Genomic DNA, 144,179 nt, shown 5'->3' on the forward strand with positions numbered 1-144,179 from the left:
ATTAAAACTTAACCGTCTTATTCACTATTTACAACACCAACGTCTTGTTTATTTTCGGTAAGACGTTTCAACCTGCGTTTTGGAACATTGCCTTACGAACTTTTAGACCTGACCTCAGTTCACTGCCGCGAAACAATTTCTTCATTTTTACGATTTCCAATACCATGAAATTTTCGGGTCTACTGAAGGACGGGATACAACCCGACGGCTTTGAGCAATGACGGCGCAAGGAGACGACACACATAACATTTGTATCCCGTACTTCAATTTTTTTTTCTAAGTAAATAGTCTCGATTGAAAGCTGTAGCTTTGCTAGCGACGACAAGAAAATCAACAGCAGTGAAATTTGTGTCCCATTCTTTAGTTGAAGGCAACGGCCTTGCCGCAGTGGATACACCGGTTCTCGTGAGATAACCGAAGTTAAGCGCTGTCGGGCGTGGTCGGCACGCCGCCATGTGCTGTTGCCATTTTTCGGGGTGCACTCAGCCTCGTGATGCAACTGAGTTGCTACTCGACCGAATAGTAGCGGCTTCGGTCAAGAATACTATCATAACGACCGGGAGAGCGGTGTGCTGACCCTCCTACCTGCATCCTCCACTCAGGATGACACGGCGGTCGGATGGTCCCGGTAGGCCACTCGTGGACAGAAGACGGAGCGCTTTTTTTTATTCTTTAGTTGAGCTATATAGGTCAACTGAAAAATAGTATACTAGTACTAGCGAATGGGAAATAACGACATTTATAACATCCGTATTCTGTATTTCAATTGACCTATATTGGTCTACCGTAGGCGAGAAATAGCGGCATAAATAAAATTTGTATCCTGCTCTTTAGTTGACCTATATAGCCAAATCACATCAATGTTACATATACCGTTTTTTTCGTCTAGCTAGCACCAGTATCCCGTACTTCAGTCGACCTCTATAAGTCAACTGAAGTAGAGGATACAAATTTTATGAGTGTCGTTCTTTTCGCCTTTAGTAGTGCTAGTAGAGACTCGAAAAAATCGTACTGATATTAGTGCTGGGACAGGGAAGAAGAGCAACAGCTGCAAAATTTGTTTTACGTACTGCAGTTCACGAAACATACGTAACGGTGTAATACAATAATGAAATACGGCAAAATAGACAAATGCAATAAAACAAAAAATAAAAAACTGAAATTACCACACGGATACTCCTCCGCAAAAAACCGAAGCTCGCCTAGAAATACATAAAAAAAATCACATACCCACTTATACAAGAAACACAACATTATGAAAACAGAAACATACACACACACACACACACACACACACACACACACACACACACATTCACCCCCCAACTCCCATCCAAATCTGAAATTAACTAACATGTTTTGGACTACACTTTTGCCTAACACGTTTAAGAAAACACTTAAACGAGCAATATGTATCGGGTACACTACGCCTCCATGAATATTCATGTAAGTGACTGTAGTGTGAAAATCTGTCTTTTCTCCCTCCCTGCAACAGATTTTATAGCTGAACAATAACCTTCTATGCTATTTGTACAAGCCACAGTGGATAAAGATCTGAATTCGGTATTAAGATTAACAAGATAGTGATAACCCCTATTCCTCAAATCCCCATATGAAGAAAAATCATCTGAAATCAGAATCTGCAACATGAACTTGAATTAATGTGACCAAAACTTCCTTCGTTCGATTGGGAACTACTTTAAGAACTACATCGTCACATTCTCGACCTGAAACTACAGCCCACCAAACCCGTAATCCTACCGGAATGCGCCAAAATGCGACTCGTCCATTTCGACTATAGCATCCGGCCTCCCCAATGGCCCCCTATATGTTTTCCCCACAAACTTCCCTACAAAAAGAGTGCCAATCTACAAGTGTATGCTCACTCACACGACATTCATGCACACACAGCCACATAGGATACCTAAAACACCAGCAGTATGTAATTTTTACGATATCCCTCAAGGCGAGCTTAGATTTGTCGAGCCATGTTCCGCGTCTAATGAACCGACACAACCGATCTTTGCTGCAGCGCCATACGAATAAGTCGTGAGTACGGCTGTAAGTAGCACAGTCTTGTATAATTCTTCAAAAAGGGGACGTTTCATATGGCGATGTTGCCGGTGCAAATTCACTGCCGAAAAGCATTGAGGAACATGTTTCAGACACCAATGCATTGTTATTACAATTAATACAACAAATGGGACAAACACAGCAAAAGCTTCAAAAGCTAGACACGATGGAACAAAATCAGAGACAAACACAGCAACAGCTTCAAAAGTTAGACTCATTGGAACAAACTCTTGAACAAACACGTGAAGATTTAACTACTTACATAACATTGAATCGAAATGTTAAAAAGTCTGTAATGACTTAAAAACACAAATTTGTGAGCATTTTCAACCTATTTTTTCGCGGCATGAAAATGCATTACAGAATCACGAAACAGCCATAAAAGAACTGCAAACTATTGTTCATGAAAACCATGAGACCTTGCAAGCTAAATTTGACTCAGTTGCATCTACCGATTCGGTTACGCAACTTGCAAAAACTCAGGAAAACTTAAAGGACACAGTAGATACTCTGAAACTTGGTTCAGAAAAACACACTGAGGAAATAAGTACACTATCGGAGAAAGTAGCCGAACTTTCGGATCAGTTCACTAATTTATCTACGAAGGTAGATGATAATCTGAATGACACAAAACCGGTAGTCTTTAATGACACAGCAGAGTGCGAACAAATTAGGAAATTCAATCAAAATCAAATCAATATACAGTACAAAAGAGAAATCCGGGAAGTACAAGATCAGTTGGCCCAAGTATTACAAAAATTACAAATTTCAGAGGACAACCGCGCTCCAACACGGGAAGAGGGACTTACAAATACGGAAAAGTTTGCCAGGCATAGTGCTACTGAATTTTAATTTGTGTTACTCTGCTAAGCCAGATTTATTTTTCTTGTTTGCTGCACATTGCCTTATATTAGTTGTAATATTGCAATTGCTTTGCTAATTTCTGTAATGCTGCTTCCTTTGCAAATCTGCATTTTTTGTCATTGCTGTTTGTGTTAATTGTTTTGTGCTGCTGCGCCCCTTAGTTTAGCATCTGAGCTCAGTAGATTTAAGTTAGCTTAAGAGGGGGTAGACTATATAAGAGAATGAGTTGCAATGAACTGGAAGAAACGCATTGAGAAGTTATACGAAAAAAGTACAGAAAGCAGGTATAGATAGGACCATTTGGGAATAATGAAGAACGAAGGGAGATCTCCGAGAAGTAAAGAAAGTGTTTGTGGACCCTTGTTTATTTATGTTCTTCCTGTAAGACTGATAAGACTTATGTTGTAGAATGTTTCTAATACTCAGCTGCATGAACTATGATGAAGAATACTGTTATCCTCAAATACAATTTGCATTAATAATATGTTATTTACCTTGTAAATATGCTTAGACATTATTTATTCTGTTTTGTTTGAATGCTCATGTGTAAAGTTGATGTTTCAGAAGTTATTCTGATCTTTTATGTATTTACTTATGTCATAATTCCTGTAACACTGATGTATATGTTAGTTCGATTCTTTTGTAAAGCCTGTACTACAAATGTTATCTGTATTGTTATGTTCTTTAATGATGTATTTTGTACCTTTGTTATTGTATTCTCATGTTATAAAATTGTAATTGACACCAGTTCATCAAATTAAGCAACTTGTAAGTTACATTTCACTGCACACGTTTCTGTTGGTCATAGTATATGGGCAATATGTGAGAAGTAGGGACTGATAGTGTTTGCACGTGTGTTAACGATTCAGCAAGGGACTGGATAAGAGCATGGCTGGTTCTAAGGACAATTCCAAAAATTTCGTGAGTGGACAAGTGGTGGTTTATGGACTTGCTATATTCTCCGAAAGACTCTTCGATGGTGATTGTGCACCTGCACAGTCGCAACAGATAGCTGCTGGCCGTCTCTACATGGACTACAGTGGGTCTGCATCTTTGATGACTCACCAGTACCATTATTTCTACAAGGACTGCAGTGGGTCTGCACCTCTGGTGGCCCACCATACCGTAATCTTTACTTAGGACTACAGTGGGCCTGCTCTGTGATGACCTACCTACCAATACTCTTCAAAATTTCGACTGACTCTGCTGTGGGTTTGCTCTGTTGTGGCCCATTACCTGTCTGCATGTCAAGAGTCAGCACTGTCTTTCCATTGGAAGGACAACACTACTTCTTCAAGACAGCATGGAAATCCACTACTTCTGTGTGCATTTTCTTTTACTGCTCAGACTTTGAGAAAAACACTGCTATTTTACTGTGATGAACGACCAGGACTGTCTTTATGGACTGTGAGAAAATTTTAGCTTTTGACCAACATTGTATCAATAAATGTGTGCATTTGATTTCTTTGTTATTGTAATTATGGAAAATTTTATCAAATCATTATTGGCCACTGCCCAAAACAATTTGTAAAATTTTTGTGGGGAGCATGGGGGCTATGTAAGTAGGCTGTTTATGTTTTCTTGTTGGCAACGTTACGTAGCGCTCTGTATGAAAATCACTGGCTGTGCTGTGTGCAGTCTGTGGCTAGTTTGCATTGTTGTCTGCCATTGTAGTGTTGGGGAGCGGCAGCTGAATGTGAACAGCGCGTAGCGTTGCGCAGTTGGAGGTGAGCCGCCAGCAGTGATGGATGTGGGGGAGAGAGATGGCGGAGTTTTGAAATTTGTAAGACTGTCATGAACTGCTATATATAATATGACTATTAAGGTAAATACAGTGTTTGTTCTCTATTAAAATCTTTCATTTGCTAACTATGCCTATCAGTAGTTAGTGCCTTCCTTAGTTTGAATCTTTTATTTAGCTGGCAGTAGTGGCGCTCGCTGTATTGCAGTAGTTCGAGTAACGAAGATTTTTGTGAGGTAAGTGATTTGTGAAACGTATAGGTTAATATTAGACAGGGCCATTCTTTTGTAGGGATTATTGAAAGTCAGATTGCGTTGCGCTAAAAAATATTGTGTGTCAGTTAAAGCACAGTCTTGTATAATTCTTCAAAAAGGGGACGTTTCACGGCTAGCAGACACACTTGTCACCCATAGCCTCCTTTAAATCATCCAGATTCATTGGAATACATAAATCCATACCTACAAACGAAAACGAAAAACTAAAAATTCTCCCAATTTAAAAAACTATTAGTCCAAATTAAGTCAAACTCAAATCCATGCCTACAAACGAAAACCAAAAACTAAAAATTCATCTAAAATAAAAAAACTATTAGTCCAAATTATCTCAAACTCACTAAGAATGAAATTAAGTACCGAATGAATTGCAAACAACCAATTATTTAAATCAATGCACACGAAAAAAAAATTTACGCAATATCTAGCGCTCTCTTTTAAAACAACACATTGCCGGCCGGGGTGGCCGAGCGGTTCTAGGCGCTACAGTTTGGAACCGCGCTGCTGCTACGGTCGCTGGTTCTAATCCTGCCTCGGGCATGGATGTGTGATGTCCTTAGGTTAGTTAGGTTCAAGTATATCTAAGTTTCTAGGGGACTGATGGCCTCAGAATTTAAGTCCCATAGTGCTCAGAGCCAACCATTTTTAATCGTACATTCAATTTTTTAAATGTACGAGTAGAATGATGACGCTTCTCCGCAGCAAACAACCGATTTATTATCTATGGCTGGAAAGTAAACACATTAATATCTATGGGCAACCTATGACGTCATTGGTCAAAGCCGATGGGTTGTATCCCGTGCTTCAGTATACCCAAATTTTCGACCGTAGTGAAACTTCTTCATTTTTGGCATTTTACGATGTAAAACGGTTAAATACGCAGTCACAATAACATGTTCACAACACGAACGCATGCGAGAAGCATAAGTTAAGTCAAGCAATGTTCTTGGGTCGACAGAACAATTGTAATGAAGCAACAGTTGATGCATTCTTCAAGGATATTACACAAACTAGTTGCTATGGAAAAATTGGCTCCAAAATTAAATAACGTGATATTGTAGGTAAGTGTGACAGCTAAGCATTCACGCGCCGCATATTCTTTAGAAAAGCATTTAAACAATAAAATGAGAGGTACTACACAAAAGATACATATTTTCAGAATCAGGCAGAATAGCAGAATTTTAGACAATAAAAAATTCTACTTGTTAGTCCCTCATGACAACCTGGCCACCTTAAATGAAGGCCAGTAAAATTTTACGTGATCATAAGGTCAGCAAGTGTACTTCATCAAATGCTGCTGCAAACGTTTACCGGATGGAGTTATTAGTGAAACGTTTTGCGAGTGCTTGGCCAGTGTGTCAGAATTTAATGCAGGGAGAGCTTGGCCTCGGTGGGTTTTAAGGCCGGGCGGATGGCATCGGGTGCGGAGGTGGAGAGTGGCAGCGCCGTTTATCAGCGGCCTGGCGTCCGGGCGGCGGTGCGCCATCACACAGGAATGCAATTACCCGGCGGGAGGCCGCAGCGCATCGCCCTCCGGTACACCGAAGGGGCCGGGAGGGGGGGCGGGGAGGGACACGGGAGGAGGGGGCGCGGGCGTGTAGGCGTCGGCTGCGGCCGGTAACCGCCAAATATGTGGCCGCGCTGATTGACGCAGGCGGTGCCCTCGCAGGACAAACGCTCTGACCTGCGTCTGCACTTCTGGCTGGCAGCACTGTGCGCGGTACAACTGCACAAAAGCTAAGCGCAATGTTACAAGCTTTCCAGTAAGGAAAAAGAGCGTTGTGCGTAGCAGAAGTCAGTGGGTACAAATCCCTCGCGCAGATATCTGCGTAAAGCAAGCAGGGCCGTACCGACGGAGTGGAGTGGCCAGATCCCACCAAGTGACTTAAGCAATTATCTTTTAAGTGGAAAAATGGCAACATACTCGCGGTTTATACGGCTTATTAACGAATTAGCCTTTTTATACAAGGTGAAATGTGCTTAAATATATTTGATGTCTCTCTCTCCTCTCTTAAAAACATATGCACATACAAATCACACTACTGCACATTTAGAAATTCGTTTGTGGAGTTTATATTTCAAGATAATTTTATTGTCAGAATGAGATTTTCACTCTGCAGCGGAGAGTGCGCTGATACGAAACTTCTGGTAGATTAAAAGTGTACGCCGGACCGAGACTCGAACTCGGGACCTTTGCCTTTCGCGGGCAAGTGCTCTACCACTGCACTTCTAGTTGGCAGCACTGTGAGAAAGATTCGCAGGAGAGCTCCTGTAAAGTTTGGAAGGTAGGAGACGTGGTACTGGCAGAAGTAAAGCAGTGAGGACGGGGCGTAGAGTCGTGCTTGGGTAGCTCAATTGGTAGAGCACTTGCCCGCGAAAGGCAAAGGTCTCGAGTTCGAGTCTCGGTCTGGTACTCAGTTTTAATCTGCCAGGAGGTTTCAGTTTTATTGTCCTTTAGATTCTCTACATCTCTGTGAACGTTGTCAAATATATTGACGGAAAAAAAACGCAACACCAAAACGAGATGTGCGACATAAACGAAACTTGTAGGCGTGTTACCATATCTGAAACAGGAAGTCTTTTACAACCACTATGAGGATGCAAATCAGGTTTGCTTTAAACACTGGACACACTGGACCTACACCTGGAGTTACGGTCTGGGGTGCGATTTGGTATGACAGCAGGAGCACTCTCGTGGCTGTCCCACGCACCCTGACTGCAAATTTGTACCTCATTGTTGTGAGTAGACGTGTTGTACTACCATTCCAGGGGGTTTTGTCCAACAGAATAACTCTCTCCCACATACCTCTATTGTAATCCAACATGCTCCATAGAGAGTCGACATGATGCCTTGGCCTGTTCAATCATCATATCTACCTCCAATAGAGCACGTACCGGACACACAAATAGCATTAAACGTCCCTGTGGTGAGAAATTAACTGCGACAGGCATGGAAATCCATCCCACAAACTGAAATCCGTCACCTGTATAACATAATACATGCACGGCTGTATGCTTGCCTCCAAGATTCTGGCTGTTACACCGGTTCCTAATGTACGAGAATTCCACTTAGCTTGCACTTACATTAAACTGTGATCTTGCAGTGTTACATAAGTTAACTACACAAATGTATTCCCGAAATTTTATTACTCGACATTAATTACTTTTTGGTGCTGAGACTTTTTTTTGATAGTATTTTTTTTACACAAGTTTGCAATATCTGTACTGTGCAGTGTGTGACTAGTACTATGCTTACATTTCCGAAGGACACTGTGCAGTAATATTCAGAAACTGCAAAACACACATTTCAGACTTGTATGACATGCTCAGCAAGGCAAACACGAGGAGAATAACATCACATGAAAGGTGAACGAGCATAGGACGTGCACACTGCGACATATGGACATTTGGATCGGCCCAAGAGGCACGGATGGCCGAAGGGCTTAAGATGACTCCTCGCAATAAACGGGATATCCAAGTTCGAGTCCAGGTCCGGCATGATTTGCAGTATGTCACTAATACAGAATACGAATACATTTCTTCAGATATTTTTATGGATGAGTATCTCTCTCGTTTCCGTGCCGTACAAAGGCTTAGCAATGGAGCGTGTAAGTTCAAAAATGGTTCAAATGGCTCTGAGCACTATGGGACTTAACTGCTATGGTCATCAGTCCCCTAGAACGTAGAACTACTTAAACCTAACCAACCTAAGGACATCACACACATCCCTGCCCGAGGCAGGATTCGAACCTGCGACCGTAGCGTCACGCAGTTCCAGACTGTAGCGCCTAGAACCGCACGGCCACTCCGGCCGGCGGAGCGTGTAAGTCATTTCTCCTTTTATTATTAAATTTATGAATTTTATTTTTGCTTTCATGCTCTGATTGACTGTTGACAAGTAGAGAAGTAGATGTAACGTCAGGCGGTTGTCAGTATATCTGTGTTGTCTGCAAAAGCCCTAGTTTGAAGTCCACCCATTATCCTTATTATACGCTTTTGCGCATAAAACACTTTTTCTTCAATAACGAGTTACCCCAAAATAAGATGCCGTAAGACGTTAGTGAATCGAAAAAGGAAAAGTGTATCATATGGTGATCAAAAATTGAAAAATATGACGATTTCAGAATTAACTTGGAGAGGTACGTGTGTTCTACTACCCTTCGTGTTCCTATGTTCTGCACACGAAAAGAAGCTGTTCTTTTGGCCGACGATGGTAAACACGCGATTTGTGACAGCGTCATTTCTGCAGTGTCTTTTCGTCAAAGAAAACTAAACTAAACTACGCCCGAAAAGGCCATGAAAGCCCAACGGTACCAACCGGCCACCGTGCCATCCTCAGCCCACAGGCGTCACTACATGTGGATATGGAGGGGCATGTGGTCAGCACACCGCTCTCCCCGCCGTTTGTCAGAGACCGGAGCCGCTACCTTTCAATCAAGTAGCTCTTCAGTTGGGCTATGTGCACCCCGCTTGCCAAGAGCGCTCGACAGACCTGATGGTCACCCACCCAAGTGCTAGCCCATCCCGGCAGGACTTAACATCGGCGATCTGACGGTAACCGGTTTTACCACTGTGGCAAGGTCGTTGGCGTAAAAGTAGTGTGAGAAAATATTTACTGCTGCTAATCAAACATTGTTGCTTTCGGTAGGAACAGTGTGGATGGTTTACTCGCTCAAGTTTAAGGAAGTCAAACCCGAGACACTTGCTTTCGCGCGCAAATGTTGTATCTCTTCTCCTACCTTCCACATACCACAGGTGCAACACGCTTTGCTAGTTCAGTTCGTACTATGCAGAACTTCCTCATGATAGACAAAGATCCAGGGTTCGAGTCCCGGTCAGGCACAGAGCTTTTATCTGCCAGTAAGTTTAATATCAGAGCACGCCCTCTGCAGAAGGAAAATTCATTGAGGAAACACACACACCGATGCCCGAGGGAGGACTCGAACCTCCGCCGGGACCAGCCGCACAGTCCATGACTGCAGCGCCTTAGACTGCTCGGCTAAGTTTCATACCAGTAGCTACTCTGCTGCAAGTGATAATTCGTTCGGCAACAAAGGAGCTGCTTATCGTTACTTCGCTAAGTTTGTGTAGGACTTCAAATGGTAGTGATGAGGTAAATATCCTATTTGAACGAAGGCTTCTGAATTTTGCTGACAGAGGACTGGACGACGTGTGACTTTGAAGGAAGCACTCAGAAACTAGTTGAGGACACACAGTTTACATGCACATATAGTCTGTAAATTTAGTGTTCCGAAGTGTCAGTTGGTACGATCCGCTGTGTAATAAAAAGATTCGAGAATAAGCCTTATGAGGCTGCTTATACATGTACAGGGGCTATAATGCTTAATTATTCTAAACCTACATGCAAAATCATAAAATTTCGCTAACTACGTGTAGAAAAAGTACAAAAATCTAATTGTTTGGAGAAATGGGGGAATGGAAGATGGGTACAGGATAGCCTAGTCACGGGTCTGAGAACGAGAGGAGATACCAATCACCAATCACCACTGGCCGAGAGCAAGAGAAGATACCAAGCAAGATCAGCACTGTGACTTCACCTTCACGAGGAGAGAGGCTTAGTACTATTAACATGGTAAGGATGGATATTATTATTATTTTGAGCTTTTCCTCATTACAGAGGCTTATCGCCAACATAATAATTTACTTGGAAATTACAATACAAGCAATAAACGTTCTTAAACTATATTTTCAATATATTCCTCCAGGTGTTTCGATCTTGTGTGTCCTCTTCCTCTGCGCCCATTCTCCTCATTGTGTGCTGTACATTTTGGAGCCAGGTGATCATAGGTCGTCGTCTTCTTCTTCTCCCCTCCGGTTCCCACTCCAGTATCAATTTTGGTATTCTGGTTTTCTCCATTCGTCGTACATGCCCGTACCACTGTAATTTCTTCCTATCCATTACGTCATATATTCTTTCTTTTATTTCCATTCTCCTTATTATTTCGGTGTTCCTTATCTTTTCTTTCCTGGAGATTCTCGCCGATTTTCTCCAGAAGTCCATCTCTAGAGCTTGTAATTTTTTAATGTGCTTCATGTTAATTGTCCAGGTCTCCGTTCCATACAGAACCGCACTCACTAATATGGATTTTTAGTTCTGCTCATTACATTCCTGCTCCATAAGACTGAGTTAAGCATCCCAATGACCTCCGTCCGCTACTAATTCTTTTATTGATGTCTGACTCTGATTTTCCCTCGATTTCTAAAGTGGATCCCAAATAACAGAAAGTGTTTATCTTTTTGATTTTCTTTCCTTCAATGTATAGCTCATCTGAATCATTAGTCAAGTATTCTGTTTTTTGTGTGTGGAGTTTGCTGGTCTCCCATCGGGCGCCTCCCCAGGTGGCGGATAGGGCAATGCTCACCAGATAGGGTGGGTACCGGGGAAATAAAATACCCGGGGTGGACCAAAACTAGCAACTGCTGCCTTGTAGTATGATATTGGCTTATCAAAGGCTAAAGGAAGAAAACCTTGAGTAAAAATTACCTGGTCCTCCGGGTTGGGGGTTGTGCAGTGGGCCAGCTCCTCACTCACATAAAAACATAAAAATGCTAAAAAACCTAAAAATAGACCTCGGAAAAATTGGAACTTCGGACGACGAACTGGCGATGAGAAATGGAAAATGATGTTTGGATGCTGGAATGTGCAAGGTATTTCCACTAAAATAAATTTACTACCTGCAGAACTTGACATGTTCAACATGGATGTTGTGGTACTCTCTGAAACAAAGAAGAAAGGCCAAGGAGAAGAAGAACTGGATAATTATGTACATATCTGGAGTGGGGTATCAAAAGCAGTAAGAGCGAAAGCAGGAGTCGCCATTATGATAAAGAAATCATGGAAAGAAAGAATCACAAATTGGACATTCATCAATCAACGTATTATAACTGTTGAAATGACATTATTTGCTAGGGAAGTTGTGATTATTGGCGTATATGCACCCACGAACGACACAAAAGATAAGGAGAAAGATACATTCTGGGCCACCCTCAGGGAGACTAGTGGAAAAATCCCAAGAAGAAAGGAACTGATTATCATGGGAGATCTGAATGGAAGGGTAGAAATTAGAGAATCCTGTAGAATAGTAGGAAAACATGGAGAGGACGAATATAATGACAATGGGGAACGATTGATTGCAATTTGTAAACAATTTGATCTAAAAATTATCAACACATTTTTCAAACATAAGGACATTCATAAATATACTTGGCAACAGAATATTAAAGAACTTCATTCTGTAATATATTATATTATCATTAAGCAAACAAGTAGTTTCAAGGCTGTAGACGTCAGATCATATAGAGGAGCCCAGTGTGGATCAGACCACTATCTAGTAAAAATAAAGTCTTTCTGGCGATGGAAGAATGCAAGGAATGATAAATAAAACGAACCAGACTGAGAAAGATGAAAATTTACCTTTTAATACTGACAGCCTACAAGACGAAAGTATCAGAACAATCTTTGCGGCCAGGATGGAAAGGAAACTGGTTGAATCATTTGAAGGAAGTACAGAGGAAATATATGACTATATAAAAGCTAATGTGAAAATCACAGCAACGGAGGTGTTGGGTAAAAAAGATAGCAACCACAACCGTGCAGCAGAGTGGTGGTCAGAGGAACTAGAGGTCCTCGTTAGAGAAAAACGAAATGCGTTCCTTCAGTGGTTGGATGGTAAATCAGAAGAAACAAGATCAATATACAAGGAAAAGAAGAATGAAGTGATGAAAAAATAAGGATTGCAAAAAATGAAGCATGGGAAAGAACATGTGCCAAGGTGAATAGCAAATTAGGATTTGGGAGAGCAAAAGAAGCATGGTCAGTATTAAAAGGGCTTCGACAGGATACAAAAAGCAAAAATAATCTCCAACTGATAACACAAAAGGAATGGGAAGAGTATTTCCAAAAATTATTAAATGAGGACAGAGAAGAATATCTAGAAGAAGGAACAGTGGAAGAAAAAGGACATGAAGATGATGAGATCCAAATTTTAGAAAGTGAAGTACTTCAGGCGTTGAGAACAGGAAAGAATGGTAAATCATCGGGACCAGGCAATATCAATCTGGAGTGTCTGAAATATGGTGGTGACAAAATTGTGAAACTGATAACACAGCTCTTCAACAAAATGATGCATGGAGATTCAATACCCAATGAGATGAAGCTAGGTTACATTAATACAATATTTAAGAAAGGGGATCGTAAAATTTGTTCAAACTATCGAGGAATTTGTGTTACAGACACATTAATGAGAATTTTTGCGAAAGTAATTAAAAACAAACTGGAAAAAAATTTTAGAACCCAAGAAGAACAATATGGATTCACGGCTGGGAGATCATATGTATACCATATTTTCACATTACGACAGATTTTGGAGAAACATAGGGAAAAATCAAAAAATATAGGATTAATTTTCACAGATCTAGAAAAAGCGTATGATACTCTTCCAAGAAAATTACTTTGGAGAGCACTACATATGGCAAACATAAACCCTTCCTCGATTAAAATAATACAACAGATGTATAAAGATAACATTTGCCAAGTGAAAGTTGGTAATAATCTTTCACAGAAATTTAGAACAAGCAAAGGCCTTTTACATGGCTGTCCCATGTCACCATCATTATTAAAAATCTATATAGATATTAGCCTTAGAACATGGTCTCGTAAATGTAATAGTATGGGATTAGAAATAAGAGATGGAGTTTACCTACATCATTTATTGTTTGCTGATGATCAAGTAGTCGTAGAAACAGGATGGATGGATATATTTAAAATTGTTGGGCGGCGCACATGAGAAATTAGAGATATTCGTTGACAAACGAAAGGACCCAGATCAACTGTTAAATGACAACGATGAGTTCACGGGATAATATTTAAATCCCTTGGACGACATTTCAGCGTAGGTGCACGTAAATACCGCGAGTGAGCCGCTGTTTAATGCCTATCAATGCGGTCGGAGAGGAGTAACACAGAGAGGAGCAGGGCCCTGCCAACAAGGAGACTGGATGAGCACGAGCTGCAGAGAGCGGGGCGCATGGGTTAAAGGCCTTCTGCTTAGTAGAAAATAAATCGTCTGCATCACATGAGTTCCTGTATGTGTTCAATAATACTTTTCTTTTAATAGTTAAGGTTGTAGATACAAAATAATAAGACTTAAACGTCATTCAACGGTAGCCACTTGTACAACATGGTGTTGTCGATTCTTCTTCTGATCTCTAGTGATACTGCTTATGTAAACAGACTTTTCAAATTGGGTATGAAATTTTAAATGGTTTTAAAATTTATCTTTTGTAAACTTATTGGCGTACAGTCATATTACTTTTGTTTAGTATATCTTCTCGTCACAGACACATAGTACCCGACAGATTAAAGAACTCAGTAGCGAAGCCACTTTATAAAAAAGGAAAAAGGGATAATTTAAACAATTTTAGATCTATTTCTATGCCATTGGTGTTTGATAAAGTTACTGAGGAGGGTATATGTACAAGGATAATTGTTAATTTCAATTCACATAATTTGCTGCCAAATGCACAGTTTAGTTTTAGAAGTGGTTTAACAACTGAAAATGCTATATTCTCTTTTCTCTGTGAGGCTCTGGATGGATTAAGTAAAAGGTTGCGGACGCTAGTCGTCTTCTTTGACTTAACTAAGGTTATTTACAAAAGTTGGTCCATTATGAAATAAGGGAAATAGCACACAGTTGATTCACCTCTTACTGTAAGAATAGGCAGCAGAAGCTTATTATCTGCAGCGCAGTACTGAGAATGGCTGCGACGTACAGTCCTAACCGGTGCTGTTACCGCTTCTGCTTCTTATTTATATAAATGATATATCTTCTAGTATTAAAGCTGATTCTATAATTTTTCTGCCTACTGATCATACCAGCTTGCTAGTGAAGGATGTTCTGGGCAATATTAACACAATATCAAATAACGCAATTCAAGGCGTGAGTTCATAGCTTTGAGAAAATCAATTGATGCTAAATCACAGTAAGACTCAGTTTTTACAGTTTATAACACTCAGTTCAACAAAAACTGAAATTGTGTGTACATATGATCGTGAGACTGAACCGTTCGAAATTCCTATGTGTTCAGATAGATAGCAAGCTGTCGTGAAAAGGCCATGTTCAGGACCTTGTTCAATAACTAAATGCAGTTTTATTTTCCATTAGAATAGCATCTGCAAGTAATCTACTTAGTTTATTTTCATTCGATTATGACCTCTGTTTTTTTTTGGAAGGGGTGGGGGGGGGGGGGGGGGGAACTCTTCTGATTCAAAAAGGGAATTTCTGGCTCTGAAATTTGCGGTTCAGGCAATATGTTATGTAAGTTCGCGAACCCATTGTCGACTCCTGTTCAGAAGTCTGAGAATTTTGATATTAGCCTAACAGTACATATTTTCTTTCATGTCGGTTGTTAACAATATCAGCTTGTTCCCAAGAGTCAGCAGCTATCATTCAGTGAATACTAGGCAGAAATCCAATCTGCATTTGAAACGCACCTCCTTGACTCTTGTACAGCAAGGCGTGCAGTATTCTACTGCATCCATCTTCGATAAGCTGCCACAAGAATTAAAAAATTTTAGCAGTATCCACTCTCAAGTTTAAACTGAATAATTTCCTCTTGGCTCAGTCATTCTATTTTGTCGAAAGACTCCTGGAAAAATTTTAAAAAATTACCTAATTCCTGTGTTGCGTTGATGATTATGTTTAAACTTATGGCTTATCATCTGCACAAGAATTGTATACGATTCGTTTTATCTGTTATTACTCGTCTGCTGCAATTTCATGTACTGAATCGTTCCACGACCATGAAGACTTGCTCCTCAGTTTGGTCCTACGGAACATGACATATAAAACAAAATAAAACTGCCTAAAACTCGGTAGCGCCGGGGGAAAAACTGGACTGCAGTCTTAGCTACAGGACTTTGCTGCGGGCGTGCTGCACACGGTTGCCGCGCGTGCAGGCGCTGCCAGCGAAGTAGCGTGCTGCAGAGACAAAGCGTGTTGGAGAGGTGATCTGCTAAACCTAGCGGATTTACTTTGAAACCCGCCAGCGGGAGAGGATGATGGACGGCGGCCCTTTGAACGACGGCGGCGCAGCGTGGACGAGAGAGGGCTAAAACGCAGAGGCGTACTTTGAGCGTCCTGCTGCATCCGCCCCACACTTCCAGTCTAAAGGGAACCGACGGGGTCTGACATCCGCGACGAATAAATAAGAGAGTAGGACGTCTGACATAGACGAGGGAAAGGAGAAAATTCCCTGCCTTGATGAAAAATGGACTTCTTTTTCGATGTCACCCTTTCTAGGTGAATGCATATTTCCGACGCTCTTTCACTTAGTGCAGCGAGTTTGCAAAATAGATAGCTGCTGCTGCCATAATCTTTCCGTTCGAATGAAAACTTTTTACGTCAACAAATATATTCGTATGTGCGAATTGAACTATGTCTGAGTCTACCGAATCTTGCAGACGGAGTGGATATTCCAATTCCACAGTTCATTTTTGATTTCCTTCGGTTGCCGCATTCCCAAATCATCTTTGTGAGCAAGTGCATTACGTACGGGAAAAATTACAAAATGTTACCTTAATCGGCCACATATATGCGGCCTGTTATGCCAAGGTCGAATAAATTTTTTGGAGACTCCAACGTTTTGTCTCCATCTCTGGAAACATCTTCAGGCAGATTATAGCTTCTATGAAAGTACGATTTACATCCCGCCTTGCTACCAGCCAGGGTTCGATTCAGAGCTTCGCAGAAACTGCAACTCACCTTGAAGATGTCTTCACAGATTAGTACTAAATGTTTTCTCTAACAAATATAATCCACTATAGCATAATAACATCGAAAATTTAAAATGTAAAAGAAAAAGCCCTATCTTTTTCTTTTGCAGTTAAGTTCTCATTTAACGCATTTTACACCCAGTCTATCCAGAAGAGATGTGTATCGTTGACGAGATTTTGATTTGTCCTTTGCAAGCTAACCAAAAAGAAAACGCTATTGCATTCAAGAAAATATTGGGCACAGTCTTTCTGGCATATTAAATCACTTTCCTTTCCTATTGCATATTACTTGCCTTTAGCCACTGCTATTATTTGATTACTCTTACTATTCTGGGTTAAGGTTATGATCTTGCGTCTTTTTTTTGTGTGTGGAGGGGGGGAGGGTTGTCTGTATTCTGACACACTGTTAAATGCAAGATCATTCACATGTATACCCAATAACAGTGGACACAGAGCTGACTCTGTAGACTTCCTACATGATTTCTCCCAAGTCACTAAACTGTCTCTCTTTCCAACATTATTTGAATTATTCAGAACGATTCTTTGCATCCCGTCTTGTAGGTATGATTCAGACTACTTGTTTGTGAAGCCATCATTTCCAAACCACTAAAGATTGCCTGAAGGAGTAAAATGACTACTCAGTTAAACACCTGGGAAAGATCACAAAGACTGGTGACATTTTATTATTTAAGGCTTGTAATATATTGTCAGTGAATGTTTAAATAGTCGTACCATCTGCAGTAATAACCCTACTGGCATGGAAACTCTGAAGTGCTGAGCAAATCGCCTCTGTTTCCATGCGAGACTAGTACTGAGTACATTACTTCCTCGAATATTTTGGAAAAAGGCATCATTAAGTCTTTCTTGTCACCTTCATTATAAAGAAGTTTAACTATGGCATATTTTAATCTGTATGGAAAAATACCCTGTGCCAGTGATGCATTACATACTTCAATTAGGATATTACTCTTCAGAATTCTGTTTGAAAGTCTGTCAGCTCAATCGGATCTTCTATTTTGGAGAACTTTTATAATTTTATTAACTTCAGTGAAAGATGTTGGTGGTACTTCTAGCTGCTTAAAATTTTATGGAATAACTTATTTAATATATCATCTTGTTTCTTCAACTGAACCATTTAATGCTATTTTTGCTACTACATTAAGAAAGCGATTATTAAAAATACTCACAAAATGAGAATTATCGGTCACAATATTGTCAATAAATTTAACTGTGGTAGTATGTTGTGAACTGATTAAGTCCTGTCTCCTACTTCAAAATAACCCATGTAGTTTTCAGTTAATCATGTTCATTATTAATTTCTGTTACGATGTGTTTATTTTTGGGTATTTTAATGACTTTCCATAAGATATTGCAGTATTTCTTTGTAGAACTCAAGTTACTTCGGATCTTGACTAGCTCTGGTCTCTATACAAATTTCTTGTTTACTCTTACACGATACTTCAATCCCTTTCATTATTCATGGCTTTTTAATGGACTTTCTGGATAATATGTAAACAAACCTTCTTTCAAATACTGATACAAACTCAGTACAGAATGTATTGAATTTCATATTAGCATCTCTATGCGCTCATACCTAGTCCCATATGACCTCATTTGACTTATTACTAAAACACTGTGTAATATCATTCCTTGAATGAACATGGCTCAGAGCTGTAAAGTGTTGCATTGACTTTCTCCACTAACTGTAGATCATGGTCAGGCAGTTCATTAATAACTGGGTAAGGGAGAAGTGATGTACCTTGAAGGCAATGTACTTAGAAACATCTGCTGTTTCGTGATCGGAGTTTGTCTCTTAACCGATTTCAGGGCCATACGAAGGAATGTCCACTAGAGATTTCCATAAGCAGTTTCCGCATTTTTACAGTTTTGTTGTTGTGAGACATGACATTTTGTTTTGTACATCATTTGTAAATATTGAGCTGTACACTTTCAAGTTCAGTATAATATACGTATTAAAGTTGTTTGGAAGATATTGTTAATTTATCAGCAATACAGTTTTATGCTGAGTAAAGTTCGATGTATATTTTTGAAACTAGTTATATAACGTGTGGACAGTTGAGCTATACTTTGTCTTTCATACACCAATTTGTATCTTGAAACGGACAGTCTCCTGCAATAGAATATATGATATATGGAAATCAGCTGAGTTTCTATAATGTCTCGGCAGTACTATTATTTAAACATGGCATAAGAATATCTATTAAATTTCCATTACAGGGAATGTTAGATGCAAGAGTCTGAAACGTGTTCCACGATACAACGCTCTGTCCTACACATTAATCGCTTCAGCCTGAGCACTGTCTGCAAATATGTAATTGATCAGGGCCATGGTATCCTGCTGAGTATGAACCCGAAAATTCAATAGTGAACAGGTTGAAATAGGCAAATAATGTCAGGTATGACATATAGCCACACAATAGGTATGCACACTTTTATGAATTACAATGGAGAGACAGTGCTGGTATGGGTGTTGAATCATTTTTTTTCATAAGTCACTGGATGTGAGGCGACTGGTTTATTGACGCATTTTGATTACAACCATCATCAAAAATCTCAAAAGCTTACAGAAAACACATTAATAGCACACTGAAAATGACTAGGAGGCAAACAAGTAAAGATATTAACAGAATGCATGAAATATACACACTAATGCAGGGAGAAAAACTTCATACAGACAGTATGGGATCATGTGAATGTGACATATTCCAAAACATCACTGAATTTCACAGGCATGATAGAGTTGAAGATAACGAAATAGCCAACAGGTGGCACTTGCAGTAACATGTCATGGCGTTTAATGCAAAGTAAAAGTAGAAATTAAAATATACAAAAATCATAAAATGGTTGTATACATAATTCACCATACTTGTATAAATAAAATATAAAAAATATAGTATTAAGGACATTGATTACGTGAAGTTTCGCAAGTAATGTGATATGTGGCTTAAAGTGGAGGTAGAGAAGGGATAGAGGGGGGAAGACAGAATGATAAGGATGAATTAATATGATTACAAAGGCTATGTCAGATTACAAAGTTATGTTCTGAATGTACTATACAATGATAGTACTGCTGAACCTGTGCCATCATCAAAAATATTACATAGAAGTAACTGCATGTGTATCTGTCCCAGATGCCTTTGCAGAGATAGCAGGCTTCTACATCTACATGGATACTCCGCAAATCACACTTTAGTGCCTGGCAGAGGGTTACATCCAAATACAATGATTTATAATATTTTATGGTGACGAGAGTATAGTATGGGGGCCAGATCTGCAATCAATGCAATAAGCCTATAATTTGACATAAGAATACACCTTTACATTTCATTTAAATATGTAAAATATGCAGATACTGAGCGATAGTTGCAGAGCGGGATCAAAACACACACCAATGGGAAAATAAAAGAAAACTAGAAACACTATAAGCTTGCACAAACCGTCAATAGTGGTGACATTATATCGCAAAGTTAAATGTCAGACCGGAAAAGCATAACCTGAAGGCTAAAAACAGGAACAAACAACATATAAATTGCAAAACCACTATAGAATAAGAAAATATAAAATAAGAGGCACTAAATAAGTGACAATGACAGAAGAGGAAGAGGGCAGGGCAAAGGGGAGGCGAAGGCGTCGAGATACATACCTTAAAGAATAACTGTGAAAAGGCTATTGCCACTACGGTCGTTGCTCCGTAAAACGCTCTTCTGGCTTCTCTGTACATTAAAAACTTGTATACCAACTTTCTCATAGACGAGACAATGGACATTACAAGGAGAAACCCCATCATACGCAATAAAATTAGCACCGACGAGGCCGGTGAACTTTTGGAACTACTACAGCTATCATTGTCCGTCAATTATTTTACTGTCAATGGTAAGATTTATGACCGGAAACATGGTCTAGCAATGGGTAGCTCCCTCTCTGGGATCCTAGCGCGTATTTTTTTTTAACGACTTAGAAAATAAATGTTTTGGTTCTCACCCCAATTTCACTAAAAATCTTAGGCTATACTAAGAAATGTTGAAGACATTGCGTACTTTACCACAGGAAGCAAGGATGATATTATGGACTTTGCTACCACATTTAGTCAAACGCATTTTAAAATTCAGACCTCGATTGAGATAGTCATCCGATCTCGCCTAATGTTTTTGGATCAGATAATTGTGAGGGACGGCCCTAAATGGACCATGGAGAAAGCCAAACCAGCTGATGTAATTACTGGTGTAGATTCAAACCGTCCTAACGCATATAAGAGTGCTTCCTTTCCGTCCATGTGTAAAAGGCTATCGAAGTTACAGCTTAAGAAAGATATTGTCAAAAAGGAAACAGACATTATCGTTCAAGTTGCACTGTCCAATGGATACACCAAACGCACCACTCGTGCAACTGGTGACAAATTCTTTAACAATAACACAGAAAGAAAAAGCACTTGCTTTATCCACCACTGATGTAACTAAATTTGCTTTCATAACTCACTGTTTTAAAAAAGCACAGGCAGACTTTCCTACTCGTAACAAACTGGGATTATTCTTACACCATGGCTTTGATTGTAAGGCTAAAAAACTCAGCTGCAAATCATGTGCTTGTATCTATACAGGGAAAACTAGTAGGGACTTCGCAACATGGTTCGGAACACATAATTATAAAAATTATAGTGTCCATCGTACACATCCTCAATTGAAGGACTTGAAATTTAAGGTCGTTTAATTTCAGGCTATGTAATTGCAGCCACAACGGAGAATATGGAAATCTTGCACATCGAACCTAACAGGTGAAAACTGGACAACGTTGAAGAACTGGAATTCCTTATTCATCGTTCCGAAAACCAGCTTAAATTGAACATCTTGCTAAGGCGATGGACAACAGCAAGTACACCTTTTTAAAAAATACGTAAGACTGTGTTGTCTGAAATATTTTCATTTTATTTTGCTACCGGTTTGACTACCTGCTGATTGATAAAATGAATCCTGGACACCTTTTGCTCTCCATCAGTGTACGCCTCAAGATCTCCAAGCTTATTTTCTTCAACGTATCTCTAGTCTTTCAACTTCACTTTACCATCTTCCTTTTCTTACACTTAACACATGGTGGTTCGTTGTTTTTAGAGACTTTTAGCAAATATCTTTATTTTGTTGTTTACTTATTGTCAGTTTTTAGCACATGCTGTTAGTCAATCTACTATGCTTTTCTGGCTTGACATGTAATTTTGTGATTTATTGGCACCATTATTGACAGTTTGTGGAAACATTAAGTGTTTTTACATTTTATTTCTTTTCCCTGTTGCTGTATGTTTTCATCCCATTCAGCGTCTGTCACTCAAGATCTGTCTATTTCCCACAATCCTAGTTAATGCAATGTTATAAGCTTTACCTATGTACTTCTCTTTGTGTTACATTATAGGTTTACTGGGTTGGCTGCACCTCTGGTCCCCATACTATATTCAAGTTGCTACAGACTGGCTACACGAATGTGCATTTCGTGCGACTGTTTCAGAGTCACGATCGGCCTCATATTAATACAGCCGTCAGGCGAATAACATGAGACTTCGGGGTGCGCTGATGACGGAAGGCATGGGTCACATTTCAGTGGTGTCGGTGGAGTCTATCAGCAGGACAGGTTTCACTAGACATGGCCTGCACCTCAACAGGTATGGGAAGGGGAGGTTGACAAAGCTTATAGGTGACAGCGTAGGTGGAGGTGGTGGGATCACTCATGGGAAAATTCCGGTAGTAGTGGGTGTTAGAGCTGCACCTTTTTTAGATTGAAGTCAGCTGATAGGTATTACTGCTTAAGGGAAGTCTCTCTAACAAAGGAACCACTTTCGACAAAGCTTAGGTATCCGAGTAATGAGGGAATTAGTATATTTCATCAAAATATAGAAGGTATTAGAGATAAAGTTAGTGAACTGCTATAGATGTTGACTCTGAAATTATTGGTATATCTGAACACTTCTTAAATAAGAAGATAATTCAGAGGCTTCCTTTACCAGGATACAGGTTGGCTGGCAGCTTTTCTAGGAGCTCTTTGCGGTGTGGGGGAGTAGCCATGTATGTGAAAAACGGCATCACATTTGAGTCAGTTGATGTTTCAAAGTACTGCACTGAAAAGGTGTTTGAATGTTGTGCAGGTGTGATTAAATTTAGTGGAGCTAAACTTCTAACTGTTGTTATTTATAGATCCCCAGACTCCGATTTCACAACATTTTTGCTAAAGCTAGAGGAGGTTCTTGGTTCATTTTACAGGAAATACAAAAAGTTAGTTATATGTGGTGACTTCAATATAAATTGTATAAGTGATTGTGCAAGGAAAAGGATGCTGGTAGACCTCCTTAATTCATATAATCTTATGCAAACCGTATTCTTTCCAACGAGAGTGCAAGGAAACAGTAGAACAACCGTAGACAACATTTTTGTTCATTCCTAATTACTATAAGGACGTTCTGTTAGCAAAAAGGTGAATGGCCTCTCAGATCATGATGCACAAAATTTTAACTCTAAGAGATTTTTGTGCTGCAACACATGTTAAATATAGTTATCAACTTTTCAGGAAAGCTGATTCAGTTGCTGTAGAGACCTTTGTAAACCTTATCAAGGAACAAGAGTGGCAAGATGTTTATAGTGTTGATACAGTAGACGATAAATATAATGCTTTCCTCAAGGCTTTTCTCGTGCTCATTGAAAGTTGCTTTCCGTTAGAACGTTCAAAACAGGGTACTAGTACAAACAGGCAGCCTGGGTGGCTGACTAGTGGGATAAGAACATCCTGTAGAACAAAGTGGCAATTATATCAAAACGTTAGAAACAGTCAAAATGTAAATGCAGCAGCCCATTACAAACAGTATTGTAAGGTGCTTAAAAATGTTATTAGGTAGGCAAAAAGTATGTGGTATGCAGATAGAATAGCTAAGTCTCAGGATAAAATTAAAACCATATGGTCAGTCGTAAAGGAAGTGGCTGGTCCGCAGAGACAGGTCGAGGATATAGAATCAGTGTGTAGTCGGAATGTCCGTGTTACCGATAAGTGGCATATATGTACAGTATTTTATAATCACTTTCTGAATATAGCTGGTGAACTAAATAGAAACCTAGTCCCAACAGGGAATCATATAGCGCTCTTAGAAAAAATTGTTCCGAGACTGTTACCAGAAATGCTCCTCCATGATACTGACAAGAGGGATATTGAGTTAATAATTAAATCACTAAAGACCAAGAACTCTCATGAATATGACGGGGTATCTAGCAGAATACTGAAGTATTGTTCTATGTATGTTAGCCCAGTACTTAGCCACATCTGTAACTTTTCCTTTAGTAGTGGTCGGTTTCCTCACCGATTAAAGTACTCGGTAGTGCAGCCACTTTATAAAAAGGGAGACAGGGATAATGTTGACAATTTTAGACCTATTTCTATCCCATCCGTGTTTGCTAAAGTTATCGAGAAGGTTGTATATACACGGTTACTGGAGCATTTGAATTCACATTATTTGCTGTCAAATGTACAGTTTGGTTTTAAAAATGGTTTAACAACTGAAAATGCTATATTCTCTTTTCTCTGTGACGTTTTGGACGGATTAAATTAAAGGTTGCGAACGCTAGGTGTTTTCTTTGATTTAACGAAGGCTTTTGACTGTGTTGACCACAAAATATTACTGCAGAAGTTGGGCCATTATGGAGTAAGTGGAGTGGCTTACAATTGGTTCACCTCTTACATTAATAACAGAAAGCAGAAGGTAATTCTCCGCAATATTGAGAGTGGTAGTGATGTTCAGTCCCAATGGGGCACTGTTAAGTGGGGCGTTCCCCAAGGGTTGGTGCTGGGGCCACTGCTGTTTCTTATTTATATAAACGATGTGCCTTCTAGTATTACAGGTGATTCAACAATATTTCTGTTTGCTGATGACACCAGCTTGGTAGTGAAGGATCTTGCGTGTAATACTGAAATACTATCAAATAATGTAGTTCATGAAATAAGTTCGTGGTTTGTGGAAAATAATTTGATGCTAAATCACAGTAAGACTCAGTTTGTATAGTTTATAACTCACAATTCAACAAGAATCGATATTTTGATCAGACAGAATGGGCATATTATAAGCGAGACGGAACAGTTCAAGTTCCTAGGCGTTTGGATAGATAGTAAGCTGTCGTTGAAATCCCATGTTCATGATTTTGCTCAGAAAATAAATGCTGCTTTATTTACCATTAGAACAGTATCTGATATAACTGACTGTTCAACACGAAAAGAAGTTTACTTCGCGTATTTTCATACTCTTATGTCGTATGGTATTATTTTTGGGGTAATTCTTCTGATTCAAAAAGGGTATTTTTGGTTCAAAAACGGGCTGTTCGAGCTATATGTGGTGTAAGTTCGAGAACCTCTTGTCGACCCCTATTCAATAGTCTGGGAATTCTGACATTGCCCTCACAGTATATATTTTCTTTAATGTCGTTTGTTGTTAGCAATATTAGCTTATTCCCAAGAGTCAGCAGCTTTCAGTCAGTTAATACTAGGCAGAAATCAAATCTGCATGTGGAATGCACTTCCTTGACTCTTGCGCAGAAAGGAGTGCAGTATTCTGCTGCATCCATCTTCAATATGCTACCATAAGAACTCAAAAATCTTGGCAGTAGCCCAAACACTTTTAAGTTTAAACTGAAGAGTTTCCTCATGGCTCACTCCTTGTATTCTGTCGAGGAGCTCCTGGAAGAGCTGATAAATTAAGCAAATTCCAGTGTTACATTGTTGATTTTCTTTATTGAAACTTATGACTTGTCGCGTGAATATGTTTATTATATTTCATTTTATCTGTTTCTACTATCGTGTTATAATTTCATGTATTGACTCGTTCCGTTACCATGGAGACTTCTCCTTAATTTGGTCCCACGGAACAAACAAAAAAAAGTTAAATATAAAAAGTTGTTATATTTGCATCTAAGCCTACTATCTCTGCACAGGCACCTATGTCAAACACATATTAATATTTCCATGTAATGTTTGTGATGATGATAGAGGTTTAGTCTTACTACGATTGTATAGTCCGTTCAGAGCATTGTTATATACGTTCTATATATCTGTACTTTGTTATTATTTACATTTTAATCCAATAAATTAATCTCCATCAGTTAAGGATCAACCCCTCCGTGTCTTCCCCTCCCCCTTCCATACCACCACTTTTAGTCACATACCATATTATTTTAACAACATTGCATGAACAGTGTCTGTGATAGTATATTTTTTACATTTTATTTATACAAATGTGGGCGGAGAAAGTCTTCGACCCAGACGGGAATTAAACTCGGCCCCCTTAGCATGGCATGGCATTCCGTCGCGCTAACCACTCAGGTATCGAGTCGGACAGTGAAGCCTTGAGTTCCCTATAGAGTTTTATTCCCACCTCTTTTCTCGCAAACTTTCATTTCGAAACTGATGATTCGTAGATGCCTTATAGTGTACCCTATCAACATATCGTTTCCGTTCATCAAATTTAGTCCTAAATTTCTGTCCTCCCTAATTCTATTCAGAACATTCTCATCATCTGATGTAGCCACCAAATCTTCAGCTTCTCCTTCAGCTCTGCATTTAGTAGCTCATATTCTTTTCTTTTCTCACACAACTCTACATTCCACACAAATATCTTCAGAAAAGACTGTAAAATTTGAATTTATATTCTATGTTAGCAAATTTCTCATTCTGAGAAACCACTTTTTTGTTATTGTCAGCCTGCATTTTGCATCCTCCCTCATTAGTTGGTTTTGCTGCGAAAATAGCAAAACAGTCTCGTTTCCTAATCGAATTCTATTAGCATCGCCTGTTTTTTTCTTTTCCGACTGCATGTCGTTACTCCAGTTCTGCTTAGCTGAGGTTCAACTTACAATTTCGTTTCAAGGCTCTTCAAGGCCTATTTCTGGCGCCCCATAGAGGCCTGAGCCGTGGAGTGACGGGCCGGTAGCGTCCAGTGACAGACTGGCAGTCGAGACAAATATTTTATGTTTTCGAGCCATCAGTCTTCTGACTGGTTTGATGTGGCACATCACGAATTCCTCTGCTGTGCCAACTTCTTCATCTCCGAGTAGAACTTGGAACCTATGTCTTCAGTTATTTGGTGCATGTATTCCAAACTCTGCCCCCCTCTACAGCTCCCTCTAGTACCATGGACGACTAAAGGGATGTACTATCATCTTGTCCCTTCTCCTTCTAAGTGTTTCCCGTACATTATTTTCGTATCCAATTCTGTACAGGACTTCCTCATTTCTTACCTTATTAGTCCACCTAATTTCCGATATTCGTCTGTAGCACCTTGTCACAAACGTTTCGATTCTCTTATGGTCCGGCTTTCCCACAGTCCATGGTTCACAACCATACAATGATGTGCTCCAAATATACACTCTCAGGAATTTCTTCCTCAAGGCGTATGTTTGATACTAGTAGACTTCTCTTGGCTGGGAATGCCCTTTCCGCCAGTGTTAGTCTGCTTTTTATGCCCTCCTTGTTCCGTCAGGCATAATGTGTTTTTTGCTGCATACTTCATCTACTTCGATGGTTCCCAGACTTTTTGACACCATCCACTGAGCGTAACCAGATTTCACCTAGTATCCCTCCCCCTACTGCTCGTACACCGACTCCCACCATCATAATGAATAATTAATCTTTAGAATGAAGAACACCTTAATTTTTAAAATGACAAAAGGTAAATGACATTTAGTTTTTTTAGATGTATTACTAAACCACGAACTTGTGAGTCAATTAGGACAATCGGTACTCTTTATATCTACCATTTTTTTAAATTCACAGTGCATCACCAGTGCTTCTCCTCAAAAAAGAAAGCCATCCACACTCACGTTAGACGGCTGTAAGTTTGTGACTAATCACCACTTCTCTCCCTACCGACATTTGTTTCATCCATACTTTGTATACCATTTAAAATCAACCAATTTAAATTATATCTACAATAATTGTGTCTCCTGTCTGTGAATCATTTGGTTCAAATGGCTCTAAGCACTATACGACTTAACTTCTGAGGTCATCAGTCACCTAGAACTTAGGACTAGTTAAACCTAACTAACCTAAGGACATCACACACATCCCTGCCCGAGGCAGGATTCGAACCTGCGACCGTAGCGGTCGCTCAGCTCCAGACTGTAGCGCCTAGCACCGCACGGCCACTCCGGCTGGCAATCATTTGGTCCTTGATGTCCTTGCTTCTGAATTGGGAGAAACTGGAAGACTTTCGGCTGCCAATGGCCTGTGCCTGCCACTGGTACTACTACTGCTAACAATAACAATAATAACACTGTGCACGGCCTGTGGCATTATAGTACTTATCAATTAGTTCATGTACTATTGTGAAACGGATAACGAAGCAATTTCTGATCAACTGTGGGAACTATGCACAACTTCCAGAATGCATTTTCATGAGACATTTAAGCATATGTGATTTATATGTCTCGATTTTACTGTTACAGATGCTTGGTACAAAGTACGTGTGTAGGGAATTTACTATATGAGGAACATTCTGTTCATACGTTTGTTACACAAACTATAACCCCATAACATTGTTTCACATGTATTTGAAAAAAAGTACTTATTGGTAACTTTTATAATCAGCATTACAATGTTATGACATAATGGTAGTAGTGATGGTCTAGTTTCACTACTGAAATAGTGTTGAACCCTTTTGTTTTCACCTCCCAGAAGAATAACCTCCTATAATTCTTCTTCACTTTCATTGAGGGTAGTAAGTGTTGTTAGCGAATCTTATCACTGATGTCCTTCCACCTTGAATTTTAATTCCACTCCTGAACCTTTCTTTTATTTCCATCATGGCTTCTTCGATACATAGATTGAACAGTAGGGGCTTAAACTACTTCCTTGTCTTAAACCGTATTTAATACGAGCAATTCGCTGTTGGCCTTCCACTTTTATTATTTCCTCTTGGCTCTTGTCCGTGTTCGATATTACCCATCTCTCTTTATAGCTTACCGCTATTTTCCTCAGAATTTCGAACATCTTGCACCATTTTATGTTGTCTAAAGCTTTTTCCAAGTCGACAAATCCTATGAACGTCTTGTTTTTTCTTTAGTCTTGCTCCCATTATCAAATACAACGTCAGAAATGTCTTTCTGGTGCCTTTGCCTTTGCTATAGCCAACCAGATCGTCACGTAACATGTCCTCAATTTTAAGTTCCATTCTTCGGTATATTATTCTTGTCAGCAACTTGGAAGCACAAGCTGTTACGCTGATAACTGATAGTGTGGCGTTGATGGGCTCGAAGTCCCATCCGGGGATTTTCGGCCGCCGAGGTGCAAGTCTTATTTCAGGGGACGCCACATTGGTCGACTTGAGTGTCGGTGATGACTAAATGATGATGAGGACAACACAACACTGCAAAACTTTTAGCTACCGTGATTTGCTATGACGGAGACAGCCGTGCTTTTCTCCTTCTTTGGGCAAAGCCTGATATCCTCGTCTGCATTCTGTCAACTTGGAGCATACGGGTTCGAAATTTCCACCTTCTGGCCCCTTTTGGAGGTGAACTACCAGCGGAGGAAATTTCCAACCTGGACGGGAACCGAATCCGGGACCGCTGCATGGTAGGCAAACACATAACCATTTTGTAACATCCACTCTTGCTCTCTTCGAAAATGTGTGGATGATATTTTTCCGAAAGTCAGATGCTACATCATCAGAGGCATACGTCCTGTACACTAACGTGAATTTTATTAGACTTCAATCACATACCTCGTCGTTGACGATGTGAGGCGAGTGCCGCCCACTCAGGGACGCAGGGTAATTTAGCTCGTGCGTCTCCTCCAAAAGGGGCCAGAAGGTGGAAATATCGAACCCGTATGCCTCAAGTTGACAGAATGCAGACGAGGATATCAGGTTTTGCCCAAGGTAGGAGAAAAGCACGGCTGTCTCCGTCATAGCAAATCACGGTTGCTAAAAGTTTTGCAGCTAGTTAGACGTAAAGCCACTACGCGAGGAACACACATACAGTGAGAGCGAGACTGTGCGCGAAGCGCTGTTAATTTGGTGAGGCAGAGTATGCCGCACACACTAGCGGGAATGGATAGCACTTGTTGCTATGCTAAAACGTGCAAAGATACAATGAAGCGAAGACCTGTCGATAGTAGGTTCACGAGCTGAAAAGGACCTTATATCGTTAGAGTCCATATGTTTTGTTGTTTTAAACATGGTTTCGAAATTTCTGTCTTACAATTATTTATTGTATCTGATACCTTCTTGTGTCTTTTATTTACGTAACCTTCTTCATTGATTCTTAAGCCAAGTGATTGCAATGATTAAATTGTGTTCTGTCCAAAATTGTAGCATGCGGCTTCCTCTTTCATTCCTTTCCCTCAGTGCATTTATCCTACACTTCCTTTTTTCCATTATTCAATTCACCCATCACAATTCAAATTTCGTCTTCCTAAGCAATTTAAATAGTTTCGTTTATCTTATCGTAATTCTCTCCCTCCATCATCTTGCGGAGCTAGCAGGTATAAAATTTTGTACTGCTGTGGTGGAAGTTGGCTTTTCAACTGTATAGGCTACTATTTGTTCGCTATACTTTTCATTGCTATAACTGCTTCTGCAATACACCTATCGGAATTTGTATTGAAGTTTTTTATTCTGTCTTCCTGCTATGTCACTTAACACCTTTCCAGTTGTTCCCAATGTGGTGGTAATTACTCCCTGACGGGTAAAATAAAGTTTTTTTGAGATGTAAAAACTAAATGATTCGATTCTATTTCGGTCATAATACTAAATTATTTTCGAGCGATCATTACTGTTATCACAATTTTCTAAGACTCTAATTCTTATAATATAATTTATCAATAATTACTTTTTCTTAATTACTTGCATTAATGCTGTGGAGGTTACAGGTTCCTCACATAGTCCATCCACTACACACATATTTTGTGCTTTGTTCCTGTCATCGCTGATGATTAAAGTGAGACTTATACGCAACAAATGCTAAGCATCTCATGAAAATGTCTTCTCCAAGTTGTAGACAGTATCTGCAGCAGTCCAGAAACTGCTTCATTAACCGCTTCGAAATAGATAAATGAATTAATCTGCAGTTACTACAGTGCTGCACACAGTATTATTGTTACTATTATTACTACTATTAGTGGCTGTGGTCATAGTAGATCATTAACAGACTGAAGTCTTCCAATTTATGCCAGTTTAGAAGTAAGGAGAGCATCAATCAAGTGATTTACGAACAATAAGCCCAGTTGTTTTTAAATGGGGTTGCAGTGTGCAGGTCAGACAAATGCCACAATGGACAGGAGTAATGCAGGGGAAGTTTTTTTTGTAACAAGAGTCCACCCTCACTGAGGATAGCTAGCTTTCATATCTCAGGAGTAGTTGTGGGAGGCGCTTGCGATGCACCACGAATTCCTTCGTCATCCATTCCAATAGCCCCCTCATCCCATAGGCCCCCCTACACATTCAAACTATACGTCGTTCATCTTTCATCATTTTAAAAATAATAGTGTTCCAAGAACAGTCTTTCATTCTATAATTTATTTTGTACTACAGTTGGTGATAATGTGGTGGAGGAGGCGGGGGGGGGGGGGAGGGGGGGGGAGGGTTGGGGCACTAGCTAATATCTGACTGCACTCAGGTGTAATCGTCTAAGGAAGGTTGTGAATCACTTAGTCTAAATTATGCAGCCTATTAAGGGATCTAATATTCCATACTCCAAACCGTAGAGAGACAGATTTGTTTTTCCTGATGACAACATTAGCATGCTCCCGATCGGAACGGAGGTCTGTTTAAATGTAAAAATGATTTACTCCAGATAGTGTCATCATTAAGCCTTACAAAAGAATTGCATGTCGTCAGGGAATACGACAGCTGTAGTTTCCCCCTGCTTTCAAATGCTCTCTGTACAGACTTAGGAAATCAATGTTGGCTAACGCTACAAGACCAGATGAATCAATCATCCAGACTGATGCCCCTGCAATTACTGGTAAAGCAGCTACCCCTCCTCAGGAGCCGTAATTTACTATAGCCTCTCCGTAGACACCCCTTGAATATGGTTGCGCCTACTGCAACGGCTGTCAGCATCACAGGAGCACGCAAACCACTGCATTGCGGCAAGGTCCGTGAATAGTGGGGATGGTAAGCTATATCGCTCGCTACTTCTCCCCGTTGCGTAAATACGGTGCTTCTGTGCAAAGATGATTCGTCTGGTCATCTAATAACATGTTAACTCTGGATTAATATGCTGGTTACTTCGTTAATGTACGCTGAGTTTAGTCTACCCAACATTACATGAAATATGGGCGACGTTCTACTTTATCTTGTACTGCTTTCATTACATTGCTTTTAATGAAAATGTGTGTACTGTACTACCATTTCGTTTCAAAACATGGTTTTTATAATTTTATTTGTACCCAGCTGCTGTACACTCTCTACTGGTTCCCTGTTTTACACTCCTCCTCCTCTTATAACGTCAGCGACTTCTCCTTTTAACTAGACCTGATAACTCTTCGACCTACACATCTGTCGTGTGAGATTTTCAAGTTTGTTATTATATACATTTTACATCAAAGATACAATTTGTGTGCAACATTGTTTGTTATTAGAGTTGCTGGTCCCGTGTAAAGTAACTTGTTGTTTGTGTTCATATTTAGAATAATTTTGATTTAGGGGATGAAATAAGTTATGAGAATAACTGCCCAGACAAATAAACAATTTAGCGTCACGTGACATCACTGTCTCGGAAAGTCATCTTGTAAAACTTTCTGTACTAATAAAAGTTTGGTTTAATTTTCCAGCTGTTGTCAGGAAGTGGTAATTAACCTTAACAGTTTCATATTCCCACCTACGAGCTGCCATATATGTGGCAAACGTAATTTCCATTATATTTCGTTTTACATCAGACAATGCATTTTAAAAGCTTGTTTTGAAAACTCGTTATTCACTTTGTGAGAAACAGGGGTAAGGTCTGTTTACATACTGTTGTTATCCGTCATGTTATGATACATCTCAGCTTTCCTCCTACATGATTTTCTAATGAATATAAACCAGGTTACTTATTTTTTCTACATTTAAATATTTTCAAGCGAATGATTGTGAAATGAACGAGAATTAATGTCAATTTATTATAAGGTCGTTATTCACTCCTATTCTGTCACCTATGGTGGTCCGTAACGTTGTTAAAGCATAATTGTTGCAGCATTCAACAAAAAATATAGAAACGCCTCCTGCACAGTAGTTTTCCATCCTCAGGATGCTGTGACAGATACTACACTTATCGAGTTTGCTGTTCTACGCTACTTATTTCACTGTTATTGTCACTGAAGTGGTTTGTGTCCTGATGGAGCGGCAAATGTTGAAATAGTTTCTATTTCTTACATAAGATTAAGATTTAATTATTTACTTTTGTGTTTCTTGACAAATGTATAGAACTCAAAATTATCCTGCCACTGAGCAACTGCAGCTGCATATAAAATTGCGCTGCTGCCAGTACCCGTCTTTTGGTCATACTACAGTATAGTTCTATCGATCTGACCGTTTTCATAAATCTGAGGCCGATTTTCAACCTCTCATTCTTTTCCTAATGGATTTCTTCACTTGAAAACTTTTCTTAAAGTATAACCTAAAATTTTATGTTGTAAAAGTTGTTCCTCATATAACATAAACGACACTTTTGGCCAGTAGAGAAAATTGCTTGGAATTATCTTTCCCTTTCTAGCGTTCGTCTTGTCCTACAGGCTTTTTTTTTCTTGGGTGCAGGTGTACGAATACCCGACTGGCCTAGGGAAACCTGATTGCTACCAGATATAGTCACTGAGTCAGGGATACGTCACGCAAAACGGAGCTTCAATAGAAAAATCCGTAATTCCGCAAACCCTTTAAAACTCCCACTATTTTTCGGTATACATGAAAAATATAAACTGTAATTAAGGACTCGTATCTGAAACTGTCGTCTGCCAAGGCAACAGAGGATCGCATTCATAGGAGAAAAGCTTTTTTATGCAGCGGCTATCTTCTCCGCTGGTGACCGTGGCAACCGGTCGTGATCACTGAATAACAAACAGCATTGCCATACGTTTCACATTCGGTGCATCAGCGTCACCATTGCTGCCAAAGCGATGGCCTAGTGGCAGGCGCCAGAGCCTACAATATCAGCGCTCTGTAGTTTTCTTGGATGAGGTTTACTGACATGGGTTCCTGTTCTCGATTTGTTTCTCAAGACACTCTCAGCAACCCCTCGTAAGAGGACACCCTGTATTTTCCAATAATTTTTCTTGCGACTTTTGTTTATGTATGTTTCAGCCCTCCCAGCCCCCTTTCACACCAGTTCAATCAATATTTTACAAACGCGATTTGCATGCGAAGAGAACTATTAGTTTCTGGAGGACTCCAAGAAATGTCATGATTCTGACGCAGGTCTTATTTGACGCCATCAGAATGGTGCCAGAAGCCACTAGAATAAATGAAGCAGGTCCAGGTGAAGCTCCTCAGTTGAATTTACCTGTACTATTCCCAGTTTATCTATGGCTGCAGCAAGCAGCCGAGTTGACAGCTAGAGATGAGCATATTTTTCCAGATGATAGTGTATTGTTTTTCCTTAGTGTGAAAGTGACAAAACTAAGCATCAAAGATATTTCAGTGGATCTCGATTGTTTGATGTTTCTGTACTGAGCAATAGTAACCGAACATTAATCAAATTTTTCGTAAGTTATTTGAAATGTTAAGCTCATATCAAACATGAAATTGATGCATAGACTGGCAATCCTGCACATCCAACGATCGCAGTATAAGTATACCTATAGGAGTTTTGTATTTGTGATTACTTATTGTTAATGATGGCGTGTAATAATGCCATTTAAAATCCACATAGATCTCAAAAGTTATTCGCATTTTCTACATTTACGTCTACATACATACTCTTCCAAACCTTATAAGGTACAAGAAAAAGGGTACGCCACATTATACGAGTTATTAGGGATTTTTCCCGTTCCATTGACATTTGGAGCACATGACGAATGATTGTTAAAATGCTTCCGTGCGTGCTGGAATTAATCAAATCTTGTCCTCATGATCCCTACAGGAGCGATAATTGGAAACTTGTAGCGTATTCCTGGAGTTATAATTTAAAGACAATACTTGAAACTTTGTAAATGTGCTTACGCAGGATAGTTAACGTCTATCTTCAAGCGTATGAAATTCATTCAGCATCTCTTTGACAATCTCTCATGGACCAAATAAACATGTGACCACTCGAGCTGCCCTTCTCTGGATACATTCAATACATAGTATTAGTCCTATTTTGTATGGGTACCATACATTTGAGCAATACACTATGATGGATCGCACCTTTGTTTTGTAGGGTCTCCTTTGTAAAGTGATTTCATTTCTCCCGCAGTCCACCAATGTACTGCAATCTGAGCAGTCTCTCATTCGTTTTACACACGACTGAGCGAACGTGATCGTTCCATTTCATATCTCTACAAACTGTTACACACAGGCATTTGTATTAGGTAACTGATTCCAACTATGATAAACTGATATAGTACAATCAAGGATACTAGTTTCATCGTTTTGTGAAGTACATAATTTTACATTTCTGAACATTTAAATCAAGTTGCTAGTCATTGTACCACTTTGCAGTATTATCGGCGCCCAACTGAATACGTGTGCAGTAGTTTTTCCGACATTACCTCATTATAGATAACCGCATCATCTGCGAAAACTCTAAAATAACTACACTCCTGGAAATTGAAATAAGAACACCGTGAATTCATTGTCCCAGGAAGGGGAAACTTTATTGACACATTCCTGGGGTCAGATACATCACATGATCACACTGATAGAACCACAGGCACATAGACACAGGCAAAAGAGCATGCACAATGTCGGCACTAGTACAGTGTATATCCACCTTTCGCAGCAATGCAGGCTGCTATTCTCCCATGGAGACGATCGTAGAGATGCTGGATATAGTCCTGTGGAACGGCTTGCCATGCCATTTCCACCTGGCGCCTCAGTTGGACCAGCGTTCGTGCTGGACGTGCAGACCGCGTGAGACGACGCTTCATCCAGTCCCAAACATGCTCAATGGGGGACAGATCCGGAGATCTTGCTGGCCAGGGTAGTTGACTTACACCTTCTAGAGCACGTTGGGTGGCACGGGATACATGCGGACGTGCATTGTCCTGTTGGAACAGCAAGTTCCCTTGGCGGTCTAGGAATGGTAGAACGATGGGTTCGATGACGGTTTGGATGTACCGTGCACTATTCAGTGTCCCCTCGACGATCATCAGTGGTGTACGGCCAGTGTAGGAGATCGCTCCCCACACCATGATGCCGGGTGTTGGCCCTGTGTGCCTCGGTCGTATGCAGTCCTGATTGTGGCGCTCACCTGCACGGCGCCAAACACGCATACGACCATCATTGGCACCAAGGCAGAAGCGACTCTCATCGCTGAAGACGACACGTCTCCATTCGTCTCTCCATTCACGCCTGTCGCGACATCACTGGAGGCGGGCTGCACGATGTTGGGGCATGAGCGGAAGACGGCCTAACGGTGTGCGGGACCGTAGCCCAGCTTCATGGAGACGGTTGCGAATGGTCCTCGCCGATACCCCAGGAGCAACAGTGTCCCTAATTTGCTGGGAAGTGGCGGTGCGGTCCCCTACGGCACTGCGTAGGATCCTACGGTCTTGGCGTGCATCCGTGCGTCGCTGCGGTCCGGTCCCAGGTCGACGGGCATGTGCACCTTCCGCCGACCACTGGCGACAACATCGATGTACTGTGGAGACCTCACGCCCCACGTGTTGAGCAATTCGGCGGTACGTCCACCCGGCCTCCCGCATGCCCACTATACGCCCTCGCTCAAAGTCCGTCAACTGCACATACGGTTCACGTCCACGCTGTCGCGGCATGCTACCAGTGTTAGAGACTGCGATGGAGCTCCGTATGCCACGGCAAACTGGCTGACACTGACGGCGGCGGTGCACAAATGCTGCGCAGCTAGCGCCATTCGACGGCCAACACCGCGGTTCCTGGTGTGTCCGCTGTCCCGTGCGTGTGATCGTTGCTTGTACAGCCCTCTCGCAGTGTCCGGAGCAAGTATGGTGGGTCTGACACACCGGTGTCAATGTGTTCTTTTTTCCATTTCCAGGAGTGTATTAATATTGTCTGCTAGGTCATTAACATATTACGTGAACGACAAGGGTCCCAACACACTTCACTGGGCCATACCCGAGCTTACTTCTACATTTGTAGAAAAATATCTTGCGTCTTCCCTACCAACAAACTCTCGATCAAATCACAATTCTCGCTTGATGCTCTATACGATCGTACTTTTGATAATAGGCATAGGAGTGGTCAAATGCTTTTCGGAAATCGATAAATAGTGTGTTTATCTGATTGCTCTGATCCATGGCTATCATGATTTTTATTTTCGAAATGCATGTCTGTTGTCATGCATTCTGCTCGAGATGCCGTATTAAGTTTCAGCTCATAATGCATTCTCAAATTCTACGACAATTGGATGTCAGGGTTACTGGACGATAGTTTAATTAGTCACCACTGCTACGCTTCTTGTAGACGTGTTTGAGCTGTGCATTCTTCCAACTACTGAGCAATACTTTTTGTTTGAAGGCCTTACGGGAAATTATAGTTGAAAGAAGAGCTAACTCGCCCGCAAATTCAATATAGAATCCGATAGGGATTCCATTGGGCGCTGGAGCATTATTCAGTTTTAGCGATTTCGGTTCTTTCTCAGCAGCATTGACACTAATATCCATACCACTCATCTTTGCGGCGGTGTGAGAATTAAACTGGCGCAAAGCTCCTGGATTTTCATTTGCAAAGGGACAATTGAAGACATGCGAGGAAAAAATCTGCTAACCGACAGTATTTAGAAATAGGGAAAAAGGGGTTTTGTAAATGAGGCTGGGAAAGATATATTAAATTATTTTCTTCTTGTTTTTTTTTTTTGTTTTGTTTTAACAGCAGTCAGTCAGAATGGGCCAGTTACAGTTTCTGATTTGTCATAGCTTTATATCGCAACGTAACGTGAAAATGATGATTAATAAAGAAGAACAATATTGTGTGAAGATTTGTTTGGTACGTTATGAAGCATCCATAACCACATATTACCATTAACTGTAGTAAGAAGCGTTTCTCTAGCCTTCACATTGTACGTCACGGTTCATGTCTTTCAATCAAATATTATCTCGAAAAAACCACACAAAGCATTGTTAACAATGATCAGTATTATCAAACAATGCATCGTCATTAGTATTCTCAGAGAAGTGAACTGGTGTAACGTAATTTAGTAATTGTTGTAAATCCTCTAGCTAAGCCGCTTTTGTAAGCCTTGGGTTATCATATCTGAGAGGAAATGTCACATCAGTAATGGAAGGCCTATCTGATACTTGTTTTTTCTAATGCCTACAGTGTCAAAATACCCAATATTACCAAGAGTGTATTTCTTTAAAAGGGGGACCTTTCATGATTTTCAAACATGTAATTTTCTTAATGAAACCTTCTGCCTAGATTCAGATATTGTTTGTCTTTGTTCTGTATCAAGATGAGGTTTTATAGAAATAAAAATGTCACCTATTATTTTTACAACACTGAAAAGTTTCTTTGCTCTTCTTTTTTTATGTAACGAATTCCATCCACCGGTCTGGAACATAAATGAAACACATCTGCTCTTTCTTTTTTCGGTTAACCCGAAATCACGGTTACAGGGTAGGTACATACGACCAGGCACTAGATACTTATGTTCCACAACATCGAATATCCCTGACTGTGTTACGTATATCTAAAAGCTAACCAAAGAGAAGTTTTGTTGTAATATACTTTCGAAGACATGAAATAACGTGATCTGCACCTCCTCTCCACCTTCCCATACACTTACTCCGACCTCAAACATTGTTGCAAACATTGCTGCGCCGTTATTAGGTACATTATGTATGCATTAGTTAAATATAAACAGATGGCGTTTATATAGACTAATGCGATTACTACAGAAAAAAATTGGGGTAGGTCGACATTGTTGCATATCAAAAGCAATGACCATGAGGAATTTATTACTTTTCGAATATTCTGAGTCCATTTCGAGACTTTCAAAGGCAGTACTGGCATATTTAACAAGAGAGTTCAGATTTGCTTCTAATTCTTTTTCTGACATTTTCTCCGATGAAATTTGCATCTTAAGGTAATCACAAACTTGACATGTGTCACCACCTGGTTTTCCAAAGCAGATAATAAAAAACTAATAGACTGTTTTACGATACATATCAAGAATAAAAGTTTTTCTAGTTGCTGTCTTTGCATTCATTTTAATAAAAAATGTTCATCTTGCTAATGTTTAGATCTGCACACAAAAACGTAACGTTCCAATTCTTTTTCCTGGATTAGTGACTTAATTGTTGAGGAAAACTGTTTATTTGAGCCCGTACAAATACTTGGTCGTCCTTGCTGCATTTATTTGGGCGATTTTTATGTCTCCTCCGCTTATTCTACTTAAATAAAATATTTAACTTTTAGTGTCATGTTACACATAAATCTATCATTGTGGAAGGGAGTCTAGCATTTTGTAACCTAATGAAACACGGATACTTACCACAGGACTCACTGATGTTTTCTGTTGTTGATTCACACGATACAGGCGTCTATTGCTTATAGCGAAGACTCCTAGTAAAGCTTTCTTACAAATCTGAGCCTCTGATTCTCCTACAGTAACCTTATAGATGTTGGTTGTGTTTCGCCTACTCCTCACTGGATCATCAGCAGACTTTCGCTTGACAGAATTCATATTCACACATAAAAAAATACATAAAAATTTGAAGATCGTTGCTACTAAGATTCCGGAAACCACGACACATCTTCTCACTTGTACCTGCAGGTAGAATCTCGAATCATTTTCTCGCACAGGCACAGTCTGAACCTTGCGATTTTGCCCTTTTCGCTTCACTCTAATAATTACTGTATTATTTACCACTTTTTCGCTTCTTTTTCCGAACTTCTGTGCGCCAATTCTTGGAATAAAGTTCCTCTTTTAATAATTTCCACTTATATCCACACTTCTGTCAACGTTTCCCATTTCTGTATCCGCTTTGTTCACAGTTTGTATTCTGTACTAAATGTACCAACTGAGCACTTCAATCGTTCTAAGCTTGGTTCACAAAGTGATTAATATTGCATATTACACAAGACTTATACTTCGCGTTTTCGCTTTTATTAATTCCAAAATAAACTACTCTGTCTCCAAACATTTTCAAATTAGAGTTAATTATCTGTTGTCTGTTTATCATATGGCACAGTGTTGGCTATCCTGCTACTCAGCTGTTCAGATTCTTTCCGCTAGAGGGAAGCCGGAGTGTAGCAGAAGGTCAGCCTGTTTTTGACATTACGGAAATCATATCTAGTAAGAGTCAAAAAGTTCTTCGTGTTGTTTTACATCCTAATATGATATTATGGTTTAGACCAATGGCAATTTTTATAGTTCCCGTAACCAGCAACTGATATCAGCATTTATGTTTAAGCTTTTACATCTGAAGGTTAGTCCGTTCTTTTGTGCCTGTCTTCAATCGAAAACCGGCTTCAGAGTTTCTACTTTCGCTTTGCTGCACTAAGTTTCAGTCCGTGTCGCATCCATGATTGGACTCTATCTTTGGTTCCACCAACAGACTTTACAAATGAAAAGAATTTCTTTGGGTTTTGTGAGAGATCATCCGAAAATATTCTAATACGGTAGTCGTTGAAGCTTCGCACATAGGCCTCTCGATAGCAAAACGCGTTGCATTTATCATCTCCCTATCTACAGCGCTAGGGTTTGTTTCTTTACAGTGACTCTGTACCATGGAGCATTCGTCCATCATGAACTGTTCTACTAGTATATACACTCCTGGAAATGGAAAAAAGAACACATTGACACCGGTGTGTCAGACCCACCATACTTGCTCCGGACACTGCGAGAGGGCTGTACAAGCAATGATCACACGCACGGCACAGCGGACACACCAGGAACCGCGGTGTTGGCCGTCGAATGGCGCTAGCTGCGCAGCATTTGTGCACCGCCGCCGTCAGTGTCAGCCAGTTTGCCGTGGCATACGGAGCTCCATCGCAGTCTTTAACACTGGTAGCATGCCGCGACAGCGTGGACGTGAACCGTATGTGCAGTTGACGGACTTTGAGCGAGGGCGTATAGTGGGCATGCGGGAGGCCGGGTGGACGTACCGCCGAATTGCTCAACACGTGGGGCGTGAGGTCTCCACAGTACATCGATGTTGTCGCCAGTGGTCGGCGGAAGGTGCACGTGCCCGTCGACCTGGGACCGGACCGCAGCGACGCACGGATGCACGCCAAGACCGTAGGATCCTACGCAGTGCCGTAGGGGACCGCACCGCCACTTCCCAGCAAATTAGGGACACTGTTGCTCCTGGGGTATCGGCGAGGACCATTCGCAACCGTCTCCATGAAGCTGGGCTACGGTCCCGCACACCGTTAGGCCGTCTTCCGCTCACGCCCCAACATCGTGCAGCCCGCCTCCAGTGGTGTCGCGACAGGCGTGAATGGAGGGACGAATGGAGACGTGTCGTCTTCAGCGATGAGAGTCGCTTCTGCCTTGGTGCCAATGATGGTCGTATGCGTGTTTGGCGCCGTGCAGGTGAGCGCCACAATCAGGACTGCATACGACCGAGGCACACAGGGCCAACACCCGGCATCATGGTGTGGGGAGCGATCTCCTACACTGGCCGTACACCACTGGTGATCGTCGAGGGGACACTGAATAGTGCACGGTACATCCAAACCGTCATCGAACCCATCGTTCTACCATTCCTAGACCGGCAAGGGAACTTGCTGTTCCAACAGGACAATGCACGTCCGCATGTATCCCGTGCCACCCAACGTGCTCTAGAAGGTGTAAGTCAACTACCCTGGCCAGCAAGATCTCCGGATCTGTCCCCCATTGAGCATGTTTGGGACTGGATGAAGCGTCGTCTCACGCGGTCTGCACGTCCAGCACGAACGCTGGTCCAACTGAGGCGCAAGGTGGAAATGGCATGGCAAGCCGTTCCACAGGACTACATCCAGCATCTCTACGATCGTCTCCATGGGAGAATAGCAGCCTGCGTTGCTGCGAAAGGTGGATATACACTGTACTAGTGCCGACATTGTGCATGCTCTGTTGCCTGTGTCTATGTGCCTGTGGTTCTGTCAGTGTGATCATGTGATGTATCTGACCCCAGGAATGTGTCAATAAAGTTTCCCCTTCCTGGGACAATGAATTCACGGTGTTCTTATTTCAATTTCCAGGAGTGTATCTAGCAAGTGGAAAGGCAACTATTATTTTAAGCCTGAATCACAGTTCTCCTACATTCTCCTCTCCAGAGTTAAATGATTCGAGTCCCTTATTGAACATGACAATGTTTACTTATTACATAATTTCCCGAAAATATAAACCCGCTACTTCCTCCAGTGTCCCCTTGTACTCTGGGAATCACTGTTGCATCAACTGCCTCATGGACACTGATACTAGTTTCTAAGTGGACATCCTCAAAGATATCAGGCCTACGTACTGCTACTTGGTTCAATACATTATCTTCGTGAGTGGGCTTCCAGAGAATCTGTCTTAGACAGAATAGCTTATTCAAAACACCCTTGCGTTCACACCACACACAGCCATCTGTGTGGGTAGCAGCCTCTGATGTGTGATGCACACCTGACCCATTTAGGAAGACCCTACAGTTCTCAATCCCATGTCGCAAGTCCAGGAAGTCGCAGCATAGCTTTTCGCAGAACCTTCCAAGTCTCTCGTTCAGTCCTTTCACTGGACTCAGACCCAGGGAGTTACGGTCAGGGACAATACTACAAATTAATGATCCAAGTATAACCTCAGAGACCAAATGACATGCAGCGTTTGCTCCATTGTGGGCCACAATCTGCGGCAGGCTGCACTCTGTTCCCTCAATGCTACTGAAACAGCCGCTTCAACGTAGCGAATGAGTCCTGGAGTGATACACACTGAGTGCACCTCGCGTTGGTTCCATTACTTTGTTGTCATTTCCATAGGGGGGGGGGGGCATTATTCAACGTACGTTTGAACTACCGGTGGTTAATTGACTCCTACTCTTTTGTGGATGCTTCCTTGTCCCACAGGACAAACAGGTTCCTCAACAGGTGAAGTGAGTCTTCTAACGGGACATCCTAGTCTAGCATTACTTTTCTCAACAGTGGTTGTCCACATCAGTATTATTTTTCGAATTTTGGACTGGTCAGTATTATCTCAGTTGCTTTTCTCAACATTTTCATGTAATTTTATACACAGTATATTGTATTTCAAGCTAAAATTTATGAAAAGGAATAACTTTACAAAATATTTTAGTTTCGATGCTATAATCGGGAAGTACTAATTCTGGATGTACAGTTAAAATTATTTTCTTAGAAACTTTCAAAATTACGAATTGATTGCACACTTAAAATTTCTACTATTAATTACGCAATCGTGTACGGTTTACTACGTTTATTTCTGAATTAATTTGAAATAATAATCGAAATTAATAATGTAATGAAAGCTAGTAGGAATTCATTGTAAATACTTTGGAATATCGTTATTTCCGCGGAGTGTGAGAGTTGTAAGCTTGCCTCTGATGTGATCTGACGTATTTTTGTATTATAGGTGCGAACGATGTAGTTTCGCCTTTGTTAATGTGAAAAATCAAAATACTGTATGATACACTAAAATGTGAGCAAACCAGTGGAAAATATATTTACGTAAAAAATTCCGCAACGATCTTCCAATTTATTGAGTTCAAACAAATCGTAAGGACCTGAAGTTCGATCTTCAGCTTCAAGAATCAGACCTCTAGACAAGAACAACTGGAGCCATCTCAAAATCACAAGCTAAGCAAACTTGAAAGTTTACGGTAAACTTTGCTCCTCTCAAACCTTCATAAGAAACTTTTCTTATTAATTACTTGGACTGGGCATTGTTTAATGTGGACAACAGCTGGAAGATGAACGTAGGGGAAGAGTGAAGTCTCACTAGCTCAGTTTCGGTTTGAGTGGAAGACAGCACTTCGAACTTATTCAGGAGGATCGGTATAACATCCCGCGTTCTCTTGTACTGGCCACCTAATTATCTGACACGTCATTCCTGTCAAGTGGACGAGTACCAGTAGATCATGTACTTCCTGTAGAGGAGTAGGGATCCACAGGAGAAGTCAGTACTTGAGGTATCACTGGTAACTCTGGTACTTTAGTTGCTGCCAAGCGGGGTAGCTTCGAATTCTCCCTCGGACATGGATGTGTGTGTGTTGTCCTCAGCCTAAGTTAGTTTCCGTTAGATTAAGTAGTGCGTAAGCCAAAGAACCGATGACCTCAGCATTTTGGTCCCATAGAAACTTATCACCAACATCATCCCCACCACTTATCTCTCCCAGGCCTTCCCAATTCACCTAATCGCAGCAGCTACCAGTCGTTTCATAGTAGTCAGATCGATTTCTAGGTGATTACGAACGTCAGCTGCCTCATCCTGTGTTTCAGAATACCATTCACAGAGGGAATTGAGGTTCGTGCATTTTTTTACGGACACTAAGGAAATTAAAACAAGCCTACAGATTTTCTATTAATTTCTGGAACTGTGAAGCTAAAAGTATTACTACACTACTGACCATTAAAATTGCTACACCACGAAGATGACGAGCTACAGACGCGAAATTTAACCGACAGGAAAAAGATGCTGTGATATGCAAAAGATGAGCTTTTCAGAGCATTCACACAAGGTTGGCGCCGGTGGCGACACCTACAACGTGCTGACAAGAGGAAAGTTTCCAAACGATTTCTCATATACAAACAGCAGTTGACCGGCGTTGCCTGGTGAAACGTCGTCGTGATGCCTCGTGTAAGGAGAAGAAATGCGTACCATCGCGTTTCCGACTTTGTAAAAGGTCGGATACATTGCTGCTCGCGTTGGTCGATATCCAAAGAGTGTTAGCAGAATATGGAATCGGTGGCTTCAGGAGGGTAATGCGGAACGCCGTGTTGGATCCCAAAGGCCTCGTATCACTAGCAGTCGAGATGACAGGCATCTTATCCGCATGGCTGTAAAGGATCGTCCAGCCCCGTCTCGGTCCCTGAGTCAACAGATGGGAACGTTTGCAAGACAACAACATCTGCACGAACAGTTCGACGACGTTTGCAGCAGCATGAACTATCAGCTCGGAGACCATGGTTGCGGTTACCCTTGACGCTGCATCACAGACATGAGCGCCTGCGATCGTGTACTCAACGACGAACCTGGGTGCAAGAATGGCAAAACGTCAATTCTCGGGTGAATTCAGGTCCAGTTTGCAGCATCATGATGGTCGCATCCGTGTTTGGTTTCATCGCGCTGAACGCACATTGGAATCGTGTATTCGTCATCGTTATACTGGCGTGTCACCCGGCGTGATGGTATGGGGTGCCATTGGTTACACGTCTCGGTGACCTCTTGTTCGCATTGACGGCATTTTGAACAGTGGACGTTACGTTTCAGATATGTTACGACCCGTGACGTGGGTCTACCCTTCATTCGATCCCTGCGTAACCCTACATTTCAGCAGGATAATGCACGACCGCGTGTTACAGGTCCTGTACGGGCCTTTCTGGATACAGAAAATGTTCGACTGCTGCCCCGGCCAGCACATTCTCCAGATCTTTCACCAACTGACAAACGTCTGGTCAATGGTGGCTGAGCAACTGGCTCGTCACAATACGCCAGTCACTACTCTTGATGAACTGTGGTATCGTGTTGAAGCTGCATGGGCTACTGTACCTGTACACGCCCTCCAAGCTCTGTTTGACTCAATGCCCAGACTTATCAAGGCCGTTATTACGACCAGAGGTGGTTGTTCTGGGTACTGATTTCTCAGGATCTATAACCTCAAATTGCGTGAAAATGTAATCACATGTCAGTTCTATTATAATATATTTGTCCAATGAATAGCCGTTTATCTTCTGCATTTCTTCTTCGTGTAGCAATTTTAATGGGCAGTAGTGTAACTCCCTCTAAGGAATGAAGCGATTGGGACACAAAACAGTATTTCTGTTCAATCAACAGGGAAACATGTGATAAAAATTCCTGATTTATTGAAACGTTCTTTGAGATTATATTCTACAGTAAATTAAAAAATAGCCTTTACGATAAATGCCGATTGTAAACACCCCTGCTTAAAAGGAAACTAATCGGAACACGATATATTCGTTATACTACCAGTAAACCCCGTATTTTTTAAAGAATCGAAATCGAATATACAAAAGAGCTTCAAATGTCGGATTACTTTGTTATGACGTTAGAATAATTTAATAATTTTAATTATATGTCACATCTTAAAGAGAAGACCGAGCCGCCGGCCAGGGTGGCCGAGCGGTTCTAGGCGCTACAGTCTGGAACCGCGCCACCGCTACTGTCGCAGGTTCGAATCCTGCCTCGGGCATGGATGTGTGTGATGTCTTTAGATTTAGTTAGGTTTAAGTAATTCTAAGTTTTAGGGGACTGATGACCTCAGAAGTTAAGTCCCATAGTGCTCAGAGACAATTGAACCAAAGACAGAGCCCCTATGCGAGTCAGCCCGAGTACACGACCAGATGAAAAGACTCCGTCCGAACAGTCCTTTCAAGGCCTAACGGCACAGACCGGCCGCCGTGTCATCCTCAAAGCCACAGGCGTCACTGGATCCGGATATGGAGGGGCATGTGGTCATCACACCGCTCTCCCAGCCATATGTCAGTTTCGAGACCGGAGCCGCTACTTCACAATCAAGTAGCTCCTCAGTTTGCCTCACAGGGGCTGAGTGCACCCCGCTCGCCAACAGCGCTTTGCAGACCGGATGGTCACCCAAGTGCTAGACCAGGCCGACAGCCCTTAACTTCGGTGATCTGACGGGAACCGGTGTTACCACTGCGGCAAGGCCGTTTGCAGATGAAAAGACAAGCACGATACTTGGAAAACATAACCCATTCAGGCTCAGCGACAGCTAGTTATCTCTTGGAGTTCGTCAAAGGAGCCGAGGACCAAGGTCAAATTGTGATAGGAAAAATACAGAGCTGAATTTTGAATGCAACTAGAGTTAAGGCTATCACGTGTAGACGGAATGTTCCAGAAAGATAGTGAAAATGGTCGCGTGCACGCAAAACCAGTTGTGAAATAGAAAAGGATTTAGGATTCAGTATTTATGATTCACTGCCCATTTTCCAGTACAAAGTATCCGACGGACAGTGGTGTCCAGCAGCAGATACTGACAGAGCTCTAGAAAAGTCGACAACCGTAGGCGGTGACTTATTCTGGTGGACACAACTGCCACTGCTAGATTATAGCAATTTACGTTTTCATTGCAATAGTGTTGAATAGGACCAGCCTGTCTCTGTCCCAAAAAAACGGTTGATGATTTCAGTTAATATCGGTAACACACCAGTGTTTGGTAGTTGTCTCGTCTAAGGTACGCCAAGAAGCCATTGATTAGTAATGAATTAGGCCAAGGGACCAGCGATCGATGATTTAGCCCAAATGGCCAGGAAATCAGTAGTTCAGAGAATGAGTGACAATGAACGCACTCGTCCCTGACAAAATGTGTAGCGTGTGTAATGAGAGCAGAATCCTGAGAACAGGTTCTGACTAAATTTATAGGAAAATATCTGATTTTATGTATGTATCAATGGGTAGTTGTTCGGAAACCTCACATGCCAATGTGTTTAAGAAGAACAAAAAGAAAATTAATAGCTTTATACTTGGGGAGATCATTCGTGCGAAATCCAGTTCATTGCCATCAGTCGCCTACACCATCCTAAGCAACCAAGGAGGATTTATTCCCTCTCATGGTTGCTATGAATGATGATTGGAGTAATTAAAACATCACGGACTCACTCTGCTGTCAACGTTCCGATTGCACCACGCAGGTCTTACCAACTCTACAGGTGTGTTGGTGGATTGCACCCGTGCCGGGACGCGACTGCTTTACAGCTAAATTGATGTGTTAAATACTTTCCTGCAAGTAAGTAAGCGAGAAAAAGTTCAGGAAAGCTTTGAAATTATGTTTAAAATCTATTGGAAGTCGCTAAGTGCTTTCACGATAAAACACTTTATCTATATAAGCTGAGTAAATTGCTCTCTATTTTCAGCAGAATCTAGTTTTTCACATTTCTCAGTGCTTATGAAATGACATGATCGTATGCACTGTTGGCCGGGAGGCCCCATCCGGGGAAGTTCGGCCGCCGTGTGCAAGTCTTATTGCAGTCAACGCCACATTGGGCGACTTGCGTGCCGGTGTTGAGGATGAAATGATGATGAGGACAACACAACACCCAGCCCACGAGCGGAGAAAATCCTCAACCCGGCCGGGAATCGAACTCTGGTCCGCTGCATAGGAGGCAAGCACGTTACCACTCAGCTAAGCAGGCGGACTCTCAATGCTTCTGTTGTACAATGATATAATTTTCCAGGTAAATTAGGAGCTGTATATAGAGGAGGTCTGCAAATGTTTTATGACGAGAGTCAGCAGGAAAGAAGCAATTAATTAAAACGGTATGCTTGATGCTGACGTTTGACTGTACAAACAGTGCCAATTTAACGAGCGACAAACTTTTCATTTTCTTTTCGTCATTTTGTTGAGCATGCCAGTGAGACAGAAATTCTTGACGGTTTGAAATTGTAGGTAAACGTTGTTGGAAGTAGCTAAGTGCCGTCATTCTCAACTGCGCTGCCTCAAGACAATTACTGTTTCTAACATCGTTTTTTTGTGTTAAACTTCTATCTCTCATTACATGTCTTAACGAATAGAGTCTGATGGCATTTAAAATTTTTAAAATCAGTCAATAATTCCGCGAAATATTGAAAATAAAATTTTTGTTGTCTGTCCGATGCAGCTGGTACTGGATATCAGGTTCTGGTTCCGCGATAGCGTTTTGGTAATATAGATGTGCTGCAGTAACTAAATCGCAGATGCCTATTTATTAAAACACAAACTATGACAACACCCGTAACTTCCAAAAATTTTAAGAACTGTAAGTATATTCACGTTGATGTTCACTGAAATTTGTGGTAAACGATTACTTGAATTATGGTATTACTGTTAAACATGTATAAGATTGTAAAGCACCAGTTCTTATATCTGGTTTTATGGCACGAAATACGTATTCTGTATTTTTGTCCTAAACAAAGTACAAGGAAGGTTACTCCAGGTTATCTTCATCGGAAATTTCACGAAGTGTGAAGCACGCATCTGTATCGTGAGAATAAACGTGATAAATACAGCAAGTAAGCAGTGAAGCTTTCAAAGGAAGGCAGAACTAAAACACACCGCCAACGCGTAACTCGATTTCCTCTAATAGTATGTGCGGGATCGGCGAACGTAACGTCGCTGTCCAGTGTTGGCTGACCACCAATACGTGCCCTAGTTACAGCTCATAGACTGTAGTAGCAATTTGTGACCAATTCTTTGTTATGCAGCATATAGAGCCAACGAATACTAAGATGCGTCGTAAGCACTGACGAGCAATATCCACTCTGCCACTATTAGCCCCCGAACCGTCTAGCGAACACACCAGTGTGTGGCAGCGATCTCGACTACACAGATGGATTCCTTCCTTCCTGAAATTTAAAAAGTATTTTAGCGTAGCCCGTTTGAAACTGCTTAAGGAATATAGAATTACTTTCATTTCTATCCGTGTCATAGTCCTAATTGCAAGACGCTTAATTTAATATACTTTCGACTTTCAGCGCTACCTTCATTCTGTACTTGAATCCAGAAGTTCTAGTTTGCTGAATAGATCACGCCAACCCTTAGACACTTTCGATGGAAATATACAATCGCAGCAATGAAACATTCCCAAATGATAGTGTCAAAGTGTGTATTTTCTTAACTTAATACGGAGTGTGACGCAGTGTAAGAGATATATCACGGAAACCACTAAAATAAGAATTGAGGTCTGTTGAAAGCTATTATGCTCGATTTATAAATGCCTTTCTTATACTAATATTTCCATCAGCACCGAAAACCATCTGGTACACTCCAGCCTTTATTGTTTAGTTCACTAGTGCTCCAACCTACATCAAATTAACTATACATCTATGCTACACAATCCAATGTCTTGTCCTGGTAAAGATTTTCCGTACCCTTTCCTTCTCGTCTGAGTTTCTACAATCTCTGCACTACATACTTTATCTGTTCACTTAAATTTTATCACATCAGTTACTCTATGTTTCTAGTGGTATCAGTGCTTTCTTCTCTGCCGGCCGAAGTGGCCGTGCGGTTAAAGGCGCTGCAGTCTGGAACCGCAAGACCGCTACGGTCGCAGGTTCGAATCCTGCCTCGGGCATGGATGTTTGTGATGTCCTTAGGTTAGTTAGGTTTAACTAGTTCTAAGTTCTAGGGGACTAATGACCTCAGCAGTTGAGTCCCATAGTGCTCAGAGCCATTTGAACCAGCTTTCTTCTCTGAATTTCCCATATGCTAACGTTTCACTTCTATACAACACTGTGATTCACACATACTTTAAGAAACGTAATCAATATTGCTCAACATTTGATACCAGTGGAAATTGTCTGCGATGATTTAGTACTGATGTCTTTCCTTCAACTGCTCCACGTAGTCTTGCTATTTAGATGCGAGAACTACATTCTTTCATCTACTCCTGCTTTGTCCTCAGTGCAAGCGTTAATAAAGTTTCTGTTTTCAAGTCATTATCTATTCATTATCCTCACAATTTTCACATATTTTAAAATAGAATCCAGTGCCCAACACCTTGTTGAGTATGTTCGACGTATCAAGTCTTTCTCACTTTCTTACCGCAAACAATAACGCACTTTACTGCCTTATAAAAACTTTTGTTGCTTCCTAAATCCGTTCTTTGACATACAATTAATATAATAGTATCGATACATTGTAACATTGCCTTACACCTTTATAAACAGCATCTTGTCTTTATTTCGCGCTTATATTACAGCCACTTGGCTCTTCAGGCCTACGTGATTCCTCTTCTTGCTCAGTAGGTTTGACTTATTAGTCTGAGGATAGAGCTACGTAGCCACAAGAAGTATTTTGTCGATTATTCTTCTTAGTTTTGCATGGTGGACTAACAGTGGCAATGTGTCGCAATATTTTCGTGTCTTTAGCATTACACTGAGTGGCAACAACGCCATTAAACGTTTTACTTTAATATCAATAACCGGGAACTTTAATCCAATTTAATGGAAACTCCCGATAAGTAGAATCTACAATCCCAGTATTAGCGTATGTATGAGCTACGTGGGCACTTTTTGCCTCCCTTCGCGCTGTGGCACTCTATTCCCCTTTTCCTCTACACTGCCAGTTTAGTTCCCCACCTGCCCGCGGCGGCGGCCGCGCGCTCGCGTCGCACAATAACAGCAAGGTACGGGACGGGACTCAATTAAAACACCGACCGCCCGCGGTCTCCAAATAAAACAAAACCTCCAAAAATGTTGCCCTGTTTTTGCGTTATTGAGGTGCGCTCCGCACACAGAGTCAATATCTATCTGCATAATCTAATTAAAAACCAAATAGAATTCTATTTTCGGCTCCATTCTAAAGAATTTTCAATTTAGGTAAAAAAAAGGTAGAACAGGAAGAGATTTTAAGCACCTCGTATCCCCGCAACTCTTTGGCAGTGCTACATGGGTGAATTACTTTAATTTCCTTGGACTAGTTGACTACATTTAGAAGTAAAAAAAGGGAACGGTTTAGATCCCAGAGGGGTCATATTTCTGCATTTTAGAACTGGCTTGTGTGACTGAAGCATCTTTCTTTTACGCCAATTGTATGTCGCAGAGATTATTTATACACACACAATGAAAATAAGCTAATGGCTAAGTTATAGAGGAAATAAATCATTTTATTGTTTCGGGTTGGGAAGTACATATGAATGGTGATGTTGCGCATAAAAAGTATGGTAAATTCAGTTCTCAGATGCTATCCTGCCTGTTAGCTTCGACTGAAGCTTAATTCACAAAAGTTTATTGCAGAGAGTAGGTATATACAATCAACTGGGAATAAATTCTGATGTGCACAGTGTGCTGGCGTAAGCTGTCGCCAGCACACCGATCGGCAAAGATGTAGCAAGAAGAGCTTGTACCATAACACAAGCACTGTATTAAAGATAAGTAGCTTCCTGTCTTGTAAATAAAGAACCCTATTATACATGAGCGCAGTTGTGTTGTAGAAAGAGCATACCGGCCATCCATAATAACATCCTCTCTCTCTTGCTTCAATGGTACAGAACTCAACAGTGGCGACGAGAACACTACAGTAGTGACGAGGATAATTCTGCACAGATCGAAGTTAATCAACTTGGCCAAAGATTTTGATTGCTTCTCTTGTGCTTTAGCTTGCACCGCTGACCATTTCTATTTGCTCAATTGTTGTTGTGTTCTTGCATGTATTACAGGAGGGGTGGCGCACAACTAATCAAATTTCTCTTTTTAGAGGATTTGCTTGTTCAAAAATGTGTGTGAATTCCTAAGGAACCAAACTACTGAGGTCATTAGTCCCTAGACTCACACACTACTTAAACTAACTTAAGACTAATTTATGCTAACAAGGGAACCTCCACATCGCACCCCCCCTCAGATTTAGTTATAAGTTGGCACAGTGGATAGGCCTTGAAAAACTGAACACAGATCAATCGAGAAAACAGAAAGAAGTTGTGTGGAACTACGAAAAAATAAGCAAAATATACAAACTGAGTAGTCCATGCGAAGATAGGCAACATCAAGGAAAGTCTGAACTCGGGAGCGCCGTGGTCCCGTGGTTAGCGTGAGCAGCTGCGGAATGAGAGGTCCTTGGTTCAAGTCTCCCCTCAAGTGAAAATTTTTTCTTTATTTTCGCAAAGTTGTGATCTGTCCATTCGTTTATTGACGTCTCTGTTCACTGTAATAAGTTTAGTGTCTGTGTTTTGCGACCGCACCGCAAAACCGTGCGATTAGTAGAGGAAAGGACGTGCCTCTCCAATGGGAACCGAAAACATTTGATCGCAAGGTCATAGGTCAACCGATTCCTCCACAGGAAAACACGTCTGATATATTCTACACGACACTGGTGAGGGCATGTGCGTCACATGACAGGAATATGTTGTCGACCCACCTAACTTGTACACTTGGCGAATGGGTAAAAAGATTCTTCTACATTGCCCGATTTAGGTTTTCTTGTGGATGTGAGAATTACTCCCAAAAAAGTGATGAAAACATAAGAGTTTGTCACATAAACTGCAACAAATGAATCCAACAGTTTCACAGTCGCACACTTTTCCCTCTGCTCTGTCAAAACATATGTTTTTAACGTTTTCAAATTTTTCCGCGTGTAGACCGTCAAATCCTGCATATGTCCAAACGAATCTGAACACGTCCTGGAATTTTGGAGAGTGAAGTTGATTACGTGTGCGTGCCTGAACTTTGATAATTGTCTGACAATAAAATTTTACGCTCGAAGGAAGACTTGAACCAAGGACCTCTGGTTCCGCAGCTGCTCACGCTAACCACTTTTTTTGTTTTTTCCCACTTTTTTACCACTTTTTTCCATCTTTTTTGTTTTTGTTTTTTCCTCTATCCACTTTTTTATCCATCCTTTTTTTCCAGCAATCCAATTTTTAATAACCACTTTTATTTTCTTTTTATTTTTTATTTTTTTTATTATTTATTATTTTATTTATTTATTTGTATTTTTAGGATGGTCAGGGGGTGATACACGCCGCACTAGCAGTGGGGTCTGTTCACGACACTGCCAATGCGTCGAGGCCCAAACCCCTCCCACCCCTTTTTCATGTTCCCTGTTGGGACATAGCACTAAGTGTGCAGAAATCTTAACACAATATTCCCATTCTCCGATGTAAGAAAGACAAAGAAACCTCTTCTCTGAGTAGAAACTGAACACTGATAAAAAAACTTAACAATTCTTCTCAAATCACACAAATACTTTGGAAGTCGAACAGGAGTAATTTTGAACAAAATGTTTTGAAAAAAAAAAAGAAAAGAATGTTCCGGAAGCAAGGTAATAGTAAATAATAATAAGAAACCAAGTGACTTTTAATTTTCTTCTGTTCGTTCTCGTTCAAGGTGCTGTAGTGGTTCCACACATTTAACCAACACCCATTCTTTCAAAAATGATCTTCAGTATGTTGCCGTAGTGTTTCTTGTGGTTGCGATACGTGCTGATTTTTGCATATTCACACTTCATGTAAACGCGGAATTCTATCTCGTTGTCCGACCCAAGTGTGTGGATGGCATAACTAACATATTTTCCCAGTAACCAGCTAATGGCGTTGGTTTTTAATTTCGAAAAGTATGTCATGTCTGGTCTCAGGAGGAGCGATGGCGTTATATATTCCGTAGAGGATCTGGTGAGAAAGGCGATTTGTTGCCTGATCCAATTCCAGTTATGCACATTGCCACCACAGGTGAATCTGTGGCTGAGTGTATCCACCAGATTGCATTTTCCATAAAGGTGTGTCTGGTTTAAACCGATCCCATATAGTCTCTCGTTGGTGCTGATGACATTATTAACTGTTTTGTACCATGCGGAAATAGCGTCTGTAGATAGCCCGGCATAGCTGATGTTCCGCCATGCAGCTTTCCAGTCACAATTTGGGAAATTTCGTTTCAATTTTGTTTCTACCCTCATTTAACTTCCTTTCAAGTATGATGTCGCGCGCTGTGATACGTGTGTTGCTTCTGATTTCGTCACTAAGATAACTTGCTTCGAGGAAAAAGTTCCTCATATACTGCAGACGGGCGTTAATCCTTCGCACATCAATCGGTGCTTGCAGGCTATGGGGTGTCACAGCCTCAAAGAGCTTTGCGGTTATACATTGTGGAAGTTCTCTGAGTATATGGAAAGTCCGTTTGAGGAACAGAGCAGACGCTTTATTGCGAATATCCACCAAACCGAGGCCCCGTTTCCGACATCCAGTATAACGGTAGTCGCACCAACCCTGAATATGTCTCCTCGCCATAAATAATTCGTAACAGTGGACAAGATCCCTTTCGCTACTAGTTTAGGGATTGGTAATACCTGCGCAGTGAAATACGCTTTAGACAAAACTCAGGAGTTGATGAATCTGACTTTTTGCACCAGGTCCATAGTTCGATGGATGTTCTCCATTACAGCACCATGAACTTTCCTCCTAGTTTCCGTCCAGTTAAAAGCAGCCATCCGCATCGGACATGCCATTAAGGTTATTCCCAAGGTTTTATGTTTGTTGTCTTGTTTTGCCCATGCCAGTCGAAGTTGATGTAGGCCCCGTAGATTCAGTATTTGACTTTTGTTTTCATTTGCTGTCGCTCACGACGCTAGACAATACCTTTGGATTTCTCTTTCCAGTGTAATTGTCTCCTCCTTATTCCTTATTACAACGCCCACGTCATCAGCATAAGCTCGTATGACAGTTTTCTCACCACTCAATGTTATGCCTGTTAATCTTGCGTGGACAGTGCGGAGGAAGGGCTCTAATGATACTGAAAATAAAAACATAGATAAGGGACTGCCCTGTGGAACCCCTCGCCTTATCTGTATGGGTTTAGATGTTTGGCCATTGATTGCTATTTTCGCATTTATACCTGTTGCAATATTCCTTAGCATGTTCACAATCTGGGGGTGGAAAGCCATTCTTGACAGCGTCGCAAAGAGGTATCTATGACTAACGCGGTCAAAAGCTTTGTTGAAATCTATAAAGATGAACGCACATTTTATACTTGTCACTGGGGTAATTGCAATGACGTCTCTGTATGTAGATAGACTTTCGAATATCGTTCTGGTCGGAGAACAAGATTGATGATGACTCAATATTTTGTTGGAAAAGGCAGAGAGTCTTTTGTTGATAATACGCGAAATTATTTTGTAATCAGAATTTAGTAGCGAAAGAGGCCGAAAATTGTTTAAGTTGGTTTTGCCTTTACTCTTAGGAATCAGTACTATTTTACTTTCCTTAAACTCTGCAGGGACCGGTTTTCCGTTCAGGACCTCATTTGCCATGGAAGTGATCTTGTCCCCAATTACAGACCAGTAGCGGGCATAAAACTCCACAGGGAGGCCATCGAGTCCCGGAGATTTTTTGAGAGGTGAGTTACGCACTGCCTCATGCACTTCATCTTTAGTAATAGGTGACAGGATGTCAGCGTTGTCTGTTCCCGAAAATTGTGGACCTAAAATAGTGAGAAAGTCCTCGAGAGCTGCATCTTCCACTGTGATAGGGGCATATAAGGTTTCATAGTACCTGTGGACTTCGTCCAGTATTTGTTTCTGGCATGTGATCCTCGTACCAGTATGGGTCTGGACTTCTTCAGTTAAAGTTAGACGTCTGTTTTTAGCATGCCGCACCAAGTGATACAGAGAAGCTGTTTCATCTGCTACGACTGATGTGGCTTTCGATTTAGTTTTGAGTCCCTCCATCTGTTGCCGTTTAATGCTTAATAACTTGGCTTTTATTTTTTTGATATCATTCAGACGAATTACGTCATCATGGGCCTGTTGATATAAGTCTCTTAAAACTTTATAATAAAACTCCATTGTATTCCTCAACTTCCTGTGCCTCGCTGCACTATACTGCATGACAACTTTCCGCAGCCTTGGTTTAGCCCTCCTAGTCTACCAGTCAATGACTGTTGGGTGCTTGTCGACTGTGCGGAGGCACATAGTCCACGCTACTCTTATTTCCTGTTCCAGTTCTTCGTCAGTTAAAACATAGATATTTAAATTCCATTGGCATCTGAATCGACGGGTTGGCTATACACTTAAATTAAAGCAAGTTAAAAGTGTACTGTGATCGCTAAAATACACGGGAATAGTTTCAACGTTTAATAAATAATTTTGCAAATTTGGTGACACGTAAATTCTATCTAGTCTGCTGCGGGAGTGCTGGTTATATACGTGAACCCAACAGGCGTCGGGTGCTGAAGTTCCCACACATCCTTAAGGTGTAGATCACTTACAAACTTTTTTAACTGTGGCGAGTAGTTGAAGTTGGGTTGTTGATCTTTTTGGTTTAAAACACAGTTAAAATCTCCACCTAGTATAAGAGAACACGGATTTTTCCTCAATAAATAAATCAGTTCATCTTGAAAAAACTTCGCACGATCCAATTTGTGGGAATTTCCTGATGGGGCGTAAAGGTTAAGCACTGTCACATCGAAAATTTTTATGCCTATGGCTCTTCCTGATTCTAGTCGTTCACCGGAATGCCTTCCCTTATAAGATTGGCTGTATCGATATTGGCTTCCATAGAAACATTAACAATTTCAAAAAAGCCTCGGATCCGAAATTCCGTTATCGCAACTTCTTGTAGCAACGCGATATCTGTCCCGGACTGGTACAAGAATTCTTTTAGTGCTGCCAATTTCAAGGGTGACTGTATTTTATTAATGTTAATAGTAGTAATGCCATAAGCTTGCATCACAGACATACCAGAAGAAGCTATTTGGGATGAGGATCGGTATCATTATAGCAGCAACGTGCTTCCCTACAAGGCACGATCTTTACAAACTGTATGCCCATTACATGTACTAACTTCCTAGAAAAATTTGCACTGCTTTTAAACAAAGAGCTTGAGAAGAAAAGTATCCTGAAATCCTGACAATACATTGCTATAAGTCACTGTGGCCATTCTCTTTCTCCTCGTCAGTGTTGGCCCTGATGACTTCATATTTAATATTCTTTTTCTTGATGTCTTTCTTCTCTGGTGTGGCTTTCGCTTGATGACGCGTGACAGCAAGACCCGGTGTCGGTCGCAGCCGCCGGCAGTGGCTGAATGGGGCAACGGCCATGGCTTGCGAGTCGTCAATATTTGGTTCCGGCGTGGTGTCTGTTGTGTTGTCTTGCTGGCGAGGCGGTGATGCTTGTTTATTTCCTCCTTCGGCGCGGCGTTGCGCTTCGGAGTCAGCAGGTTGTTTACTTGGTACTTCCTCGTACTGTTCGCACTGTATGGGTTGTGCACTTGATGCGGTTATTTCAGCCGTGACCTCAGGCTCAGGGTCACGTTTCCGTGAAAGGTCACTACCAGCTGTGTCACTATCTGTTCGTGGCGGTATAAGTCCTTGTGCGGAAGTGGGAGCCACATCGACCTGCATTCCATCTCCTTTTTCGACTTCCAACAGATCTTCAGGACTGGGCTTCGGCCTCCTGGCAACGGGTGTTTCATAGGAAGAGTCCTCATCAACATTTTTTTCAGTGTCCTCTAGAGGAAGCTTTTTAGTGGGAACCTCGTTGTCACGGAACGGAATTTCAGCAGCTAATGCAGGTTTTAAAGACGGAAAGTCATTAACATTAAGTGCAACATTTTCAGAGGTACGAGGTGCATTCAAGTCCTAAGGCCTCCGATTTTTTTTCTCCAGACTGGAAAGAGATAGAAACATGCGCATTGTTTTAAAATGAGGCCACGTTCATTGTCAATACGTCCCAGAGATGGCAGCACCGTATGGCAGATGGAATTTTACCGCCAGTGGTGAGAATGAGAACTGTTTTAAATACTTAAAATGGCGACGTTGCCGGCCGGTGTGGCCGTGCGGTCTAGGCGCTTCAGTCTGGAACCGCGTGACTGCTCCGGTCGCAGGTTCGAATCCTGCCTCGGGCATGGATGTGTGTGATGTCTTTAGGTTAGTTAGGTTTAAGTAGTTCTAAGTTCTAGGGGACTGATGACCACAGATGTTAAGTCCCATAGTGCTCAGAGCCATTTGAACCATTTGATGGCGACGTTTTCCTTACTTGAACAGCGTGCAATAATTCGTTTTCTGAATTTGCGTGGCGTGAAACCAATTGAAATTCATTGACAGTTGAAGGAGGCATGTGGTGATGGAGTTATGGATGTGTCGAAAGTGCGTTCGTGGGTGCGACAGTTTAATGAAGGCAGGACATCGTGTGACAACAAACCGAAACAACTTCGGGCTCGCACAAGCCGGTCTGACGACATGATCGAGAAAGTGGAGAGAATTGTTTTGGGGGATCGCCGAATGACTGTTGAACAGATCGCCTCCAGAGTTGGCATTTCTGTGGGTTCTGTGCACACAATCCTGCATGACGACCTGAAAATGCGAAAAGTGTCATCCAGGTGGGTGCCACGAATGCTGACGGACGACCACACGGCTGCCTGTGTGGCATGTTGCCAAGCAATGTTGATGCGCAACGACAGCATGAATGGGACTTTCTTTTCGTCGTTTGTGACAATGGATGAGACGTGGATGCCATTTTTCAATACAGAAACAAAGCGCCAGTCAGCTCAATGGAAGCACACAGATTCACCGCCACCAAAAAAATTTCGGATAACCGCCAGTGCTGAAAAAATGATGGTGTCCATGTTCTGGGACAGCGAGGGCGTAATCCTAACCCATTGCGTTCCAAGGGGCACTACGGTAACAGGTGCATCCTACGAAAATGTTTTGAAGAACAAATTCCTTCCTGCACTGCAAGAAAAACGTCTGGGAAGGGCTGCGCATGTGCTGTTTCACCAAGACAACGCACCCGCACATCGAGCTAACGTTACGCAACAGTTTCTTCGTGATAACAACTTTGAAGTGATTCCTCATGCTCCATACTCACCTGACCTGGCTCCTAGTGACTTTTGGCTTTTTCCAACAATGAAAGACACTCTCCGTGGCCGCACATTCACCAGCCGTGCTGCTATTGCCACAGCGATTTTCCAGTGGTCAAAACAGACTCCTAAAGAAGCCTTCGCCGCTGCCGTGGAATCATGGCGTCAGCGTTGTGAAAAATGTGTACGTCTGCAGGGCGATTACGTCGAGAAGTAACGCCAGTTTCATCGATTTCGGGTGAGTAGTTAATTAGAAAAAAAATCGGAGGCCTTAGAACTTGAATACACCTCGTAGTAACAGGATCCACGACAGCCGCCGGCTCTGTTGTATTACTGGCTGGCAACAAATCGTTGAGTGTTAATTTCCGGCGTTGCGTAAGGTTATTTGCTAGCACAAAAACACGGCGAGGGCAGTCTTGACGGAGGTGACCAGACTCGTTATATACATGACATGTAGGGGTTTGCCCTGAGTACATAACATGCGCCTTGTGCCCGTCAACAAAGATGTGGGAGGGAATGTTTGCCTTCACTTCCATCTCCACGGAGCGAATGCCGTTAAAGCACTGCAGCTTGAAATGTGAAGCCCATCTTTCGTTGACTATTTGCCTGACAACCCCATACTTTGAAAGGACATCTTTAATTTTCGAGTTGTCTACTTCTACGGGAATATTCAAAACCCTAACATTCCTAATTACAGACTCGGAATTCCGGAGTTTGACAGTACTTTTAGTACCATCACGGTGTATAAATTCCGTTTCATAACCAAATTTTGCCAAAAAGCGGTCTACACTCACGGAATCGTTGTTGTTGTTGTGGTCTTCAGTCCTGAGACTGGTTTGATGCAGCTCTCCATGCTACCCTATCCTGTGCAAGCTTCTTCATCTCCCAGTACCTACTGCAACCTACATCCTTCTGAATCTGCTTAGTGTATTGATCTCTTGGTCTCCCTCTACGATTTTTACCCTCCACGCTGCCCTCCAATGCTAAATTTGTGATCCCTTGATGCCTCAAAACATGTCCTACCAATCGATCCCTTCTTCTAGTCAAGTTGTGCCACAAACTTCTCTTCTCCCCAATCCTATTCAATACCTCCTCATTAGTTACGTGATCTACCCACCTTATCTTTAGCATTCTTCTGTAGCACCACATTTCGAAAGCTTCTATTCTCTTCTTGTCCAAACTGGTTATCGTCCATGTTTCACTTCCATACATGGCTACACTCCATACAAATACCTTCAGAAACGACTTCCTGACACTTAAATCTATACTCGATGTTAACAAATTTCTCTTCTTCAGAAACGATTTCCTTGCCATTGCCAGTCTACATCTTATATCCTCTCTACTTCGACCATCATCAGTTATTTTACTCCCTAAATAGCAAAACTCCTTTACTACTTTAAGTGTCTCGTTTCCTAATCTAATCCCCTCAGCATCACTCGATTTAATTTGACTACATTCCATTATCTTGGTTTTGGTTTTGTTGATGTTCATCTTATATCCTCCTTTCAAGACACTGTCCATTCCGTTCAACTGCTCTTCCAAGTCCTTTGCTGTCTCTGACAGAATTACAATGTCATCGGCGAACCTCAAAGTTTTTACTTCTTCTCCATGAATTTTAATGCCTACTCCGAATTTTTCTTTTGTTTCCTTTACTGCTTGCTCAATATACAGATTGAATAACATCGGGGAGAGGCTACAACCCTGTCTCACTCCTTTCCCAACCACTGCTTCCCTTTCGTGCCCCTCGACTCTTATAACTGCCATCTGGTTTCTGTACAAATTGTAAATAGCCTTTCGCTCCCTGTATTTTACCCCTGCCACCTTCAGAATTTGAAAGAGAGTATTCCAGTTAACGTTGTCAAAAGCTTTCTCTAAGTCTACAAATGCTAGAAACGTAGGTTTGCCTTTTCTTAATCTTCCTCCTAAGATAAGTCGTAAGGTCAGTATTGCCTCACGTGTTCCAACATTTCTACGGAATCCAAACTGATCTTCCCCGAGGTCGGCTTCTACCAGTTTTTCCATTCGTCTGTAAAGAATTCGCGTTAGTATTTTGCAGCTGTGACTTATTAAACTGATAGTTCGGTAATTTTCACATCTGTCAACACCTGCTTTCTTTGGGATTGGAATAATTATATTCTTCTTGAAGTCTGTGGGTATTTCGCCTGTCTCATACATCTTGCTAACCAGATGGTAGAGTTTTGTCATGACTGGCTCTCCCAAGGCCATCAGTGGTTCTAATGGAATGTTGTCTACTCCCGGGGCCTTGTTTCGACTCAGGTCTTCCAGTGCTCTGTCAAACTCTTCACTCAGTATCTTATCTCCCATTTCTTCTTCATCTACATCCTCTTCCATTTCCATAATATTGTCCTCAAGTACATCGCCCTTGTATAAACCCTCTATATACTCCTTCCACCTTTCTGCCTTCCCTTCTTTGCTTAGAACTGGGTTGCCATCTGAGCTCTTGATATTCATACAAGTGGTTCTCTTCTCTCCAATCGTTAAACTTTACAAAAATACAGTATTCATCAGAGTCTAGCTGCATGGTATGAACAGATTCAGAATGAAAGCCAATTACCTCGGTAATCCAGTCGTGTATTTCAAGTGCAGAGGGCTGTACTCAACGGGTGTACTTGTCGAAGGTGAAAATCACGGTGTTTTTTCTCACGGAGTTTGCCATGGTGTTCTGCAGCGAAGAAATCTCGGACAACGGCGAGATCCCAACGGCACTACGTAGAAAGATGACACGAACGAAGACCAAATGCTCAATTGATAACGCTTAATTCACGTGCAAAACGTCAATAACCGAGCACGAAACACGAAAACACTGGCGTAAGCACTGAACGTTCACGGAGCAAACTTGAGGAGCGTGCGACCGCTGCGACAGCTAAAGCCAGACTAGTTCCGCAGCTGCTCACGCTAACCACGGGAGCACGGCGCTCCTGATCTCAGATTATCCTTGATGTTGCCTATCTTCGCATGGACTACTCAGTTTGTATATTTTGATTATTTTTTTCAGTTCCACACAACTTCTTCCTGTTTTCTCGATTGATCTGTGTTCAGTTTTTCAAGGCCTATCCACTGTGCCAACTTATAACTAAATCTGAGGGGGGTGCGATGGGGAGGTTCCCTTGTAAGAACAACACACACAACCACGCCCGAGGGAATACTCGAACCTCCCGCGGGAGGGGCGGATTTGCTTGCTTTTTGCTATAATGTATGTGTGTAAACCATAGCTATCACGTCCCCTTCACCCCATGGCCCCACGCCTCAGCCGCAGATGGCCAATGTAATGGATGTAAGACAAGTTCTTCAGTTTCAGAACTAACAAATTGCCACCTTGCTGACGACGATACAACAACTACTGGCGGCACAAACTGCGTCGGCCGCACAACCAACCAACCAGCCCAACGAGTGCTGCCGGCCAGCATACCATCGTTCTGGCAATTTAACGACACAGAAGACGAATCAGTTCCAGGCACATTGTCAGGTTCACCGTGTTCAAGGTATTGTAAAAGTACAAAACTTCCGTTTGATTGTGGGATCCCCAGTCGTCAAATTAAAACAAAAACTATTTCCAACTGCATCTCCCGACGAACTCAGCTATGACCAAGTAATTGCTGTTTAACTCGATATTATGACCAGCAAGTCCAAGTACCTGCAGCTGGATATCAGGTCTTTTGCTTGAAGAAAAAACCGGAACAGATGTACCGCCAGTGGTACACAGAATCAATGGACATGACTCGGCCACTTTTACAGTGATTTCATGATACATGATGCTATAACATTCAGTGACCCATATAGCAGACTATGGGAACAGATTTCAAAGTACTCTGGTTCATCACTTCCCCATGTATTGCAAATCTTAGAGAAATATGATTTGGGTGCCATACTGGCTGATACGTTTTATCGGGCACCAACTCGACAGGTCGAGTCGCCTCTTGCTCGTGACCACCCCGAGCAGCTACAACAACAGTTCAGCATTTTGGGGAAGAGGAATTAGGTGGTATAAGCTGTTGCCAGCACACTGGTCGGCAAATATGTAGCAAGAAGATCGACAGTAGACGCTGGATCAAGCGCGCCTGTCAGGAGAGAGGCCAAAGACAGACTTGCAAGCAACATGCCGCCAACGCCCTCTCGAACACAAGTACTTAGATCGCTGCCGCTGACCGGAGGGCTCAGTCTCAGTCTCCGTTACTAGCTCAGCCTCAGGCACTAGAGCAGTCGCTCAGTCACTAGCTCAGTCACTGGTGCACCAACTCGCACTCCAGTTTGGCGCCTGACATTCACTGCATAGTGGGACTTGTACTTCACCAGCAGTGAGGCTAACGTGGACTGTTGCGGAAGGGCTTGCACCACAACACGTGGACTCTGTTAAAGATAAGTAGCTTCCTCTTCTTGTAAATAAAGAACCCTGTTAATGCTAGTGTGCTCCCTTGTGTTGTAGAAACAGGATACCGACCACCTGTAATAACATCCTCTCCCTTGCTTCCATGGTAGAAGGCTTAACAGTGGTGATGAAGACACTACACATAGCGTAAGCTTAGCTGTGAAGATACTTCGAAATGAAATGTTAGAATGCAAATATAGGCGCATTAGATTTAATTGTATAAAAGCTAAGAGCAATTGTTTTCAAAACTTAGTGCTGACGTGATGATGTAGATGTGTTCATTCAGCAAATCTTCTAACAGATTAAAATTCTGTACCGTGCCCAGAGTTGGAAACCTGTCTTGCTTTTACCAAGTGACGCGCACAGTCACAACTCACTACCGAGAGCGTCAAATCAAACACCTTTCAGCCGTCTAATTTACAAATCGTTATTATGTTGGGCTACCAGTTTCGACATTTACTATGCGATTTTCAGGCTCCCCGAGCGATGTGTAGGGAAATTCCAACCTCGGATCCAGTCGGAATAGTAGCCAGCATTCGAAGACTGGTATCAGCAGATTTCTGCTTGATATTGCAGTCACTTCAAACATCAAGATGGCGTAATAAATCACAGGACCTGGTAGCCCAATAAAATAACAGTTTGTAAATTAGGCGGCTGAAACTTGTTTGATTCGACATTCTGTACCGAACAGCCGAGTCCTGCAACAATCTCTGAGAAGATTGACATACAGAGACAACTCACTATTTGCCTTCACAGCATGATTCTGAGAGTACCAGCAAATTCTTCCCAGACTTCACGGGGGCTTAACTTACATTCTTAATGCTAGGCAGGAACGTACAACCATCACGTAATCTCTCTAGAACTGTGGTGGGTTTTCTTACAGTCTTCAGTCTGAAGACTAGGCTAATGCAGGTCTCCAAGAGAACCTATCCTTCGCAAGTTTCTCCACTCTAAATAACTGCTGCAACCTACATCCCTTTCAGCCTACTAAGTGATGGAGGCTTCGTCGCCCTCTACAGTTCTTATCGGCCACACTTTCCTCCGTTACCAAACTGATGATTTGATGATTCTCTAGAAACCGATCCTTCTTTCAGTTTTTTCCCAATTCGGTTCAGTACGTCTTCGTTAGTTACCCGATCTGCCCATACAACCTTCGGCTTCCTTACCACATTTCTAAGGCTTCTATTCTCTTCTTGTCTGAAAAGGCTACACTCCAAACACTTTCATAGAAGACATCCTAACATTTAAATTTGTATTCTATGTTAACAGATTCCTTGTTACAGAAATGCTTTACTTTCCACCGTCAGACTGCATTTTATATCCCCACTATTTTGGTCTTCAGTTACTTTGCTATCCAAGCACTAAATGGAATCTTACTATGTTTAGTGTAGAATTTCCTAATTTAATTCCCTTAAAAACCTAATTTAAATCGATTACATTCCTTTTTCCACTGAAGTGCCCTCCTAAGCCCTTTGCGGTCTCTGACAGAAGAACAATGTCATCAGTAAACCCCTACGATTTTATATCTTTTCTCTGATAATTCCCTTTTCTGATTACTTCTTGGTCCCCCTCACAACTTTCTCATTGTACAGACTGAATAGGAGAATAGGGGAAAGGCTACAACTCTGTCTCATTCCCTTCTCAACTACTTATTCTCTTTCACGTCTTTGGAATCTTGTAATTGCAGTCTGTTTTCTGTAAATAACCTTTAGCCCATGTATTTCACAATTCCTGTCAGAAATTTAATGTTTCTGTTCCTGTGAACATTATCAAAAGCTTTTTCTAAATCTACAGATGCAGTAAACGTACGTTTGATAATCTTCAAGGTGTCTTCCAAGATAATATATAGGGACAGTATGGTCACGTGTGTTCCCTAAATTTCTATGTAATCAAAGTGTTCTTCAACAAATCTAGCCACTACAAGTTCTCCGGTCATTTGGAAATAACTCGTGTCAGCATTTTACAACCACGACACATGAAACTGATGGTTCGGTAATATTCATGATTATCAGCATCTCTCTGCTTGGAATTATTACATATTCTTGAGGTCTGAGTGCATTTCATTGTTCCCATATACTACGTTGCATAGGACTGGAATTTTTTTCTCTCTCTAGCATTCTTAAAGACGTCACCAATTCTGTGAGAATGTCGTCAATTCCAAGAGTGCATCTTTCAGTGTTCTGTCAAATTATTCTCTAGCACATTTTGCATGTCACCTTCAATTACTTCCTCTTCCTTTTCAATAATATTTTCATTTTCCTTGTATAGCCTTTGTACACATTCCTTTCAGATTTCGCTTCTGTACCTAGTACTGATTTTCCATCTGAGTTCATAAGGTCGCTTGTTTTCTCTTCAATAGCCTCTTCAGTTTTTCTGCAGGCGACATTATTGAAACAAAAATTCGGCACTGTTTTATTTGTGGTGATAGAATAAAGCCTATCAAACGTACAAACGATTGGTCACTTAATTACACGCCAGCCATACACGAAAGGTGTTGTGTAAACTTGCCAGTAGACTTACAGATCCTTGGAAGCGTCTGCACGCCCCATGGCCAATTTTCATTTCCGAATATATGGCCCAGCACTGAAAATATATTCATACGGGAGGTAAGTATGGAACGTCATCACAAGAACAGCTCACTAACAAAGATCATGACGATAGACTATCCAGTGGTCAGATCAAATACAGGAACAGCAGGTAGAAAACTGAAGCGTGATGCCGCAAGATGTGCCTCGCAGTACGTTAGGATCAGAAGAAGAGGGAGATGTCTGCCACAACTATGACTTATAAGAGCAACCCGCCGTAAAGAAACATTCCTATCTAATGCAGCTGTCACCGTCTGTAAGAACTTTAACGTTCGCTATGTAGTCAAATGTCTTTAGACGACTCACTGGAGACAGGAGGTACGTAAGAGCGGCACCAAGTGTATACTGGAGATGCACATTTTGCCTGAATGAGTCAATGATTCAATGAGGCAGCGACTTTCAATTAACCTACCACAATAAAGATACGAATGCTTAACGACTGTTAGCTAAAGGGCTAACTTCTTTTTTATATGGTACTTTTATTTTACTATAGTAGCAAAGTTTGAAGTGCTCCAGCAGTGAACCTCAATAAGTCTAATTGAAGAAAGTTGGCTAAAATGTGAAGCAAGTATATGTGAGTTTGGGGAAAACTTAAGTGTATATCGAAACGATAGGGTAATGGGAATTCGAAGTGGTGTATGTGTCGCAGTAACAAGAAACTCAAATCCACCGAGACAGGAATTGAAGCTGCATGCAAGATTATTTGGCCAAAACTCAGTCTCTGTGGTGTGCATAAAACTTAAGGTGCGACATGAAGTCGTGCAGGAGATCTACGACCATGAGATATATTTGAGGAGACTGTCACTGTTCAATAGGTCGCTGAAATAACTGGTCACTTGATGTTCAGATATTCTTATTTACTGACACGTTTCGGGCTCAGCCCACCCTCAGAACATATATCAACCGTCAGCATCAGAATTCAGCTCAGTTGAGACCTGAGTTCTGATGCTGACGGTTGATTCATCATACTCCATATTGTGTATGAAAATTTTTGTTTTTGACTTTCTGATAATGGGCAGTGCCCGAAATGTGCCAATAAATAAGAACGTATGAACAACAAGTGATCAGTTATGTTTGTAACCTATTCATCAGCGACGTAAGTCTCCTTCAGGTGGGCATTAAATTGTAACCGAATCCTTCTATCGACCATAAGTTAAACCCCCTGATGTAACCGAAAAATTCAGAGAAATACCCATTTCGCTACTGCATATGTTCCCCAGTTATACTGTATTCATCGGTCGAGAGTTTAGTGATCCCACAATCAATTGGGAAAATCACAGCCTGTTTAATGGCTGGCTCGACCATACATTCTGTGAAACATTACTAAGTGCCTTCTCTGAAAACTACTTAGAACGGAATTTTCGGAACCCCAGTCATGATGAAATTACATTGGATCTACGGCAATAATTAGACCTGACCGCTTTGGGGGTGGCAACATAAAACACTGTTATCGCTGACCATGAGGGAGTTAAGGCAACAGTTATTCCCAAAGTACAAGTAAAGAAAGTAGAAAAATACATAGGTTCAGTAAACTAGATAGAAATGCAGTAGCGCCATATCTCGATGAGGAAGTAGAAACTCTTAGCGCAGGATAGGAGGAACTATGGCTCAAGTTTAAAACAATAATAGGCCATGCAATGGATAGCTATCTACCAAGTAGAACAGTTCGTAATGGGAGGGACCGTCCATGGTTTACAGTCACTGTAAAGGAACTTCTGAAGAAACAGAGACTACTGCGTAATAGGTGTAAAACCACGCGTAATTGACAGATATAGATAGAGAGATGCTGAGTAAAATACGTTTCTCTGTCAAGAGAGCAATGATTAATTACTTCCAAGACTATCGTATGAGAATATTGTCGGATGATCTTTCACAAACCCGAAAGAAATTCTGGTCGTATATAACGGCTGTTAGTGACGCCAAAGTTTGTGTCCAGGCACTTGTGGATGTGACAATAACTGATATTTAGGGTAGTAAAGCCAAGCAGAAGTGTTTAACTCTGTTTTCAAATATTGTTTTGGAAAGCAAAACTCAACAGTATTTCCCCAACTGAACTTTCGTACCATTGAAAATATGAGTGAAATAGATATTAGTGTCAATGGCATTGAGAAACAACTGAAATAGTCAAAATTGAACAAAGCTCCAGGGCGCGATGCAACCCCTACCACATTCTACATAATACTGAATATGTGGCTGAGTTAGCCCCTCTTTCAACTATGATCTGCAGAAGATTTCTGACAAAAAGAGTTTATTCAGTAGTTGAAAGAAAACACAGGTCACGCTAGTCTCCAAGAAGGGTAGCAGAGGTAACCTAGAAAACTACCGTCCAATATCCTTGACGTCGTTTTGTTGTAGAATCTTAGAACATATTCTGAGTTCAAACATACTGAGATGTACAAAACTGTTAAGGCTTTCTTGGCCACTTGCTGACAAACTGTCTATTGGCTTCTGCTTCGGGTTCCTCGTCCGACGTTCGTCTGATGATTTATCTGACATTTCGCCAGCACAAGTGGCAGGCATTGTTAAAGTTTCACCCTTCATTGCTGATGGTTGACTGGAGCCGAGCTCGCGCCAGCGTTCAAGGCCTTCAAAGCAGTTATTTTCGGTGCGGTTGCCCTGTTGCTACCTGCAACGGTCGTTCGCTGCAGCCCGGGAAGCTAGGAACCGTTTACCTTGAGGCTTCCTTCTTTCTTGTTAAAGCAATTCTCGCAGTCGTGTATTTCTATAGGTTCTTGGAACAAGTGGGTGTGATAGCTCTTTGCTACCTCTCTAGAGTTTCGCGTCTCTTCGAATACAGCTCCATCTGTGCGGTACAGGCGCACTCTGTCGGAATGCGTGCTCGAGTAATTGAAATTCAGATGTCAAAATTGATAAAATTAAATGTCGGTAGATGCGTTAGTCATAAAATGTTTACATTTTAACGAAATTAATGAAATCATTGGTCCCACGCCATATCAAATTCAAAGCCGCCATCACGATTAATAACATGTTCCACCGATTCCCTGATAAATGTGTCGCAGAAGGTTCTTGTCGAGGCCAGTATTTCCGTGGCAGCTTAATTCGTGAAATGTTCTGTGGAGGTATAATGTTCGGCTATGGTTGACGAACTAGGCTGCGAAAGGCGAGTGTGGCGATCATGCCCAGCACAGTTTTCACGCACTGTGCGCGTTGTCTGGTAGGCTTCGTCACACTGGCAAAGTATTCTGTAGATGGCTGCCCTACGCAATCCCAGATCGTCCTTTGCCGAACAGAGAAGAACACAAGTCTTTCTAGGTGGGCGGAAGATTACTTTCCATTAGGATTCTGCCTCATTTCGACGAAATCTTGCCGACATGCGGATGGAACGCTCTGGACTTAAACTGTTCTTTCTCCTTTTGGTCTAGTGGGACGCCACATATTTTCTTCCTTAAAGCTGTGCTCATCTGCTGTGGACATCATTGAACAAAGACTGTAGGTGTTCCACATCCTTTGCAATGCTGTCTCCATCAGACGCAACATGTGCCCAGAGCACCAGTGTTAACACCTGAACGCCTGGGGGTGGGACCCGATGATTTCTTTAATTTCTTCAGAATGATAACATTTTATAACTAATGACACGTCTAGCGAGAGTTACTTTTAGTCATTCTGACGTCTGAATTTCAACTCCTCTAGGGTGCATTCCTACAGAGTGACCGCATGTAGTATCGTCATTACGCATGCGTCTGCGAGCCACAAACGGACCAATATTCGAAAACAGCACGAAACTTGACAGAGATCGCTCATGTAGCGGCTATCTTTGCACATGCGTCTCCGTGCCAGATTGCAGTATACATTTAGTGATGTGAGCCGGCCATCCCTAGTGCAAAACGCTCACTTGAAGATGGCTGAATTGTTGTCAGCCGAAATACCGTGACAAGAAGTCGATGTAATTGGGTTGCTATCCAAAAACTTCACGGAATTTCTAGAAGTGGGTTTAAAAAGTTACTCTAGCAACACACTGCTGCCCCCTGAGTTCCGCTTCCGCTTCCATAGAGATCGGGAGGACAATACTAGACTAATTACAGTACACACGGAGGCACTTACCGAAAAACATCAATCTTCGCAGGCTCTACACGTGAATGAGAAGGAAAGATGCCCTAATAACTGGTACAATGACACATGTTTACTGCGATACACTTCTCAGTGGTTTGCAGAGTATAGATGTAGATGTAGATGGAAATTGATTATAAAGTACTGTATTTATTCGGTTCTAAATCCTAAACGAGAGTCCTTGAATGTTGAGACACTAGCAATAATATTCCACCTACAACACATAATTCTCAAAATCACAATTAGTTCAATTAATTAAAAGTATTATGAGACCTACAATGATACGTAATTCCTTATCTATGTGTGCAACTGTAGTTGGTAACGCTATAGAACACATCCTCAAAGCGGTCGGTCTATTTATTGCCTTAGATCCAATATACACTCCTGGAAATGGAAAAAAGAACACATTGACACCGGTGTGTCAGACCCACCATACTTGCTCCGGACACTGCGAGAGGGCTGTACAAGCAATGATCACACGCACGGCACAGCGGACACACCAGGAACCGCGGTGTTGGCCGTCGAATGGCGCTAGCTGCGCAGCATTTGTGCACCGCCGCCGTCAGTGTCAGCCAGTTTGCCGTGGCATACGGAGCTCCATCGCAGTCTTTAACACTGGTAGCATGCCGCGACAGCGTGGACGTGAACCGTATGTGCAGTTGACGGACTTTGAGCGAGGGCGTATAGTGGGCATGCGGGAGGCCGGGTGGACGTACCGCCGAATTGCTCAACACGTGGGGCGTGAGGTCTCCACAGTACATCGATGTTGTCGCCAGTGGTCGGCGGAAGGTGCACGTGCCCGTCGACCTGGGACCGGACCGCAGCGACGCACGGATGCACGCCAAGACCGTAGGATCCTACGCAGTGCCGTAGGGGACCGCACCGCCACTTCCCAGCAAATTAGGGACACTGTTGCTCCTGGGGTATCGGCGAGGACCATTCGCAACCGTCTCCATGAAGCTGGGCTACGGTCCCGCACACCGTTAGGCCGTTTTCCGCTCACGCCCCAACATCGTGCAGCCCGCCTCCAGTGGTGTCGCGACAGGCGTGAATGGAGGGACGAATGGAGACGTGTCGTCTTCAGCGATGAGAGTCGCTTCTGCCTTGGTGCCAATGATGTTCGTATGCGTGTTTGGCGCTGTGCAGGTGAGCGCCACAATCAGGACTGCATACGACCGAGGCACACAGGGCCAACACCCGGCATCATGGTGTGGGGAGCGATCTCCTACACTGGCCGTACACCACTGGTGATCGTCGAGGGGACACTGAATAGTGCACGGTACATCCAAACCGTCATCGATCCCATCGTTCTACCATTCCTAGACCGGCAAGGGAACTTGCTGTTCCAACAGGACAATGCACGTCCGCATGTATCCCGTGCCACCCAACGTGCTCTAGAAGGTGTAAGTCAACTACCCTGGCCAGCAAGATCTCCGGATCTGTCCCCCATTGAGCATGTTTGGGACTGGATGAAGCGTCGTCTCACGCGGTCTGCACGTCCAGCACGAACGCTGGTCCAACTGAGGCGCCAGGTGGAAATGGCATGGCAAGCCGTTCCATAGGACTACATCCAGCATCTCTACGATCGTCTCCATGGGAGAATAGCAGCCTGCATTGCTGCGAAAGGTGGATATACACTGTACTAGTGCCGACATTGTGCATGCTCTGTTGCCTGTGTCTATGTGCCTGTGGTTCTGTCAGTGTGATCATGTGATGTATCTGACCCCAGGAATGTGTCAATAAAGTTTCCCCTTCCTGGGACAATGAATTCACGGTGTTCTTATTTCAATTTCCAGGAGTGTAATTCCATCATGACTGGGGTTCCGAAAATTCCGACGATCTAACGCACCAATGGGACACTTGTAACATAAAACGATCATTCATGAACATGCATGAATATCTACCAACTGTTATTCAAGGTCTGAAATTTGTAAAACACTAAGCATAGTCGCTAATCGTTGCTCAGACTCGGTACTGCATACATATTTGTGTCTGAAATTTGACACAATATCATTCAGGAAGACTTGCAACAATTCTGTCAATCAATATCAAGACAAATAAGTGCTTGCATAAGGGCGAGAGTGAACTACGGGTTACTGACTTGCTCAATTTGTGAAGCTCTTTCTCTTGAATACATGATCCAATTTTTCTGGAATTGTAATAATTTGTTCGTCAGTAGATGTACATCACATCTACCAATTTCCGTCCCATACGGATAATTCGTTGGTGCTGCGCCATTTTTTTTCGTTTCTTTTGTCTTAGAATGTAAAACAGACAGAAGGCGTTTCTCAAGAAAAAATTGTTTTATTTAGTTGTGACTAGACGGTCCAAAGTAGCAGTTATGAACATAATTTTAAACGTCCCCTTAAACCGGAAGAATTGTTATATGCTCTTGCATTGTTTTTTCGGTTTTTCGAGTTTTATGTATTATTTTCCTTTTTCAAGAGGCAGGCCAATGGAGTGTTCTTTAATTTCAGACACAGCATTTACTGCTGCCTCCTTCAGCTTATTTGTCAGGAAGTATACAGTCGGATGTTTTTGATTTGGTGATGACGCTAGTTTCCTATGCCAACCTCGAAGGTGTTCTTGGTACTGTGCAGCTGGTTAAAGGAATTCTACATTTCAATTGGTGTACTTGGATTTTTCATCCATTGACTGATCATGTAGTCTGCGAATTGCGTGACGTCTTCTCGACTGAGGATTTCCTCCATTATTACCATCCATGCTTTTTCTTCACGTTTTAGTGAAAGGTGTGCCATTGCAGCAAACATGTTGCAAAACAAAACAATCAAATTGCTTCTCTACCTCTGCATTTCTCAGTTAGTCCTGGTACTTGTATTTTTTCCACCGAGCAGCCCTGACGCCGGCTACGAGCGCTTTTCGCTTGCTGTGTTACGAGATAAGCAATTTAGCTAGTAATTAATCTGTTTTGCTTTATATTATATAGTATTTACGTGCAGTAGTGTGAAACAGGCGTGATAAATTGAAGGTTTCAGTTTTTATTTGCTTCTGAATAAGATAAGCGAAGTTTCTTTTTAGGACAGTTTCCCCTGTACGCAAACGTTTGTTTACATTCTTAACTGACGTTAAATACGCAGGATTATCAATTAAGTCAGCGCACAATAATCAGTATTTACATTTATTAGTGTCATTTAGATCGGTACATGTAAGGTAGCGGTTTTTATAGTTTTATTAGGTCATCTTCGCGCATACGTAAACGCTTGTTTACATTATAAATACGAGGGATAATCAGTAGGTGTAGCTTACCGTAGGTTACTGTTTAATTCGTTAATAATATCCACTAGATAGCCCCTAGAAGTTTACTATAGGTCACTATCTTATTCTTTAGTATTCACTAGATAGCCCCTAGCAGGAAAATAAGCACCAGGTCTAGCTTCTACCATACATTTTTATTTATTTTCATTGTTTAATGTCCTTTCTGCCAACTAGAGTATACCTGTTAGCCTTGTATGGCAGTAGGTTTCCTTACGTCTCTTATAGTAAATCAGTTATTAGCTAGATGGATAGGTACTGCGTCTGTTGTGTGCGGATGCAAGAAGACTTGGCCACAGTTCAAATGCAGTTGGAAGCTTTGCTGGCCACAGTCAACAAGCTCCAGAGTGCCACCTTGAGGTGCAGTGGATATGGGGTGCCTGGGGCAGCTTCTGCTGTACTAGATGTGCAGGGGTGGATGTCACAGCTCTCTGTCACTGGGCCGACCTCAGGTGCGACTGAACCGGCAGGCTCACTCTCACCTCAGTGTGGGTGGGGGGTGGGGGACTGTATCGAGGTCTCGAGCTCTAGGCAAATGCTGCATGGGGGACGCAGGCTCCTGCCAAATCCCATGCACCCTTTGGTAATAGATTCGCGGGAGGGGGGGGGGGGAGGGAGGCTGACCGGCAGATCAGACTGCACCTTCTGCCAGGATAGTGGCCGCTCCTTCAGCAAGGTCCGGACAGGCGCGTGGGAGTAGGGGTTTGTTAGTTACTGGGAGCTCCAATGTTAGACGGGTCGTGGAACATAGCGGCTAGGGCGGGGAAGAAGTCCAACGTTCACTCGGTGTGCTTGCCGGGGGGCCTTGTCCGAGATGTGGAAGAGGCTCTTCTGGCGGTTATCGAGCGTGCGGGGTGCAGCCAGCTGCAGATTGTTGCACATGTCGTCACCATCGATGCCTGACTTCGGGGTTTCGAGGAAATCCTTGGGTCCTTTCGACGACTGGCTAAATTGGCGAAGGCGGCCTCCATCTCTCGAGGAGTGGAAGCCAAGCTGACGATCTGCAGCATCGTACCCAGGGTGGACTGGGGTCCTCTGGTTTGCAGTCGAGTGGAGAATCTAAACCGGAGGTTACGTCGACTCTGTGACGAAAATGGTTGCACATTCCTCGACCTACGCTAAGGGGTGGAAGCTTGTAGGCCGCCACTCGATCGTACCCAGGGTGGACTGGGGTCCTCTGGTTTGCAGTCGAGTGGAGAATCTAAACCGGAGGTTACGTCGACTCTGTGACGAAAATGGTTGTACATTCCTCGACCTACGCTAAGGGGTGGAAGCTTGTAGGCCGCCACTCGATAGAATCAAGGGTGCACTACACACAGGAAGTAGCTACATGGGTATCACAGTACTTGTGGCGTGCACATCGGTTTTTTTTTACATTAGGTTCGTCCCCACAGGAAACAAACCGTTGGCCTGAAAAATTATCAGTTCATGAGTCTGATGTGCGTGTGCCAACTGTAAAAATTGTTAGTTCGCCTAAACAGGTTATTCCAAAGGATTTAAATATGCTACATCTCATGTTAGTAAATCGTCGAAGTGTCTGTAGCAAGTTCACCGAGTTACTCTCCGAAGTAAACAGTAGCAATGCCAGTATTGTATAAGGTACCGAAAGCTGGTTGAAACCAGACATAAATAGTAGTGAAATTCTGAACTCGGATTGGACAATGTTTAAGAAGGACAGTACTGATGCTATGGGAGGTGGTGTGTTCATTGCAGTTAAAGGCTGTTTGAAGACAGTTGAGATTGATACTGGGTCGGACTGTGAAATAGTCTGAATAAAACTCAATCAGACAAGGACTGACCAGTGTATTAGGATGTTTTTATAGACCACCAGCACCCGCAACAAACGTCGTAGAAGGTTCTAGGCGCTTCAATCTGGAACCGCGTGACCGCTACGGTCGCAGGTTCGAATCCTGCCTCGGGTGTGGATGTGTGTGATGTCCTTAGGTTAGTTACGTTTAAGTAGTTCTAAGTCCTGGGGGACTGATGACCTCAGATGTTAAGTCCCGTAGTGCTCAGAGCCATTTGAACCAAACGTCGTAGAACGTTTCAAGGAAAGTCTTCAGTAAATAGGAAATAAATATCCAAATTATCCATTAGTTTTAGGTGGAGACTTTAATCTGGCATCCATTAACTGGGAAAATTACACGTTTATCACAGGGGGAAGAAGCAACGACTCGTATGAAGTTATTCTAGGAGCGCTCCCAACATACAACCTTGAGCAACTGGTTAGAAAACCAACAAGAGATGGGAACATATTAGATATCTTGGTAACAAACAGACCTGATCTTTTTGAGGAAGTTAATCTAGAAGAAGGTATTAGCGACCCTAGTGTCGTTGTGGCTTCTATGTCAGAGGAAGCAAAAACGAAACAGCGTAGAGTTTTCATGTTTGGGAAAGCAAATAAAAGTGTCATTAATGAATTTCTTCATAGTCAGCTCCAAGCATTCACCGCAGGACACAAAAGTTATTGAGCATCTTTGGTCGGAATTTAAAGGTATTGTCCACAACGAGAAGTACGTGCCTAGCAAAAATGTAGGTGAGGGAAAAGACCGACTTTGGTACAACAAATACATTAGGAAGCTGCTGAGAAAGCAGAAAATTTTGCACAGTCGTTTTAAACGTAGTCACTGCCCCGCTGACAAACAGAAATTATGCGAAATGAAAGCAGCTGTCAAAAGGACAATTAGAGATTCTTTTAACGAATTGAAAGCAATATTTTATCTGCAGATTCTAAAAATAACCCGAAAAAATTTTGGTCGTACCTAAAATCTATGAACGCTACAAATAATTGAATACCTTCTCTTGTTGACAGTTCGGGTAATGTAACGGATGATGATAAACTGAAGGCCAAAATACTAATCCTAGCTTTCAAAAACTCGTTTACGGTAGAGGACTGCAGCATCATTCCCCTTTTCATTTATCGAACAAACGCAAGGATGGCTGACATAGCGTTTAGTATATCTGGGATTGTAAAACAGTTAAGATCATTAGACGCCAGGAAGGCATCTGGCCCAGACGGTATCCCCGTAAGGTTATATGTTGACTATAACAGTGGAAAGTTCCACGGGACTGGAAGAAGGCCCAGGTCACAGAAATCTATAAAAAGGGGAGAATATCGGATGCAAATAATTACCGGCCAATTTCACTGACATCGATTTGTTGTAGAATCATGGAACATATTTTGTGTTCAGACATAATGACCTCTCTAGACTCTGAGAAGCTCATCTGCACACCAGCACGGTTTTAGGAAACAGCGGTCATGCGAGACACAGCTGGCCCTCTTTTTGCATGATATACAACAGACTCTAGATACCGGCTCCCAGGTTGCTGCCATATTTCTCGACCTTCGAAAGGCGTTAGACTAAGTTCTGCACTGTCGCTTGCTCCAAAAAGAGCGCGCTTACGGTCTACCAGATGACACATGCAGTTGGATACAAAGTTTTCTGACAGACAGAGAGCAATATGTCGTCTTGAATGGGGTGACTTCAACAGAAACAAGGGTAACTTCACGTGTGCCCCAGAGCAGCGTAATATGTCCTCTGCTTTTTACGATTTACATAAACGATCTGGTTGATGGTATTGCCAGCGGCATTAGACTGTTTGCCGATGATGCTGTAGTCTGCAGGAAAGTAGTATCACACGAAAATTGTGAACAAATCAATGAGGATTTGCAGAGAATAAATGACTAGCTGTTATCTCCCAATATTAGTAAGTGTAACCTGCTGCGTGTACCAAGGCGAAATCCCCATTAATGTAAGAGTACAAAATAAATACCCAGTCTTTGGAAGCGGTAACACCCGTGAAGTATCAGGGTGTGACTATTCGAAATGGTCTCAAATGGAATGATCAAATTACACAAGTAACGGGAAATACGAACTCTATATTGCGGTCTATTGGTAGAATTCTGAAGCGATGCAGTCCTCCAACAAAGGAAATTGCTTACAATACGGTAGTTCGTCCAGTCTTAGAATATTGTTCGTCTGAATGGGACCCTCACCAGTTGTGTCTGATTCAAGAGATTGACAAGGTTCAAAGGAGAGCGGCAAGATTCGTGACTGGTACATTTAGCCATCGCGAGAGCGTTACAAAACTAATATAAAGTTTGAAGTGCAGATAGACGACGCGCTAAACGGAAGGGGCTGCTCACTAAATTCCGAAATCCGATCTTCGCCGAGGATGTAGAGCATATATTATCACCGTCAACTTTCAATTCATGTAATTATCACCATTCAAAGATAAGGGAAATTAGAGCTCATACTGAGGCGTTCAGACAGTCGTTTTTCCCTCGCGCGATCCGCGAGTGGAACAGAGGGGGGGGAAATATGACTTTGGCGTGAATTGTGCCCTCCGCCCCACACTGCTTGGTGGCTGGCGGAGTATATATGTAGATGTAGATGTAGAAGTGAAAACTCCAACCGCAGAGGGATGTTTCTGGAAACGCTAATTTCATAGCTTTGAGTGTAGCCATTTCAAAGTGTATCACAGCCGTTTTCGGTGACGACAGAGGCATTTTACTCGTATTTCCGTATCTGCAAAAAAGCATTGCCTACTGCGTACAGCAGAGGAACAGTTCAGAGTCGATCGTTTACGTAAGCATAAAGCAGCGTCTGTGAGGCAGTTGTTTGTGGTCAATAGCTTTGCTGAAATGGACTGGCCTGCACAATGGAATACCTTTAGCATGTGTTAGAACATCGAATCGTTCCAGATTGCAGTGTGCAACATCACTACCTTCTCTGGTTTCGGCTCTTAAGGATTAATGACCTGCTGTTCCTCCAAAGACATTCAGCGACCTAACTGAAAATTTCTCCAGTTCCGCTCAAGCCGTCATAAAGGCTCAAATGGTTCAAATGGCTCTGAGTACTATGCGACTTAACTTTGGAGGTCATCAGTCGCATAGAATTTAGAACTAATTAAACCTAACTAACCTAAGGACATTACACACATCCATTCCCGAGGCAGGATTCGAACCTGCGACCGTAGCGGTCGCTCGGTTCCAGACTGTACCGCCTAGAACCGCACGGCCACTCCGGCCGGCTCCGTCATAAAGTCAAGGGTGTACACAACCCATATTAATGTCTACCATTCAGCCACCTAGCCGAAAATGTCTTTAGTACTACTCAAGCTGACATATAGGCGAGAGTGTACATAACCCATATTAAAACCTGACATTAAGCAACATAATTGAAAATGTCTTCACTATCACTCAAGCTGTTGCAAATGCGAGGGTGGACACAACCCATATCAATGTCTGACATTCAGCCACCTAATTGAAAATATCTTCAGTACCGTTCAGGCCGTCATAACGTCGAGGGTGTACAGAACCCATATCAGTGTCTGACATTCAGCCTCCTAGTTGAAAATGTCTTTAGTACTACTCAAGCTGTCATACAGGCGAGAGTGTACACAACCCATATTAATGCCTGACATTCAGCTTCCTAATTGAAAATGTCTTCAGTACCAATCAAATCATCGTAAAGGCGAGGGTCTACACAACCCATATTAATGCCTGACATTCACTTAATTGAAAATGTCTACAGATCCATTCAAACCGTCCATATAAATGTCTGACATTCAGCCACCTAATTGAAAATGCCTTCAGTACTACTCAAGCTGTCATAAAGGCGAGTGTGTACTCAATCCACATTCATGCCTGACATTCAGCTTCCTAATTGAAAATGTTTTCAATACCGTTCAAGCCATCACAAAGGCGAGGGTGTACACAACCCATAATAATGTCTGACACCCACTTAATTGAAAATGTCTTCAGTTCCACTCAAGCTGTCATAAAGATGAGGCTGTATACAACCCATATTAATGGCTGACATTCAGCCACGTAATTGAAAACGTCTTCAGTACCGCTCAAGTAGTCATAAATGTGAGGGTGTACACAACTCATGTTAATGTCTGACATTCAGCCATCTTGTTGAAAACGTCTTTAGTACCGTTCAAGCCGTCATAAAGGTGAAAGATGTACTCAGACCATATTAATGTCTACTAATAGGCGTCCAGAATTTTTTTATCAAGTAGTGAATAAGGCAAAGGGGATGCAGTTCCTATGCAATAAAGAACCAGTTACATGTTCATACTGAAAACTTAATGACATTTCATTACAGTGACATTTATCTAGTGTATAGTGAAGTGTGTATGAGACAGATTATAAAAGACAGAAAAACACTAATTTCGGACACGACCTCAGTGCCGCAAAAACCATCAGTTTAAGTTGTTACCGAGCAAAAAGTAATAAAACTATCGTCCCATGGGCCTCTGTACTTTTATTTTTACCTTAGTATGAATTAGCCAATGGCCTTGCCACAGTGGTAATAGCGGCTCCCATCAGATCACCGAAGTTAAGCGCTGTCGGGCTGTGCTAGCACTTGGATGGGTGGCCATCCGGTCTGCTGAGCGCTGTTGGCAAGCGGGGTGCACTCAGCCATTGTGAGGCAAACTGAGGGGCTAGTTGCTTGAGAAGTAGCGGCTCCGGCCTCTTATACTGACATACGGCAGGGAGAGCGGTGTGTTGACCACATGCCCCTCCATATCCGCATCCAATGACGCCTGTGGGCCTTCCAAGGCCTGTTCGGACGGAGTTTAGTTTTTTTTTTTCAGGTAGTATGAATTGTAGAAAAAATATGATGAAGCAAAAAGTCATCTTTCGTGAAGTTAAAACGTAATCACAGAACACCGAAGAAGAGAATAAGGCTCCAATTCCGGCGTCAGTTCCCCTGCTGTAGGGTGCAGACAGTTCCGTGCTTCCGCCGCACTTTTCACTCCTCGGCGAGAACAGAGCGCGGTCAGCAGTCCTGTCTTTATTCTTTGCCGGGTGTTCTTAAACATCATTTACTCCTTGTAGAGTCTCGTGAACAAAGAGCTGCTGCAGCGGTCTTAAACACCGCTTCAACATAAAACAAGTGCCTCGGCTGGCCGCATCAGTCTTTTTTTTTCTCTTTTTTCTGCAAAAATAACTCGCGAAATTAGAAACGGTTTATTTAATATTTATTGCTACGTCAGTGGATGGTGTAATTAATTATGAAGTAAATTCATTAACCCGAGGCTTCGCAGCGGACGTCTGCTGCTGTTCGCGCCATGTTTTCTCGTAGAGGAGGTAGCAAGGCGCATTCCGGGCTGGGGAAAGAAAAAGAAGCGGCAACCGCAGAATTTTGCGACGCTAAAAAAGAACGGAGACCGGGAAAAAATTTCAAAAAATTGAAGTGGATAGGCAGCAGCGTCTCTGGTCTTGGCGCCAGGTCTCCACGTGAAGCCGTTTCCTGGTCATTCGTTATAGGTTGTTGCTGACCATTCATTCATTAGCGGAAAATTTTTGGTGTTCCCGAGGGAGTGCAATGTGTGATAAATAATGCCAGCGATTTCCAAAAGTTCAATTTTCATGATGGTGTACTATACAGTGTCTGCGTTTCTGGCTTACAGCCTATCGATGTTTTGAAAATGAAAACATTGTCTAAGTAGGCTGTTATTTTTTTATTATCTGTGGTTATTATCCATGCAACTGGCCATCTTCAAGCGTGGGTCAGTTTCAAGCACCTGTAATACGTTCAAAAATGGTGACATTGGTTTATACAAATACATCAATTGTCTTCAACCTCTCGCATATACATATACTTTCTAACGGCAATTATTTACATATCTTAAGCTTCCTCCTTGATTTCACATTGTAAGACTTCGCTGGTACATGTGTCATCGTATTTCTGTACTTATGTGGCACAAAAACAATATAGTAGATGACATGATTATGTTCATCAGCCGACATAAGAAGAAAACTGCCATATCATGTTATACTTCAGGCACGGCTGTTATGGCATGACAAAAGATGTTTAGAATCCTATCTGCGGATGGTCGATGACAATTATGCAAGTGGTTCAATATTCACTGACAAATTGTGTTCGTTACTCTCAAATGTGCTGTCTTATTAAATGTGGCGGATCAAAACTTATACAACATACGTCACGCCAAATTTAACATTAGAAATTATAGTACAAAGTCCATGACAAAAACGATGTTGTTGGGCCTTTTAATAAAGTGTGCCAGTCAGTCAATAAAATAAAACATTACTGATATAGTAATAAATAAGTAATGTGGTAAATTGGAACCATATATATATCCACTTTACGTTCTATACGGTGGAAAAAACCGTAGTTAGCTTACACTATGCCAATACAGTTATTTCACAATATATTGCAATACACGTGTTGGAGCCTACAGGAGAGGGAACCTACTCTGGATTGCCTGTATGGGTCGTCTAAGTTACTGTACAACTTAATTTTAAATGGAAGTAGTAGCGACAGTTTTGAGGAAACCAGTCTCGTTTACAGCTTATAATTGTAAGCTGGTTCATAGTTCATACATCAAGTGTCATGTAATACATATAAAGGTAACATTCATCGTCTGGTTAACACCACTAAAAGGTATGCTGGACGACCTCATAGGCAATATTAGTCGGACTAAAAACTAAAATCTTCATTAGTAAATTGTTAACAGGAGAAAAATAACAACGTAAACATCTATACATAATTCTCTAACTTGAGGTTCTAGTACATTATACATACATAAAACACCAAAATTCCATATGTATCTTGTATGGTGCTAAGGTGTCGTAAGACAAATAGCGCAAAAATCTTTCTAGTGCACGAAGCGGAAACTTTTTTTTTTTTTACTTTTTACGTCTGGAAGATGAGTTACTACATTATTGACAGTAGAAAGACTATTGGACTGAAACCAGTTGGAGGAAGGGAGTAGGGGTGACCCCTAGGGGATGTTCCAAGAAAGACGAATACTTGCAAAATTTATACAAGTACTGTACAGTTCTGTATAATCTATGACACATGATGAGCGGCGATCTCATTCCAGTTAGGAGTAAGCCAGCTGGTTAAGAATATGATATTAATAAGTATAGAAATAAATTCATCCAAAAGTTAACATATATCTAATTGACACTCCCCCGTCGGAGGTTCGAGTCCTCCCTCGGGCATGGGTGTGTGTGTAGTCCGTAGCGTAAGTTAGTTTAACGTAGATTAAGTACTGTGTAAGCTTAGGGAAGGATGACCTAAGCAGTTTGGTCCCATAAGATCTTACCACAAATTTACAAATTTTATTGAATTCACGGTTCTATAACATCTATGAAATACGTAGATTCTAGAGGAAAAGCGGTGTTATAATTCGTCGATGATTTCCGAAATTTCGCTTTTCCTTTTCATATCTGAAAACTTTTACTTCATCATGATAGCAAATCAGATGAAAAAAGTTGAACCAACTAATCTTTATTAAAGTAGTGAAGTTACAAATACCTCGTAACCGATCAATGAAATTTAAACTTATTGGGTAAGTATAATTTCGTAATTATTTCAGTATCTTCTGCTGACAATTTGACTTCAATTACTCAAAATAGCTCACAGGACACAGCACCTTTTTCTCTGCTGCAAAGGAGTCGTGTTTTTGTGGGTATTTTAGGTTCCGAAGCCTCTAACAGTTATTATATTTGACACTGATCATTCAGTAGGAAAGCATCAAATTTAGACACTGAACTAACCATTGTAAAATCATCGTACGACTCGAACAAGACTGCACGTATTTGTACAGTAGTTTTTTTTTACAAAGCATTGTCTTCTGTCACAGGAAGTATTGTTATGTTATATTCTTCAACGGTAAATTCTGTTACTTCATTATTCCTAACGGCAATGTGTTTCTGAAAGCTGTGTTAACGCACAGTCTCTTCAAAATAGGGGATAATTCCAAGATAATGTAACAGACTTTCGGCGATGATAGGAAAGGATAATTGTATGAGTTTGTGTAAGGGACCTTGTTCCGGAAATGAGGGAGTCGAAATTTATGAGCGAAAAACGTTCTGCAACTTCTGACTATAGGTCTCTTATACCACAAGCTTTTTGCTTACCATTTTCTGAGATATGGTAGTGTGGACCAAAACAATAAAAAAGTGCATACCTAAATAGCTACAGACAGTTCTTCATCTTTGCTGCTGTGAAACTATCTCTTCTACTGAAGAAGTACTGATGCAGGGTGACAATTATTGAAATACGTTGTTGTTGTTGTTGTTGTCTTCAGTCCTGAGACTGGTTTGATGCAGCTCTCCATGATACTCTATCCTGTGCAAGTTTCTTCATTTCTCAGTACCTACTGCGGGCGATGATGTGGCACAGACGAATAGCGAAATTCTGCATGACCCGCTGAAGTGTCGGAACACCTATGCTGGCAATGACCTCCTGAATAGTCGTTTTCAGCTCAATAATGGTTTTGGGTTTATTGCAGTACACCTTACCTTTAATATACCCCACAAAAAGAATTCACATGTGTCCAGCTCCGGAGATTATGGCGGCCAATTGAATCCCATGACAGTGGCCTCTGGGTACCTTAGAGCCAGAATGCGGCCCCAAAGTGCTCCTCCAGGACATCACTCACCTGCTTCGATGGGTTCGAGCTCCATCTTGAATGAACCACATTTTGTCGAAATTATGGCCACTTTGGATAATGGGGATGAAATCTTCTTCCAAAACCTTCACGCACCGTTCAGTAGTCACAGTGCCATAAAGGAATATAGCATCGATTATTCCGTGACTGGACGTTGCTCAAAACAATCGCGCGTTGAGGGTGAAGAGAGACTTCTCGATCATGAAATGTAGATTCTCAGTCCCCAATGAGCCAATTTTGCTTACCGACTATCCTACCCAAATGAAACTGAGCTTTCTCGCTAAACCAAACCATACAGTGCTTTCTAATTCACATCATGCCAAACCATTCAGAAGTTACGAGGATTTTATTTCATACAGATCAATAATTGTCGCGCTGTAACTCCTAAGGTGTGCATTTTAGAGTCCAGTTTACTAGACTATTTTGTCTTGTTTTGGTCCCTCCCTGAATAGGGGAAGTAAGTAAAGAGCTTACAGCAGAAGAACTCCAATGTTAAAAGTATCAGAACGATTTTCGTTTACAACTTTCGATTCGGTATTTCCCTGAAGAGGGTCCTTTGCTCAAATTGATACATACAGGGTGGTCCATCTGATGTTTCGGTTGAGATTATCTCGAAAACAATACATCGGGTAAAAATAGTGGGTGAGACAAGTTCGTAAGCTCAAAGGGGGACATCAAATGATACTACACGTGACCTCCAGCACCGCCCCCTTGGGTGGGGCGGGGGGAAACTTTTAAATTTTAAATGGAAACACCCATTTTTATTGCAGATTCGCATTTTTGTCTGAAATTTTTTTAAACCATTGACAGATGGCGCTGAAATCGAGAAAAAAGTAAAATTGGGGAAGAACTCTGGTGTACTTAGAATCATCCGAGAAAGAAGCATCAAATCGATAACAAAATGTGCACCAGTTCTTTCGTTACGCCAAAGTAAGCTGTTTTTGTACATAATGTACTGTATCCTACTTTTAGCGTTACGCAGGAACAACGACATGGACGTAGTAGAATGATGTTCCCATGGGGTGCTTCATCGGTGTAAGTCCCCTTGCCTCTCACATGTTGGAATGCTTCTTTAGAGTGAGTCCCCTTGCCTCTCACACGTTGCGGGTGCTTCATTAGTGTCCCCCCCCCCCCCCCTTGCCCTTGCCGCTCACATGTTAGGGTGCTTCATTAGTATGAGTCCCCTTGCCTGTCACATGTTGGGGTGCTTCATTAGTGTGAGTCCCCTTGCCTCTCACAATTTTGGGTGCTTAATTAATGAAATTAGCCATGAAGAAATTGTTAAAAATCATCCACATTTGCTTTACTGCATTAAGTCAATCGTCTGCGAAAGTTGTCCACAGTTTTGAGCAGCACAGCCCGTGGTACGGCTGCAACGCTCTTGAAATGCGTTGCTCCACATCGTTTCGGGCTGTGGGCTGTCTGTTATAAGCAAGAAAAAATCAGGAGATGTTAGGTCTGGTGAACGAGGAGGCCACTGAATTGGTCCGCTGCGTCCTATCCACCGGCCAGGGTACCACAAATTTAAAACGTTCTGCAAATTTTTAGCATAATGGGGAGCTGCTCCATCCTGCTGGAACCACATTCGTTGCCTAGTTTCTAAATCAACATCTTCCATCGGCTCCAACAAATCATCACGGAGAAGTTGTAAATCAGATTCCCCAGCAACATTTTGGTCAAAAAAAATTACGGTCCTATGAAGTAACCGTTTAAAATTCCACACGAGACCATTAATGACCATTTGTTGATTGTCAACGGGTCTGTGCCAGTGTGGATTGACAGGGGACCAATATTGACAATCATGACGATTTAATTCGCATTGTTTTTGAATGTAGATTCATCGGTGAATGTAACGTATCTAAAAAAAATCATTGTCACCTCTTATCACTTCCAAGGCCCTTTGGTATAAATGTACGCGTATTTGCATATCTTTCACCGTTAATGCCTGTGTCAGTGTGATATGATACAGATGATATTTATGTGCCTTCAAAATCCTCAAAACAGTTGATTTTGGTATACCAGTTTGTCTCTGAATCGCACGACTACTCCTTTTGGGATCCAGTTGAACACGGACGAGAACGGTAAGGGGACGAGCGTCATTTTCATTGTATTCGCGATGACGAGGTTGACAGTGCATGTATCCATTTCGAGCTCGTTGAGTGTATTTTCCAATAATATTTTTGCTTGGATGACATCTGTTTGGCTCTGAGCACTATGGGACTTAACATCTATGGTCATCAGTCCCCTAGAACTTAGAACTACCTAAACCTAACTAACCTAAGGACAGCACACAACACCCAGCCATCACGAGGCAGAGAAAATCCCTGACCCCGCCGGGAATCGAACCCGGGAACCCGGGCGTGGGAAGCGAGAACGCTACCAACCGACCACGAGATGCGGGCTGACATCTGTTTGGGAAACGATCTGAATACAATTGCGCAGCTGTAGCAATTACGCTATGGCATTCACCAAAAATTAACATCATATTTACAATCTCTGTAGGAGGATTGTGACCAATGTTTCGCTAAAGAATAATTTACTTTCGTCAGTTGATGTTTACAGTTCACAATCTGAAATTGAAGTGACGTCTGATCGCATTGCACCGATCTTTATACTAAGCCATAGTTCGCAGTTTGGTCACGGTAGTGCCAGAGTCGGGTGAGTAATGCAATTGTGAAGAGTTCCCTAACGAGATTTTAATACCATTCCGCCTTCCTCCATCAAAAACTGTGGCGGGTAGGATACATTTTGTAAGAAAATTTTTTTGGCGTAATAAAAGGATTGGTGCACGTTTTGTATCGATTTGATGTGTCCTCCTCGTATCATTCTAAATAAATCGGAGTTCTTCCACAATTTTAATTTTTCTCGATTTCAGCGCCATCTGTCAATGGTTTAAGAAAATGTTTAAGGAAAAACTTGATTACTCTTTTGAGGAGAATCCGAATCTGCAGTAAAAATGGGAGTCTCCATTTAAGATTTAAATGTTGCCCCAGGCCCACCCAAGGGGGCGGGGCTGGAGGTCACGAGTAGTAATATTTGATGTCCCCCTTCGAGCTTACGAACTTGTCTTACCCACTATTTTTACCGATGTATAGTTTTCAAGATAATCTCATCCGAAACTTCAGATAGACCACTCTGTATATCCTCCCCTGTCAACCCTTAATGTTTGCGACATCGTCACGGAATTATCCTTTATATCTAAGGTTTATGCCGTGATTAATAAATATAGATTTCAGTGGGTAACTTTTTTCCTTTTTTTCTTTGATACATCACTCTTCTGACTGGTTTGAAGCGGCCCGCCTTTTCATCTCAGAGTAGCACTTGCAACCTACGTCCTCAGTTATTTTCTAGATGTATTCCAATCTCTGTCTTCCTCTAGAGTTTTTACCGTACACAGCTCCCTCTAGTACAACGGAAGTGATTCCGTGGTGTCTTAAAAGATGTCCGACCATCCCGTACCTCCTTCTAATCAGTGTATTCCATATATTCCTTTCTTCACCTACTCTGTGCAGGACATATCGAACAGAAGAGCAACACATCCAAAACCTTCGATTCTGTTCCGGTTTTCCCACAGCCCATGTTTTACTATCGTACAATGCTGTGCTCCAAACATACATTCCCAGAAATTTCTTTCACAGATTAAGGCCTATGTTTGATACTAGTAGACCTGTCTTCACCAGATATTCCCTTTTTGCCAATGTTAGTCTGCTTTTTATGTCCTCCTTGCTCCTTCTATGACGAGTTATTTTGCTGCCTAGGTATCAGAATTCCTTAACTTCATCTACCTCGTGACCACCTGTCCTGATGTTAAGTTTCTCGCTCTTCTCATTTCTGCTACTGATTTTCTCATTACTTTCGTCTTCCTTCGATTTACTCTCAGTCCATACTCTGTACTCATTAGACTTTATTCAGTTTAGCAATTTCTTCACCTTCATTGAGAATAGCAACGTCATCAGCGAATCTTATCATTGATATCCTTTCCCCTGGAATTTTCATTTCACTCTTGAACCTTCCTTTTATTTCCATCATTACTTCTTCGATGTGTAGTCTGAACAGTACGGGCGATGTAATACTTCCCTGTCTTACACTCGTTTTAATCCGAGCAGTTCCACTCTTATTGTTACCTTGTGGCTCTTGAATATATTGTGTATTACTCGTCTTCACAATACCTAACCCCTATTTTTCTCAGAATTTCGAACATCTTGCACCATTTGACGTTTTCGAACGCTTTTTCCAGGTTGACAGATCCTCTAAAAGTGTACTGATTTTTCTTTAGTCTAGCTTTCATTATCAACTACAACGTCAGAACTACATCCCTTGTGCTTTTACCTTCCTAAAGCCAAATTGGATCAACTTGTACCACATCCTCCAAGTTGTGTGCTTGAGCTGTTATGCTGATTGAGCGATAATTCTCGCAGTCTTCGGAACTGTGTAGGTGATGTTCTTCTGAAAGTCACATGATATATCGCAAAACTCACGTATTCTGCACACCATCGTGAATAGTCGATTTGTTGCCACTTCCTTCGATGATTTTAAAATTTCTAATAGAATGTTATCTGTCCCCTCTACCTCATTCTACCTTAAGTTCTCCAAAGGTCTTTTGTATTCTGATTCTAATACTGGGTCCCCTATCTCTTCTATATCCACTACCATTTGTTCTTCTATCACGTCATCAAACAAGTCTTCCCCCTAATAGAGGCCTTTAGTGTACTCGCTGGGATTCATGTTGGGCGATCTGGGAGGCCAACTCATTCTTTCAAAATGTCCAGAACGTTCTTCAGACCAATCGCAAATAATTGATTCCTGGAAGCATGGTGCGCCGCTGTTTGGGAACATGAACATCAATGACTGCAAACGGTCTCGATTTAGCCGAACATAACCATTTCCAGTCAAGGATCAGTTTAGTCGGGCAGAAGGCCCTGTCCATTTCAGGTAAACACAGCTCGTGGCCTAGTGGCTAGCGTTGCTGCCTCTGAATTGCGGGGTCCCAGGTTCGATTGCCGACCGTGTTGGGGATTTTTCTCTGCCTGGGGGCTGGGTGTTTGTGTTGTCCTTATCATTTCATCATCACCATCATCATCATCATCATCATCGTTCGTGACAGTGGCTAGATTGGGCTTTGTAAAAATTGGGACCTTGCACGGGCGCTGATGACGGCGTAGTTGAGTGCCCCACAAACCAAACATCATTAGCTTGCACAGTGCCTTTGTTGAAAACTTGGGTTCATGGCTTCGTAGGTCTGCGCCACACTCGACACCTATCGTCAGCTCTCACAGGAGAGGCGCTGCAGGCGACGCTGTGCTGTTAGCAAAGGCACTCGCGTCGTTCCCCGGCTGCCATAGCCCGTTTACGACAAATGTCGAACGTCCCGCATTGATTTCTGCCGCTATTTCACGCAGTGTTGCTGTTAGCACTGACAACTCTAAGCAAACGCCGTGGCTCTCGGTCGTTAAAAGAAGGCCGTTGGCCAGTGAATTGTCCATGGTGAGAAGTAATCCCTGAAATTTGTTATACTCGGCACACTATTGACGATGTGGCTCTCGGAATTTTGAAATCCCTAAGGATTTCCAGGATAATGTCCCATGCATTTTGCTCCAACTACCACTACGCTTTCAAAGTGTGTTAATTCTCGTCGCGCAGCCATAATCACGTAGGACACTTTCTCACATGCATCACCTGAGTACAAATGACGCTCACCAATGCAAAACCGTTCTATGAATTATGTACGCGATACCTCCGCCCACTGCATAGGTACATATCGCTGTCCCATGACGTTTGTCACCTCATTGTATAACTTTAGACAAAGCTATTTCATAAGAAGCATGCCCATGCACCTGCACTCGTACGATGTCACCACAGGTAAATCAAAGGTGGCGTGGCATGAGCTATCCGTTGATGTTTGAACCACTGTTAACGCATTATTAGCCTTGCAGTTACAATCGATTCAAATCTTACGGTATTTTGTAGCACAAGAGAGTTCGACCGACATGCATCTATCCTTGGCAACCTCACCTGCTACTCCACCTCCAATGACCCAGATGTCGACGGGACCTTTTTGGCCATAATGGAACCCTTGTGCCACTTTGCCCACCACCTCCTGTACAACTGTTTACAGAAGAGTTGACGAGGAGAACAGAGCAAGGGCCATGACTCGATTTCCCAGGCACTAGGGTCAGCGGAAGACGAATAAAAATAAGCGAACGTATCTCTCGGCTTATCCGTAGAACCTCAATTTCCGAGAAAACTCCGGGCAAAATTTTCGCCTCAGTTTATATGTCTTTTAGCGGGGTGGGAAGTTATTGCCAAGCGTTGCCACAGAGGGTGACGTCGCGGCTTTACGCTTTTGCACCCCGTGTTCGAAATCCAGTTTCTTAGAATGTTATTTTATTTTGCTTCATTTATCTGCCTATGTTCGCAGAAGCTTATTTCATTACAAATTAGGGTATAAAGTGCTTTACATTAACTGTAAAATTACAACTGTAGAATAAGTGTCATACATTTTTATATAACGTATGTGTCGATGATATTTCCTGAGGTTTCTACCTTTTTAAATTCTCATATTCATGTTTCATTCTTATGTCTGTTCTTATATTAATTCTTGCATTTTACTCTTATGTTTAGTCTTCAGAATGATTCGCTGTGCTTCCCTGGATGATGCAGATCGGAGAAACATTTGAAACATAAGAACTCCTAACACCACGAGCATCTCGTGAAGCTAGGTTTACCAAAGTGACTTCGTTTCATCCTCACTTGGGTAAGAAACGTCGTTAACGTTGGTGAAAATTTTACGCATTTGCAAATGATTTCGCTGTAAACCACACATAAAGGATAATTTTTCAGAAAACTTAAATTGATTATGAATCAAGATACCATATACTATACGAATTTCACCGGAAACAATTTCATATAATTTTCTCATTGTTTTATTGTATTTTATGTAAATTCATTCACCAGACAGACGATTAGTAGACTAATCAGAACAGTGTAATTTCAAAGCACATTGCAAAGTATTCGTCTAGTATAGATAAAAACGAAAATAAAAACAATAATTGGATTTCGAACGCAGGGTGCAGAACTGTGCACCCGCGATGCTTGCCACACTACCTCTGCAACAGTCGAATTTATAATGCGCTAACAGGCACATAAAGTACCTCGAGAACTTTGATCGTGTTTGCTCAGAAACGGTCGAGTATTTACGGAGGGGCCGATACACGTGTTCGCTTATTTTGATTCCTCTTTCAAATGGTTGAAATGGCCCTGAGCACTATGGGACTCAACTGCTGAGGTCTTAAGTTCCCTAGAACTTAGATCTACTTAAACCTAACTAACCTAAGGACATCACACACATCCATACCCGAGGCAGGATTCGAACCTGCGACCGTAACGGTCGCGCGGTTCCAGACTGTAGCGCCTAGAACCCCTCGGCCACACCGGCCGGCGAGTCCTCTTTCATTGAGCGAAGTTGCTGGGAAATCTGGTTATGGCACTTGCCGTGTTCTCTTCGTCAGATAAGAGGTTTGTTTAGAGCTCCTGACCAACCGAACAGAAAATCTGCAGCGGTGACTCGTCCACGCTGCTACCCTCTAGAAACTATCTCCTAAGCGCGAGCTAATTGCAGGCGTTAGGGCTGGCAGCAGCCACAGTCTACACCAAGTCGGCGGTCGGTAGTTTTCGAGTCGATATTCCCACCCTCATCACTTCCGGGTTAGTCCAACCCGGTCCGGCAGCAACAGTGCGAGCGCGACTATGGCCGGGGAGCGCGAGCTCATTTGGAAGACAACACACACACACACAAACAAATACACACACACACGTGCATTAGGAGCCAAGCCACGTTATTCTCCGCCCCGCTGCTAGATGGCCCCCATCGGCCCCCACTCCTTGGTGCCGTCCATGCCATCAAAGGGACGACTGGGCGCGACACTTCATCAGCGACGTAACGTTAATAAAATGCGTGCGTGCGTGCGAGCGCGTCCGTTGAAAATCAAGCGAGCGTCAAAACTCCGCCGCGTGCCCTGCCTACGTGTCACACACGGAACACGCACGCAGTCCCGGCACCACCCCCGCTCTCTTTGCGCTAATGGAAGTGTTATCTTGTTTTGTAATATTGACAGCGTCGCGAGTTATTGCAGGAGATGCCTCCCCTGCCCGACCGTGTGTGTGTGTGTGTGTGTGTGTGTGTGTGTGTGTGTGAACACAAGCAGAATACTGTCCCAGCCGTCGCTTCAGTCATTGTACCGCCTGTTTCCTGTTTATTTGTGTCGTGTTTTGCTGGGTTATCCAAGCAGCACGTGCACACGTCTTCTCGATTCTCCTCTTCCCCTTCTGCGGCTGTTGTTCGCTCTTGCGCTGTTAGTGTATCTGTACATCGCTGCATGCGACCACGCGCGCAAGTGTGTGTGTGTGTGTGTGTGTGTGTGTGTGTGTGTGTGGGTGGGTGGGTGGGTGGGTGTGTCGGTTCGAGAGGCGAGGGGGCAGCCATCGCAACACTATTGCGCACACACCATTTTCCGTATTGTATACACACGCAAAAACATACACGTATATGAGCACACACGCAGCGGTGATTCCACCCGGCATCGACGGGCGGCAGTGTGCATTATTTCGCTTCCGATGTGCCGAAGCTAATTCGGCGCGCGGCCAATGCACGCCTCTGGCTGCTACAAATTTGATCGTGTTGTTGCCGCGCTTTTCCCGCTTCCCGCGTATGGCCGGCAGAATTTCCGCTCTGGCGCTGGGTGCACGCGCGTTCATTTCTTCTGTATTGTTCCCGCGGCAACGCTCGAATGCATTGCTGATTTTATGTTTTCATTACGCGCTGTACCTGGAAACGGAACCAAAGGAGAGTGGACGTGACTTGACGCCGTGCAGCGGCTGCCACCGTCCAGGTAGTCTTTCTCGTGTCGTGAGTGTATCACGTGTCTCTCCAGTCGAGACATGGTTCATCCAATTGTCTAGCTGCGGCTCTTGTACACAGCTCCTGTCTAGATTCCAACGTCGACGGGGAGGGGTACGGCTGTTACTTCAAAATATACTGTGTTCCAGCTGTAACTATAGAGCCTAAATATTTCCAGCTAACTCTGATTTACATGTTCATCTACATTTATACTCGGCACTTTGCATGCCACTATCATTACCTCCCATTCCTGTTCCAGTCGTGTATGGTTTGCGGGGAGAACGACTGCCGGAAAGCCTTCGTGCGCGCTCGAATCTCTCTATTTTACATTCGTGATCTCCTCGGGAGATATAAGTAGGGGAAAGCAATATATTCGATTCCTCATCCAGAAACGCATCCTCTCGAAACCTGGACAGCAAGCTACACCGAGATGCAGAGCTCCTCTCTTGCAGAGTCTGCCACTTGAGTTTGCTAAACATCTCCGTAACGCTATCACGCTTACCAGATAACCTTGTGACGAAACGCGCCGCTCTTCTTTGGATCTTCTCTATCTCCTCTATCAACCCGACCTGGTACGGATCCCACACTGTTGAGCAATACTCCAGGCCGAACGATGTGTTTTGTAAGCCACCTACTTTGTTGATGGACTACATTTTCTAAGGGTTCTCCCAATTAATCTCAACCTGGCACCCGCCTTACCAACAATTTTATTTCATAAAATATCTTTTAATTTTTCCAATTATGTTTCTTGTATTTATTGCACACTGCAACAAATACCAAATAAAGTGCTTTATAGTTTTAGAATGATCTGTTAATAACATTTTCATGGACATTACTAAATGCTTCCTAGCCAATTCCTCGTAATTAAACTTTGACGAAATTTACTTCATGCAGTTTAGAACCGGTGAGACGTTTCCCACAAGTACGTGCCTGAAACATGATGACAAGCACAGGGAAGAAGCTGACAGTGTTAAATTTCTGGGATTACGGTCTGATAATAAATTCAACTTGGAGGAGCATATCACGTAATTACTGAAGCTCCTAAATAAGTCTCTATTTACAGCGAAAATGTTGTCAGACATATGTGATATAAAAACAAAAAATCTGGCGTACTATGATTACCTTCAATCCAGAATATCACAGTGGATTAATTTTTGGGGTATCTCATCAAGCCAAGCTAATGTTCCTCGAGTCCGCAAACGTTCAGTAAGAATTATTTGTTTGTCAACTCAAGAACATCCTGCAGTGGCCTGTTTAGGGAAGCAGATGCTAACTACCGCTTATACCTTCAATTTGCTATTAAAAAATATCTGTTTTTCAAATGAACAGCTCAGTTCATGGAATTAGTACTAGAAATAAGAATAATCTATACAAGGACTAAGTCACGTAATAAAGTCCGAAAGGTGTCCATTATTCAAAAACACACTTTATCAATAATTTGCCAGCCACCGATAAAAAATGAACTAGCCATGAAGTTAAGATTAAGAAGATCCTAGAAGATTTATTGGCGGCCAACACCTTCTACTTAACTGATGACTTTCTTAGTAAAACCAACTGATGTGAATATGTTAATAATGATATCAAATAAAGCCAATGTTAGTACAATCTCACTTTAAAAAAAAATGTTCAAATGTGTGTGAAATCTTATGGGGCTTAACTGCTAAGGTCATCAGTCCCTAAGCTAACACAATACTTAACCTAAATTATCCTAAGGACAAACACACACACACCCATGCCCGAGGGAGGACTCGAACCTCCGCCGGCACCAGCCGCAATCTGACTTCTCTACAAATTTAGTGCAGTAATGCGATCATTACATACAAAAGTTGTAAAACGATTTTTCTGTTTGAAGATGCATGGATACAATAGTCTAAGCCTTATCTCATGCACCTCAGTGTATTGTACATTTACATTTTTTGTTTTCTAAGGAAAAGTTTGTTTAATATTTTTCTTCACTTATTCCATATCCATGAGGACTATTTCAGTTGTCATCTGTGGAAGGTACAGTAGCATATTTATTCGTAAATATTTATTGCCTTGTTTTTTTCTGAAGTGTTCTACATTCTGGAGGATATCCTCACTATGAATTTACTGAAACGAAAAGTACATTTAATTTAACATAATTTACCAATTTTCGATGAGTATTGTAACGAGACCTCTTTTGTTGCATTCCTATTTAATCGGATAGCAAGAAAATCAAAGAAATAATAGTTGGCAAAAAGAGTGTATAATCTCGACCTGGTTAGGCTAACAGTTTGTAAATTAGGAAACCCTGTGTGATGTGGAGGCAAGCTATTGATTGGCGAGCGCACAAATCGTGCAGCTCAAAACCGTCTGCTGTTGGTTGTGCTCTAGTAAAGACAAAGCTGTGTTATCTGACGTGTGATGCATGAATAAATCTCAGTAAAGATAAAATGCAGATACTTTACGCTCGAGATTGTGATCATTAGCACCGGCTAGGTGTCCTGTCATACGTACAACTGTTTAAATAACAGCTGCGGGTAAAATGGCACACTAGAAAGAAGGATGTGCAAATGGAACATGAGTTGCACGATGTTGTGCAACGTGTCTGAACGCTCTCGAACTCAGCATAATGACCACCATCGTAGACCATCAAAGGCGAGAGGCGATATTTGTTGAAATGTAGTGTTGTAACATTGTGAATATTAGCCTTTTTTTCTAAAATGTTCCAATGATACCCCCAACAGCGTGTGTATGTGTGATAGCTGTCAATGTAGTGTTCACAACCGTGCGGTCCAACCTAAAAAGTGAATTGAATTAACCCTGCCGTTGTCAACCTGCAATGGGGAATAAAATGTGAGTTCGTTCCCCAGGCTTGACTATACTCCTCTCTATCTTAATCAGGATCGATACTGGGAGTCTAATCGTACGAAAAGTAAAAGAATTGGGTACTGATGATAAGTTATGTATTATAAAACAACTGTCAAACAAAATTATGCAAATTGAATAAGTATAGAAACAGAACGTTAACTCCTGCGTATTAATCTAAATTTGAGATTGGCAAAACATCTGTGACTTGACTCGAAGACACGCCCTGCTTTTTAAGACTGAAACGCTAGGTAGTTTATACTGATTAGCATAGAAGTTAACAAAGCCACCACCCTGGCACGTACTGACAATAAAGAGCTCAGAGATCAAGCAAATGGAACTTACCACATTTTCTGTTAAACAGTCCCTATCTGCCGAGCCGTGATGTGTTTATAACCGAATTCACTGATGAGAAGAGTAATTCTGCAGCGACGATCTGCTCAGTGCTGCTGACGTTAGTGCAGGCCAAGTACCTCGTGTAACTAAAAAAGCTGACAACACAGAGGACGGGAAACAAGTTTCCGCAAACTTTCACGGTCGAAACTACTTCCGTACAATGCCGGACACGAATCAAGAATTCTGCTGCCTCATAAGCCAGGAGCAGAGATTTGACTCAAGTGTGTAGTCGTAAAGAAGCACTTCGTAATGCCTCGATGTCCACAAAGAAGCACAGTTTCAGAATGAAATATTCACTCTGCAGCGGACTATGCGCTCATAGGAAACTTCCTGGCAGACTGCCGGCCGGAGTGGCCGAGCGGTTTTAGGCACTACAGTCGGGAACCGCGCGACCGCTACGGTCGCAGGTTCGAATCCTGCCTCTGGCATGGATGTGTGTGATGTTCTTAGGTTAGTTAGGTTTAAGTAGTTCCAAGTTCTAGGGGACTGATGACCTCAGAAGTTAAGTCCCATAGTGCTCAAAGCCATTTGAACGATTTGAACCTGGCAGATTAAAACTGTGTGCAGGGAACCGACTCGAACACCTTAACCTTTTCGTTTCTTCTTCTAATATATGGAATGGAAATGAAGTCCCATGTTTGTTGACAGAATGTAGGGGAACGATGCGGGAGACCTGCACCGCCGTACTAGGCAAGGTCCTAATGGAGGTAGTTTGCCGTTCCTTCCTCCGACCGTAATGGGGATGAATGATGATGATGAAAACGACACACAACAACCAGTCATCTCAGGGCAGGTGTCCTTCTAGTTTGAAACTGCTTCTAAAGGCGGAACTATCAGCAATAATCAACGGAATGAGGATGCATAAGGCAATGGAAACCACTGCATTAAAGACACATAATGTGTATGTGTAGGAGAGGCCGCGTCCTATTGGCGGCGCTACAGTTCATCGAGATGCCTGCCGCTGCTCTGTGTGTCATGATCGCTTCAGTGTCTGTCACGTTTTCGCTCCCGATCGAACCAAAAGAAGCAGACCATCAGCGCATGCCCTACAACCGAAGTGTGAGTTACGTGAGCGCAGACTTGAGGGATGCCAGCGCGATGACATGTAGCAGGGTCGATAGTGGCAGCCTTGCCAGACAGATGGTCGTATCAGAACTAGACTTCACCATTAACTTGTTTGTGGGAGCTAGCACCGTCCTAAATGCCACGTATGACATTGAGGAAGGGGGCCGAGCTATCAGATGCGCTATCGAAATTGACTGCGACTATAGCTGCCCAGAGCAGTCACGTCACACCACTGCTGCCACATCGCGACATTCGCCAGTTGCTGTTTGGATAGATACCTGGCCACCTTTCTGTTCTGGTGAAAGGAAGCTGGGAAGATGGGCACGAAAGCGCGCCGAACAAAATGCGGGCAGAGATTTTGCAATCCGCATTAAGGAAAGTAAGCAGACAGTAGTCGGCGATCTTCGCATCACAGTGTGGCTTATGTATAGGATGCTGCATGTGATAAAACTGGGAGGGAGAGCACCTCCAAGCATAAAATGTTCTTGGAACATTCGATTTATCCCGGGTTCATTAACCTTCGGAGCGTACTACAGAACTCTATATGCTGTCGTTCCATACCTGGAGGTTTGTTACTGGCACCCTTGTCGTTCTTGGTGATCAGTTCCATTAACAGGGTGTTCTCTTCATCGGAGATGGTGCAGGTGATGTAAGACAAGGTTTGACCGGATGCTGTTGCATCGGCAATCTCGGCGGAGTAGATGTTCTGGCAGCGATCGGCGAAGGTGGTGACTATTTCAAATTGTTGGATGAGAGTCTGTGCCTGTTGTGTGACGGATTTGGTTAATTTGGTTATGAGCTGTCGTCGGTCGTCGGTTGAAATATGGTGGATAGTAGGTATCTCGTGGGCCGGTGAGTCCTGTAGACCATTCCCACAAAGATGCCCTTTACACGTCAGGCTATCGTTTGTATGAGCGCGTTAATCTGCTACAGCTCCGTTTGAATTGTCGGGTCTGGTCCTTGGGTGACTAAGTGTCGGAGGATGGCATAATGTAGCTAATCGTTTGTCGGGGTCATTCCAGCATGTTCTTGCCGTATCGCATCAGGGTGTGCCAAAAGGAGGGCCTAGCACTTCCTAACCATCATTCTAAAGTCTGTAAGTGGCTGGTCTACGTTCTCAAGTCGTTACAGTCTCCGTTATGAGTCGTTGACATTCTGTCTCCTGGAGAGGTGTGATGTTCATTTTCAGCGGCAGACGACTACGCCAGACTGGTTTCGATTTGAGGAGAATCATGCAGATGTATGTACAGTGGTCCAAGAAATCCAGCGGCCACGGTTCAGAGTCTTCAACATCAGATGCTAGCTCTGGTGAGACCTAAATTTTATCACGTCGTCTTTTCGAAAGGATTGTTTGATTGTGGGACCACGGGTATTGCTAAACTTCACTGCTCGTGTGTCGCTCACCCAGCGGTATCGGACAATAATGCGGAATTCTTGACAGTTGTTAAAGTAGGGTGCTTGATATTTCCGTTGCAAAACACAGTTTAAGTCGCCTCCAAATGTTAACTAGCATAACGCCGTAAGAACAATGGGGCTTTCTCCTGTCGCCGGGTGGAACCAGATAGGTCGAAGATGTTGATGACATGCCTGTCCTTATCGGTGAAGGCCATGCCTCTTGCTGTTGGCTGAGTGGTGAGATCTGTGACGGCATTCCTTGACAAACGTATGCAGCCAAGCCCTTGCGAAGGGGGTCCTAGCAGAGGTGTAAAGTATGTATCCGGCAAGATGAGTCAGAGCAGCAAGTTGTACTTCCTGTAGGGGTGCAACATCAGCGTCGAATGCCCAGTTTATGTCCCATAACAGATGTAATTTCGGGATCGAATTGACGTGGTTGGTACTTCTCGTTGCATTGCTGTGTGAATGCAGGCGTGCTAAGTGGAAGTTCGGTGTCACGTTGCACGCAATCGAGGGCGAGAAAAGAGGCCATAAACCGTCCCGCCTAGCTTCCAAGGTTGCAGCCTACGTGTGTTTAGGTCGTGGCCACTGGAGGCGCTGCCGATTTCGATGTCGTCTCTCCATGCGGAAGTCTGGAGTCCTGGTAAACCATCCATTCGGATCGACGTTTCAGGGTGCTTGACTGACGAAGAAGCGTCCAAAGGAATGGACGCATCCTCCGTTTCGACAACAATTTGACGTGCTGTCAGGGCTGGTGGCTGGGAGTCGAGATTATATTGATGTTCTCCAGTCGACTCGTGGTCGTCGTCCACAGGAACTGGAAGCGAGGCGTCATTGGGAGGCGAGGCATCCCGATCGGAGACCGCTACACGTCTGCGTTTATGGCGCTTGGGTGACTGTTGCTTCCTTGACAGGCCCCCCACGTCGGAAGACAGAAGTGAATCGCGTCGATACGGCACGAAGGCTGTCACCGGTACTACCGTTGATGTAGACTCCATTGGGTCATTTGAAGCAAGACCTGCTTCCGTAGGCGATGGTGTCGATGATGGCGACGCGGCAGTTTTCTGTTATGGAGGTGGTGCAATGATGGTATCCGTGGTTTCCGATAAGGCCACTCATACAGGATCGAGGAGCTGTAGGAGCAACGAGAGTCGTCGCTTAGGAGATTGGGAGGGATGTCGGTTGTGGTGTGGGAGTCACGTCAGGGGCCGGCAGTTGTGTGATGTGACGCTGGAGCCATTCTCATCGAACGTGCCCTTCATTGGTGCATCCTGGAAGAGTCCTTAGTTGGCTGCCGTATTTGACGACCACCGAGCTGCCACATGTCTGGAGGTACGATGGCACATGATTGTGGAGGTCTACGGTTATCTGGAGGGCGCCGTTGAGGACCGGGTATTTTCGAGATTGTGCCAACCGTTCGGCTACATGGCCGTAAACTGTTCCATAAGGACGATAGGCGTTTATGACGTCGGCAGCCGGGAGTTCGGTGGCACTTCGAAGACCCGAAATGTTCGCTTACCTAATCGTGGGTGATCGACGATACCGACGGCGTGGCAGAAACGGAGCCCCTCCTGCATATTCCAAAGATCTTATCGAAAGTCGCATCACGTAAAGTACATCACGTAAAAAGCCTCTACCTCGAACACCTTGGCCTTGCATAGTCATTACAGAACACGAAACGGAGGGTTCATTTACGGAATCTGCTCGTCAATGTTCAGGAGTAATAGACGGCGAGCAAATAACGGCCGCAAAAGGTAAACAAACTAGCACGCGCGCTCCACAATCGGAAATACGGGTCGTCGGCACTACTGGCTGCTAAAACAAAACTGTCTACGCTACCCAAGCTCAACCCGTCCTCACCAGGCCATTATGGCCGAGCGGTTCTAGGCGCTTCAGTCTGGAACCGCGCGACCGCTACGGTCGCAGGTTCGAATCCTGCCTCGGGCATGAATGTGCGTTATGTCCTTAGGTTAGTTAGGTTTAAGTAGTTCTAAGTTCTAGAGGACTGATGACCTCAGAAGTTAAGTCCCATAGTGCTCAGAGCCAGCCGTCCTCACCGCTTGCCGGCGAAACCCAAAGATCCCGTCTTCGAGTTTCAGTCCTGCACACAGTTTCAATCTACCAGAAAGTTTCAAGCACAGGTTCGATTCTCTGCTCACAGAGAAGCGAATGACGCCGTTCCTAGTGTCGAAATCAGCAGTTTCGAATCTAATGGTGACGCTGTTCGTTGCCAGCAATGTCTCAAAACGCTGTTCAGAGATGTGTATCGTATTGACGCCTGTCAGAGTCCCCCCGCCGCTCGTTGCCCAGTTTAGAGTAAACCTTGACTCATTAACTTGAAATTTTCTTGCACCTAATCAACACGCCCGTTACAAACGGAATACCTCTTACTATACTGGTCCTGAAGCTTTCAGCGAACCACCTTAAAGCCCATACTCAGTTTGCTACGAAATTCTAGGACAAACGGCGATCCCTCTTCCGTCTACAGTTCCGCCTACCACATACGTTTCTGCGTCTTTTCGCAGGAATGTGCCTTGGCGTAAGGCGTGAGAACCGTTAGCTCGTATTTGCAGCAGGCATTCCTCGTGCACTCCTTCCTAAAAAAAGGGGGATGGAGGTGCTTGAAAGACTCTCTCACTCTCTCACTCTCTCTTTCTCCCTCTCTCTCTCTCTCTCTCTCTCTCTCTCTCTCTCTCTCTCTCTCTCCCTCTCTCTCTACGATCTTATAGTTTCTGGTCTCGCTGCCGCCTCCTTAGCAAGCGCAGGGCCGCAGCGAGAAGCCCATTACAATTTCAAATATGCGAAGCTAAAAGTTCTACATGTCTCACTAACTATAAAACTATTCTGTTTTCCCAAGTGCAATTATGTGTGTTTTTGTATGTAAAAGGTCCACTGAGTATAAATGCCAAATGATTAGTGCTGCATCATAGCTAGGAAGTTTAATGCTCTTTCTAGAACGGCTAGTTACTGTTCTTTTGTTTGGACTGATTTAAACCTTAGGCACCTTCGGACATGCATCGGGCTAACGTCTTACTTAAACTGTGTGAACGATAAGAAATCATTTCCAATATATCTACCATACGTATTGTTACTGAATAACATTATTTTGTCTTTTCAAAGTTACTTTGAAAATATATTGTTATGATGCCTACAGATTTAACTTTGCTAGTCAAGGAAGTGGTTCTGTTTTTTGTCAAACCCTCGTTAAAAAGACTTTATTCTGTTGCTAACCGGTTTAATTTGCTACTTGTTGAAGTGACTAATTTTTCAAAGCTTAGTTAAAACGACTTTATTTTGTTGCAAACCAATTTGACTTTGATAGTTAATGAACTATTTAAGTATCTGCAAAGTTTATTCAAAAGAATAATGTTTGAGATCAAAGAACTTTAACTTTTCGAGTATATAAAGTGTATCTGCTCTATCACGTTTCATTCAATGAACAGTAATAAAATTCCAACAGTTTTTAATTTCTAATCAAGATCTTTAGCATTTTCATATTAACAAAACTTTCACGAGGATGGTTTAATGGTAAGTACTAGCTTCTGTATTAGCCTGTGTGTTCTGAAGTACCACAAAATGTGATAATGTTAAAGGATGCTAAGCACGTAGGAAGTGATACAACAAATCAACGGTCATAGGGCAGTGTGTTACTGCGTCCTCGGACATCCTTTGCCTTTTTTGTAACTTTACGTGTTTAGGTCACGGTTCAGCTGCACCGTAAATTTTTAATTAGGTATCTTGTTAGGTACTGTGATAAATTGGAGATTAATTGTATGTAAATCATTCTTAGGTCAAATTTATTTTAGAAATCTTATATGGGGACCACATATATATGATGAAACCATTATACAAATAAAAAATCACTGCTCTGTACCTAACGGCAGAGATAGTTTGCACAGTTGCCCCACATTGCTTTGACAAGAGAAGAATGGGACTGTTGCACAGTGTTCAGCGTACAATTTACGCAGACAGGAGATGATACAAGAAAACTGTACGTAAGCTCCTCCTCTCGTTTTCAAATATTGCTGTTTGTAAGTATACGGTAGTGCCGCTGCCCACCAGTTACTCGTAAGAGTTGTGCGTCAGCTGTCGTTGTGGGCGGCACGGATATTGAAAGACGTGCGGCTTACAGAACGCCAGCCATTGTGATTCAGGAAATGGTGAGAACTTTCACAATAGTACATGTATATTTTTTATATCAGTACTACATCAGTAAATGTAACTATGGACTGTTGTAAATAAGGTTAGGCCGTCCGCTGTGGCCGAGCGGTCCTAGGTGCTTCAGTCTGGAACCGCACTGCTGCTACTGTCGCAGGTTCGAATCCTGCCTCGGGCCTGGATGTGTGTGATGCCCTTAGGTTAGTTAGGTTTAAGTAGTTCTAAGTCTAGGGGACTGATGGTCTCAAATATTAAGTCCCATAGTGCTTAGAGCAATTTGAACCATTTTTTGAATAAGGTTACCTTTCCTTTTGTGTGTCGCATCGTTCAAGCGATGATAATCTACCGCGCCGCGATGATTACAGAATAAAGAAACCTGAACAAGAACCTAATTCGGTGATCATTCTGTTTGAGACAGACTATAATTTGCTTGTAATTAGAATTCACGAGCGAAAATACTTCTCTCGTGGCGTGAGATACGTAGCCAAGCGCGTCGAAAAAGGGTTGCATACACATGTGAAATAGATCGCCGGTATCGTTAATTACGAGTAACTCTACCAGTTACCAAAAGCAGAACAGGATATCCGGTCACTGACTTTCAGGAAGATCGACATGCTTGTAAATGAAAAGTGCGATTGAATAGCACGACAATAGGCCGCAGGGCACAGCAAGTCGACCATTTTGGCTGAAGTGTTAGATTACAGTCGGCGACTATTACGTTATTTATGCAGTTTGTGATTAATGCAGTTCAGACCTATATTTTCCAGGTAGGATGTACGCGGATCTCTACAAAACATGTGTGTCTCTTAACCTGAGGGCTGTCTGTTCTGTTCATGTGCGTTTGGATCGCTTGGGTATGGATCATGGAATATGTGGAAAGCAGGAAAGAGAACCGAAGCGTTTAAGAGAGTTTGCTCTAGAAAAGTGTTGAGAATTAGGTGGGCTGATACGATAAGGGACAAAGAAGCTCTCTAAAAGTATCGGCGAAGGTAGGAACATATGCGAGATCTCTGACACGAACTAGGGACAGGATTATAGGGCACGTCTTAAGACATCAGGGAATAGCTTCCATTGTGCTTAAGGGAACTGCAGAGGGTAAAAACGGTGCAGGAGTGCAGAGAATGGAATACATTGATCAAATAATTCAGAAGGTAGAGGGGGCAGGGGGAAGGGGGTTGTATGATATGTGAATCTTTGGTGTTTACAAAATGGAAACCTATGCTGGAAAGCCAGGTAACAGGGGGAGGCGGACAAATTTTTAAAAAAGAATTGTACTCAAATGTCGTAATGCCAAAGCAGGGGCGCCTGGAACATGAATAATGGTGGGTCCGTTATTCATAATTCTTTCCAGTTTCTCGTGTTAGATTTGCATTACCGTTTCATAATGACCGATACTGCAAGACAGTACATCATCGCAGAAACCAACGACCAAGTTGATGCACTTACACGTGAAACTTTTGTATCTTGATCACACTGTATTGTTCCTGACAAGGCGTTTTCGCACTCGCCCATCCTCAGATCTTTCGTAAAAAAAGTAAAAACACGGGATTTATATTATTCCACACTGTACAAGTAAGATTTCTCGTAAGGGAAAACATTGGATATTGCAAAAAATCAGATGTGTTCACACACGGGTGGAAGAAAAGTACACTAAATAAACGTGAATAATACATACCTGAAACAGTATATCACCGTACAAGGTATAGGCGTGTAAGGTTATTGTTAGGTGGTTTCTTATTCTATGACTGAACACAACTGTGTAAGCTGTAACGGCATTGTTTAATATTGCAATTTTGTCACGGAAATACACGCTTTCGCACAGTTCACAATGTGACAATGTTAAGATAGTTGTCAAAATGACTCATCTCGTCCTCTGAAAGTAAACTAATCCTAAACACAACAGTCTTAAATTTTAACCCTCAGGAAGTTAAATAATCCTAAACACAACAATATTAAATTTTAAGTAGAAGTTTCTTTACAAAGTTAATCTTACGATTACGTTATGATGTTGACCAGTACTACGATGAATCATCCGATTCCGGTTCAAAGTTCGGTACTATTTTTAGGATGACAATCTGATCTACAGAGGATGGTTAGTTTTGTGACAAGTTGAGCAAAAGATTACCCAAGGTCGCTCGAGTTTACAGGGGATGCAAGCTGATGAACCAACAAGTTTACACCTCTGCACACGGTATTTACCTTGGCTGCGTTGAGCTGTCGTCTGCCTGGCTGCTCTCGCCCTCTGAAATTCCTTTAAAACTAATTAAACCTTTGCTGAATTTTCCAGCAGAAACTCTCCCTATGTTTCTCGATATGCGAGAAAACATGAACTCATTCCTAGTCGCAGACTATGGTGACATACACGCACGTGGCTGGAGCAGCATGCATATTACAGTGCTCTCTCAGTTCTCGCAAGAACAATTAACTAACTGGCTGGTTCGTTTCTCCACAGTTGGAGCTCAACGACGCTGAAGCTAATTTCTATCTGGAGGTCAGCCACTGTGAACGCAGGGTTCGCAGAAATTTCACCTCTGCGTCATACAGAGCGTTAAGCACCCCGTTCTGCACTAGACGCCAGTTAACAGCAGAGTCTCCCGAAAATTTCCATCTTCTCATTGCCCAACTGTCTTCCCATCTGGGTTCTTTCGTTCTCCACCAATAGGAGCGTTCCACATATTTTGTGGAAACTCTCTCTACCAATCGCAAAGCTAATACCATTATATTGCATCGAAATCTTGGCACTTTAATACTTCACAGTGCATTTCTGCCAATCAGACGTTTTGTGGCTGCTCCAGAGGACTAAAAAGTTACATGTGTCTATCACATTTGTACCACTCGCAGTTCACATGATCAAATGCGTCACTGGTTTTGTTTGTATCCATTTGGAATTCTAAAATGTAGTTTTCTAATTCTTTTTCTGTGCTCCTCCTGGTGGCTCAGCCCTTTGCTCTCTCTCCCATCTGAGTCAGCTGTTCGGTCGGTCGTTGACTCTCAACAGGGACACTCCTTTAGTTTGTGTGGCACCCCCTGTGGCGCAGCATTCACCTCTGCCCGCCCTCCTTCCAAACCAAAACGTTTCCTCTTGCTGCTTGTTCCACCTTCTGCTAATTGACATGCATTATATAGGATCAGTATGTTAGTATCGTCGATTGAGTGTCATCATTTTTTGCATTACATATTGATAGGAAAATTTGCTCATTACCACCGAATTAAGTTTAGTATCATGTTCACCTTCCCATTGCGATGCATAAAGTTCTTATGTAAGGTGCAAAACTGGCCTTAATTTATTCCGCCACCTTACAAGCGCATACTGGCGCTAATACACTCACAGCTGAGGATGTAAATTATTCAGCCACACACAAAGCACCCTCTATTTCAATAAAAGTCCAACAGCTGACAAATACGTTTGTATTTAAGCATCCTAATACCAGTGCATAATGGATTAACAGAAATGTAAACTATATTTTTAATGTAATTTGCACTTTACTTATGCTTGAATTGGCTTTAGTTCTATAAAGGCGGAGGGCACTTTTCTTGTGTTGGCAGCGCCGGCAGGTAGCGGCTGATTAATTTGTTTTCAGAGGTGGTGCTATAGAAATGTATTGAGAACGAAGTGGACTGACAAGGAATATGGAGGTTCTCCACAGAACCGGTGAAGATAGGAACATATGCGAGATCACTGCTAAGAAATAGAGAAAGGATGATTGTGACTGTATTATCGTCTGTATGCGACAGGGCCGGCTCCAGAGATTTTATCTCCCTGTGCTGAATTTTCAGTGTCGCCCCTCTTCAGTCTTCCCCCCCCCCCCCCTCCCACCCCCCTTCCACCCGGCCTTGCAGTTGTCTTGTATTTTCACATGTAGTCAACCATTTTCACAATGTCATTCATCGATAACATTTTATTCTCGCATGTCACACTAATGTAGAAGTCTTTTTGAAGTAAGTACTTCTTTATGACCAGAGCCAGACATGGGGCATCAGTCAGTGAAAGAGCTGTGAGACGTTCACAGCTTAATACATTTTGAGCTATAGCTCCAAAATTAATTATGCAATCAAAATTATGTCATTCGCAAACTATATTCCTAAAATCTGTCCAAGTTTCCTGAACAAAGGAGAACGTGCGATGTGAGACCTGTGGCAATCAGTACAGCCGATTACTGCACTGTCGACAGTATCGTACTGCTGTACAAAATGGAAGGTCATAGGACAGCGAGTGACTTACGTATAAATGGTTGATCTGTTGAGGAAAAAGGTGAGTAATTCGCTATTGTCTATTTGTTCTGTCCGTAGTACACACAGGAAAAACAGCAAAGTTCGGATATTGAGGAGGCGTGCTTTGCAACATGCCATGACTACGATTCATGGCTTAAAGATAGCAGTTCTGGACACATTTTCATTTCTCGTAATGAAAAGTAACAGTCATGTGCTAAATAAAATTGCTGCGACGCAAACATTGTGAAATACGAACAAACTGGACTAACAGTTCGTACAATGTATTTCAGTTGTTTCAGCTCCTACATAAGGTTTGAAATGTTTTTTATGTAATATCTTCAATAGTAATATCTAATAATTTGTCCCCGGCTCGTGGCCTTGCGGTAGCGTTCTCGCTACCCGCGCACGGGGTCCCGGCTTCGATTCCCGGTGGGGTCAGGGATTTTTGTCTGCCTCGAGATGACTGGGTTTTGTGTGTCTTTCATCTTCATTTCATCCTCATTCACTCGCAAGTCGCCGTAGTGGCGTTAAAGAACTTGTGGAGCGGCGGCCGAACGGCCCGCGAGGGGTCTCCCGGCCACCAATACCATACGCTCATTATTATTATCTAATAATTTTATCTTGAACAGTGAGATAAAAGGGAAATGACGAAAAACTTAAAAGAAATTATGGACAAAACAGAAAAAATTAAGAACCGGGACAAGATAAAGAGCAAATCAAATGATATTAATGTCAGATCCAAACGAGAGGAAGTGGTAAGGGATGGATGCCGCACTTGCACGTTTAACGCCCCTTATTCGCAAGATCTGGATTCAGAAGACAGTGCGTACTAACTTATTCATTCTTGTTTATTGACAAATGATTTCTCAGCAGCACTGCTATAATTATTTAAGGAACTGCTTTGCCATCATATGCTGACATTTATCTTTATTTCTTTCTCATAAAGTTTTTCGATTCTGCAGGGCTTTCGAGTCGACATAGGAACATATCAGTATTGTGTCGGCGCATGGTAGAAACAGCGCTGCTGTTTTGAAAGACGCAACAGAGGTGATCAACTCCAGCGCTCCCTTTGTCATCTGTTTCACAATATCGTGAGTAATATCCAGTAAGACACTAAATTTTATAAATGACTTTTATTTCTATCGTATTCTCACATTTATACCAAACTTTCATAGTGCTTTTTATTTCGTCCTTTTGGAACCATATTAAAATTTAAGATTTTGCAGAGACCTGCCGCCGGGGGAGATGGCTGGGTTCGTCCCAGTCCCCAACCCCACCCTCCTTATTTGACGAAATAGTGCATGTAGTAATGCATGTCTTCCATTAGTTTGTCAATACTTCTCATTTCTTGTAATATGTTGAAATAACGTTTACCGCCATTTTCTCTTACGAATGTTTGAAACAGTGTATATCCCACGTTTATACTGTGTCTTACGACAGATCTTAGAGTGCCTGAGTGCAGTTACGCTTAATCAGAAACAACAGAGTGTGACCAAGACAGAAAAATCTCGTGTGTAAGTTCATGATGATAGGTTACTAAATGCATTAGAAAATGCCTTCTTTCGATAGAATTGCGATACAGTTTCCGATAGAAAAGGATTTTCATTGGACGCTCATTTTTACGTTATAATTACACTTTATATCCCAGTATAACAGGACAACAATTGGAACGGAACTTGATCCTAGCTGCATTGAGCAGTTTGTGACGTAAGCCGACACGCAGTTGGTTTATATGGAAAAATCCATGGACGCAGCTTGATTTTTTCGAAGTAATAATGCAATCTACCCGTCGTACATTTCAGTGTTGAAACTAATGTCCTCGCGGATGCTCTACGTCAGAAACGTGGCGAATATGAACACGTCTGCCAGTGATCAGCTAAAGTAACAAACGGAATCACAGAAGCAATTTATTCGTAGTTCGCCATTTAGAGGTCTTCCGTACAGCTAGTAGCTTGACAGGTTTACGTAGTAACACATTGCGACGCACTACATGAGCCGCTCTTTATTTGCTTTGTCCACTTGCTCCAGTTTACTGCGGCAGGCGTCAAGCCAGAGGCGCTGTGTCCCAGCGGCACACAAGGCAACGCGATAAAGCGTGGCCGCCACGTCGCGAGGGCGGGAGGGGGGGGGGTTGGGGGAGATGGTGGGGGGAGGGGAGGGGAGGGAGCGAGGAAGCAAGAGGAGCGGCGGAGGAACGGCATGGCCAGGCGGACGGCCGAGTAATTAATTCCTGACCGCGGCTGCCTCTGCCGGCCGCGCGGGGCCATTACCGGAGAATAATATCAATTAGAAAGTCCGGGGGACCCTCTTCCTCCCGTCTCGATGCGAAATTACGCAACACGCTTAGCCGTTTCTTTGCGTTGTTAGTGCCCGTTTTCGGCTAGCCCTCCGTAACACGATCATACTTTTCCCTTTGACCCTTTCTTTCTCCGCTTCCTGCGCGTTTTCTCTCCGCAGCGAACACTGTAAAAATGGGCGGCATTGACAGCGCTGAAGACGAAATATTCGTTCAGCTTTCCAACAGCGAGAATTCTTCACCCCTTTTTGTAATTTAGTGGTATTTTTGCCTGTCGGCTACCTCGTTAACCCATACGAGTAATACGCAGCCTCCAAATTTTAATAATGTGAAGCGAACTCGATAAATTATTTTCTTCGATTCTGTAACGGTGTGGTAAACCGGAAAAGAGGGACAGGTGAAGAAAAGACAAATGTTGAATGTTACGAAGTGAAATTTAAATGAGTAATATACACTGCGTAGACGAAAGTCAAAGGACAGCGATATGCACATATAAAGATGACGGTAGTATCGTGTACACGTGGTATACATGGTCAGTGCATTAGTGGACCTGTCTTTTGTACTCAACTGATTCATGTGAAACGATTCCGACGTGACTATGGTCACACGACAGGAACTAACAGACTCTGAATGCGATGAGGTAGTTGGAGCTAGACGCGTGGGACATTCCACCTCTGAAACCGTTAGGTAATCCAATATATCGACCGACTCGAGTGCCGTTGCTAACAGCACGACATCGCCTGCAGCGCCTCTCCTGGCCTCATAACCACATCAAATTCAAATGGTTCTGAGCACTATGGGACTTAACATCTGATGTCATCAGTCCCCTAGACTTACAACTACTTAAACTTAACTAACCTAACGACATCACACACAGCCATGCCCGAGGCAGGATTCGAACCTGCGACCGTAGCAGCAGCGCGGTTCCGGACTGAAGCGCTTAGAACCGCTCGGCCACAGCGGCCATGACCACATCGATTGGCCTTAGACGACTGGAAAACCGTGGCCTGGTCAGATGAGTCCAGGTTTCAGCTGTTAAGAGCTCATGCTAAGGTTCGAGTGTCGTGCCGACCCACGAAGCCATGGACCCAAGTTGTCAACGAGGCATTGTGCAAGATTGTAGAGGGTCCGTAATGGTGTGGGCTGTGTTTACATGGAGTGGACTGGATCCTCTGGTCCAAGTGAAACGATTAGATGGAGTGGTTACATTCGACTATTTGGAGACCATTTGCAGCCATTGATGGTGTTGATGTTCACAGGTAACGATGTCATATCACCGAGCCACGGTTGTTAGTGACTATTTGAAGGACATAGCGGACAATTCGAGCGAATTAATTCAACATTCACGAATATTTGTGGGACACAACCGAGAGATCATTTCGTGCACAAAATCCTGCACCAGTATCACTTTCGCAACTATGGACGGCTTTAGTGGCAGCACGGCTCAATACTTCTGCAGGGGACTTCCAACGACTTCTTGAGTACATGCCGCGTCGAGTTGCTGTACTGCACCAGAAAAAAGGAGGCCCGAGACCATATTAGGAAATATTCCATGACTTCTGATACCTCATTGTATTTCCTCTGGTTCTGTAGTGGTGTGATGAACTGGGAAATGTTGAATGTTCTTGAATTGAAATATAAAGAGTTACTATAGTTGCGGCGAGAAATACGTCATACTAGTCAGCTCGTCAGCTAGTGACGTATATGTATTGGGACCGGTAGTAATAAGCTATTTCGTTCTTTCCATCTTCTGCCATGCAGAAAGAACGTCCGCCACAAGATCCAGATGGCGTGCGATGCACATGATTTTGTGGGGCGCCGGGGTGGAGAAGAGTGTGTAACGGATTCAACTAATTTCGCACGAGAGCTGTTCATACACTCAACCCCCCCCCCCCCCCTCCCCTCCGCCAACCACCATTTTAACTACCTCCTTAATTTATGCACAATGGAGAAATGAATGCTAAAATCATTAATACACTTACCCTGTAGATGAGTAATACAAAAAGGTTTCACACATCCTGTAGTTTAATGAAGTTACTAGTCAGTCTCTACAAACAAGAGTTAGAAAAATGGGCAGGAAATGAAATTTGTCACCTGACTAATAAAAGATAAACAAATTCAGCATCACAAAGAGTTTTGTTTTATGTAGTAGACATGTAAATAAGCAATTACCTGAACAAATCTTTAATAGAACGAGGACACAAAATAATGGTGTTAAGAATAGGTAGTTGGCAGGTGTTACTCGGAAATACTGAGTACGGCAATCTATTATGAGTGGGTCAGTCAACAGATATAATGGTGAACCTCGACTGTGCGACAGAATGCCGCTCGGAAATGAGAACCCTGTAAAACTCCACATGCAGAATCGTGCGTACTATAGCACCAGGACGAGAGCATACTCTGCTGAATGTATGAGTGAATAATTACAACTCTACTTTACGCCAGTGCGGCAAATACTTTGCCACTGAGGTCTCGGGTAGTGTGCAGACAGCAAACAGCAATCAGGTGTTGCACCCACTGACCCGTGACTGCTGGGCTCTCTGATGATCGATGACTGTGGATAAAACCCGATGAGATAAAGTCTGGAAAGAGTTTAACTTCTGTCCAGATCACCGAATCACCGAGACGGTCTTACTGCTAAGCCTGAGCATGTGTATCTCCATGAGGAGACACCATAAGTACAGAATGAGATTTTCTCTCTGCAGCGGAGTGTGCGCTGATATGAAACATCCCGGCAGATTAAACCTGTGTGCCGGACCGAGACCCGAATTCGAGACCTTTGCCGTTCGAGAGCAAGTGCTCTAACAACTTTTTTTTTTAATCTCATTTTGTTCGCTTTTGTTCGTTGCATCTGCTCGCGGCGGACTTCGTAAGACACCCGCTTCAGTTCGTCTTTGATCGGTTAACTCAGTTTTTTTGTTACAGAAGGCAGCTAACCCTCTGACCGAACACGCTGAGCTACCGTGCCGACATCTACTGCGCTATTCAAGCACGACTCATGCCCCTCCTCACAGCTGTATTTCTGCCAGAGTACTTCGTCTCCTGCCTTCCAAACGTCGCAGAAGCTCTCCTGCGAGCATGGTACGTTAAAGGCTGTAAACTCAACTAAATATTTAGGGATTATAATTACGAATAACTTAACCTGGAATGATTACACAGATAATCACAAAATTTTGTACATGGCTGCACGTTCAGAGACCGTGAACAGTCACAACTGAAAGAAAACAGCCTTCGGTCACTATTTTTAACGAATTAACTGGGTTTCAATACTGCTAGGAGTGTCTTCCTCAGAATTTAAATCAAAAAATGGTCTATAACATGGTCACAGAATTATGATTAGTATGATACAGAGTATAAGTACAGAATCATCGTGAAAGACTGGCAGTACTTACATGTCATTTATAAAATAATAAATATGCCAAAAGGGCATTAGTCACAAGGATATTTAAGATAAAAAATTGTGATGGCGAGCCACTAAGGGTTGCTCGTTACTTACGCGGTTACAGGTTGCAAACGGACTGAGGTGCCCGCGTTAACAAATACGGCCAGGTGACCATGGTCCATGGCACTGCAACGAGCGCGCCATCTAGTAGCCGTAGATACAATTAGGCTACTTCACATTGAAATATAGGCTGAAATGATAATAAATGAACAGTATTTGGTACATAATTCTGTGACCGTGTTATAGACCATTCTTTGATTTAAATTCTGAGGAAGACACTCCTAGCAATGTTGAAACCCGGTTAATTCGTTAAAAATAGTGACCGAGGGCTGTTTTCTTTCAATTGTACACAGATAATGTTGTGGAGAAAGGAAACCAAAGACTGCTGTTTATTGGCAGAACATTTAGATAATGTAACAGGTTTGCCAAAGAGACTGCTTACACTTCTCTTGTCTTCCGTCTTCTGGAGTGTTGCTCTGCATCATGAGATCCCCATTAGATAGGATTGACGGAGAACATCGAGAAAGTTCAAAGAAGGGCAGCTCATTTCGTATTGTCGCGAACTAGGGGAGAGAGTGCCACGCATATGATACGCGAATTGGGGTGGTAGTCATTTTAAAAAAAGCATTTTTCGCTGTGGCAGGACCTTCTCACGAAATTTCAATCACCATTTTCTCCTCCGAGTTTGAAAATATTTTTTTGGCCCCCACCTACATATGGAGAAATAATCATTATAAATAAAATACATGGTGACAATTAAATATATAAAAAACGTAAATTAGTTTCAAATTACGACGTGCACACACTATATTCAACATGTAAACATCACTACAGATATTCAGGTTCAGGTTATGATGTGTTCGATGTGCCTGCCCTCATTGGCGATGATGTGGCGCAGACGTATAGCGAAATTGTGTGTGACCCTTTGGACTGTGTCGATGACCTCCTGAATGGCGGCTTTCAGCTGAGCAATGGTTTTGGGATTGTCTTTAATATAGCTCCACAAAAAGAAGTAGCACGTATTCAGATCTGGAGAATATGGTGGCCAATCGAGGCCCATGCCAGTGGCCTCTGGGAACCCCAGTGCCAGAATGCATTCCCCGAAGTGCCCCTCCAGGACATCAAACACTCTCCTGCTTCGATGGGGTCGAGATCCATCTCCCATGAACCACATCAGTAGTAGGAAAATGGGGTTACGAGCGCAATTTTGGTATCAAATTGATATACGAATTAATTAAATTGATCAATTAATTCCCCTGACCACACCCACACCAACTCTCAACCACGCCCATCCCCACACCCAGATGATGCCATATGTATTTCTCAGCCTCAACATGGGTTCCAGCCCTCTCCACAGACGCCATCCCCCTTTCCCCCTCCCCCACATACACTATTGGTGGGAATTTCTAATTTTGGTGGGACTTTCTTGTCCGAAGGCTGTGCTGACATCCACTCCACCACCCACCCGGGAATTGGCGGGAAATTAAAAGTGGTGTGACTTTTCTGGGACTCACTCCCTGATCCTCCTGGATGGAAAGGCCAAGTGCACCCCACCTACACCAATCACACCACCAGAGGCGCTTGGAATTGGTGGGATACTGGCAGTACCCTTTCTGAGAGTCGAACTCTGGTGTTAGTGCACCCCCTAACACATGGAAGCTGCCCAGATGCAGAAGGAGAAGGTTAGATTAGTGTAATTTATTTATTTTGGTTAGTGTTGTAATTTATCATTAAAATTGAGCCTAATTACACAACTATATGAATAGCACTACCCAAGGAATGCCTAAAGTCCCAGTACAGTTCAAAACTGGTGTTATCATACTGGTAAAAATTTCACGATATCACTTGCAACTAGTGACAAACTCAACCTCTACCCTTCACCTACAAGCTGGCAGGAAAAAGGCAGGGGGGGGGGGGGTAAGGTACTATCTTTATTCTTTTTCTTGGGAAAAAACTGGTGATGGACACAGAGTAGTTTAGTAAGTGTATTACCTGTAAGCATACAGCTGAGGTCAGTATTTATCGCTATTCGGCGGCAGAGTTCATTACAGACACCTGCTCAAAAATCACCCTGCAGCCCAGGGTGCAGGGTGATCACTGTTCTAATTCGAAACTGTCGTGAAGAAACCAGTACTCATAATGAATGGGTCATAAAACAAACACATGTTCTGGGGAAAATAGCCGCCCCAGAAGACTGAGAAAGGGCAGTAGTTAAATGTGTATTCTCCTCAATAGCCAGTCACAAACTGCAAACATTCAAGGTCCTCTTACCTCCCTTCATCCCTCCTCTCCCTCCCTTCCTCCACCCAGCCATCCCTCTGCAGAGGGACACAGGCTTTTCTGTGACCTACAGCACATCTGGCACGAGCTAGCCGCGGTCGCTATCTGCTTTGAGGCGACAGTCCTTCACCAATACAAAAGCATGTATAGTCAACTAAACAGTAGGAGATAAAAAGATGGCCGCCCCGAGCGCAACTTGTTCATGTAAAACATGGTGACACAGCCTCGACCCCCCCCCCCCCCCCCCCCCCGCAGAGCGCCCAATAGTGAGAGGGCGCACCTGCAGCGCAGCGACGACTTCACACAGACTAGGGGACGCTTAACACCTCCAGTAGGTCTGTTGTTCTGTGATGGAGAACACTTTTACTTAATGTCAACATAACTCTTTCTTGCATTCTGTTAAACGTATTTCTCAGAAAGACTGAATCGCTTTGGAACAACAATGAAATTCCGGAGAACGCTCCAGATCTTTTTTTCAAATGGCTAGATGATCGACCGAGTGCTTCGCTGTTTTCCTGCAGGCCGACTGCCACCACTCTGTGGTCACTGGCCTCAACAGGCCTTCCACCATCCTCCGCGGTCGCTTACAGTACCCGGCCTGCCTTGAGATGACGGCCGTTCACCAACAGAAAAGGGAAATTTAGCAGCACCGCCCCATCCCTTGTCAAAGCATGGCTGTATCCGGCGACCACCAACAGTAAACTCACCCCCCACGCCCCCAGCAGCCCGCCGTTCTGTGGCGAAGAACAATTGTATTTGACGTCAACGCAACTCCTATAATCAAGCATTTATCGAAAAAGGAAAACACAATTGCGTAAAAAATATACCGGGTGATCAAAAAGTCAGTATAAATTTGAAAACTGTATAAATCACGGAATAAAGTTGATAGAAAGGCACAAATTGACACACATGCTTGGAATAACTTGGGGTTTTATTAGAACCAAAAAAATACAAAAGTTAAAAAAATGGCCGACAGATGGCGCTTCATCTGATCAGAATAGCAATAATTAGCATAACAAAGTAAGACAAAGCAAAGATGATGTTCTTTACAGGAAATGATCATATGTCCTCCATCATTCCTCAACAATAGCTGTAGTCAAGGAATAATGTTGTGAACAACACTGCGAAGCATGTCCGGAGTTATAGTGAGGCATTGGCGTCGGATGTTGTCTTTCAGGATCCCTAGAGATGTCGGTCGATCACGATACACTTGCGACTTCAGGTAACCCCAAAGCCAATAATCGCACGGACTGAGGTCTGCGGACCTGGGAGGCCAAACATGACGAAAGTGGCGGCTAAGCACACGATCATCACCAAACGACTCGCGCAAGAGATCTTTCACGCGTCCAGCAATATAGGGTGGAGCGCCATCCTGCTTAAACATCGTACGTTCCAGCAGGTGTTTATCAGCCAGGCTGGGGATGATGCGATTCTGTAGCATATCGGTGTAGCTCTCACCCGTCACGGTAGCAGTTACAAAACCAGAATCACGCATTTCCTCGAAGAAAGAAGGCCCGATAACGGTAGATGTGGTAAATCCAACCCATACCGTGACTTTCTCGTCGTGCAACTGTCTCAGCAGCATCACGCTTTGTGCCTGGTCGGCCACTATGGGGTCTATCGTCTAAACAACTTCGAAATCATTCTCGCCACAGCTGCATTTGTCAACGGACCTTTACCCGTTCGAATCCCCTTCCTATGGCAATAGGATCGTAACGCTGAACTAGCACATTCCCCATTCTGATAATACAGCTTCACTAAAAGGGCCTTTTCAGGTAACGTCAACATGCTGCGACTGCTGGCGCATCTGATTCTCTCTCTCATTACAACTCCTTTTATACACGATTGTCATGCGCAGTCACTGACGTTTTGCTGTCCAGCGCCATCTGTCGGACATTTTGTGAACTTTGTTTTTTTTTTTGTTCTAATAAAACCCCATGTCATTCCAAGCATGTGTGTCAATTTTTACCTGTCTATCTACATTATTCCGTAGTTTATTAAGTTTTCAAATTTATACTGACTTTTTGACCACCTGGTAGGTCCTCTTTTCATGAAAATTTTCTTTTAGTTTTATGAGCAAAATCGGTATAGCTTTTACGTTCAACTGCAGAATACAATTCGCATCTCATTCTTTTGCGACACCCAGAGAAGTGTACCGTTGCCAACTACAGATGATCAGCAGACCCTGCGTAAAACCGTGAAAGAAACTTCCATTACTGTGATGCGAAAACTACCGACCACTGCAGATTTTCCTCATTATTTCAAAACTGTCATCAGAGTAAAGCAAAAGCGGAAACAAACCCCAAAGGAAAAACATCTACGTTAAGCAATATCTTTCAGCTTGACAGTCAAATTACACGACCTGAAACCATCTCTTGGGTTCAGTCTCTGTATATAAACTGTCATGAATGTGTGTATTACAAACATTTCAGACATTTGAAATAACATTAGAGAATATAGTCTTTCACACCAGTGGCTCACATGCCGGAGAAAACATTCATTTTACCTTTGACAACATCAAGCTAAGAATTCAAGAGGACTTACCTGTTTTGTACACTATGCAGGTATTTTACCAATGCGATGCTGTATCAAACTAGCGTTTACGAAACAAATACTGAGAGCCTCCCATCACGCATTCCTTCCACTAGTGGATCCAACTTCTGACACAGAGCACATCTCTGGATGTAACGCATGATGGATCGACCTTCTAAGCCTATCCCACATGAGACATATTGTGAATTCGTCTCTGAACATGGCTCTGGGTATAACACACAGCGGATGCACTTTCAAACCCTATCCCAGACATGGCATATTATGGATCCGCATCCGAACATTCCTCCAGATATAACTGGAGGTGGATCCATATTCGCACACTAACTCGGATCTACTCCGGGTCATGGGAACCATCTGCGACATATACCTAGACATCCACAAAATACAGCAAACGCACTGCAGCTGTAGAATATGTCATTGGCGGTGATTGGATGCTTTCGAGAACAGTGCTATACTATGCTGCCCGATCAGAAAAATAGTGCATTTGCACTAGGTGTTGACAACTGTCCTACATTTACAAGTGATTTTAGAATAGTGGCAAGAAGTGATGTCACGACCCTATGTGCAGAAGTGTCATAAAATCGATAAAATCACGAAAAATGACGGAAAATACGCATAAATCGATGGAAAATACGCCAAAATGTGGAAGGGAGGCGGGGATCGAGTGGAATTTTGGGTGCACGCATGTCTTCTGCCTGGTGCAGGAAAGTTCTTTTGGATGGGAACGAGTGCGCGACAGCAAAAAAAAAAAAAAAAAAAAAAAAAAAAAAAAAAAAAAAAAAAAAAAAAAAACACGTGGATTGCCATCAAATGTAGAGTAATAAATTCATACAAGTCAGGTCATAAACCTAGGTGTGAACCCAAGTTATCGGCAGCCGCATTATAAATTTTTATGAAGTGCCGTTAGCTAAACAGAATTGTATCACCAGCTAGGGTGACTGCGTTATACAACTATAGAATGGATCGCGTGTGAGCCTGTGCACGACTGTTTAAGTGTTTTAAACTCTAACAGGCTGTATTTACAATGTGCTTCTCTGTGTTCTCCACCAATAATAGTCTTGTGGTGTGAGCTAACAAAAACCTTACAAACAGTTGGTGCGTGGCTTTTTTTTAGCAATATTTTACTGTATGTATATTGAGATCATAGTGATACATGGAAGTTGACTGTTGTCTTTGATGTTTTCCTAGGGAAACAAGTAATCTGCCTCTAAACTGACTTTGATCTGCGTTAAAGGATGATACAAAGTGGATGGAGTGATCGGTTGAGAGGGTCTGTAGCGAGGTGTGATTTAATGGTAGACTGATGATGCATACTAGGAAGAGGGAGATTTTGCTGCGTCGCCGAGGGTCAGTTTTAGCATGATGATTAAACAGACAAACCGACCCTAGGATTAAACAGTACCCTTCCCCTACATGGAACACAAGTGGCACATTTTCCCAAACTCGTTTCATCCCCACTTGGAACTCAATAATGGTGAACCTGGTCACAACACATCAATGCCACCTATCCTAGGCACCCTAAGGTATGGATGGTTCAACTGTTTTTACCCAAGAGGTCCAGACTCTCCACTGACACCGAAGTCCCTAAGTCCAATTGAATTTTCTGCTTCTTACCATTTACAACACCACTGCATACATTTTCGTGGCATTGAAACTCACTGGGATCACCCACGAGCGGATTTGGAGTTCCTATTGGTGTTTACTGCGTTATCTGTACGTCGCTGCCTATTCCGTTTTAGATTACTGCAATCCTGCTGATGGTAATTTTCCGCACCATATTATCTACATTTAGATGGACAAAATTGCATCTATATGTAGCCTAAACGTATACAACACCTCACATCAGTAAGTAAGACACGTCTTTTACTCCCTAGTCATCTTAACGCGTCTATCTCCCGACACTCCGTAACAAAGCAGATGACAGTAGCCAAGTCCTTCGGGGATCCTGTCCGTACCATCATTGACATATCGGTGGCAGTCTCCTTAGAAGAACATCTAATGCCCTACATCCCCCTATTGGAAAATAACTTTCTTTGCTTCACCATCATCCATCGACTCGTACGTTTCTGCATTAATTTTTGCTTTTCTGTCGACAAAACTTTCTACCGACTCATCCTGCTACTTCATTGTCCGATTCAGATGCTGCTGAAGGAAACTTTAGCTACTCTGCTTTCGCCAGGTATCTCAGTTTTCGTATGTTTGAATTCGATTTCTAGTTTTCCGCATTAACTGCACTTAAAGGAGTAATTTTTATACCACTGTATGAGATCCCGCCGTAGTTGCTCAAATGTTAGCGCATTCCTTAACTTCTCATGATAGCTAAGTAATGCCTTTACTTCCCTTTCAGACAACACATACTCCTTTGACTAACCAGAAAAGAAAACAAACTGGCAGCAGGTGAAATTGGAACAGCAAATCCAGATGAGCCCATATCGTCTGTCATAGTAAATAGCTACATCTATATCCTTCTTTTACCTGCTGTGTAGTTGTTCTGTAATAGAATAAAATATTTACCGCGTAATATGTACCACTGGAGCCTCGAGCTTGTGGATTAACTTTTTTTGTAGTTATTAACTGCTCAATTGCTCTGTGTTTTGTACTTGGGATGGCACTGGCATGTCTGCAGCGTGGTTTTTAAGATATACAGGTGTTCTAAATATATAGTCACAGATATTTTTAGTTTTTAAATATGAAATCATACAACACTTTATGTGTGCGACATATTCACACCTATTTATTTATTCATTTCACTTGATCCAATAAGGAACATCAGACCCTCTCTTACTTTCTCACATACAGTACCTTATTTACTTCATAGTTTCCGAAAAAGTAACGATTTTTCTATGACAAATACTATTAAAATGGTCTGAAGGTCTGAAGTGGCAATGGGAGTAAATAACACCGACTATGGATAGATAAAGGTAATACTGCTTTAGCTGTTGCTACTAATAGTGATAACAGCAATAATTATAATAATAATAATGTTAATAAAGACAATAATTATGGCAGTTATAACAGTAATGATAGTAGTACATATAAAAAATTTATAGGTGTACAAGACAGATATTTTCTGATATAGCGAGTTGTGGGTAAAGGAAATTTAAGGAGACTGCACCAGCTAAGAATACTGGGGACAGAGAAAGATCGTTTAGGAAAGAAGGAAGTGCAAGGGTAACGAATGTGAACGGGGACAATGATAACCATAATTGTTACGTTAGTGGTTATGTCATTAACTGTCTTCTGGAACTAGTCTTCTCTAACATAGTGTGGGTGGTTATTCCAGAGAAGGACTTCTAGAAAGTGGCTGAACTGGAATAGGTGTTTCTGCCATGTTGTTTAGATAGGAGTGATAAGGTCGACGAGAGAGAGAAGACATGCATGCAGCCAGAACTGACTGGGCATACGATGGTGAAATATGATCAAAGAGTCGAACATTACAAATATAACCAATACAGGCATTCACAATCAGTTCCAGGCGCCGTGAGCTTTACTGAGAAAGGCCTGGCAGGATAGCATCGCTGTAATCAGTAACTGGAAGTACAAGTGTTTGTACAAGTTTCCTTTTCAGGTCAAGAGGGAAGAGCTTTCTATATTTTTGTTGGTCATGGAGAAAAGCTGATGTCGTCTTGCACTTCAGTCCAATTTAGATTTTCATCTGTTTCTACTTCTAGAATCTCCGCTGAAGGAGAGAAATTGATATTTGTCCCATTTAGGGTTAAAGATAATAGGGATTCCCGATATTTCTGCTAATGAACCTAGAATAATTCAATTTTGGCTGGGTTGAATTTTAACACAGTATCCTGCGCACGTTTCGATAGTGCACGCTGGTCAGTTATTTGCAATAGAACAAATCTGTTGACGCATCATTTACGTATAGTGAAAAGAGCATAGGACCTAATGCAGGAGCCTGGGGGACGCATCCCTTTTGATTTTATGGTGCCGGACACGACGCTTTGCTAGCGGGACGTCATGTGTGAGCGATACCACTGCACTTTACTTGGCCAGAAATTTAGGCTGCTAAGTTTGGCAAGCAAAATGTTGAAGTCGGCAGTGTCGAAGGCTTTGCTGAAATCTAAGAGGCACATGATAGCTGCCTATTGTGCATCCATGGAAAGCTTGAGGTCATCTGTCACCTTTATTAAGGCAGCATTGTGCTGCAACTTTTACGGAAACCTAATAGTGTTCGTCTTGTTTGTTATTTGCAATTCGGTAGTTTGCTAGCTGGTCGTGGACTATGTACTCTAATGCGTTGGACAGTGAAAGAAGAATGAAAATAGAACGTGCTGTGCCAAAGTCCATTTTAAGTAGTGGCTTAACTAGTCCCTGCTTCCAGGACTCAGGAAAAATACTTGCGGTTAAGGAGTTACTGAAGACATCTGTTATAGTGGGCAGTAGTGAGTCAATAATAAGCTTCATCTTTTGGACTGTGATGCCATGATATGTAATACACGCTGATCTGATATGTATGATGGATTTTTTCGCGGTATTGCAAGTAACATGCTTTAGGCAGAATTTCTCAGGAAACAATCGTTTACCCCCATGAAGTAATAGCTGAACCTCCGTTTTGTTTGTGGTTCTATTTATTGTAGTTATAGGTAATTAGAAGTACCTGTTCAGTTCTTCAGCTGGCACAGTCAGATCAGCTATAGCTTTTGCTTTGCCTGTATCAAAACCAGCAGGTTTTTCCGTAGGACAGCTGGTCTATCTCTCTTGTCGGTTAATGTATGGGCATGCCTGAGTTTTGTATTTCTCACAGCATTACTGACTTTGCTCCACTACTGCTTTTAAGCAATATGATTTTCAGGCATCGAAAGTAGTCAGATGTGCAGCGTCTCTTAGATTTATGAGCTGTTTTAGTTCTTCAGTGAACGAAAGAGTGTGTTTCCTTCCTGCATTTCCAGAACAGCAATTTGTCATATAGCTGTGTGAGTTTGTTAGGAAACCCATGAAGTTTTTCGTTTATGTCCGAGGAGGGAATAGAAGACGTCCACAAACTATTTCTTTCGCCACATTTGCAAGTTCAGAAAAATTTAGACGTTTTAAGTCTCGGTGTGTAGTCAGTTGCGGTTTATTTCTGGGACATTCTATTGAGTACCACATGAAAATTGTCATGGGTGGACATGCGAGTTGCTGATATTTCAGAGGTAAGAATTACTGTGTTTGGGACTTCGTTGCAAACATATCTATGAGAGTGTGACTACATTTCGTGTGACGGGTAAGGGCAAGCTGAAGTAGCGACATGTTTGAAGAAGAATTTATAGGTCATAAATTACGCTATTTGGGCAATAAATTATAGCAATGACAGTCCAAGTGGTCAATATGGGGCGTGACAGGTCACATATCATTGGCCTTGTATGCCTCAGCTGATAGGATAACGGCCCATCAATTAGACATCACCCAGTTGATCTAGAAGGGTGTAGGAGGGCCGTGAGGGATGGGAGAGGGCGGGGTAGAGGAATATTTTGAAAATGACGTGTGGGGAAGGGGTCATTAATCATCATGTGGGGAAGGGGTCACTAATCATAGGCATCTTTCTCTCTTTGTTCCAATATTAGTTATGACTATCTTATTGCACTCAATCCGATGTCTGGACCTGAGATAACATAGCAATAACAGTCTTCTTCACAAGTCTATTAACTAGCTCTATGCGACACGTTTACTGTAGAATGTTTTGGTCCAGTCATACGATTAATTGAAAAATATTTGAGGTAGAACACAATTGTGAGAAACTTTTGAGTATGTGGCTCGTATTCGGTGTTTCCTGAGAATGTTAATTTCTATATATATGTAGAGACCTATTGAGGTCTTCAAGATTGCAGATGTTGGGAATGGGGTCATAAGAGACCTTAATGGTAAACATCAACAGTATCGGCAGCAACTGAGCGATTTATACCAAATAAATTAACAAAAGACGGACCTGATTCTTGGTACACAAAGCGGGTCAAAAAACTGTTGCAGAAGCAACGAAAGAAACATGCCAAATTCAAACGGACGCAAAATCTCCAAGATTGGCGACCTTTTACAGAAGGTCGAAATTTAGCGCAGACTTCAGTGCGAGATGCTTACAGTACTTTCCACAACGAAACTTTGTCTCGAAACCTGGAATAAATTCAAAGAGATTCTGGTCGTATGTGAAGTATGCTAGCGGAAAGAAACAATCAATACCTTGCGTGCAAGACAGCAATGGAGATACTACAGACGTCAGCGCTGACAAAGCGGAGTTAGTATACACAGCCTTCCGAAATTCCTTCACCAAAGAAGACGAAGTAAGTATTCCAGAATTCGAATCAAGAACATCTTCCAACATAATTAACGTAGAAGCAAATATCCTCTGAGTAGTGAAGCAGCATAAATCACTTAATAAAAGCAAGTCTTCTAGTCCAGACTGTACACCAGTTAGGTTCCTTTCAGAGTATGCTGATATAATAGTTCCATTCTTAACAATAACATACAACCGTTCGCTCGACGGAAGATCCGTGCACAAAGACTTGAAAGTTGCACAGGTCACACCAACATTCAAGAAAGGTAGTAGGAGTAACACACAAAATTACAGGCCCATATCACTAACATCGATGTGCAGCAGGATTTCGGAACATATATTGTTTTCGAACATTATGAATTACCAGCAAGGAAACGGTCTATTGACACACACTCACACGGATTTAGAAAACATTGTTCTTGTGAAACACAGACAACTTTTTAGTCGCACGAAGTGTTGAGTGCTATTGACAAGGCATTTCAAATTGATTCCGTATTTCTGGATTTACGCAAGGCTTTCGACACTGCACCACACAATCGGCTTGTAGTGAAACTGCTTGCTTATGGAATATCGGCTCAGTTATGTGACTGGATTCGTGATTTCCTGTCAGAGAGGTAGTCGTAGTAATTGAAGTAAAGTCATCGAGTAAAACAGAAGTGATTTCTGGCATTCCCCAAGATAGTTCCTTAGCTATATAAACGACTTGAGAGAAAATCTGAGCAGCCCTCTTAGGGTGCTTGCAGATGATGTTTATCGACTCGTAAAGTTACCAGGAGATCGAAACATAATGCAAAACGATTTGGAAAAGATATCTCTATGGAGCCAAAATGGGCAATTGCACCTAAATAACGAAAAGTGTGGGGTCATCCGCGTCAGTGCTACACGATAAATCATTCAAATCTAAAGGCCGTAAATTCAAGTAAATAACTAGTACTTACAATTACGAACATCGTAATTTGGAAAGAACACATAGAAAATGTTGTGAGGAACGCTAACCAAATACTGCGTTTTATTGGCAGGACACTTAGAAAATGTAACAGGTCTACTAAAGAGACTGCCTACACTACGCTTGTCCGTACTTTTTTAGAGTACTGCTGCGCGGTGTGGGATCCGTACCAGATAGAAGTGACGGAGTACATCGAAAGAGTTCAAAGAAGGGCAGCACGTTTTGTATTATCGCGAAATAGAAGGAGGAGTGTCACTGAAATGATACAGAATTTGGACTGTACATCATTAAAACAAAGGCGTTTCTCGTTGCGGAGGAATCTTTTCACGAGATTTCGATCACCAACTTTCTCCTCCTAAGGCGAAAATACTTTGTTGGCGCCAACCTACACAGGGAGAAACGATCACCACGATAAAATAAGGGATATAAGAGCTTGTACGGAAAAACATGGGTGTTTTATGTGTTTCAAAAGAACGATGTTTTCTAAATCCATGTTGACTGTGTGACAATGTTTTCTTCGAGGTAATTCATGATGTTCGAACACAATATTTGTTCCAAAATCCTGCTGCATGTTGACGTTAATTATATGGGCCTGTAAATTAGTGGATTACTCCTACTACCTTTCTTGAATATTGGTGTGACCTGTGCAACTTTCTAGTCTTAGGGTACTGTCTTCGGGTAAGGACTCTGACATCCAATTGATCGCACACATGGCGATACTGGCCTAGAATACGTTATCCATGCCTGATAGACCGGTTCACAAAGTTCTGTAATATTTATTGGTGGACGAGTCGCACGAGTCGCTTCTTGACCAATCACGTGTTCGATTGGAGACAAGTGCGGAGATTTCGCTGCCCAGGGAGGTTGCTGCACTTCACGCAGAGCACGATAAGTTTCACGAGCAGTGTGTGGGCCTGCATCATCCTGTTGGAACAACACACACCTTCCTGTTGAAAGAAATGCAAAAGAGTGGGTATAATAACATTATGCTCGTAATGGGCGCTGATTAGCGTTCCCTCCCGAAACAACAAATATGAACAGGAGTTGTAGCTCATAGCAACTTAGACCACAAGGCCTATGTTACATCTACATCTACATTTACACTTCGCAAGCCACTCAACGGTGTGTGGTGGAGGGCACTTTACGTGCCACTGTCATTACCTCCCTTTCCTGTTCCAGTCGCGTATGGTTCGCGGGAAGAACGACTGCCGGAAAGCCTTCGTGCGCGCTCGAATCTCTCTCATTTTACTTTCGTGATCTCCTTGGGAGGTATAAGTAGGGGGAAGCAATATATTCGATACCTCATCCAGAAACGCACCCTCTCGAAACGTGGACAACAAGCTAAATCGCGATGCAGTGCGCCTCTCTTTCAGAGTGCCACTTGAGTTTGCTAAACATCTCCGTAACCCTATCACGCTTACCAAATAACCCTGTGACGAAAAGCGACGCTCTTCTTTGGATCTTCTCTATCTGCTCTGTCATCCCGACCTGGTACGGATCCCACATTGATAAGCAATACTCAAGTATAGGTCGAACGTGTATTTTGTAAGCCTCCTCCTTTGTTGATGGACTACATTTTCTAAGGACTCTCCCAATGAATCTCAACCTGGCACCCACCTTACCAACAATTAATATTATATGATCATTCCACTTCAAATCGTTCCGCACGCATACTCCCAGATATTTTACAGAAGTAACTGCTACCAGTATTTGTTCCGCAATCATATAATCATACAATAAACGATCCTTCTTTCTATGTATTCGCAATATATTACATTTGTCTATGTTAAAGGTCAGTTGCCACTCCCTGGACCAAGTGTCTATCCGCTGCAGATCTTCCTGCATTTCGCTGCAATTTTCTGTTGCTGCAACTTCTCTGTATACTACAGCATCACCCGCGAAAAGCCGCATGGAACTGCCGACACTATCTACTAGGTCATTTATATATATTGTGAAATATCTTGTTGGGGAAAATGTGCCTTGGACGAATGCACTCAACGAGACAACGCTTACCAGGTCTACGTCATACGTGCAAACGACCATGACGTGCGTGCAGGCAGAGCCTGCTTTCATCGCTGAAGACCACAGCGCGTCATTCGATCTTCCAAACGAGGCTCTGACGACACCAGTCAAACAGTACACATTGATGCTGTGGCGTGAATGGAGGATGGGCTACAACTGTGTGTGCATGTAGTCGCACTGCTATTAACTTGTTTGCAAAGGTTTGGGTTGACACATCTGGGCCCATGAGCCCTTTTATCTCTGCTATAGTAGCTGTACAATCCGCCACTGCTGCCCTTAGAGGACAACAATCCTGGCGCACGTCTGTGGTGAATAGACGTCGAGAACCTCGTCTACAGGTGTGAGGATCTTCACGTGACCACTGATACCAGTACCGTTGCCAAACTGACGTAGCCGTCCAACTTGTGTGGCAATTCTCCGAAAGCACCATTGTGCCACTCGGAAGGCCACAGTTTGACTCCTTTCAAACTCTCTCACTTGGCTGTAGGAAGCACGAGTGCATCTCCGTGGAAGAGTTGCCTGCTTACTTTACACGGCTGTGTCAAACTGAGCCTTCTGGCTGTGGGTATTCCCTATTAAAGGGAGCCATGCCACTACGCTATCTGTTGGCGAACGACGCTGAAATTATTATTAGTACATCCACTATACCTCAGGTGGCATACAAGTTGTAATCGGATCGAAATCGACGCCATCTTTCCAGGCGTACTAATTTTTTTCGGCAGCGTATGTAAACTTTTTTCTTTATTGAGTCATGATAGAACAGTGGGTGCGTCGGTGGCTTCTTCACGAAAGATGCGACAGTCCACTAGCAGCTTAGGATTCATGCAGTTTCGTGTGCATTAAAAGACTTAGAGACTGCATCTTTGCTGAGTTTCTCAGTTGGCTTAAATTATAAATCGTTTTTCAAGCGGTACGAACGAAATAGGAATAAAGTTAGTGGAAGGGAAGAGAGTATCAACGAAAATGCCCGTTACAAAGGCACTGATCAAGCACCGTGTAACTTCAGCGGTCATTGGCTGAAAGACTGGATGTTGAACTATTTTCTGTACACGAGAAATTCGAGAAAGCAGATGGGAAGTTTCAAAGAGTCATAAGGGCAGGTTTCGCGGCACGAAAGAAGAGGCACAGAGGTGAGATGAGTTACGTGGTAACTCTGACTTTGAAGGGCAAATGTTATGGCCTAATCGAGGCAAGAATCATTGCTTGGTAGCAGCCGTACGCTAGGCTGTAGGACACCAAACTGCGGTTTATGGTTTGCTTAAATATAAATAAATTAATAGTTTCTATGTGATGGTTAGACTACAAATACTATTTAACTTCTATCGTACACATTTTCTTTTACTTGATCACTACAAGAAACTAGTCACATTCGAAAAAAACCATTATGATACGCATTTGAGGGCAGAGTTCAATCATATGAAATGCTGGTTGGGCGGGATGTACATCTGTCTAGAGCCTCACGTGATACGTTAGTTTTTTGTCGTTTTCCAGTAAGCTGTGTTAATTGCAGGACAGAAACTTGTGTAACCAGTTCGACACAGAAGAAGCCAAAGTCGAAACAAACACTTTTTATATAACTGATGACTAGTTTCGGATTACCTGAACTCATTCTCAAATCACCTTGACAGACAAAACAGTGTTTTCTGAAATAGGATACAAACCACGTCACGATTACACACCTACGTCTAACAAAATCATGTTTAACCATTAATAATTAGGGAACAAACAAATCACTCAATATGTTTGTTGTATCACAGTTCATGCTTAAAATTCACTTTGTGATTTGTACATGCATAACCTTGGCTCAGTTTATACGCTAATTCGGAAAATACTGTTTTGTCTCTCTGTAAAATTTAAAAATGAGTTAAGGCAACGCGGAACTTCTCATCAATTAAATAAAAAGTGAATGTTTAAAATTTGACTGTTTCCGTACGAATGTTAGTTTTTGCATTTGAAGGAAGACTTTACAAGCATTCTCTCCTGTTGGAGACCACTGTTTTCTGTGGTCCGGAAATGAAAACAGTATAGTATTATTTACTGACAAACGATAGAAATTGAATGTGGACATTTCTTACCACATATTCATAGATTAAAATTAGAGGAACTGTCCTAAAATTGATATGAATTATACCATAAGTGAGAATCAAAGACAAGATCACACAAAATATTTTTTATTCGAGGCAATCGGTTACAACAGTCTTAGCTGTCATCTTCAGGTCTTAAGGGTTTTTTGTAGTCTAACATTTTTGCAGTAAAACATTTGACTCTGACCTTATGCACAATATGGCAATTGGATAAAACTCAGCACATTATAAACGTTTCTCATCGCTAAACTTTAAAAACAGACATCACATCTGTTTGAATATGCTGGACACACATTAAATAGCATATGTAAACAGATGTGCTAATGTGTACGTATTCGTATCATATAACAAGCATCTGCGAGCAGTATGTATATGGACATAGACTTTTGGACAAGATGCTGTGTGTTTCTAAATTTTAGCGACGACAAGGGTTTATAATACGCTGAGTTTTATTCACTTGACAACTTGTGCATGAGGTCGGTGTTAGATGAACACGTTTTACTACAAAAAGGTTTAAGACCTCATGATGATAGGTAAGACGTTGAAACATGTTGTCTTGCACACATGTCTGATGTTTACCAAACACTTATTACGAGGAAAAATGTAGCCATGTTGCAAAGATTGTGATAGTGGTAACTATTGTGTAGCTTCAGGCTTCGCAGCACTCTCTCTTAATACGTAGGTATATGCTACGTATGTACATCCTTAGTGAGATCCTACTACCGAACCAGATTGTATAGACAGACAAATAATAACAAAATGATGCCTCATTTTATGGAGCTAACGGTCCATCATTTGTAGGCTGGTGGTTTCCTACATCGCGTAGATAACATCGGAGTAGAATTGTCTTTCCTTGAAAAAGGATAAAGACGTATCTTTTCCGATAGCAATATAAGGGGAACATGTGGAGACATCCACAGCCCAAATATCATGGTACCAACCTCACTTTTTAACTTGCAACGATAAGAATTGAGAAAATTTCATCTGATTATTTATTAGCCGTTGGAATTGTTGTTCATGTATTTTACGATATGTATTACCACGGGATTTCATAGAGACGTGCAGAATCTTGTCTTAAGTCAATACATACCTATCAGTAAATCTCATATAATGCCACAAAGTTAATATCACATCGCCGGTTGCATTGTGTGCTACAGTATGCCTGTGCAGAAGATAAATAGACTTTTTGTGGAAAGAGAGAGCACTGTGTGTGTCAAGGCGTTTCTGGAAAACTGGCGTTTGTGAATCCATTTTGAAACCCATATGGCTGTAACTTTTAGATGAGCTGGAAATTCAGTGATGGAGGCTTTAGGATGCAGTAGGTTTCTCTTAGATATAGTTTCTGCTCATTGCAGCCATTAATAGCGCTAAGGAACCAAATGGTTACAAGGACATCCATATCGATATATCGATTATTTTCTACCTATTGTTGTAGGCAGTTAACCATTCACAGAAGGGACACTTGTTCTGAGAGCATTTTATGGCTCAAATAAAGTCGGAAAACGTTGGAACATATCATTGCGACCCACGCAACGACATTTCATTTATCTGGAAAAGTCAATACGCATGTTAAAAGTGCAGACGAATGGGTCTTCCCCGCTGTATCAATCAAAGAGCACATAAAAGCCTAAAAATAAACGTATGTTTCAGCCATGTATCACTGCGAAGAGTGTTATCAAAAGGTACATTTGTCAGATCGCACTAAAATATTTCTCACTGCCGCAACTCATGTCGGTAGCGAAAGAGTAGTAGATACAGTTGTTCATTTTTCAACTAGTTTGGGTTCGCACCACACAACCGTGAAATCCTCAGTCGCACGTGTCACTGTTTTACCACAATGCGTTTTATAATGAGAAAATAGAGAATCAGTAGATTTAAGATACAGCAGCGGTTTCTGTCTACCTGCAAAGGACAGCATTATGTGTTTTAAAATTTTAGCACTGTGTGAACTCCAGCCTAAAATTTCAGGCTAGAGGTTTTAATGTGTTACGTGGAGACTGGCTCAGCCACTTTTAATCATGTGCCTAGGTAGGTACGCTTGTTAAGTTGCTGTACTTCCTATTTTCGTTTTCTCAATATTGAACGTAACTATATTTACCGACAGGTTGAAGAAATGTCTGATAAAACAGTACTAAAATACTTGCCGATGACAGTATGTGTTTGCTGGCAGAGCTGCATTTTGGGAAAATATTATATCTATATTCTACTCGAAATTTCTCTGCGGTTAATCTTGTCTGGTAAGTAAGAGTGCTGAAAATAAGAAATGTGAGGACTGGCACTACATCATTACCATCATCATCACATTAAAACGATCAATGAACTGCCAATATTTGAATAATTATAGGTCAGCAACTGCCGTTAATCAGTACAACGAAAAACCTGCTACAGTTGCAATTCACACTTTTTTTATTCACTCGATGACTAGATTCCGGCAGGAACCAATCTTCAGATCGTTGTAACAGGCAATTGGTATTTCCGAAATTGCAAGAACTATGTCAGAAATGTGCAAACGAACAGTTACTCCACAAGGAGATATATATGCGCTGTACACGCTGTGCGATGTTACAATGATTTGAAACTGGCTCCTGGCCCGAAATTCGTCATCGAGTGAACGAAAAAAGTGAAATTTGCAACTGTGGCTGATTTTTCGTTGTACTGAAAAAGGGTAATATTATTATTTTATATGCTGGGTTGGTTAGTTGACTGACTTGCTAAATAACTCTGGAATACTACCTCTCGGCTACGCTTTAACACCAATCAGGTATATGAGAAGGTTTTCATATACAGCTACCAGTCACCAAAATTGTTTACTTCTAAATTATTTATTCAGCGACATGTGCCGAGGTGATTCCTAATCATCAGGCTATAGTGTCGTTATAAAAATATTTAACGTAGGTGTGTACAGCTTTCTTTACATGGCTGCTGTGATCATCTTTGTTCTTGTGGCGTGGCAGCTTGTGATGTGCTGAGGTATAGCTTTTTCCATGCCCCTCTTGGACTTCTTAATCATCGTTCATTAACTTCACAATGGGTTCTTTAAAACGTGCTAACATAAAACAAATCAGCGCTACTGATGCATCTGCGAATTCTGATTGATCATGAAATGTTAATCTGATTGGATGATCGTTTTGATCAACCAATGAGAGAAAAGTCTTTCCCGCGTAACTGAATGAGTTATATGCCCTGTGAGCGACGGCGTTCGGTCAGTCGTGGACTCGCTGTCGGACGAGAAGGTTATGTTAAATGTGTCCGAAAAGATGAAGATGAAGAAATAACAGTTAAACCGTCCTCGGTTTATATCGCCGTGCTAGCAGATTCAATTACGGACATTTCAGTGAAGTTTTTAGATGTTTTGGAATGTTGGTTGCAGAATATACCGTGTGTGAAACTATCGGCCTTTGTGAATATTCTGCGTGGTGTGTTCCGTATGCATGTACAGAACATTTTGACGAGCACCTTCTTTCGAAGAATCCACTGAAAAAGACCGAATGTGAAATCGTTTTGTGCCTGAGTGAATCTCGTAATACACTGCTGGCCATTAAAATTGCTACACCAAGAAGAAATGCTAATGATAAACGGGTATTCATTGGACAAACATATTATACTAGAACTGACATGTAATTATATTTTCACGCAATTTGTGTGCATAGATCCAAAGAAATCAGTACGCAGAACAACCACCTCTGGCCGTAATAATGGCCTTAATACGCCTGGGCATGGAGTCAAACAGAGCTTGGATGCCGTGCACAGGTACAGCTGTCCATGCAGCTTCAATACGATATCACAGTTCATCGAGAGTAGTGACTGGCGCATTGTGACGAGCTAGTTGCTCGGCCACCATTGACCAGACGTTTTCAGTTGGTGAGAGATCTAGAGAATGTGCTGACCAGGGCAGCAGTCGAACATTTTCTGTATCCAGAAAGGCCCGTACAGGACCTGCAACATGCGGTCGTGCTTTATCCTGCTTAAATGTTTCGCAGGGATCGAATGAAGGGTAGAGCCACTAGTCGTAACACATTTCAAATGTAACGTCAACTGTTGAAAGTGCCGTCAATGCGAACAAGAGGTGACCGAGACGTGTAACCAATGGAACCCCATACCCTCACGCCGGGTGATATGCCAGTATGCCGATGACGAATACACGCTTCCAATGTGCGTTGACCGCGATGTCGCCAAACACGAATGCGACCATCATGAGGCTGTAAACAGAACCTGATGACATCCCATAAAACGACGTTTTGCCATTCGTGCACCCAGGTTCGTCGTTGAGTACACCATCGCAGGTGCTCCTGTCTGTGATGCAGCGTCAAGGGTAACTGCATCCATGGTCTCCGAGCTGATAGTCCATTCTGCTGCAAACGTCGTCGAACTGTTCGTGTAGATGGTAGTTGTCTTGCAAACGTCCCCATCTGTTGACTCAAGGATCGAGACGTAGCTGCACGATCCGTTACAGCCATGCGGATAAGATGCCTGTCATCTAGACTGCTAGTGACACGAGGCCGTTGGGATCCAGCACGGCATTCGGGTATTTCCCTCCTGAACCCACCGATTCCATATTCCGCTAACAGTCATTGGATCTCGACCAACGCGAGCAGCAATGTCGCGATACGATAAACCGCACCTTTATCAAAGTCAGAAACGTGATGGTACGCATTTCTCCTCCTTACACGAGTCATCACAAAAGTTCCACAGGCAACGCCAGTCAACTGCTATTTGTGTATGAGAAATGGGTTGGAAACTTTCCTCATGTCAGCACGTTGTAGGTGTCGCCACCGGCGCCAACCTTGTGTGAATGCTGTGAAAGCTGATCATTTGCATATCGCAGCACCTTCTTCCTGTCGGTTAAATTTCGCGTCTGTAGCACATCATCTTGGTGGTGTAGCAATTTTAAAGGCCAGTAGTGTACTTCGGGTAGGAGTTAGCACATTTCTGACTGTCCTACGTGTGATATAAGCTGCACGAACTAGCAGTAGATGTACTACCAACGTGAATGTGGGCTTGGTGACACAAAAAATGAAAAGGACAGTAATAAAACATCAGTATCTACAAACACACATTTTCAATGAGCGGGTCGGCTATTGTGGCCGAGCGGTTCTAGGCGCTTCAGTCTGGAACCGCGCGCCCGCTGCGGTCGCAGGTTCGAATCCTGCCTCGGGCATGGATATGTGTGATGTCCTTAAGTTAGTTTGGTTTATGTAGTTCTAAGTTCTAGGAGAATGATGACCTCAGATGTTAAGTCCCATAGTGCTCAGAGCCATTTGAACCATTTTTTCAATGAAGGAAGGAAGCACCCACTTTGTCCGTTGTTAAAAGAGATTTACAGGTTTATCTGGTTACTGGAGTTACGCGGGCTTTGTAATTGTAAGTATGGACGGTGGTTTTCTTCAACGCTGCTTTCCTCATCGTCTACATAGTACCCTCGAGTGCAGAGCAACGGTTGGTGAATGGTCACTATACTGAGGAAGGTGGACATTAAATAAATCGCAAAACGAGACTCGCGAACCCCGCCCTGCCGCAAAGTGATGTTGGGCTCATGAGCCCGTCTCCCGTCACCCGTCGGTGGGTCCACAGACGGCGGTGGCGCAGTCGGCCGCGGTAATTAAGGGCCGGCGGGAAGCCGATGCCATTCTGCGGTCCCTCAATTAGAGCGGCAGGGATTGTCCGCGCTCGCACTGCCTCAGGGCCCGCAGACGCCGGTGGAGTGCCGCGTTGTTGTTTAGCCAAACCGCCGGATTGGCGCGGCCCTTATTGAGCAGGCCAATTACGAAGAGGGCCCCATTCCGCGGGGTCTCCGGTGGGCGCGGCAACCACTTGCGCCCCGCCTGCCAGCCACCGCAACGGCCCCGGCGCTCCACACATTAAGCCTCATTTCCCGCGGGTTTTCGCGTCGCCGCTGGTCTCGCGGGGCCCTTTAGCCGGCGACGTGCGCTGCCCTTTTCCCGCGCTAGCAGCCGCGGCACGCTACTAGTAGGCAAGTAAGGATCCGTAAGGCGTATCTCCTACTGTAACGTCATGTAACGTCACTAAACCATAAGGTGCTTTTCGAAAATGGACAGCAATATTTTTTTAGCAAAATAATTGGGCATACGCTTGTAGCCTCGTGCTCTGAAGGTTCCGTACAAATTTAATTATAAGATTTTTATACAGTTTATCAGAAACTGTATACTGTATTTAAATATAGGAATTTTGCAGCCAACCAATTGCAAATAACTGTTTGGGAGTTGTTTGATATGTATGCAGACAGTTCACCCATTCCGTGAATCTAGAATGTCGACGGTTTTTCACTGTTATTGACATTGATACTGGCAAGATTACAGCCCGAGGAATTCAAAGAGTTTCGAGGATGTTTTAAGTTTGAAATCGGATAAAAAAAATGACAAAAATATTTTTTGCTATATAATTGAAATTTTCTGCTTCTTTCCCTTGCTTCGACTTTGAAATCTTGCTTCCTGCTGTACCTATTGAGAACAATATATCTTTACCCCACGCAGGTCGCCGTAGGTACTATCGATAGTCGAGTGCCCAGTTCAAATGGCTCTGAGCACTATGGGACTTAACTTCTGTGGTCATCGGTCCCCTAGAACTAATTAAACCTAACTAACCTAAGGACATCACACACATCCATGCCCGAGACAGGATTCGAACCTGCGACCGTAGCAGTCGCGCGGTTCCTGACTAAAGCGCCTAAAACCGCTCGGCCACCGCGGTCGGCGAGAGAGCCCAGTGCGCCAGAGCGTAGTCAGTATTGAGGCTCCAAGCAAGTAAGTTGTAGGATGGACGGCCGTCTTTACAATCGTTTTAGGGCTGTGTGTGTCACCCAAAGCCGTGGGCCTCACCTCCTGCAAATACGTAAATGGCGTTAACTGAGTGATTTGTTTGATGTGATTAAGTGTTCATTTGTGCACCATGACTGCGAGACAACCACACCAGATGTATGGATGTTTTTTGGTTATTATGTGTATATGGAGAACAAAGGTAATGAGAACTGGAGATCAAGTGGCAGTTGTTGTCTTTTAGTTACTATATGTATATCTACTGAGGATTACGGGTTTTCATGGTGAGAAAAAACTTAACCACTGAGACGCCCTCCTAAACCCGCAGGACAGGACAAGTAGTAGGAATTGTGCAAGGGGGCCAGAATGAGCGGCTGTCAGTTACATTCCAAACATAATACTTTATTTAGTTGTCCAAACATAACAGCACAACTTCTAAGCTTGACTATCGACAGAAAACGTCTTTAATTCTAAAATGCCTGAAGGGCCACGAATTAAATACAACTGCTAAAATTATTATTATTATTTTAGACAGAAGGCTCTAGGCTTTAACCTCAAATAGTATTTAAGGGCAAGCGATGTAAGGCTTGACTAGCCAGATACACTCCTGGAAATTGAAATAAGAACACCGTGAATTCATTGTCCCAGGAAGGGGAAACTTTATTGACACATTCCTGGGGTCAGATACATCACATGATCACACTGACAGAACCACAGGCACATAGACACAGGCAACAGAGCATGCACAATGCCGGCACTAGTACAGTGTATATCCACCTTTCGCAGCAATGCAGGCTGCTATTCTCCCATGGAGACGATCGTAGAGATGCTGGATGTAGTCCTGTGGAACGGCTTGCCATGCCATTTCCACCTGGCGCCTCAGTTGGACCAGCGTTCGTGCTGGACGTGCAGACCGCGTGAGACGACGCTTCATCCAGTCCCAAACATGCTCAATGGGGGACAGATCCGGAGATCTTGCTGGCCAGGGTAGTTGACTTACACCTTCTAGAGCACGTTGGGTGGCACGGGATACATGTGGACGTGCATTGTCCTATTGAAACAGCAAGTTCCCTTGCCGGTCTAGGAATGGTAGAACGATGGGTTCGATGACGGTTTGGATGTACCGTGCACTATTCAGTGTCCCCTCGACGATCACCAGTGGTGTACGGCCAGTGTAGGAGATCGCCCCCCACACCATGATGCCGGGTGTTGGCCCTGTGTGCCTCGGTCGTATGCAGTCCTGATTGTGGCGCTCACCTGCACGGCGCCAAATACGCATACGACCATCATTGGCACCAAGGCAGAAGCGACTCTCATCGCTGAAGACGACACGTCTCCATTCGTCCCTCCATTCACGCCTGTCGCGACACCACTGGAGGCGGGCCGCTCGATGTTGGGGCGTGAGCGGAAGACGGCCTAACGGTGTGCGGGACCGTAGCCCAGCTTCATGGAGACGGTTGCGAATGGTCCTCGCCGATACCCCAGGAGCAACAGTGTCCCTAATTTGCTGGGAAGTGGCGGTGCGGTCCCCTACGGCACTGCGTAGGATCCTACGGTCTTGGCGTGCATCCGTGCGTCGCTGCGATCCGGTCCCAGGTCGACGGGCACGTGTACCTTCCGCCGACCACTGGCGACAACATCGATGTACTGTGGAGACCTCACGCCCCATGTGTTGAGCAATTCGGCGGTACGTCCACCCGGCCTCCCGCATGCCCACTATACGCCCTCGCTCAAAGTCCGTCAACTGCACATACGGTTCACGTCCACGCTGTCGCGGCGTGCTACCAGTGTTAAAGACTGCGATGGAGCTCCGTATGCCACGGCAAACTGGCTGACACTGACGGCGGCGGTGCACAAATGCTGCGCAGCTAGCGCCATTCGACGGCCAACACCGTGGTTCCTGGTGTGTCCGCTGTGCCGTGCGTGTGATCATTGCTTGTACAGCCCTCTCGCAGTGTCCGGAGCAAGTATGGTGGGTCTGACACACCGGTGTCAATGTGTTCTTTTTTCCATTTCCAGGAGTGTAGATTAACTTTTTAAAAATGGCTGACGGACCATAAATTTAAAACAACATAATGTAAGACATTGTGGTCTCCTGACCTTCATTGCTTACATATTCCGCCCGAACTCGATAAGATAAAGTCAATGTTCTATGAATTCATGTAAACGATATGCAAAGATCAAGTGCACACCGGGGTTTAAATACTTGAGGCTGGCGTACACACATTCATTCCATACACGACGGTCACAGGAGCTTTTAGTTCGAGAGAGGCAGACCACACACCGGGACGCTGGTCCCTTCAGAGGACAAGTCAACCTCGGCTGCCCACGGAGCAGACAGCGTGTGCCTGAGTGAAAGGGGGAACGACCCCATGTTCGGCTTAAAAGCAGATTCCGCTACATTGTGTGGGAATGTCCAACCTATGCATTCTTTACACATAGCATGCAGTTTCAGAGATTTTCACATGGAGACAGCAAACGCCAAACGCAAATACTACAGATTTCCGGATTGGTCGCCTTAAACGAAACGTCATTCTCCTGTTTTAGAAGAGCAATACTGATTGGCAGACGATATTTCTGACGCCTTGAGCTGAAGGAGTAATGGGAGAGACCGAAATATATACCCGATATACCCCTTCACGTCTGGTGTGGAGAGGTGCCGTTACACTGTCGCTCTTAGAGCGAGGAACAATTCTCTCCTCAGTACTTCACTGGGAGAGCACCTCTGCCGAGAGCGAATCGAAGTGCGACTCTATATTGAGTCCTTCCGATTAAGCGTTGTTCACTGTGTTGGCTGACACACTTATTGTGCGGTGTGAACAGACAGAGTTATAGTTAAACGCATGCGAGCGAATTTTTGAGTGACATCGTGGTGGACTGGTTATCTGACCGGTGTACCACGCCAATAGTTAGACTAGGGGCGAATAGGATTCCTTGACTCCATCAAGGCGTAGGGAGAGTTTGATTGGCGAATGTCAATCCAGATAGAACGAGAGTTCTCTTATTTGTCAGCAGAGAGTGGCGCAGACAGCAGTCATCGCAGCTTACGGTATTGTGCGCTACAGCTATTGCGAGTCCCATATTTCCTCCACAACTGTACACTTCACTCCATTTGACACACGACAGCCTCGACCGTACCTAGCAACATTCTAAAGGATAATTATTCAAATTGAGTAGGCATGCCTCTCAGCCATTCTGCCAAGTCAATAACAATCTTAAACTTTGTATAGAAATTTCATTAGCGAATCCTATCCTTGAGAAGTAACTTCACATTCTGAAAAGAACCAGGATATAACTTGTTCAATTCATAACTAAAAGTGCCATTGTGATTTCTCAGAATTTTTGCAAAATAAATAATAATTTTCGTTAGTTTCATGTTTTTCTCACACTAACTAGCACCACTACAGTACCCAAGTATCCCACTAGTTACGTAAGAAATTCCGTCAGCAGCTTTATGCTCATAAGTGTAATACGTGATAAGTAGGATACTTAAAACTTAAAGCGGCTCAAGGTCGATGCTTTTAAAATCAGTGCAATAAATTTTCAACGGGCAGAAGGCCCAGGCTTTATCTTCAGACAACGTAAGACTTGCCCAATTTAGAAAAACTTACTTTTAAAACGGCCTAAGGCCTTTGGTTTTAAAAACACAATTACAAGCATACAAATTCCAACTGTCAGCTATGAGCCATTAAAAATAAACACAATTAAACGCCAATAAGAAAGTATTTCAATTAGATTAAATCATGGTCAGACAGAGATTCCGAAATCATATACTGGATTGTAAGGCGTACCCAGGAGCAGATATAGACTCAGATCACAATATAGTGGTGATGAAGAGTAGGCTGAAGTTCAAGACATTAGTCAGGAAGGATCAATAGGCAAAGAAGTGGGATACGGAAGTACTAAGGAATGACGAGATACGTTTGAAGTTCTCTAACGCTATAGATACAGCAATAAGGAATAGCGCAGTAGGCAGCACAGTTGAAGAGGAATGGACATCTCTAAAAAGGGCCATCACAGAAGTTTGGAAGGAAAACATAGGTACAAAAAAGGTAGCTGCGAAGAAACCAAGGGTAACAGAAGAAATACTTCATTTGATTGATGAAAGGAGGAAGTACAAACATGTTCCGGGAAAATCAGGAATACAGAAATACAAGTCGCTGAGGAATGAAATAAATAGGAAGTGCAGGGAAGCTAAGACGAAATGGCTGCAGGAAAAATGTGAAGACATCGAAAAAGATATGATTGTAGGAAGGACAGACTCAGCATACAGTGAAGTCAAAACAACCTTTGGTGACATTAAAAGCAACGGTGGTAACATTAACAGTGCAACGGGAATTCCACTGTTAAATGCAGAGGAGAGCAGATAGGTGGAAAGAATACACTGAAAGCCTCTATGAGGGTGAAGATTTGTCTGATGTGATAGAAGAAGAAACAGGAGTCGATTTAGAAGAGATAGGTGATCCAGTATTAGAATCGGAATTTAAAAGAGCTTTGGAGGAATAAGGAAGAAGGGATAGATAACATTCCATCAGAATTTCTAAAATCATTGGGGGAACTGGCAACAAAACGACTATGCACGTTGGTGTGTAGAATATATAAGTCTGGCGACATACCATCTGACTTTCGGAAAAGCATCATCCACACAATTCCGAAGACGGCAAGAGCTGACAAGTGCGAGAATTATCGCACAATCAGCTTAACAGCTCATGCATCGAAGCTGCTTACAAGAATAATATACAGGAGAATGGAAAAGAAAATTGAGAATGCGTTAGGTGACGATCAGTTTGGCTTTAGGAAAAGTAAAGGGACGAGAGAGGCAATTCTGACGTTACGGCTAATAATGGAAGAAAGGCTAAAGAAAAATCAGGACACTTTCATAGGATTTGTCGACCTGGAAAAAGCGTTCGACAATATAAAGTGGTGCAAGCTGTTCGAGATTCTGAAAAAAGTAGGAGTAAGCTATAGGGAGAGACGGGTCATATACAATATGTACAACAACCAAGAGGGAATAATAAGGGTGGACGATCAAGAACGAAGTGCTCGTATTAAGAAGGGTGTAGGACAAGGCTGTAGCCTTTCACCCCTACTCTTCAATCTGTACATCGAGGAAGCAATGATCGAAATAAAAGAAAGGTTCAGGAGTGGAATTAAAATACAAGGTGAAAGGATATCAATGATACGATTCGCTGATGACATTGCTATCCTGAGTGAAAGTGAAGAAGAATTAAATGATCTGCTGAACGGAATGAACAGTCTAATGAGTAAACAGTATGGTTTGAGAGTAAATCGGAGAAAGACGAAGGTAATGAGAAGTAGTAGAAATGAGAACAGCGAGAAACTTAACATCAGGATTGATGGTCACGAAGTCAATGAAGTTAACGAATTCTGCGACCTAGGCAGTAAAATTACCAATGACGGATGGAGCAAGGAGGACATCAAAAGCAGACTCGCTATGGCAAAAAAGGCATTTCTGGCCAAGAGAAGTCTACTAATATCACATACCGGTCTTAATTTGAGGAAGAAATTTCTGAGGATGTACGTCTGGAGTACAGCATTGTATGGTAGTGAAACACGGACTGTGGGAAAACCGGAACAGAAGAGAATCGAAGCATTTGAGATGTTGTGCTATAGACGAATGTAGAAAATTTGGTGGACTGATAAGGTAAGGAATGAGGAGGTTCTACGCAGAATCGGAGAGGAAAGGAATATGTGGAAAACACTGATAAGGAGAAGGGACAGGATGATATGACATCTGCTGAGACATGAGGGAATGACTTCCATGGTACTAGAGGGAGCTGTAGAGGGCAGAAACTGTAGAGGGAGACAGAGATTGGAATACGTCAAGCAAATAATTGAGGACGTAGGTTGCAAGTGCTACTCTGAGATGAAGAGGTTAGCACAGGAAAGGAATTCGTGGCGGGCCGCATCAAACCAGTCAGTAGACAGATGAACACAACCAACCAGTATACGAGAATTCCAAAGCCAAAACGTTACAGACATAGCCGCCCACAAAAAAAAATATATGAAGCTGTCAAAAACTACACACCACGTTGGGCAGCGACAACAGGTGAGGAAAGGGTAATGCCGGCCGGGGTGGCCGAGCGGTTCTGGACGCTACAGTGTGGAACCGCACGACCGCTACGGTCGCAGGTTCGAATCCTGCCTCGGGCATGAGTGTGTGTGATGTCCTTAGGTTAGTTAGGTTTAAGTAGTTCTAAGTTCTGGGGGACTGATGACCTCAGAAGTTAAGTCCCATAGTGCTCAGAGCCATTTGAACCATTTGAAAGGACACTGCTTGAATTTACGTCAGCGAGCAGAGCAGGAAACCGGGATACTAACGGCCACAAGGAAGAAAATTCCGCAGGTGCACTTGAATTTCAAACCGAGAAATGTAGTTAATTCCACCATACGGCAACTAAATCTTCACCAACTCGAACACTCGCTGTTGCTCCCAGGAATACCGCCAACAGCGAACCACCAACCAAGGGGACAACTTGAACAGACGTGGCTTCGGTAATAAAATCACCACTCACCTTTCATATCCTAGGTCGGTGAGCCACGAAACTCGTAGCACTCGGAACAGCCCCCACATGCTCTGACACTGCATAGAGACCGCCAACGGGCCCGCCCGACTGCGCCGCGCGGAGACCCGCTTGCTGATCTGCTCCAACCGACCGACCCACTGCCATTTCACCGACAACATTTAAAACAAGTTGTCAGTGTAAATGACATCAACTACACGCACAGTTTGACAAACACTTGCACGAAGACATGAACGACACTCAGCAGTGGATGTACAATCACGAAGACAAATCGGGAGTCGATACACATACACAGCCAACCCATAAGCGATGGGCGAGCCAATTCACGTCGTCCAATAGGACGACCGACCGACGATCCACGAAGACCGTCCCTGTCTCAAGATGCGTGGCGGCAATGGTCGGACGAGCCATGGACGTCCAGGCCTCACTGGTGCTCCAACGTGACTAAACTAGTCCCACGTTTCAACTCCACGACTGGCAGGTCCGAACCGCCCTCCTGGCATGTTCCAACTCACTCCACGGCAGACAACAACTGGAAAGCAATAGCAGTGCAGCAAAAATAACAAGTGAGCTATATTAAAAGGCGCTGCTCCTGCCGCTGACGGGCAGACAAAGCAGCAACTCCGTGACAACAGAAATTGAAACTAACGTAACGAGGTGGCAACACGAAAAAATAAGAGATGGCACGAGCACGAGCCACGCACGGCTCTACCATATTTAAGGGATGAATTGCATATAAGAAATGAGATATCGTTTTCCTTTATAGTGTGAAAAGTATTAGTATTTAGAATATTATAGAGCATATTAATATGATCCAGATGTGGACCATTCTGTGAACTGTGTTAATAAAAGACGATCAAAAGCAATTAGTAACAAATGAGAAAGACATTTATTTAGAGATTGATCTTGTTACGACCACACTGATGCTGGATTCATATATGCAGAGAAAACTATCGTCGTTTATCTACATTTGTGTTAAGTGTTATTTGTTATGTATTACGTATGTACTAGTTTAAGCAGGTATCAGTCTGGTTAGAGATACTCATTTCTTGTGATCTGTGGTGCTAATATAGTGGGATTTTGGTTGTGTTCTGGACACCAAACCTCACTGAGACGAACTGAAATGAAAACAGTTTTGTTAGAATATGATTTAATAGATATCCTAGGTTGTATAGTTCATCAATTGCGGTAGAGAGGAGTTTTGTTATAATCTATATGTGATAGTATTGTTACAACAAATTGCAGTTTTTGAGTTGCGTCATTAGGACAGTTTGTAACTTAGATGTAATGTGCTTTGTAGAGGCAGTTTATGACCAGAATCTGAGGATTTACCATTCAGTTTCTAAATTTTACTGTACTTGAATTTATATGTTTATTCTCTATCACTGCGAACTCGGTCTATAATCTTTTCCATCTCCAGATTAAATGAAGGCCTCTGGGGGGGGGGGGAGGGGGAGGGAAGATGTAAGGGGACAACCGACCCTTACATGTTGAGAAAAATATATCTTTGTCTCAAGAAGGTCGCAGCAGGTACTGTCGATAGTCGAGCGACCAGTGCGCCAGAGCGTAGTCGACACTGAGACTCCAAGCATGCAAGTAAGCTGATGGTTGCTAAGCGAGCAGGCCGGATTTCGGCAGACTGGCCGACCGCGTTTACCATTGTTTAATGGCTGTGTGTGTTACCCAGAGCAGTGGGCCTGAACTCCAGCAAATACGTAAATGGCGTTAACTGAGTGATTTGTTTGATGTGTTTCAGTATTCACGTTGATTACGCTGCAACTGCGCATGACACCCACAATTTGGATTGCACATGAAGAATACTGGCGTGTGACGACATAAATAGGAACAGGGTGATGAGGTAACGGTTATTACTTCGTCAGACGAAGAAAGTAACTGCCTCATCCGTGCTGTTTAGACAAAAAATATAGGAGATTAACAACAAAGTATGTGCCAGTTATTGCTACCTAACATC

This window comes from Schistocerca serialis, chromosome 1 (assembly GCF_023864345.2).
Source record: "Schistocerca serialis cubense isolate TAMUIC-IGC-003099 chromosome 1, iqSchSeri2.2, whole genome shotgun sequence".
Lineage (NCBI taxonomy): Eukaryota > Metazoa > Arthropoda > Insecta > Orthoptera > Acrididae > Schistocerca > Schistocerca serialis.